Source organism: Mangifera indica, chromosome 13 (genome assembly GCF_011075055.1).
Source record: "Mangifera indica cultivar Alphonso chromosome 13, CATAS_Mindica_2.1, whole genome shotgun sequence".
In the NCBI taxonomy this organism is placed as follows: domain Eukaryota; kingdom Viridiplantae; phylum Streptophyta; class Magnoliopsida; order Sapindales; family Anacardiaceae; genus Mangifera; species Mangifera indica.
The window spans coordinates 8917477-9061655 of record NC_058149.1 but is presented as its reverse complement, the minus strand read 5'-3'; the positions used below and the strand labels follow the sequence as shown (position 1 = coordinate 9061655).

Sequence of the window (144179 nt, the reverse complement as noted above, 5' to 3'; positions counted from 1 at the left end):
GTTTCACGTATATACCTATAATAGGGGCCATTTGAGGATGGTTTTTACAATGGACTTATTCGGTTTCTACATTATGATATGAATGATTATGATTTATAGTAGCACACTCAGTATAGATGCTATTTGATTATCATTTTGGTCATATGAGATTTTGATTAAAATGTTTAAGGTTGGATATTAGATTTGAATACTATATTATTATTAATAATAATAAAGACGATGTTATTAAGATTATTTGACGTTTGTGCATGTTTACTTGGAATACCTAAGGTACATTAATATTGATGAACATGCATGACATAAATTTAAAAACACTTTACCCCGAGGGACAAGATTTTCAGAGTGGGGTGTTATAGGTAACCTCAAATTTAAAGATTACATGTACCACTGTTCGTTAAGAAAATTTATTTAATACACATTGGAGCAACCATTCATATGAAATTTTCTTGGTGGATCTATCTAAAAGACACATCTATAATGTGCACTCATGTGTTGTGTCAAACTAGCTATTAACAAATAACTTTAATGTGTGAAATATGTCACTACATTTCAATAGAGTTGTTTAATTCTATGATAGTTCTATTTATATAATATATGTCTTTAATCATGGTAATATCAAAACCACATATGTTTTAAAAACAATTACCTAATATAAATATAAGGTCTTAGTGATTAGTTGATATACACTTAACCTTTTGTCATGGTTTAATTATGCTAATGATATTTATCCAGATTGTACAAACAATATGAGATAAAGAGTTCTAGTATTATGGTAGTTCAACATGTTTGTGTGGAAAGGGAGATTGCATAGTTACATTACTCACGTGGCCATAGTATCAAACTCTTACCTCAATTTAGTCCAATCAGCATAGTAAAATAAAACTTTCAAAGAAAGAATGTTTTTATGAAAATGTTTTCACCAAGGATTTTAAATGAGTTTTAATCATACATTGGGTTCTTTGTCAACCAAGTTCGAATGACGAATTGCATGAATTAAGGAATGTGTCAATCAAGTATGAAAATGAATTAAGAGAAAAGAAATTTAGGACCTAATAACTTCTACTTACTAAGTAATTAAAACTTATTCATTCATTTTCTTTATTATTTTTTCAAGTAATAAGTGATGATGATAGTTGCAGAGAGGCAAGTCAGTTGAGGTCAAGCATGAGGGGATGCATTTTTTTTTTATCTTATCTTATGTTATATATTATGGTTTATATTTAAGCTACACACTTATATAATGGAGATATTTTATATACTATTGACGTTACCTAAATGTATAAGATGAGGTTATTTTGGTAATTTTAAATGTTCATTTTTTTTTTTTTGCAAAATTTGATTTAGTAGTATCTCTTCTCGAGGGGTAATACTTTTAGAAAGAGGTGTTACACTGTCACTTTAGCTCCGAAAAGTCATCCTCCTCCGTAATTAGGCTTTTGACATCAAAAAATGAAACAATCTTCTTCTTACTAAAAAATTTATGTAGCTTTGGATTATGGTCTTTCATCACTTGGCTTCTTACATCAAAGAATGACACATAAGATCTAATTGGCTCATTTTTCTCAACCAATATATGTTAGAGTGTGCCATAAAAACCAATCGTTTTGTCAGTTTTAAGGTTTGTATATCTTGCATATATATTATTAATAAAGGAAGAGTTTTGTCATATTTCGCATGTTTTCTTTGTCCTTTTTATATCTATGTCGTAGTTGTATATTACATCCATATTAGCTACATACATATGATATGTGAAAAAGTCATGATGAATTTTAATAAACGTCATCAAATCGTTCCTTGCATAGACAATCTGTTTAGACAATAGTATTGCATGGTGGGTGTGTATTATATCCCCATAGTATGTCAGTGGATAATATTAGGCATGGTGGATATACACATGGGTAAACAATAAAACTGTTTGATGGTTAAAAAACTGATCAAAGGTTATTATATTATATTGTTTATCGAACATGACTGCTAAACGATGATCACATGAGCATTAATATGTATTCAATGATACATTGTAAATCATACTAGTGTATAGATCCTTTGACTTGAGATATCACAATTGTATTTCATTCTGGAATATATGGTTCACATGGTGTATGCCACGAGGCTAATCATGTCTTGTTTAGAAGCCAATTTGATCATATGTTGCTTGAGCAATAGGACAAGTGATAATCATACAAGGATCCGTCAGCTCAACTACTCTCGAGTTCTTATACGAATATCAAGAAACATGAAAATCTAAGACACTGACTAGTATAGATAAAAGTCCACATGAAAAAAGTTTTGATGTGACACGTTCTGATGTATTACTTGATATTCGAAAATATTAAATATTGGATTTCGACATTCTATGAATCCAAATTTAATCGGAATGTAACGACGGAGGGATTAGATTACATGATAAGTGTGAGTAAAAGCTCATTTGGCATTATGTGAAGCTTGTACTTCATTGTGATGTAGAGGTCATAAGACATTACTAGATGACACCACATGATCAGTGAGAGCTTCATTTTGTAGCAAAAAATGAAGTGTATCAATTAACGATAGTTTTGAGTTATATAGTGATATAGCAAAACGTATCGTCCGATATAAGGCTCATAACTATGTCACTATGAATCTTAAATGCTACACCCATATTTCAAGGAAGAAAATGGTGTTATGAAACTGAAAATATTTATCTATGGTTGGCTAGCACTTTCACGGATAAAAATTGTGCTTTTCGAATAAGATTCGGAAAAAGGGTAAAATTATCATTTTATACTTTTGAAATTGTTTATACAGTTGAACACATAATTTTGGGCATAAATTAATCAACATGTGTCAAGATCTTAATTACCCTTAATTATAAACTAATAGAAAATGGACACATGATTAACTTGATAAATATCAACTCTAAGCGTAATAAATAGAAGAGAAATATAGAAAATATATGGAATTTTCTTCTTCTTCTTCCTTTTGCAGAGAAAAGCTTCTATTTTTCTTCTTTGAAATATGCAAGTCAAGAGATCACTTATTTTAGTGATTCAAGTTTTCTAATTTTAAATTAAATTATAAGATGTAAGATAATTTACATATTTACATATTTTATTTTTGAAAACAACATATAAATTTTATATTACTATTATTATAAGTAATGTGAATATGATCTAAATTATTTAATCTTCTTACCAAAATCCTACAATATATTCTATCTTAGTGATCTAACTAGCCTTGTTTTTTAAAGAGTTACCAATAAAATGTAGATAAAGTTTTTGGATTTGGTTCTGGGAATTTAGAAAGATAGTTGAAAAGTACAGCTGTATTTAAGATTAAAAGACCCTACAATTTTATGCGCCGTTAATAGTAGATCTGCTGCATTTTTTTAACTTAGTCCAATTTGTAGAACAGAGCAAGCTAAATCCACATACATCCTTATTTGACCTCAAATGTGTGATTAATCTGTAAGTGGTGAGTAAAATTGGGAAAATATTAAAATTTTTAAAAATTTAATTCGAAGTTATGTCTTTTTTTATGTTTATAAAATTTTAATTTACATATTTCAAACATCATTATTCACTATAACAACCTCTTATAAAAAAAGGGAATACGAATACGAATACGAAACGTTTAGTTTTATTATTAGAATTAAAAATTTACTTTTTGGTTAGTAATTATTATGTTTGATTAAAAATAATAAAAAAATTAATAAATGAATTTATTTAAATACCTTTAAGTATAATTATTCTAAAATATTTTTTATATTACTTATTATATTAATTAAAAAAAGAATATTTTTATCTTAAAAAATAAATAAATAAGAATATAATTATAATAAATTAAGATTATTTTGATAATTTTTATTACCTAAGATGAATGTAGTAATTAAATTACTATTTACATTATCTATTACATCACTATTAATAATAAAAGATAATATAAATAATAAAAAGTAGATTAGTACAGTAATTTTTATTAATTAGAACCAAACTATCCGTACAAGTAAACTTGTGGGTATCTTACTTTGTTGATCTTCAACTATAAGTGAACACCATTTAAAACTCACCGCCCAACATTAATTGATTTGATGAATCCATATATATTATCATTCGAAGCCAGAGAATTCTTCACCAATAGCCTAAGCTTCTTCATTCAATTCAACCTTAAATTTTAGCCATGCCGCCTTCTTCCCGTTTTCTAATCGTGGCCTTCTCCATTATTTTCCCGTTTTCAATCACCAATTCAGCCCTGGCAGCTCGCCCATTTTTTCACATGTTGAAGCCTCAATCCACGAAGACATTGTCACAGTCACAGGCTATTCCTCCTTTGCCCAAGCCTAAGCTGCCTCCATTGCCACCGATCTTCGCTTCATCACCACCCCAATTCGCACCATTGCCTCCGCCACCAGAGACACGGTTACCTCCGACAACATCGTCTCCGATGCCACCATCGTCCCATGAAAGCACTTCTTCACCACCTGAACCATCGGCATTGCCTCCAACTTCAGAGCAACCGAAACGTTCGAAGCACAAATCACACCATAAAGGTTCTTCTAAGCCACCTGCTGTAGTGCCACCAACATCGCCTCCTAGCTCAAAATCGCCGCATGAAAGCTTGCCTTTGACACCAGTAGTGTCACCACCATTGCCTCCTAACTCGTCACAGCCAGAAAATTCAGTGCCACCACCACCACCATCACACGAGAAGACTTTTTCAATACCAAAATTGCCTCCTAGCTCAAATTTGCCAAGTCCTAAAATTCCACCATGTTTTGGGCCATTTCATAAATATTTTAAGCCACTACTGCCTCCTGTATCCACATTCCCACATGTCACATTGCCTCCTTGGCCACCAAAGCCATAGAAAAGTTGGTGAAGTTACTTCTACTGCGAATTTTAAACGAAAATACTGAACTTTTTTTTTTTTTTTTGGTTATGCCCAGCGATCTTGTTTGCTCTGTAAGCTCTTTTAAATTTGTGTGATGAACCTTTTCAATTTATTGTAGCATAAGGTTCTTAACTAATAGATATTATGCATTAATTCTTGTTCAATTTTCAATCATGTGGCTAGAAAATATAGAATTAAAAAAACATCACTTAATGGTTTCTTAGTCACCAAACATCATCAAAATGGTAAATGTATAATATACATATAGAGATTAATTTAAATGACAAAAATTAGAGGGGTGTACAGAAAATTGACTAAATCTTTAGGGGTTATACGAATATAAGCCCAACTTTAATTAGCAGAATACTCTCACCCCTTTTTATGTGAATCCTAATGCTTCAAACAAATAAACAACATAACTAAACCCTACAGGCTTTTAAAATTGTCATTGTCACACTGTCAAATTCCAATATCATGATGATGAAATCAAGAAAAGAAGTTTGTTACAATGGGGTATTTATATGAATATAAACAAAAAATATCATTTGTTTGAAGATTTTTTTTTTTGTGTTAACTGATTTGATAATTTTGAAGTGCATTTCGAAATCATGAATGATAGAAAGGGTTGAATTGATTTTTTTTGATAGAAAAAGGTATGGGGTTTAGCAATATTTTACATTGGGAGGGGGGGAATAATGATAGTTCACATCTGTGGAGGGTTTTTTTATATCTTACATATGTGGGGGGTTAAAAATATTTCACTACATAAGGGTTAAATTAATATCTTACCATGTAAGGGTTAAATTGATATAAGAGGTAAATTAATATTTTACCGTATAAGAGATAAATTGATGTTTTTTAACATTTCTGTCAAATACAAAAGAAATGCTAAAATTTTTCGCTAGAATGGAATTTTTCAAACAACAACATTTTATTAGATTATGTTTGTACATGTAGTTACAAAATTTATGGTTAATTTATTTACAGATTTTTATAGATTACCATTACAGTATTTGATCGACATGTCAAACTTTGTTATTGTTTTGATTTGGTGTATAGGGAAAGGGATGAGAGTAAATGGTAATAGAATGGAATATATTAAAGGCAAAGAGAAAATGGTAAAATTCCTTGTGAACATAATGTTTGAGGGATTAGTTTAATTAATGAGCACATCTCTATGTTAACTATTAATGGAACCATATTCAGATAATCATGAAATCAAAAAATATCAATAATAATGGTCTTATCAAGATAGTGGATGCTAAAGATATTAATTGTTTTATTATCCTTTATCAGCAATTAAAGACATGCATTTTAATTTTTATGATAAGTACTTTAAATCAAGAAATATACCTCTTGAAACCACCAATGTTGATGTTTAATAGTCACATAATGATTTAGTATATGGTGATGGTTTACAGGGGGTTGAGCATGTCAAAGTGAATACCCATTGAAATGTTGATGATGAGATGATAAATATGCACAATATTGATATATTGTAATTTGTAAAGAATTGAGTATGTAAAAATAAAGAATAGGTTCTAAGTTGGAGTACCATTGTCCATGGTGACGAAATGGAGGATATTCCCATTAAGGAACTTGTTTTTAAGGAGAAGAACAATTTAATAATAGTACTAAAGATATGAGTAGTTTCTAGTGTATAAATTTGTTTAACGTTAAGCGAGAGGTCATGACTGCTCCTAGTAGTGCATTTCATTGGCTACCTCATTTTCTTGACCATCTGTTGATGTTTGATGCATAAAAAGGTGAGAGTGACACACATTCTTACAAAATGGATGACATTTTCTCTAACAAAGACTATTTGCAAGATGCATTTGAGTGTGCAAGTGTGCACTCTTATCCAGTCTTATGCACGGGTAACCCTTCATGGGCATGCACGATTAGGTGTATGGGTGTTTAGTCTTCTCTCATGCACGACCTTCTTCTCCTTCACAATTGTACTAAGCTCCAAAGGTAAATTCATCATTCTACCATATGAATGGTTGTACATCCCTTTTATACGAGGTATCTATCGCGACCTAGTATACATGTCACAGATAGTCATAAATGTCCTCCGCACAAACATCTACTAATCATTAGAGAAACTTGAGGTGTCGAGTGTACATGCATGCATATCTTCATGCACGACCGTACATGACATTAATTTTGTAAGGTTTTAGGCATGTCACAATTGTGTCTGTCCCTAGGACGTTCATACATGCACGTTTGTAGCCTTATTTTCAATCAATTCTTTAGTCAGTCTTGCACCTAATTGGTTTTTCACTTTGAATCAATTATCTAACATGTTTCTAACATTCTACAAGCATTATTTACCTTTAAAAACACAATAAATATTAACTATGAAATAACTATTTTAGTCCATATACATTATCTGACATCACCACTGTCTATTAGACGATTAGTCCATAGAAATTGATATTATCATCTATGTGAAATCCTCTGACAAGTTAGTTTGATGAACTTGCTCATAACAAGCACTCATTTATTGTACCAGTCTATCAATAATCTTGACATCTGATATTTATCATTAGTTTTTGATAAAATCATGCAATACAATGATAATCTATTTGTATTATCAGTGCCCTTACTTACGATAATACTATGACTATAAATGTTTTTAGATTTGTCATTTAATGTGCTCATATGGTCCTTACAATTAGGATACACTTAATCCCCTTGTCATAGTTTTATTATTTCAGAGACATTCATCTAAATAGATATGTAAAGAAGATGAAAAATTGTCATTTCATTGATAGCAAAGCATGATACATTAATAGTTTAGATTGCCAAAATGGTAGGATTTAGAACACCTACTCTAACAAATTTTTTCATAGTTGATACACACGCATGTGGTTATGCATTAAGAGATAATTCTCGAACCCTTGAGTCTTGCCCCAAATTCAATAAATTCTCTATTGTATGAGTATTAACTTTAAACCCTTTGTCCTTGGTTTTTTTAAGGTGTCTTATGTCACAACTTTATTTTGCAACATTGTTACAAGAGCAACAAGTATGAAAAATGTATAATTATGCAAAAGGAGATAACTGTCAAAGCCTATGGCGTTTGCCCCAATTTCGATAATAAACCCCCAGTTGTATGAGTATTAACTATAAACCCCTTGTCAATATTTTTTGTTTGGGATGCCTTATGGCACAATCTTATTTTGCAATGTTATAACAAGAGCTGCAAGTGTGGAAAACATACAAGGTTATGTGGTTTGGCAAAGCATTCAAGTGAAGTGTGATAATTGAGATATGAGATGTTTTTCCTCCTATCACGCCAACAATGTTTGATAAGGCTCTTTAAGATGGAGATTCTCGATGAAAGTGGAATGCAGAAGTCAAAACAATAGAAGTTCTACATAGTTGATGATGATGAAGAGAATAGGCATCCCTACATGTAGACTAGTCAGAATTTGCTTCTCTAATTAGTCTATAATATGAAGAAATCTATAAGTCTTGAGATAATGTAGGCTTAACCTAACAAAGATCATATAAGGATGCTACACAGACCATAACCTATGTCAAAACTCTAACCCACCATGACTATCTTCCTTAAATTTTAGTCTTATAAAATGTCAATTCCTGCAAATCGCGGAGGAAATGAATGAGATGATGCTTCCTAGAACTACACATAACTTTGAAGAAATAGATGGATAGATAGAGATGAACTGATTTGATAGATGCCTAAAAGAATGACAATTAATTAAAATTAAAACTTCAAAGTTTATCTGCTAAAGCTGTGGGAATTGCAGTGTGTTCAAAGTTTCCCTGGAAATTGCTCAGGAACTTCTCAAAGTCAATCGAAGTCTTGCTTTACTTTGATGGGTCAGAAGTATAACTAAGTAATTATTTAATACACGATTGGTGGTTTAATATATTCGCAATTGGAGTTTACCGTCAAAGTTTCCCATTCAAGTCTTGGTTTAAGTTGACCTCGTGTCCTCCCCTTTTCTATTTATATTTTGGGTTCATCGTTACAGATATCACTGTTTAATTTCTCTGAGGGGCTAGAATTACAAGTGGTGCATGGCTCAATAATAAGTCAATAAAACTAAACGTACGGATAATAAATATAAATTTATACATAATAAATATATATTAATATATGATTAAGTAATTTTAAATTAAAAATAAAGTAATATCTAATCATATAATAATATATTATCATTTGTATTTATTATTTATATACATAATATTACTCATAATAAATTCAATCGTTTTGGCATTTTGTTTTTGGTTATTCAAAGTGTGTTTCTATGAACACACCATTAGGTCATTAGCACGTGTAGACTGGATTACTCTTGAATTCATATGATAAACGAGACTGGCTGATGGTGCAAAGTTTGAAAACGAAAGACTGAAAATTATGCTTTCGATAATTTAAATTAATGGCCTTTAGATTATGCCAAATTTAGGAGATTTGAAAAGGGTTAGAAATGAATAATTAAGGATATCCCAAATTGCTATTTTAGAAATGAATAAGTAAGCATAATTTAGCAAAGGCTAAGTTTTGCGTTCATGGTGATGTGATGTGATATGTCTAAAATTGTTAATTTTAAATTAGTTAATTTATACCAAACATACTTATTTTAAATACATAAATAAATGTATATATATAAATGAAATTATACGATTGAGTGTTATTTTATTTAATTCAAAATTACTCAATCATATAATAACATATATAGTGTACTCAAAATAGATTCGTATAGTTTTATTGAAAATAAAATATTTATAAGCTATTGTATGAATAAAATAGAACAAACAATTAAACTATACGTACACGTTTTTTATATACAATTTAGATATATAAATAATATATCGTAATGTGATTGGATAATTTTGAATTAAAAATAAATTAATACTCAATCATAAAATAACATATTATTTGTGTATCTAAATTATATACAAACAAATATATACACATAATATTTCATTATAATGAAATATTATTAGGTGAGAAAAGGATAATTAAACAATGACTAAAGACTTCATCCAAGGATTAGTCTGTTAATAAACTGTTACCTATTAATTTTGAAAAAGGGCAAAGGACTTATTCGCACCCAAAGATTACTGTTTTCTCAAATTCTTATTTATTAACTTTAAAAATCTTAAATAACCACTCACATATTAATTTTTTTTATTATTATCAGGATAAAATCGTTATTTTTAAATTTTTATTTAAAAAAAGAATAATTTATTTCTAGATCTCATCCTACTTTTAAAAATTTATAATTTTTTCTTAACTCAATTTTTAAAAGGCTACTTTTTCACCCCTACCATTTAGGATTCCTAAGGTTTTTATATTTTAGAAATTACAGCCACCCCCCTCAAATTTTAAAAATTACTTTATACCCCAAAAATTTATTTTCTCTTTTTGACGACTTTTTTCTTGGTGATTATCTTCGACGCATTGTCAACCCTACCACTAGTGGTTTCCTAGCTTGAAAACCATCGAAATTTGATGAAAATTCTCAGATGTTGCACAGATCTTACATCAGTCGATATCACACGAACATGGTTTATGTCCCTAGTATGTCGGTCAACGCACAAATCTGTACAACATCTAACAATTTCCATTAAATTTTGGTGGTTTTCACGTTGAGAAACCACTGAGGGAGAGTGCTTGTCAATGGTGTGGTTGACGACGCATTAAAGGAAATTGTCAGAAAGAACGATTGTCGAAAAGAGAAAATAAAATTTTGGGAGCGTAAGGTACTGTTTAAAATTTGAGGAGGGCAGTTGTTATTTTTAAAATATAAAAACCCTAAGAACCCTAAATGGTGGGGGTGAAAAAATAATTTTGTAAAATTAAGTTAATTTTTTTAAATTGAGTTATGGAGAAAATTGTGAGTTTTTAAAATTAGGGTGAGAAATGGAGATAAATTATTCTTTTTTAAATAAAATTTTTAAAATAATGATTTTAACCTTGACAATAATAACAAAAATTAACGGATGGATAGGTATTTGAGATTTTTAAAGTTAATGGGTGAGAATTTGAGAAAACAATAAACTTTAAATAGGAATAAGTCCTTTCGCCTTTGGAAAAATTCAAATATCTACCTGTCATCCAATTTTATTAGTTTTTTCTACGAGTTTAATTTTAAATTATTTATTTACCATTTTTTAAAAATATATGTACTTGTACACATGAATAATATACTACTTCAACAAGTTCTGAAATATTATACTTTTACCCTTATTTCATATTATTTATATTTTTCATTTTACAGTCGTCCCCACTAAAATTCGATGGAGTGCATATTAACGTGTATATATGCATATATGTTAAAAAGTAATAAATAAGTAATTTAAAATTAACCTAACATAAGAAATTAATAGAATTAGATGACCGATAGATATTTAAATTTTTTAAAATTAGTATATGAAAATTTGTTAATGCACGAAACATTAGGTGGGAATACGTCTTTTGGCCATAAACAAGTTAATCTTACACATTAATAAATCCCGTACTAAAAAATGAAGTCAGTTTCACTTTTGACTTGTATTATTGAATCCTTCGCCGTTATGAAGGGGTGGCAAAAGAGACTTGAATTACTAAAAAAGACTTAATATGAGCGAATAAATAAGTCTTCTCTTTTAGTCATCCCCATGCCCCACTTCCTCTCCTCTCCTCTCAGAATTAACATTGAAGCTTCCTGCAATATCCCACGAACCTCATCATGAACCAACCTCCAACTTATATTTGTGTTGTCAGATTTCTATAAAACAAAGAAATGCTGCAATTTATTCATCACCAATCCTAACTTGATACATAAGTCCAATATGTCTAATAACAATTCAAATTTCGCACCTCAGGACTCGCCTGAGAGCGACTTCACCGCAGAACAGACCACTTTCGAACTGTCCGACTATTTCACGTTTGATCAGTGGTCAGAGGATGATCAAGCGGCTACATTTTTCGGGACTGCTCCGGTTTATCGAGCAAATGAAGTAATCATATCCGGAGGAACTACTGGCCATGTTGAAGGGCCTAGTCACAGTATGCAAGTTGTTAAATTTGTATAAATAAATTTTTTGCTCTTGAGTATTTACACTAATGGTTAATGGGTTGTGTGCAACATTAGATGAAAGTGAAAGTGGTCGAGAGAGGAAGAGAGTTGCATTCAAGACGAAATCAGAAATTGAGATACTGGATGATGGATACAGGTGGAGGAAATATGGAAAGAAAATGGTGAAGAACAGCCCAAATCCCAGGTATGACATTGACAACTATTTTTAAGGTCTAAAATACAAGTTGTGTGTTAAAATTTCCATTGTGTAAGATTAATTTGTAGACCATTTGGAGTGATTATAACAGGAATTACTATAAATGTTCGATCGAAGGATGCCCGGTAAAGAAGAGAGTTGAAAGGGATAGAGAGGATTCGAGCTATGTAATTACAACATATGAAGGAGTTCATACTCATCCAAGCACCACCTAGTTTTATGAATTCTTCCCTGCAAATATGCTTCACCCACAGCCAGTGTTAAGTTGCAAAATTGGTGTGAAATCAGCATGGCTAAGCAAAGAAGTATGTTCTTGCAGTTTTGTAGTATAATTTTGCTTGTAGGATCTTGTACAATTATCAGTCAGGTTTACAAGGAGATTGATCTCTTTGGTTTAGATTAGAAGAAGTCTTTACACATATGTGCACAATTTGTTCTACTTGATTGAAGAAATGTTGTTATTTTAGCTTCCAGAATATTTTTCACTTTAGAAACTTCAATTAATCAGAAAACGAAGATAAACAGTCTTTTTTTTTTTTCCTGTTAACTGAGAACCCGTCCGTGTTTACATGTTTAGTACTTGAATGACATTTAATAGGTGAAGAGTCAAATAACAATCTTAAGCCCCGTTGGCTCATGTAAATGAATTGGTAAACACACATCGCAATACCAGCGTCAAAATAATTCCAATGAAGTGCGAAAGGTTTTCCGGTCACATACATCAGCTCATGGGGAGCTCCAAAGGGAGATATGCAGGGAACATCTTGAGTTAGTCACCAGAGCATTGGCGAGATTGGAGATCAAATCCACATTGTCAGAGGAAATAAAGCTTAAGCAGCTATGAGATGATGGGCGTAGGCCGATTGTTCAAAGAGTGACAGATGACTTTGAGGCAAACTTTCAGGTCACTAATAAGGTATTGAGATTTAAAGATTGAGTTTGTATCCTGCAGGATGATGATTCAAGGTAAAGGATTTTGACTAAGACTCAACGTATACTTCGCACAGCCTATCATAGAATTGTGAAGATGTATCAAGACTTTGACGAGATTGAATATCAACAAAAAAACGTAACTCACGTTCAGCCTTATAAAAACAAATATAATAAGGAGAAGAAATAGGCTTGCCCTGATCTCACCCGCTCATGCATTTTAAATATTTATATATTTTCAGGTTTTACCCCTATCCTTCTACCAGAATGATAGCGATATCAATTATTTCAAAAGCAAAAATATGGGGATTGAAACACTCATGCTTCCAGGAGGTTTCATACAACAGAACTCACAGATTCACGCTAAGTAACTGTAAATGAACTCAAACCGAATCATTTGAGTCAATACTATACACATAAATTTCGTTATTCAGAAGATTCCAAATCCCACCAAGCACTGTCATCTTCCTTCTGGATACAATCCCTGTGATTATCATTAACAAAATCATCAATATCTGCATCCTCAATGTCACCATTCAATTGATATCTTTTCTAGTCTCCGGATTATAATTTATATGTCCACTCCAACCTATTTGAAATATGCCAGTCCTTCCATTTCCCGGAAACTGATATGGCCTCCTTCCAAAAAACACCAGCATCAGCAAACCCATCTATGTCAAACCCACCACCGCAGCTGCCACCATCTCAACTAAAATCATGATAAGCAAACCTGATAATGATGATGATGAAGATGAGGAGGTATGTATGTACATTTGTAAGCTAGGGATTTTAGCAAATGTTCACTATAGCCAGGATCCTCTGTGAAAAGGGGACAGAGAAGAAGACAGAAGCCTTGCAAGAAATTAGTATACTCTTGGTGCAACTAACAATATGGAAAAGGAAATGAAAAAATAATGTAAGCCTCTACAGAGCAATATGTTCCATTGAAGCTATTATGAGACTTTCCACCCAATTTTTTAGTGATGAAAACAAATCCCATTGCATAGAAGAAGTGCAATAACACCAAACATTTTCTTATCAAGAAAAGCTCTTAAGGATATGAAAATGAAAAACAAGTCTTGGGATTGCAAAAACCAAAATTTTCTAAAAACTCCTGTTTTTAACTGTAAAATTGTAAATAATGAGTAAACTGCATACACACTTTTATCATATAACATAAAAATGAATGTGCTTTACCTGTTCTTATAAAGCAGCATAATTATAACAATCATCACTTGCTCCTATATTTCAGTTCATGCTAATCCTAAATTTTTATATATTAACTTGTATGTGCAGACTTTTGTTTTAAAATAAAATGAAAGTAAGAAAGTGTTAGGCTATTCTACAAATCAAAGCCAAAACTTCAATTCGGTGAATTGAATAAGAAGCTTCTATCGTGCAATTTGTCCTTTTTCGAAGCTAATTTGACGAAAAACAGCGATGGAAACTTCAATTCGACAAATTGAAGCTTTCTTTTCGATTTGACGATTTGTCATCTATAAGCTTTTTTTGACATCGAATCTTCATCTTTCGTTGGCATGATTCATCTGTCCTTCGTGCATTATCGATTTGTGGTTAGAGTCTAGTCATCGGAAAAGCCAATAAAAATATGCAAACCCTAGTGAGAAAATGTAACTTTTTAAAATTTAAAGTGAGAGAAATTTTGAACTTTTAAAATTAAGGTGAGAAAATAAATGAAAATTATATATATTTTTTAGTATTATTGGTTAAATGACAATTTTAACCTTAAATTTAATGAATTTTATCAACTGACATGTAGGTATTTGAGTTTTTAAAACTTGATAGATGAAAATTGGAAATACTATAAACCTTGGTGGGAATAAGGCTTTTGGCCTTTGGGGGTGGGGTGAGACTTTGAGTGGTGGATGTTAAACACGAGAGTATGAATTCAATTCATTTAAGTGACATATCAAGATTAAACTTTTAACTTATTTAATGTAATGATTATAAGACTGATCATTAAACTCGAAGTTTTACTTATTTAGTGTAGTCTGCTATAGCGTGCCTTATGGACAGAAAAGTGAAAGTGGAGCTTGCTTGCTAACTTGGCCATTCCTTTATTGAAGACCTGACTCATCTTCATTTTTGTTTCTTCACTTTCCTTTCCTCGACGGTAGGCTGATGTTGATGTTCTTTGTCTTTGCATTACCATTACTGGTTAATTATTGTCCTTTCCTCTTTTCTTTCTGAGTTACGGCTTTGGTTTCCAAGATTCAATCGCCAAGCTATAGCAGAATAAACAGAAATGGGAATTTCAAAATAAAAATAAAATGGATTCCACAGGTGAGATAAGTCATTATTTGCTGCAAAACGGTAAATCTGGATCAATCCAAGGAGAAAGGCTGAAGAATTGAGATATAATGTTTATTTGTTTCAATGCAAATCAATTTATTACATCAAACATAAAACTATCATTCCAAATCTCATTTCTCATATAATCCTAGAGATCAACTTATTTTATCAAAACTGATTGCTAGAAGGCTATGCAAACTTAGTATAAACAAAAAAAAAAAAAGACATTAAATTTAGGTAATACAAACAGCAAGCTTAACTTAACAGGCCATCTCTGTGCACTATGCAGACATTATATACATCTCACCTGGAAAATTCACTTGGAATTACAATGTCTGGGTTTCGAATGTATGAAGCCAGTCCAGTTGAGTCTTGCCAATTACTTGTATCATGGGAATTAGAGGTTATGCTCCACAAGACATCCTCATTCTGCACCTTTCTACTCCCTTGTCTGTTAGATATTACAATGGCCTTTGACTTCGATACTGGATGTTTACTGGACTTAGCCATGCCACTAGCTAACAGCCAGCGGGTACCAGACTGTTGCTGTGTCTTGGTACCCCAAATCTGATTTCTACGGAGCTCTGTGTTCAACCCTGCAAGATGGACTTCCAAAATTTTAAACTTCCGAGTTCCTTTTAATTCTTTCTCATTGTCTTGGTAACCTGACTCATTTAAGCTGGCTTCATTTTCCTTTTCCTCATTTCTATTTAAGATTGTGCTGTGTATTTTTGACTTGAAAGGGAGAACAAATCTCTCCATCTGAAATAGTGCTAGCATTGAGGCACCAACAGGTTCATAGTTTCGAAGAGGATCTCTAAGCAACACCCTGAGAGCTACTGTAAGATTATTTCCCAACAAACCTTGGTTTTCACCAGATGCCTCATCCCAGTTGAGGTTCCCAGTCATGTTTCCCCCAACCAAATCTATGCATTTAGCATGATGGGCTGCCAGGATCTTTAACCTGTGCTTGTTAATATGATCTTCATCTCCAATAATTCCACAATCCAGCTTTAACCACTCGTCTAATGTTACAGACAAATTCATCAATTCATCAACATCATCAGCATCATCCCCGACATCGAGTTGTTGCAATTCTGCAGCTCCTTCTGAACTGAGCAACCTAACCAAATAGTTATTATTCCACTCGAAATTCTTCTCGATGGGGTGGATTTTGATGCATGAAGGTGCATCCACATCAGACATGCTGGACTGAATTTTCAATCCTTCAATTGACAGCATCTCAATCAGATCCATTGCTAAAGAAGCAAAATCAACACATGCCCAGCCTGAGTCCATTGCATCACCATCTAAACCTGAGCTTTCATATTCATAACTCCAACCATATTGAATTTCTTCATCTTCCAGTCTCCTACCAAAGGCATGCTGCCTAAATATTGATCCATAATTTGGTGACGCCTGCCTGTATTAAAATAGGAACAAATCAATGCGTAAGGCATATCAAACAGCGAAAAGGATTTAAAGAAAAATAAAAATAAAGGGAACATATGTATGATATGGAAATCACGAATACTTCTTGTATATGTGTGATTGATGTGTTGACAAACCTCTTTGGCACCATAGTTATAGGTGTTGCTTCCAGTGCAACTTCTTGCAATGTTTTCCCAGAAATATCCTCCAAAGGCATTAATTTCTTTGTCTGCAGAGACAAGTTTTTAATTCCAACAGAAGACAAGTTCTCTAGGATGTCACTGATTTTGGAGCCCATTTCTGCTGGAAGCACAACTGGTGTAGAAACCTGCATAATCAGGCTCCCAACAATGTTAGCATTTCTGAAAAGTAAGGGATTCATAGACCTCAGAAAACCTCCCCCCTTTGTTTGAACAAAAGGTCCAAAGCCATCTCCAAGCGCAGGTAACTCAGATGAATATTTAGGAGAGAGCTCCACTGGACTTCCAAATCCATCAGAGCAAAGTGTGGAGAACTCTGAAAGGCCCTCTCATTCAAGCCCCATTCTCTCATTAAAGATTCAGTTTCCAAGTCTTCAAGTATGTTGGCCTTCCGTCTATTTTCCAATAAACGATCTGAACTGTTGTGCTCATCTTTAGAACCATGCACATCTGGAAAGAGATCAAAATCCTGGAAACAACACCAGCTACCAGATCCAGTTGGAGCAATGCAACTGGACTGCCCCTGATCCTCCTCTGTGTCAAAACCTAAAATGAAATTGCCTGAAGCCATAGTCTCCTTTTCAAACTCTCTCAACAGATGCTCTCTAGGAGAACTGGGATCACCATCAGAGCTCACACCAAATGAAGCATGCTCAATTCCCAGCATATTTAAAAATTCACTTGCCACTGACTCAGTAGCATCATCCAAGCTAAGTGATTTCTCTAACATTTTACTAGCTCTGTAATTTGATTTAATGTCCATGTAGTTTTTTTGCTTAAGAAACTCATCTCCATCAAGTGCAGATTCAAAATCTGCCACTTGAGAAATCAATAGGCCACTGAAAGCTGATTCCAACTCATCCATGGTTGATCCAATGTGAGACACAGTAATCTCTTTATCTTGGCTGTCATTCACAGCCACTTTATCTGTGCACCCAGCAGAGTTACCTTCATTTGGATTGAATCCTACATTCTCATCAACAGCTATATTATCATCTCCAATTATCTCATCCAGATTAATTATTTCAACCACTTGTTCCAATTTCAACTGTTCCTTTTCAGACATTTCTATCCCCTGTTCAATCACAACGAATTCAGCATTGTCACTCTCACTTTCACTAGTATCTTTAGAAGACTCAAGATTCTGATTATTAGTTGGCTCCACATGTTCAGATGATAAATCAAACTCTTCAGGAACTTGCATGTTTGCTTCATTAAGTTTCTCATATAGAAACTTTATTGACTTGGAGAGTTCCAACCCCAGAATTGGTGAAATTTCCTCATAAACCTTGGCATCAAGAGACATTGACGAGAGTGCAGGCCTGAGGTATACGCTACTAGGAATGCTTCCAACCCTTCTTAGCATGTTATTATCATTGCTAGTCACAAAAACATTCTTATTGTTCTTTGGTTGAACAAAACTGTCCTTTATCAACGAGAAACCAAAACTAACATTTAGGGTTGCACCCTCAGCCTTGCCTGCAAGCTTGAAGCTTGTTGTCCACTTACCAGAGCTGTTCTCTCCCTCCAACTCTTCCAAAGTAAGCGGTAGCAGCCTGGTGAGATCAATCCAATGCTTCCCTATATCAACTCCTGGAGCCTCAACTACAGAAGCCGAAATCAAAGAAAGCTTCTCTTCATATTTTGCTGAATTATGAGGCCTGCCTCTACTACCATAAACCCAACATTCATGCTTCAAAGTCTCTTCAAATTCAGCAATGTCCTGCACAACTTTCGATTGATGGGTTTGTAACACCTCATCCTTCATTTTCCAAAGCACACATAATCTAATGTCGTTGAAATTCACTGGCAAACCATCAATTGAATGCACATGGAGAAAGAAACATATATTGAACCTGTTATGCCCAATGTGAGCTAAAGCTTTCAGTGGCTTCTTCCAATTCCTGATTAATGATGATTTCTTATTCTTGTGCAACACAGTTTCGTGGATTCCAGAGTCCTCTTTTGATTTTGAATCTGTGGAACGGATTCTTTCAATGTATTCAGATTGACTTGGTGAAATCAAAGCCTTTGTACTGGTTTTTGGAAAGTACAAGGCTTTGCTTATTGCCTCAATATCACGCAACAACTTGCCATTATCTAAATCCCCATCACTCTTATCATTTGCAGACTCAATTTTGGACAAATTCATTTCCTCAGGAAGCAAAATACAATCCTCCAACTCGAACCAAAATTCAACATATACGTTCTCATCAATTCAATTTCTCCAGATATTTAAGTAACTCCCTTAGAATAAAGAAAATACCACAAAAGTCAACCAAATTTAAAAGCAAAATCAGCATTCAAACAATTAAAAGCAAATGACAAAATCCGAATAAAAACATTTAACAAAATTGAATCCAAATACAGCCATTTATATATTTCAACTAAAACCTCGTTCCTTGTATGATCTCTCGCCAATCAAACAGTAACTATAATATCTCAACTGTAGCAAGCTTACCTCGAACGCGATCGTCTTCTCAGAGACGAAAACAGAGTCGAGAAGAACTTAAATGTTTTGAGAGGCTGCGCTTCTGAAAGAAAACAAAAAGAGCACGAGAACATCGATTTAGCAAAATGTTGTGAGTACGACGGAATTAATTTTCTGGACTTACTAAGTTTGCACAATTTGTACATGTAGAATTATAGTTTTAGTGAGATCGGATCTTCTGCCGTTCATTTTTTCTCCTCATTGAAGGTATATTATTCTTCCACATCAGGAAATGATTGGAAAGTGAAATAGTCATTTATTTATGATATAATAATAATTTTTTATTTTTAATTTAAAAAAAGTCCTAGCGCCTCAACAAATAGATGAAATGAGATTTTAATTAAAATAGTCTTCTTCTTTTCTTTTTTTAATTTTCTTGTGCATATATATATATATATAGGGGGTCATTTTTTCATTTTATATATGTGGTTTAAAATATAAAATATTTAAATTATCTTTAAGTATTATATTTATCCAACTGAGCATAAACTCATCTGGTCAAGACATAAAACTTATTTACTCATCTAATCAAGACTGAAATATAAAATAAAATGAGATAAAAATATGAAATTTTTTTTGATTTTGGAGGTGAGAAGGTCGGCTGATTGATCAACCAAATACTCAACTAACTAATTTATTTTTAAAAAATAAATTGGTCAGGTGATTAGTCAATTGTCTAAGCATCCAACAAACTAATATATTTTTAAAAATATGTTGGTCAAGTGCTTAGCCAGTAGGCCAATCTCAAATTTTAAATCTTCTATTTTAAAAGATAAAATCAAATTAAAAAGTAGTTATATTTATATTAAAAAAAAGTAATTATATATGTATAAAAAACAAAAAAAAAAAGTAGTTATTTTAATTAATATCCTGGATGAAATTCATATTTTAATAGTTATTTTGATAATTTTATATTATTTTTACAATTTAAGAAAAAAATGTTAATTTAATTATATTTTTTAATAATAATATCATTATATGATTGAATAATTTTAAATTAAAAATAAAATAATATTTAATAATATAATAATATATCATTATTTGTATATATTATTTTATTAATTTTTTAGAGCCGAGCAAATCAAACATAACACAACATAACTAAGATCAATGTCACTAGCTTGTATTAGAAAGCAAATTACCTGAATTTAGCAGCCTTACTATCCTCATTGTAATTAAATATTAAAAAGTAATTTCTATAATAAAAAATAATAATAAAAGTAAATGATATTTTCTCATTCAAAGTTTGGTCTAAAAATATTTACTTTGTCCCTAAATAATATAAATAATACATTTTCATTTAAAATCAAATTTAGTTAATAAAAAAATTATTTTGAAATAATATGAGAAAATAAATTACTATTTTATTTTTTAAAATTACTACATAATCTTGAATTAAAAAATTAAAAACCTTTTAAAATTTTATAATTACGTAAGAACAATTTATTTTCCTTTCCTTTTCTTTTCTTTCATCATCACCATTTGATGACCACATTCTTTTCCTCTACTTTTATGTTTCTTTTTCTTTCATCCTCCTCTTCTTTTTCTTCGTATGTTAGTTCGACTATCTTAGGTTGTCACTGACAACAATTCACATCATGATAGAAGAGAGAATGGTGAGAGTTGCAATATCTAGGGGGTGAAAAAGTTGACGGAAAACCTTAGGTGGAAACCTGTAATTTACCATAAGACTTATCGTGCGGTTGACGAGAAACCTTCAGTCGATGCGGTAGAGCCTTTCACTTGCACAATCATTCAAGACCTCTCATCAATCATATACTTTATTTGACGAAATGGAAGGGCTACTGCAGTTACCGTACAGTGCCACGGTACGGTTCATGTTAGCATCACTCGAGCGCAACTTACTACCTGACGCTGTTATTAGGAGACTCAGTCGCCTGCTGTTGGCCGGCCGCCTTCATTCCGGTTACAAAGCTTCCTCTGAACTACAACTCTCTGACCTCCTGCAATTCGTACATTGTACTCTACTTTATCCACTTTCACTTCCACTTCTGAATGAATCTTGCTCTTGTTTTTGTTGTGATTTAGAAAATTTTAAGTCAAAAGTTTGTATGGGAAAAAAGATAATTTCATTTTCAAATCATGTAATCGGATTTGGATGAGGAGATGATGAGAATGTTTTTTGAACGAGCATTGATTGTTGCATATTATTTTTTTAATACTGAAAAATCTGTAGAGTTAAGCATGGTATTTTATGATTTCACTGAAATTATTAGACAATCCAAACCAAATAAGCCATTGTCAGTTTTAAAGGTAAGTCTTAAAGATTTTCATCTCAAATTCAGTTTTATCATACCCACAGCACAAGATTTGTTTTTTCACAACTTCAAATGTGATAGATGTGATTGTGCTTAACTGAGTGCTCAATATTTATAATTTATTTTGTAAACTTTATGCTATAGCCATGAAATTTTCTGCCATATCTTTGTGTATCCTTGGATAAAAGCGAACAAATGAGGTCATTGTCGTAAAAAAATATCATAATATGCTAATAAACAAGATTGCTTGGTATCATTGAATGACTTTTTTGTAACATCTTTTATGTTGTTTGGTTGTAACTCTTTCCCAGCACTTAGAGAGATGCCTATTGCCATCAAGACTGATAAGCCAAAAGCTCAACATTATGAACTACCAACCTCTTTCTTCAAGCTGGTTCTTGGAAAAAATTTCAAATACAGGTGTTTTCATGCATCAGATATTTAATCACAGAAAATATTATTCTTCTTCTGTAATAACTGAATACAGATTTATCATTAGTAGCAGCTTGTGCAATCCAATATGTATTAACTTCTGAAAGAAGCCGATACTATCAGTTCAATCTAAATAATAGGATTGTCTTTGCAATGGCGTCTACTTTTAATGTATGCTATGATTTTTGTGTGATATAACAACTTTAAAGGAAGTGAAAATCTTGACAAATCTATAATAAGAGTTCATTTTATTAATTCTGATTACAATGGAAGTATTGGAACTACTTTGCTTTATTGTTTTTATGTGCTGATTGGTTTATCTTTGCACAAGTCCAGCTGCTGTTACTTTTCTCATAAGTCAAACAGCTTAGAGGATGCTGAGATTGCTATGTTGGAGCTGTACTGTGAGAGGTCACAACTGAAAGACGGTCACACTGTACTTGATGTTGGATGTGGATGGGGCTCACTATCTCTATACATTGCCCAAAAGTACAGTAATTGCAAGATTACAGGGATATGCAATTCAAAAACACAGAAAGAACACATTGATGAGCAATGCCGGTAAGGAGTTGATAATTTACCATATGGCTTAGATTTACATTTGAAGATGCTAATTAGTGCTTCAAAATGTTGGCCAATCGAAATATTAATGATATTCTCTAATAGTTCCCAATCTAAACAGTGAAAAATGATCTAACCATCATTTAAACTTTTTGCAGAAATCTTCATCTCCAAAATGTGGAGATCATTGTTGCAGATATAAGCACATTCGAAATGGATGCCTCCTATGACCGTATATACTCCATTGAAATGTTTGAGGTGATTCCTTCTCATGTTATGATGTACTTACTACCTACACATTCATTATTGATAGAGCTCAAATATTATCACTGGCCCTTGTTTTTAGCTAAAAACATTTTTAACCATGAAACCTTGTATTTGAATTCTTAATTAAACTATATATATTATTAATTACATTACAACAAACCCAATCTAGTATGTGTTAGATCCATGTCACAGGCATACTCTTTAAATCTGGGCTTAGACATGTTGGGGTATGTTTAAACTTGTATAATATTACTGGATCTTGCATGTCAGTCTAAACTAAGAATTATTATTATTTCAAAATTTTTATTATGTTCTTAGGATTATTATATTATACTTTTACAGCATATGAAGAACTATCATGATCTTCTTAAGAAGATATCGAAGTGGATGAAACAGGATAGCCTTCTTTTTGTTCATCATTTCTGCCACAAAGTATTTGCTTACCACTTTGAGGTATTGCTTGACTTAATGCTATTGAATGACACACTTGATTCACATCACAACCATACTGTTTAGTTATCTAAGCGCTACTTGCTCTGCCCTTTTTTATACATAGGAAACAAATGACGATGACTGGATCAGTAAGTACTTCTTCACCGGAGGTACAATGCCTTCAGCTAATCTGCTTCTTTATTTCCAGGTGAGTTTTGTACCACTCTTTCCCAACTTATGGTATTTTCTTTTCTGTCATCTTATTAATGGGATTATCTGTAGGATAATGTTTCTATTGCTGATCACTGGCTTGTGAATGGGAAGCATTATGCACAAACAAGGTAGGTTGGATTATCTGGTTATATTAGAAGAGTTTTGGAACCTCGTAGAATTTGGGATGACGCACATAATCTTTCTTCCAGTGAAGAGTGGCTCAGCAGAATGGATCAGAACCTGACCTCCATTAAGCCAATAATGGAGTCAACTTACGGCAAGGATCAGGCAGTCAAGTGGACTGTTTATTGGAGAACATTCTTTATTGCTGTTGCAGAACTCTTTGGATACAACAATGGAGAAGAATGGATGGTTGCGCATTTCTTATTCAAAAAGAAATGAACTTATCAGTTCTTTCTGCTAAAAAAGATAATAAAGAAGCGAAGAAGCATGTCCATCTTCTTGAATGAGGTTAACAACATTGTGATTGCAGGAAAACTGGAAAATTTGTCTGCAGAACTTTCATTGAATGAGGATGGAGACTTCATATTCTTCTCTGTATCTTTGTAGGAACTGAATTTAGCCTCAACTTTTCTTTGCATCTATTCTATTTTAGCAATGCTTGGCCGTAAACTATAACAAGCTTTTGAAATTGAATTTTTCTCCAAGTAAATAAAATTGTTACACATTTACTAGTCCACATGGTTGATAGATAGGCCTGGACACGAGAATTGCTGATCCAATAATAATTCATGTAGGAAAATTCATCCTTTAAATAAGGTCATTTGTAGAATTTTCTTATTGTATAATACTATTCAAAATAAATAAATCAATATGTCACGAAATAAAGTCATTAATTGCAAATAATAACAAAATTAGCAATATGGATAAAGATAAAAAGTCAATCCATTAGTTTTAAGAAACAATTATAACAAGGTCAAAGCACTTTTGCCCACCCACAGATTATTATTTTTTAAATTTTCACCCGTTAACTTTGAAAAACTTTTTTATCAATTCCTAAATTATTAAGTCTATTAGTTTTAAGAATAAAATCATTATTTTATTTGTAATATTAAAAATAAATTAAAATTTATCTCATTTTCCCCCCTAAAACTTTAAAAACTAACAATTCTTCGTCTCTTCCATTCAAAAGTTTAAAAAGTTATATTTCCCTTTTTAAAGTTTGCAATTTCTTCCCTTTTTCTGTAACGACCGGAGCCGACCGAGACACTCAATAGCCTATCCTCTTCACTTGCTATTGATGACCCTAAACAAAGGAAGACGAAAAGGCAGTGAATTGGTTGATGATCGAACACAAACTTTAAGGCCATCAACGACCAAATCGGTAATAATTCAATTGAATTTAGGGGCAATAAATTGGTTAACTTTAATATTCTATGAGTGGGTAAAATGGGATTTCAAAATTAAAGTATAAAAAATCGAGAAAACAACAATCTTTGGGTGAAAATAAATCCTTTGGCTTTATAACAAATGTATTATTGTTAGAAAACTCTATTTTCTTTTATGGAATATCCTTTTTATGGCAGCCATAGAGCATGCCCATAATGGTAGTTTATTGTTTAATAACTTGAATGGGTAACATATTATAATTCTAGTGGTGTAAGTGCAATGAATCCGCATGGAAAATTTTATATTGTAACAATATTTTAATTTTTCATTTATATATTCATGATGCTTTGATTTCAAGCAAATTTGACAAGAAATTTGTTTAGTTTCAAACAAATATGACCTAATGGATACCACATCAAGACTATGAGTAAAAGCAATAAATTTTTTTTTTTTGTATTACTTGTAGTGACTCTAATCGAAAATGTATATTAAAAAATGTTGTCTACTTTATCATCTAGATTATATTATCTAAACAAAAAGATAGTTAAAACTTATGCAATCTTAAACCAAATTTACCTTCATCCAAAATTTTATGCTTTGATATAATCGATTTTGGTTACCCAAAATCAACAATGATGCACATAATTATTGAAAAATTATGTGAACACCCATTTAAAAACCAAAAGGTTTTATTATCAAATGAAAAATTATGCACAATTTGTTAGAAAATTAAACGTAAACTATCTTCTAACAATGTGGTATCAAATCCCCGTCATTCCTTATTTTGGTTTTTTATTATAATTGTTAATTTTCTATTCAAGATGTTTGATTTAATTATATTAGATCATAATTGAATATCATTGAATTCACTCAATAATATTAAAAACTTTAAGAAAATCTTTGATAATTTATGATTTTAGATAGATGTTTTATGAATTTAAAAAAATGTATATCCACAAAAATAAAGAGTATAAATTGTTTATAGCATAGTTGTTTCTTATTTTATTCAAGTAATTTTATATATATACTTTTTTTATACATAATCTGTATATATAAATAATCTGTTATTATATAATTATGTATTATTTTATTTTTAATTTAAAATTACTTAATTATATGATAATGATATTGTTTATATACTTAAATTACATGCCCATATAATTTTATTAATTTTATTCCTTATAATTCATGTAGTGCATTGTCCATGTCAAACTATTGTTATTGGACGACAGGGAAATTTTAATATTCTAAAATAGTATTATTATTTTATTCCTTTAATAAAGACTTATTCCCACCAAGGCTTATAGGTGAAATGAGCAGTAAAGATAGATAATTACCACATAGAGCCTTTTATTTCAACTACTAGGATTGCTTTTAAAAGAGACATTTGATCCTTTTGGAATTTGAAGAATACAATTTATTGACTACAAATAGGTAAAAGCAATTGTTAAAGATTTAAAAAAAAAAAAAAAAGTAAATGAGAAAGAGTGAATTACCTGTTCCCACCCAAGGTTTTGGTTAAAAGCCGTTTCCCACTCTTATGTAACATAAATGTATATTCTTACCCAAAATCAAATTATATTAACAATGTAAAACTGTGTTAAGATGTAAAATTAATATGTTGTTCCTAACTATTTAACTTTTCAAAATTATCATATTATCCTAAATTAATAAAAATTAAAAAATTATTTTAAATATTAAATTACAATTAAAATCATTTTCTTTTATTTTTCTTTAACTCATACCTCTGTCTTTCTTGAAGCCCAATTGACAATCTCACCTCCAATGACTCATCTCTAGCATTAATTCAGCTTCCACAAACACTTCCAATATCAATCTATCAATCTCTAGATTATTCTTTTAATAATATTATTGTTTTCCTCTCATTTTTACATTGACAAACTTTGACAGCTCTTTCCATACATCGATCTTCTTTTTTATTACCTCCGACGTTGATTGTAACTTTCAATAGCTCATCCCACCAATATGAACCTTTCCCATTACATCCAACATTGACTCCACTATTAACGATAGTAAATTATAGGCGAATGGTGGCTGAAGTTTTAGGGGTGTAAATAAAAATTTCCAAATTTGATGTTTAAGATGTTTGATTTTGATGTGTAAAATTTTGGGTAAAAAAGTGTTATTTATACTACTAATAGACAACAAAGTGTTTTTAGGGCAAACTTTCAGCGGGAAAATGTGATTTACTCAATGAGAAACTAACTTGGCTTTATAAGTAGGAAAATGTAATTTACTCAATGAGAAACTACTTGGCTTTATGTATTCATGATGCTTTGATTTCAAGCAAATTTGACAAGAAATTTGTTTAGTTCCAAACAAATATGACCTAATGGATACCACATCAAGACTATGAGTAAAAACAATAATTTTTTTTAAAATTTTTTTGTATTACTTGTAATGACTCTAATCGAAAGTGTATATTAAAAAATGTTGTCTACTTTATCATCTAGATTATATTATCTAAACAAAAAGATAGTTAAAACTTATGTAATCTTAAACCAAATTTACCTTCATCCAAAATTTTATAGTTTGATATAATCGATTTTGGTTACCCAAGATCAACAATTATGCACATAATTATTGAAAAATTATATGAACACCCATTTAAAAAACAAAGGGTTTTATTATCAAATGAAAAATTATGCACAATTTGTTAGAAAATTAAACGTAAACTATCTTCTAACAATGTGGTATCAAATCCCCGTCATTCCTTATTTTGGGTTTTTATTATAATTGTTAATTTTCTATTTAAGATGTTTGATTTAATTATACTGGATCATAATTGAATATCATTTAATTCACTCAATAATATTAAAAACTTTAAGAAAATCTTTGATAATTTATGATTTTAGATAGATGTTTTATGAATTTAAAAAAATGTATATCCACAAAAATAAAGAATATAAATTGTTTATAGCATAGTTGTTTCTTATTTTATTCAAGTAATTTTATATATATACTTTTTTTATACATAATCTGTATATATAAATAATCTGTTATTATATAATTATGTATTATTTTATTTTTAATTTAAAATTACTTAATTATATGATAATGGTATTGTTTATATACTTAAATTACATACCCATATAATTTTATTAATTTTATTCCTTATAATTCATGTAGTGCATTGTCCATGTCAAACTATTGTTATTGGACGACAGGGAAATTTTAATATTCTAAAATAGTATTATTATTTTATTCCTTTAATAAAGACTTATTCCCACCAAGGCTTATGGGTGAAATGAGCAGTAAAGATAGATAATTACCACATAGAGCCTTTTATTTCAACTATTAGGATCGCTTTTAAAAGAGACATTTGATCCTCTTGGAATTTGAAGAATACAATTTATTGACTACAAATAGGCAAAAGCAATTGTTAAAGATTAAAAAAAAAAAAAAAAAGTAAATAAGAAAGAGTGAATAACCTGTTCCCACCCAAGGTTTCGTTTAAGAGCCTTTTCCACTCTTATGTAACATAAATGCACATCCTTACCCAAAATCAAATTATATTAACAATGTAAAACTGTGTTAAGATGTAAAATTAATATACTATTCCTAATTATTTAACTTTTCAAAATTATCATATTATCCTAAATTAATAAAAATTAAAAAAATTATTTTAAATATTAAATTAAAATTAAAATCATTTTCTTCTCATTTTCTTTCACTCATACCTTGTCTTCTTTGAAGCTCGATTGACAATCTCACCTCCAATGACTCATTTCTAGCATTAATTAAGCTTCCACAAACACTTCCAATATCAATTTATCAATCTCTAGATTATTCTGTCAATAATATTATTGTTTTTATTTCATTTTTACATTGACGAACTTTGACAACTCTTTCCATACGTTGATTTTTTTTTTTTATTACCTCTAACGTTGATTACAACTTTCAATAGCTCGTCCCACCAATATGAACATTTCCCATTACATCCAACATTGACTCCACTGTTAGCGATGGTGAATTATAGGTGAATGGTGGCTAAAGTTTTAGGGGTGTAAATAAAAATTTTCAAATTTGATATTTAAGATGTTCGATTTTGATGTGTAAAATTTTGGATAAAAAAGTGTTATTTATACTACTAATAGACAACAAAGTGTTTTTAGGGCAAACTTTCGGTGGGAAAATGTAATTTACTCAATGAGAAATTAACTTGGCTTGATAAGTAGGAAAATGTAATTTAGTCAATGAGAAACTACTTGGCTTGATGGAGAAGAAATCAAATACTTGTAGTTAAAGCAGCTTACTTCCAATCATAATGGTTTGGCATTGATACTTACCACACAATCTTCACATAAAATTGTACAAGAAATAAAGGAAAAAGAAAAGAATGATTGCACTTTATTCTTCAATCTCGTAGATATATTTTTAGAATAATATTATATATATTTATTTTAATATATAAATAAATATATACTTATATATATTACCATATGATTGAATATTATTTTAACTTTAATTTAAAATTATCTAATTAGTTTTATAAATATTTTTTTAACTTTATCAATATTTACTATTTTATAATTGTACCTAATATTAATAATTATTTTTTTAAAATCAACCAAATTTAAGGGCAGTATATATAAAATATTTCTTATAGTATAAAAAACTTGTATTATTATTATTATTATTTTAATGAAATACTCATTGGAGTTGGATTTTTTTTTAATTAATTATATTAAGTTGGATAAATTCCAAATTTAACTACCTTCTTTTATCTTTTTATATTCGAGTTTGGATAATATAAATACGAATAATAAAGAATTATCGTCCTTCTCGTTTTGTTTGTGCAGGGATAAGGATGCGGAGAATAAAACGCCGTCGTATTTAGGATAGAACACAGAGCAATCTATTTATAAACCCGACCACATTCTTTCTTCACTAGCTTTCCCATTTCAACTCTTTTACTTGACTTCAAAACTCGAGTTTAAGCAATGGATCAATTCAAGGGGCAACCTCGTCTCCCGAAATTCGCAGTCCCCAAGCGATACGATATTTTTCTCAATCCAGACCTCAATTCCTGCCGGTTCACCGGCTCCGTATCCATCGACCTCGACATCGTCGAAACCACTCGCTTCATCGTCCTCAATGCTGCCGAACTATCCATCAACAACCGATCTGTATCATTCGCAACCAAATCTTCTTCCAAGGTAATTTCAAATTTTAACAACTCTTTCGTTTAATTATATGAAACTAAATCTTTTCGTTCAAGTTAGTGGATAATGATCGATGAATGAATCATTTTATTAAGAAGTAAGTATTTCGAGCTGGGATATAATGAAAGGACTATTATTTTTTTTGGTTTTTTTCACTAGGATACTTAGACTGTATTTGTGGTTTTTCAGCTGTCAAACTCGACTTTAACATAAGACACTGACATTTTTTTTTAAAAAATTTTTTTTATGTGATGTTTTGATGATTGATATTTTAATGACTGAATGTATTTTACTGAGTCAATGGATTTTTAAACAGGTGTTCGAGCCTATCAAAGTTGAGTTGGTGGAGGGTGACGAGATTTTGGTGTTGGAGTTTTCCGAGAACCTTCCAGCTGGGATGGGTGTTTTGGCTATTGGATTTGAGGGAGTGTTGAATGAAAAAATGAAAGGATTCTATAGAAGGTGACTGATTCGAACTTTCTCTTTGGTTGTTTACAGATTACAAGATGTGCACTGAGAAAAGAAAATGGATATTGAATATTTAAATCTATAAATTGATTTACCTTTTTCATGCATTTTGAAGAGGTTTTCGTTCAATTGCTTGGAAAATATAGAAATATGAGTTGACATAATTTTTAAACGGGAAGTTTAAGTTATTAAAGACATTTTGAAGGGAATTGGGAGGGACAGTTCTTGAAAAGATTATCAAATTGGTTTTCTAGAATTAGAGTTAGAGAGTGAAAATACAGGAAACTAAAAATGAGCATATGTGTATGTGTATGTAGCTTACAATTTTGAAAAAAATATAGACTGAAAATACAAGAAACTAAAAATGAGCTCCCCAATTGTTTTCTTTTTCTTATATTCTATAGAGAATAATGTCTATTTACTTTTGAGGTGTGGAAAGCTAATATAATAAGAAACTTCAAATCTTAGCTTATTCTGGATTAGCATGGAGTTGGGACTGCAAAATTAAAAATTTTCACAACCCTTGACGTGTGCAACTATACAGCTTAGTTGTAGTGAGAAATTTTCTTAGTTTAGGATAATATTTATAATATAGCAATTCTTTTTCTTTTTGTCCTAGTTATATTACAAGGTTAAAGTACTATTAGTCCTGATTTTTAAGCTATCTTCTCGTCAGTACTTATGAGCATAATGGTCAGAAGAAAAATATGGCAGTTACACAATTTGAGCCAGCTGATGCTCGGCGATGCTTTCCTTGTTGGGATGAACCTGCTTGCAAGGTATCACAATTGCAAACTAAGACTTCAAAATTTATCATTTTATCAGTTATAATCTACTGAGGTTAATCTCATGTTTGATTCCCTTTTTTATGTATATTTAAGTATTTATTGGCACTTGGTATTGCAGGCTACATTCAAGATCACACTGGATGTGCCATCCGAACTAGTGGCTCTGTCCAACATGCCAATCATTGAGGAGAAAGTGAATGGGCATAAAAAGACAATTTCGTATCAAGAATCACCAATAATGTCTACTTATTTGGTGGCAGTTGTTATTGGTTTGTTTGATTATGTGGAAGATCACACATCTGATGGTATGGTTATACTCTACGTTCTTCTGATTTTTTATGGTTTACAATTTTCATTATTGTGTGAACTTGCACAACTCTTTGCCAAGGTATCAAAGTGCGAGTGTACTGTCAAGTTGGGAAGGCTGATCAAGGGAAATTTGCTCTGTATGTCGCTGTGAAGACACTTGAACTGTATAGAGAGTATGTTTCACCATCACCTCATCATATCATATATTGCTATCTAGTCTCAGCCTTCATGTATACCGACAAATACAAACTGACAGACCTCATAAATTATGATTACTTGTTACTATTAGTTTCTGTTTTTGTTACTTAGAACATGTTATCTGCTATTTGGTATCAAATCAGTTATGCTAACTTTTACAGGTACTTTGCGGTGCCATACTCTCTTCCGAAATTGGATATGATTGCAATTCCTGATTTTGCTGCTGGTGCTATGGAGAATTATGGGTTAGTCACTTATCGTGAAACAGCTTTGCTTTATGATGATAAACATTCGGCAGCTGCTAACAAGCAAAGGGTAGTGTTCATCTCTCAATGTTGGTTTCATTGTCTGTTTATACTTTGAGTGTTGTAATGATGGAGCTATTGTTTAAATCATAGTCCACAATATATTTAGAAATTAATTATTTTAATTGGTTGCTGTTAAGGTCGCCACTGTAGTAGCTCATGAATTGGCTCATCAATGGTTTGGCAATCTTGTAACGATGGAATGGTGGACACACTTATGGCTTAATGAGGGTTTTGCAACATGGGTATATCCTTTGCTTCATACATATGTTACAACATGAACAATCATATAAATTTTATGTAATTGATTGTTTGCAGGTGAGCTATTTAGCAACTGATAGCTTGTTTCCTGAATGGAAAATATGGACTCAGTTTCTTGATGAATCTACTGAGGGCCTTAGGCTGGATGGACTTGCTGAATCCCACCCAATTGAGGTATTTGATCATAAAATACTGTATATTATGTGTGCATTTAGGAAGTAGGTATGTTCTTCTAGTATGTTATGTTCTAAGCATGTTGTTCTTTCCAGGTAGATATAAACCATGCTAGTGAAATTGATGAAATATTTGATGCAATAAGTTATAGAAAAGGTGCATCTGTCATCAGGATGCTACAAAGTTATCTGGGTGCTGAAGTCTTTCAGGTTTGTCATTCTTTTTGTGGCGTTTCAAGTTTCTTGTGCAATTCACATGATCTTCCTAATCATCAACTAAATCTTGTTTGTTTTTGCAAAATTAGTCTAACCTTGTACTATTTTCATAAGTACCATAAAAGTTGTCTACATTCTGTGACCTTAGACGGGAATTTACTTTGCTTTTCTTTTTCTTTAGTGAATAATTAGATACTGATGCTAATGTCCTTAGCTTGTTTATGAGGAAATTTTAACCTATATCATTCTGTGACCTTAAACGGGAATTTACTTTGCTTTTCTTTTTCTTTATTTATTTTCTTTAGCAAATAATTAGATACTGATGCCAATGTCCTTAGCTTGTTTATGGGGAAATTTTAACCTATATCATCAGTGGTGTTGTCACAAACTTGGCCTCATAACGAAATGCTTCATGTCTCATTATTGGCTGCAAGAATTAATTAGACTATAGAATTTATGAATTTTTGCTTCTTGCAGTTGCTTGTGTTTCTTTGTTACTAACTGATCTCTGGTACCTTGTGGGAATGTTTTCTTCTACCATGGAGAGTGGTTAGGATCCATGAGGCCATCTAACTTATTATAGTTGAAAATTGATATAAAGTTTTTGCTTAATGCCTATTAATTTTATGGATGAGAGAAGTTATATCTAGTTCATCAAGAATTCTCAAATTTTATTATGAAACTCTATTAGTGGAGATACATTAGTTGTTGATATCCTCCAAATGAGGACTATGGAAAGAAATTGGAAAGTGCAATTTATATCACTCAATTAATGTTCTGCCTGTAGTGTGCTTATCATCCTTTTCTTCTGACATTTATAAACTTTATTGTGTCATTGATTTTTCTCACTGGAAGTTGGGTTTATTTAATTTGATATGCCTGATCTCTCCTATCAGCGGTCGCTCGCTTCGTATATAAAAAGATTTTCCTGCTCTAATGCGAAGACTGAAGACTTGTGGGCTGCACTTGAGGAGGGATCTGGTGAACCTGTCAACAAGCTCATGAACTCATGGACAAAGCAGAAAGGCTATCCAGTCATCTCTGTAAAAGTGAAAGAACAGAAATTGGAATTTGAACAGGTTTATTCATGTTTGATTTCTCAACCAACCCACAATTCAAAACACGATCTAATATCTCTTATTTCAATGAGTCATCTGCTCTAGCATTCTGTTGTGAGTTCCAATTACATTTCACTTTGAAAACTGTAGTGCTCTAACATGTAGATTCAATAAATGACAGTCACAATTCCTGTCAAGTGGTTCTCCTGGGGAGGGACAATGGATTGTCCCAATAACACTATGCTGCGGTTCATATGATGTGCACAAGAATTTCTTATTGCAAAATAAGTCAGAAACTCTCGACATCAATGAATTCCTGGGTTGTTCTTTAAAAGAAGGCTGTAACACAGCATGCACTTGGATAAAACTAAATGTTAATCAGTCCGGTTTCTACAGGGTAAAATATGATGAGGGCCTTGCAGCTAAACTTAGAAGTGCAATAGAGAAGAAAAACTTATCTGAAACAGACAGATTTGGTACTTCTATTTTCTTGCCCCTAATTTGTTTCTTTGATGGTCAAAGAGAAACTTTAACAACATTATATTAATTCTTGACAGGCATTTTGGATGATTCATTTGCTCTTTGTATGGCTCGCCAGCTGTCTCTGACCTCTTTGCTTACTTTGATGGGTTCTTATCAGGAGGAAACTGAGTATACCGTGGTGTCAAACTTGATTAATGTAATGTTCACCTCCATATCATGTGTAAATTTTATTCATATAGTTGCTTAGACATAATTATGTGTTTGGTTTCACAGATAAGCTATAAAGTTCTGAGGATTGTCGCTGATGCAAGATCTGAATTGCTGGACTATGTTAAACAATTTTTTATCAGCCTATTCCAGTATTCTACTGAGTATGTATCTCGTATATAAATTATTGAGTTTCCTTTTTAAAATCTTAGATTACAATTTTTTAAGGAAATGAAGTTCCCATTTACCACAGCTTTTTAAACATGAATATACACCTTGAATTTGGAAATGATATAATTGGTAGTGAAACCAACAGGCGGTTATATTTAAAAAGTGACTTTGAGATGCTTCCATCAATTAGTCTTGTGTCCTGTTGCAATATACTGGATATATATCAAGACAATTTCATTGCTTAGATGAGAGATCATCATACGTAGGCTTTTGGATGTGTATTTAATTGATAAAATGCCAATGAAGGGACTATTATGTCAGACTAAGAGGTTTATAGTGAAATAATATGTCAGAGATAAAAGATTTAGAATAAAAGCATCATGTGATAGAAGATGTGAAAGATATATGTTCATAGATGGGGATGAAAATATCACTCTAGAGAGAAGAAATACATTTTCTGTATTCTTATCTTCTTTAGTTTGTAATATTATTTAAGTTTTTATCTTGCTGTGCACAAATTGACAACTCCAAAATATAGAATTATGTATATCTTGGATAAGTTAATCAACTGTTGAGTAAGCTTGCATACTGCATTATGTTAATGTCAAACTTTAAATCTTAAGATAGTTTGTCATATTTAATGCTTTTTTTTTTTTTGTTTAAACTTTTCATCAAGATGCTATTGCAAATAGAAACCCTATTGTGGTCTGCATTAATGTCCGTTTGTTTTTAATTTTTAACTTCTATAAATTCATTACAGGAGGCTTGGCTGGGATCCTAAACAAGGTGAAAGTCATTTAGATGCAATGTTGAGAGGAGAAATTTTAGCTGCTCTTGCTATGCTTGGAAATGATGAAACTCTAAATAAAGCAAACAAGCGATTCCATGCTTTCTTAGAAGACAGAAATACACCCCTACTCCCTCCTGACTTACGAAAGGTTTATGGCTGTGAAGTTCATTTTTATACTGGTATCCTTGAATTACAACCCTTATTCATTAGACAATTGTCTGCAGGCAGTATATGTCGCAGTTATGCAGAAAGTCAGCTCCTCAGCCAGATCAGGTTATGAATCTCTTCTGAGAGTGTATAGAGAGACTGATCTAAGTCAAGAGAAAACACGTATTCTAGGTATTGAAAAGTCGTTTTTTAAAGTGATTCAAAATATTTTGAAATATTAGAGTTTGTGGCAATTACATATTTGCTTATGCTTTTCAGGTTCATTAGCATCTTGCACAGATGTCGATATAATTCTTGAAGTTCTGTACTTTATTTTGTCTTCTGAGGTATCTTGTTATGTACTTTTGTATTGATGAGGTTAAAAGTTGACATCAAGCTATTCATTTACTCATTTAATTTTGAATTTAATATAGGTTCGCAGCCAAGATGCGGTCTTTGGACTTGCTGTCAGTAGAGAAGGGCGTGAAACAACTTGGAAGTGGCTTCAGGTATTTACTCATCAACATATCTAGTACCTATTTAATTATGGAAGAATAAGTTTAATAGACATGTACATGCTTTGTCTGTTGGTATTATATTGATTGGAAATGTGATTTTGCATTTTCCGTATCATTGTTCATTGCATATTATTTGTGGGTGATGAGATAGAAAACTGAAGTGGGAGATACAAGAATTCTTAACTCAATCTTAGTAGGATTAAGGGAGAAAATAGTTTAGAAGAAGAATTATAAGAAAAGAGAAACAGGTCTGTATTATGTTCTGCTCATAGATAGGACTGTATAGTTTAAAATTAAGTAAAATTTGGCAATTTTATCTACTGTAGGGGAAAATATCTTGGAAATGAAACTGAACTAACAAACCTTACAAATTTGACTTCTAGGGAGTACAAATCTTGTGAAAAAAACTGGCGGTTGAATTGTGAGATTTTATTGCAAGGTTGTCTTGCAATTAATTCCAAGCCTTTAGTTATTAAAAGTTTTGGAGAGAATAAATGTCATTGGAGAGCAAGTGAATCTCAATGATTTTGGGCTTTGGGATGAACAGATGCCATTGATTCCAGAGACCTCAATTTGTCAAATATCTCTAGCATTGAAATAAAAAAATTATTTAGAATTCAGGGAATATATTGTGATTTCAGATGAGAGTTATTGTAGCTTAAATTTTGGACTTTTTGTTAAACTGTCAAAGCTGGATATGAGTAAAAAGTCAAGTTAGATCCTGGCCATGGCCCATCAGATGGAATAAATTTCTTCTAGGCATAGATTTATGAGATGAAGAAACTCACCAAAGAAGCTGACTCTTTCATACTGGAAGTAATAATCCGGCTCTATTCCATACTCATGCTGTGATCTTCTGAAAACTTTGAACAAAGGAGAAGATTTTTCACAAGTGATTTGTTCTTGTTGGGTTACTCTGCTATTGTTACAATCCCCATAAACAATGATATATACACACTTCATTCTTCTTTTTATAATTTGGAATACAGGATAACTGGGAGCACATCTCAAAAACCTGGGGTTCTGGATTTCTCATAACTCGTTTTGTCAGTGCAGTAGTCTCACCGGTTTGTCTCTTCCCACTCTTCCTATTCTCCATTTCTTATTGGATCTTTATTATTTCTAAAATCTGTTTTTATTTTTTAAATATTAATAGAGTTAATAGGAGTGGACGAAGCTACATTTTCACATTTTTTTCTGGTTGTTTATATCTTTGTGTTGTCTCCTTGGTCAGTTTGCTTCATTCGAGAAGGCTGCTGAAATAGAGGAGTTCTTTGCCACCCGATCAAAGCCCTCAATTGCTAGAACCTTGAAGCAAAGCCTCGAAAGGGTTCGCATCAACGCAAAATGGGTTCAGAATGTTGAGAAAGAAGAACATCTGGCCGAGGCTGTGAAGGAATTGGCATTCGGGAAATGCTAGACAAATTATCGTGAATAAAGCGCTCCCATTGAAGCAGCTTCAATGGGAATATGGCCGCATAAAAGTTAGCATCCCAATGGTTTCTGCCGTTATTTCTGTGCTGCCTTTTGCATGTTTTCATTCAGATTCAGTTATGATTTTCCTGTTCTTTTCCTTTTTCGGTGTCATTGTGTATGTGCGATTTCTATGATTGTGCCTATCTAGTATAAAATTTTACTAAAAATCTTTGTGCTCGCATGAGTTGTTGAAATTTTAATGAAATCAAGAATAATATTCGGTATATATATTACAATACAATATAAGTAAAAAACGATATATATCATAAAATGTATTAAATTAATACGATACAGTAAATGTATTGTGTTATATGATACAAATTATTGATATAAATCGATATATTTTTAAGAGAAAATAATGATATAATAAAAATATATATATACAAAATTATAAATTTTTAAGAATATTAAGAATATTTTTTAAAATGATATCATATTTTATTATTTTATTTTTAAAAGATTATATCATTTGATATGATATTTGATAAATAATATAAAAAAATTAAATTTTTGATATATGATATAGTATGTGATTTGATTACCATGTGTGAAAACACTAAATAAAATACAATAGATGAAATAACCTTGAAAAGAGTCTAAAAGCTTAGCAAATTTGTCACTTTTAAATAACCATGCGGATGAAATAACATGAAAATAATTACCTCACTGAGCAATTGAACTCGGAGGTCACCTATCCCTACAAACAAACATATAAAAATTTACATAGCCAAGAGCATACTTAAACAAAATGAAAGAGGTTCTATTGGACATACAGTTTGCTAAGCCCAGGTGAAAAACAAATGGGCAAAATACTATATTCCATAATTTTCAAGTATATGTATATGGTACATCACCATGTTCAACAGTTAAAAAGGCGATGACAAACCATCACGTTTTGCTCTTGAACTTCCTTTGAGCTTTCAGATCCACCACAATTACGGTGATGTTATCTTTGCTTCCCTTTTGGAGAGCGCGGTTTGAGAGGTACTCTGATGCTGCTTGGGCAGCAGGATCGTCCCCATTCCCGCGTTCTGAGGAAAGTGTAACACCATTCTTTTTGTGCCAAAGGAGTATTCGCTTCCTTGCCAAATCACATGCCTCCTCATTTGTCATGACATCCCATAAACCATCGCTGGCTAGAATCAGGCATTCGTCCTCTTTTGCCCTAGGAATGAATATTACTTCTGGTTCAGGAATGATCCAAGGCTTCAAATATCTATCCCCTGCAAACCACATGCAAGTTTTCTGGGTTTCTGAGCAATACGTTTGACTTAATTTAATAATCATGATAAACGTTTGAGTTGCATAAAAGGATTCATGTGCCTATTAATCAGTTAGTGTGGATGCAACAGAAGCTTGACAAAAGAAAGTAATAGTTTTATCATGCACAATGAGATGAACGTAAGATCTTTTGAGTCATGGAGGTCCAATTTTGTATATGACAAAATGACATTGATTCATAAAAAATAAACAATCCCATCAGTACAGAAGTGAAGAAATAACAGTTTGAAAGTCACTGATATACAAAAAAAAAAAAAAAAAAAAAAAAACAGTAAGCATGATCAAACAAACAAATCAAAACACAAAACAAGCACCCTCAGAACTTTGAGCAAAAGCAAAATGTTAAATTGGAATTCTAAATCCCCATATGGCCTGTACCTATAAAATAAATCCCCATAAAATAGCACAAGAATGATACCTACATAAGTATAACTGATTGTAATCTAAATTAACACTCAAAAATGAACTTTTAGGGTACTCTCATAGTCTAGTGGCTGAGAGTTACACAAGTTTAACAACATCCACGCATGGAAAGCTATTAGCAACCAAGATCAATGAAATTAAAGTAAATATTCACACATTTTTCATCAACTATTTCACTACATGCTATGTAATAGCCTTAGCCGGCACTACCTAACAGACTGAGATCAAACTGCTTGATGAATTCTGTATTACCATCTTGGAGTCACTAAAACCATCAAAGTAATTCATCAACAGATGTAAAACAGATCATACATATTAAAAGAAACAATAAATATTCTCAGTATTATAACTCATGTCCGTATCTTTTCATGATTGGTATCCACTTGAAACAATTCTTTTAAATTAGAGAAAATTGTTTAGGCTGCCCTGATACTTTGTAACACTTCAATTTACCACTTAACCATGCAAGCAGAAATAAGACATAAGACAATAGCCTGACCGAAAAAAATATCCGATTATCCAACTTATGTCACACAAAAATTTCCATTGTAATGTTTACTTAAGACTTTCACAACTGATTTACAAATCTAAGCCGTCAGAAATTAAGCAAGCTTTAACCTAATGGCTGTTTAAGAACACACTGCAATCTCCCTATTGTGAAAATAGCTAAACTAATCACTCAATTATAAATCAAACACATAACAATTCTTAGTTGCTGAAAAAGAGAAAACAATGATGAGGGTATTGCTTGGGAAAACTGCCTCATTAAATAGCTATATACCATATTGAATCATGAAATGAGAAAGAGACAATAATTGTGAAGAAATGCATACCAATAGACCTTGACATTGCAAGAACACCAAATACACGATGCCCATTCCACTGTATAACCTTGCCTCCGGCTGCTTCAATCCTTGCATATTCATCTTCTCGATTCGGCTATGATAATAACAAATAAAAATAAATGATAATCAGTTCCCCATACTCCTTAAAAAAGTGCAAGATGACAATTGACAATTTCTTACTTTATGATCCACAGACAAAGCCATGGGCTCTTTTCCACGATATAAAACTGCTCTTGAATCTCCACAGTTTGCCACAATAATATGGGATGCACATACAATGGCAACAATGGCAGTAGAACCAACAGTTTCCGGGGCAACAGGGTCTTGGCCTGCTTTTCCTCCAACTTCAGCATCAACCTTAACAAAACAATTGGTGAATGTTTTTTTCCATTGCTCTTGGCAACCATCCTTTAGGCTTCCATCCGTTAGGCATTTCCTAACAAGCTCTATCTCCTCAGCTAAGGCAGAATGGATACGGTCACGACAATAGTTTGCAACCTGAACAAGCAAACCCCATAACAGAAATTTCCTTGCAAAAAGGCATCGTAGGCACAGTTGAATTGAAGGTAAAAATACTATTCAAGGAACATCTATAGAAGGAAAAAAAATACCTGGGAGCCTCCATGGCCATCATAGACACCAAAGAAATGAGCAGTCTGCTGACTAAAACGCTGGCCCCTGCCATCCAGTACCTGTTCTTCAATTAGCATTTGAATAGGAATTTTCAGAAACTCAGGCACAGTTGCAACAGCATCTTCCATCTCGGGTCTCCTTCCACACACAGATGTCAATCCCCAAAGTGGTACATAATCCACCTCAAATACACTGCGCCCAATTGCTCTACTCAACCCCTTTTCAAAAGCCATTTGAAGAAGAATTGAAGATGGCTTTTGGTTGGGCCCATCTTCAATCTCTTCCTTAAGGGTAACAGGCACAGCAAGAGCATCACTTACTATCTCAGTAATATTTGATTCCCTTAAACCATTGACCTTAGCAATAATGTCTACACTGCAAATACTCTTCTCAATGTCAATTGAACTCAATGTTCCTACCTCCGATGTAGACTCAAAACCCAAATAGTCATCTCCACATAAGCTACTAGTCTCACTTGCCACTGAAAGTGAACAGCTATCCAGAATCGGATCCCCATCCAATGATACAGAATCATCTTCCTCACATTCCTGGTTTATCACTACATCAGTACCAATCCAATTGCTTTTATTATCAGATATCATATCCAACAAAGGTACTCTTCCCACTTTCTCATCTTCTGGCACCGCCCCTGCTATATTACTATCTTCATTTCCCAAAACACTACAATTAAAATTCTCATGCTCACACACAATAGACTGGCCAGAAACCTTTGCTACAGAATTAGATAACAAGTTGGTTGTGTTGTCCATCAGCTGAAGACTTTGGATATCCAAATGGATAGCTATTGGTGGGTTATCACAAACTAAATTACCTGCTCTAAATGGCACTACAACTGCTGTACACATCTCCTCCATCAAAATCCCTATCCACGCTGTGCAAAAAGTAGCCCTCCAACCCCTTTAGTATCTCACAAACTGTCATTATACAACTAAAGTTTCCCCTTCTTCTCTTATCAAGAACATGATTGTGACATGAAAGGTGGGTTTAAATGGACCATTTTCCATGCCTTCAATTCAACATACACGAAAAGTAGAAGCGAATTCAGCTGAATTATGGTTGAGCTAAATAAAATGTTGTGAAAGGGAAATAGGTAGTCAGATCTGGTCAACAATAATGCATCCAACCTTCCATTTGCGGAAACCATAACCCTAAATAGGCATGCTATCAAAGTCTTCTTCTCTGGACTCTTCTCTATCTATCTCCATCAAGGCAACCAACAGGAAAAGAGCTTCAAATACCAAATATAAATAAATAAATAATGAAAATTTACAAAAACATCACACCGAAGCAAAAACTAAATCAAAATTGAAACCAACCCATTAGCTATCAACATAAAAAGAGGAAAAACAAAAAGTGGGTCATGGGAATGAACACAAGAATCACAGGAAACCCTAATAAAGATATTACTCTTTTTCTCATAGTTAAGAGTTCCTGGATCTGAAGCAAACAACCTTAGCCTCTTGTAAATTTGCTATCTTTCACTCTCACAAAAAATAACTACTGTCAACAATACAACTATAAGAACAAAAAGTAACACTACAAAGGAAAAAAGAGGGACTACCTAAATTGTCAACTGTAGATTAGAGTCTCTTTTACTTGCATCTTGCGAAAGACTGCTAACATCTAAGACTAAGAACAACCATGTGTAAAGGATTAAAAAACATAAAAAATCGAGAAACAAGATATAAGCATGGGATTTGCTTACCATTAAAAAATAACACCTCAGTTTTATATATTATTTAATATTTATACATCTGGGACTTGGCGTTGAGTTGAGAGAGAGCGAGGAAGAAAATATAAAGAAAAAACTTTGAAAAAAAGAAACAGACAAGAGACAGACACTTGTCAAATCTATAAGCGCATGTTGAAGCATCTAAAACCAAACCCGTCTCTTGCCCTTCCCCCTTCCTTTGTATTTGTAGTCCATTCTCTGTGCCTCTCAAAAAGATATTAACTTTTCCTTCCTACCAACCAGTATGTATCATGAAGAAAAACTTGTCTTTCTTTCTAAACTCATGAAAGATATGCTATAGTTTGTGAATTGTAATTTGTAAATGAACAAGATTTGACAAAGAGAAAATTACATTTTACCATCCAAGGCTTTAAATTTTCACCCATAAATAATACTATAACACAAAATAATAAACTTTATTAATAAAAAAAATATCACTTATAGAAGAATTCACTTATTTCTCTCTCTTTTAACTATCACCCTATTTTTCTTCTTATTTTTTTAATTCAACACAATGGATTTCACTTTCTTCTTCTTCTTCTTCTCTATTCTTTGGTTCCATTCTTTTTAATTGATTTGTTGATTTCAATTTAATCAAGAAAATCGATTGATTAAAAGTTATTGTCATGGACAACACTTATTATCATGATGAAAAAGATGGTGATAGGGATTGACAACAATGAGACCGAGACAATGTTGAAATAGGGATGCTGATGATTAGACTTTTTTTTTTAAAAGATTTTTTGGATTAATTTGTGAGTTTTCAAACTTTTTAAAGATTAAATTTATAATATTTAAAATAATTTGGTCTAATTTGTAAAAGAGTTAAATTTTTTTTTTTTTCTAAATTAATAGATGATAAAATTATTATTTTACTTTTACACTATTAGTTTATTATATAAGACTTTTAATTTTAAGTATGAAAGTGTTATATATATTATATAAGAGTAAAAAGGTCTTTAGGCAAAACTTTGGGCGAGAAAATGAAATTTACTTTTTGACAAAATTAAAGTCATCATTCATGTAATGAAAAGGTACAAAAACTTAGAAAAAGTGAAGTAAGTGGACATCCACTCAACAAGGATAAGTTTTATAGATTCTCTTCATGTATTTTATGCACTTCATACTAGGCAATCCAAATAAAAGGGTAATCATATCTATATAATTTATATATATAATTTTATATATAAATAACGAAATGTTATTATATAATTAAAAATAAAATAATAATTAATTATATAATGATATATTATTATTTATATAAAAAATTATATATATAATTTTATTATAAATAAAAACACCCTCATTATTCTTGTATGAAAAACGCAAATGTTCAAATATTATCCAAATGTTAATAATTAATATATTAGATATTTATGGATAAATTTGTGCTTGAAATTACCAGAATACCAATAGATGTGTATAAATGAAATCGCCCTTTTTGTGTAAGTGGAGATAAAGGGGCAGAAAAGAAGGCAAACAATTGAAAAAGATGATTAGTTAATCAAAGATAAGGTTAACAATAATTAATGAGAGAGCTTGGCTTTTTGAGTGACAGTGAGAGGATTGAGTGGAGAGGAGAGAATATTTACTTATTTACTTAAAAAAGAAAAATGGGGAAGAAAAATTTGTCGCATGTTATCATAACAACAAATACAATAAGATTTGAAAATAAAATTATATGTATAATTTTACATATAAATAATAATATAGTCTAATTATATTATTATATTATTATCTAATTATATAATAATATATTATTATTTGTATATAAAATTATATATGTAACATTATTTTATAGAGAAAAGGCTTTGAAAGACAATAAAATTATATATATAAATAATATATTTAATTTTACATACAAATTGTGATATATTATTATTATTATTTAATTAGTATTATTTTATTTTTAATTTAAAATTATTTAATTCTATAATAATATATTATTATTTATGTATTAAATTAAATGTATTATTTAAGTGCATCATACTATTCTTTGAAAAGGTAACCATTACCATGTCAACTCTACTTCACCGATGTTCTTTAACTCATTTTGGCATTAGCCAACAAGCCTCCACACATCAATAACCACTTTAAATATATAATTAAAGTGGGAGAATGTGAGAAACTGGGAAAAGGCAAATTGAGAAAATATTTAAATTTTTTATAATTAAAAAAAAGATAATTATATGATTTTTTTAATAGAACGGCAGTATGTATACCCACTTTAAATATATAAATACATATATATTTATATATGTTATCAAATGATTGAATATTATTTTATGTTGTTTTATCTTTATAATAAAACTATATATACACATTTTTTATATATAATTTGGGTATATATATAATATGTTATTATATAATTAGATGATTTTAAATTAAAGATAAAGTAATACCCAATCATATAATGATATATTATTTGTGTATCAAAATTATGTATAAAAAATATGTGTACACATAGCATTACTTTTTATCATTAATTTAAAATCATCCAATCAAATGATAATACATATAAACGTATATTTATTTATGTATTTAAAATAAATACATATACTTTTTATTATTTTTAATAATATTAACACATTTGCCTCCAAGAAAAAAAATTTCAAAAACATGATTTCATTCATTATTACATCATTCATATAATATTATTTCCATCCTTGATGGCTCTGGACTTCTACCTGCCTTTCATTTCTCAAATTGCACCTTATTATTGGGTCTATACTCAAACATTCCCAAGTTCCAGCATTCCAATCCGAACCAGTGATTTCTTCAGTATGATGCCCTAAAACCCTAGTAGGTTTGCTAAATTTGACCCAATCGGCATGTGAAAACACCCTAAAGTTTGGATTCATGTATCATTCTGTTTTTATGTTTGGATGCTTTTTATATCTATGTTTCTACACACTTTTGAATTTATTTGTTGTTATCTTTTGACGTTGTATTGGTGCTTGTTTGATAAAAGGGTATTTTAATTATTTTATGCAAAGTTTTTCAATTCTACGTATTTAATTAGTCAAAGGTAATAATGTTTCTCTCGGGAGAACGCTACATCTAGAGAGAGGTGTTACATTGAGGATTAAATACACCACCGTCTATTAGGAAATTTGTTTTATGAATATTAGGGTTATTATATGTGTGAAATGCTCTAACATATCATCCCAATGAATAGGTAATTAACATGTATAGAGGTGTTCAAAAATATTTGATAATTAAATTGAACTAATTTTTTAATCGAAATTGAACCAAATAATAGGATATTTGAAAAACTAACTCAAATACCGGTACAAAAATATAGAAAAACTAGTTTCTCGATTCAGCTCCTAGTTTGTCTTTTTTTTTTAAACCGATTTTACAAAAAATTGAATAAGAAACTAATAAAGTATTGAACCTATTTAAAAATAATAATAAAGTAGGATAATCTTTTGAAATTCGGTGCAAAATCAGTTAATCAAAAATTCAGTTCGATTAATTAGTAGTTTTGTTTAATTCAAAATTGATTAATTTTTAAATCAGTTCGACTTTAATTTATGATTTTCTTAAATAAAAAAATTGGTTTGGTTTGAAATATTATCAAACTAGTGTGGTTAACCAATTTTGAACACTCATAAACATAAACTTATATGTTATCACTACTTTTTGATAAGGTTGTTCAATACGATAACTTTATTGTATTATTTGTGTCTTAGGTTAGTATAATAAAAGGGTTATAGACATTTTTAGATTGATCACCAATGTACATATAAAGTTTTCACGATCAAAATACATATTAATCCTCTCATCATGGTTTTATTATTCTAAGACATTTATCTTGAAATATGTTTATACATGTATTTACAAATAGAAGGGTATCATTATAAATGTTCAAAATTATCTGAAAACTTAACCGAACTGATATTTAAATTGTAAATTGATCTACAAAATAAGATAATCGTAAAATCGATTCAATTACTAACTCATAATATTATAAAAATCAAAATTTTGATTTGATTTTCAAAATTTTGCACGCTTGTAGGTTTGACACCTGTTTATATTTCGTTTTTCTTTTTGAACAATCATAATAGGTGTTCGTGATTCATCAAAAATATATTTTGAAAATAAATTTAAAAAAAGAAGTGCCCTTGGTAAAAAGTTTAAAACAAAATTTTAATTTATTAAATAATGTAATTTGGTGAAATTGTTTAATTTATTAAAAAAATTTAAAACAAATGTCAGTGAAATAATTTAATTTATTATATATTTTTAAAACAAATTTTTATGTATAAAATACATATATCAAATAATCAAAAATTAGATCTAGTTATCCAGTAAAATTAGTTTGGTTATTAATGAGTTATTATATAGAATCGATTTGGTTTTGATTCGAAATTATTTTCGAACCAAAAATTCGGTTCAATTCACAAAACGTTCAAACCGATTTGATTGTCCAATTTTGAACATCCCAAGGTGTCACTTGTGGTTATATAATTATGACTTAATAAAGATTTATATCACTAAGAATATTGACTCTATAACACCAACTCCAACACTCATAATGTTCCTAAAATTTGTGGGATAACTTTTGGAGTAAGTGCTCTTTACTGGAGAACGATTATTCATATTCATGGCTAAAGAACGACAGTTCATAACCTGGAAATTGACATTTTCTCTCTTTTGCTTTAATGTTCATCATTGCCTTTATTCACAACTATTTGTCTGTTTAGTGATATTTTCATCTTTTTCTATATGAATGGTTGCACTATACTTTAGTATAAAAGTTCATTATGACCTAATCTACGAGCATTGAATAACTTAGTGATATTTTTAGGTAAAAAACGTGAAAAGTGGGTTTCAAAAGCATTTTTATAGACAAGTTGAGGTTAAGCGAGAAATGATTTGGGTCCTCTAAGTCAAGTTGGTGACACATGTCAATGATTTAATAAGGTACAAAACCCATGCCTAATAAAACATCATGAGGATTTGAACCATCACGACAAATACACAATGTGTGCATGCTGAGCATTATATGCAAAGTGAAAATGTTGCTTTTGCATGTGTTGTGAGCAAAGATCTTAATTGTTTACATGTAGTTCATTCGTGTATAAAGACAAAATTTTTTAAGTCGTACTCAAAGTTTATAAACTGGGGAGTAACTGTTATGCAATTAGACTCAAAAAAATGTGTAAGAGACGCACTAGAGAATGACTAACCATATGAGCGACATGCAAATGCAATAGTTAGATACATCATTTACACATAGATCAACTGATAGTTAAACACATCATTTTAGTTACATTTAATCTTAAATATTATATATAATATAATAAGTTGAGACTGTCGCATAAGTAATAACAAAGTTTTCTTTGTGAAAAATAATTAAAATTTTTTATTTGATATAATTAGTTTTCTCCTAATATTATAATCTGACTTAAATAAGATCTCGTTAAAATAATAATAATAATAATAATAAAAATTAAAATTTGTGGTGGTTAATTAATTTGGCCAACCATTGGGGATTTTTTTTCCTATGGATAAATGAAGTCCCATCTTTCCCTGTCTTAAACCCTAAACGTAAGAGACATTGATGCTCTTTGAGAAACCCTAGCCTCCTTTTCTGCAACGTCAATTAAGCTGCGAAAAATGGTACTCTGTCATGGCGTGTTAACTGTTTACTTAATTTTTAATGTGATTGTGATGCATTTGTAATTGAATTTTACAGACTGGAGAAGCAGTGAACCCAAAGGCATACCCACTGGCTGATTCTCACCTCACCATTACAATTCTGGACCTGGTTCAGCAAGCAGCCAACTACAAGCAGCTGAAAAAGGGCGCTAATGAAGCCACCAAGACCCTCAACAGGGGTATCTCCGAGTTCATTGTCATGGCTGCTGATACCGAGCCTCTCGAGATTCTTCTTCATCTTCCCCTTCTTGCGGAAGATAAGGTCAGTTCTTTGTACTAATTTATGCGTTTTTCGAATTTAAAGTAATTAAGTAGTGAATGGTAGTTATTCCCAAGATTGGAGCTCTTTTGTATATATGTAGTTCCTTGTAAAGATTATTCTTGTAAATTATGTGCAGTAAATATAGTATTGGTCATTACTTGATAGGTTCTCTGAGTTCGTATCTGTAAAATGTTTCTTTTTATTTTTGTTCCCATTATTCGGCATGTAGTTGGTTGCGTTGTGTCAATATTGTTGGTGATATTTGCTATAGTTTGACCAACCATCTTTAAATTAATCCCTGTAGACTTGTCATGGCTTCATCCCAGTAAGTGGGATTATTTAGATAAGGGATGGAGAATATGCTCAAGGTTTATTGTTTACTCAGCTTTAGCATACCACACGTTGCAGGACATCAATGAATTGTGCTGGAAAATTGGAATTTGATACTTGCAAATCTTATACTATAGTTAGATACTATTCTTTCTATATTATATGAGACAGACTTTTCAGATGTTATGACTGTTTGTATAAGACTTTTCAGAAGATATTTGACATCCATTCGCCTTTAGCGAAGACATTCATCAAGTATTTGACTAGCAAATGCAAAATTATAATGAGTTAGTTTTTATAGCTTGCTGGCAGTTTTCTTTTTCCTTGCTATGAATTTACTGTGAGTATACCCCCAAATAATCTTTTGATTTGATTGTGGCAGAATGTGCCGTATGTTTTCATCCCATCAAAACAGGCTCTTGGGCGAGCATGTGGTGTCACGAGACCCGTCATTGCTTGCTCTGTGACATCAAATGAGGCAAGCCAATTGAAAACACAAATTCAACAGCTCAAGGTAATTTCGGTGTGTTTGTTGTTATCAAGAGTTATTATTTTCGGCCACCAGGATTCTGAGCTTTCTTTCCTGTCGAATGCAGGATGCCATCGAAAAGCTCTTAATATAGATTATTACGGAATGCATATCGGGTGGGTTGGGCCTCTTTGAAAGTGGTTACTCCTTTAGAAGCGTTGCTTTATATCTTAAACCCTGTTGTATTTTCAAGTTTTGCATCGTGAGGAAAACTTTTGGCATTATTAATACTAAACACCAAATTCAGGATTAATGAAGCTTTTATTCGTATGTATACCAGTAATTCCAGGATTTGGTTAGTAACAGTTAGATTTGGATTTAAACCGAATTTTATAAGCTCAATTTAAATGAACCCAAAACAAGTTCAAGCTTGAGATTTAATATTTTAAATTCAAGCTTTAAGGTTGTTTGATTGATCAAATTTACTATCTTAATAAATTTTAATATGAATTAATTAAAATAATGTTATTTTGATTAATCAAAATGATATTATTTTGCTCTCCTACTATATCAAACGAAGCGCAAAACTTAACTTGAGTTAAACTCGAGATAGATCCCTTCAAGTGAGTTGAATAACTTGAGGTGAGTTTGACAAATTCAAGTTTAAGCTCAACTTTAGGAGGGTTCAAATCAGTTAAATCCAGCCCTAGAAACAGTGTCATACCTAAAATATTTTCTCGCTTAATTAAGATTAAAGTTTACACAGTTGTTCTGAATCAATTGAAAATTGACCACAAACTGCCACAAGAGAAGGCATTTTTTAACAACAGCCAACCTGGGCAGCCAGGGCATAAGTTCCACAACACTGCTATAAATTATATCATATAGATCTCTCACTCCTAAAAGATAAACCCCATCGACCATTCCAAGTGCATCTAAAAGACTGCTCTACACTCCGTCATGCAAGAAATCCAGATTTTTAGAGGAAATCCTCAATATAACCAAGCAATTGTATTCAAACATTCACCCTGAAACTTGGCCATTTTGTCACTTGCTTTATGGTAACATGGGGTCACCTGATGTTGCAACCATCTGCACCTCTGTTTCTTCGGCTGTCCGTTTAGGAATACTATTTGCCATGGGTTCACCTGCAGATATTAGCAACCCAAACCTAATTAAGTGAATGAGAAATCCTGCAATTGTGAAGGATATCTATGACTTGAAAAGAGAATATGATTATAAAGTGAGATCCAATACTGGATATAGAATCTGTTGGTGGCTCTTCTGGTGACATATTTCTTTCGCGATCTGCATGCATTGAAATGGCTCAAGCCAGAAGTTAATTTTCCCCCATCAGAGAGTAGGACAGTTTTTCTTTTAACTTTTTTAATGAGAAAAGTTCGTAGCATAAATTAAAAGCAGAAGAAATCCAACAAAACCACTCTAAACTAAGGGCAGAAGTTGAAATATGGAACAGATCAACCAGGCATACTTATTCTCAATGAAACTGTTTTAAATTTCAAGCCATCAGAAACATTTGATAGTTTATTGAGTCAACAATGAATATATTAGTGATAACAAGCCTAAATCTGAGCATTTATAAGCAGCAAGCCTGTTCTCCCTATAGAACATTTCAAAAATGACTGCAAACTCATTAAGTAAACTTTCAAATGGCACCTTAACCATATTTCCTAGCAACACTTCAATTGAATTTCTTATTACTTATATCACAGTTGGAGTGAGGCCATGATGGTTCAATCTATATCTTTACAAATACCCATTCCAATCCACCTATAAGGTTGCAAAATTTTGCACAAGTTCACAGGTTCCTTTCTAACAAATAATTTACTAGCCAGAGAAAATATTGGTGTGGCAACAGACTGCCAAATCTCTTCCACAATTATGAAACAAGCCCTACCTGCCCTTTCCAAAAGTAAATAAACATTGTACATTATCTACAACCATCTCAAATATGGTTAATCAGTTCTAGGCATTCCCAACATCTGTATACTGTGGCAATAGCAAATGGTTCAATAAAATCTGGGAGTTTATGCAGTTTTGTGAATATAAAATCAAGCTTCAACAAATTCACAAGAGAATTACAAGCATGCTGAATAATAAAACACAAAACTATACTTAACAGTGAGTATAAAAAAATCTCTACCACTTGGCAAGAGATAACATACCATATGAATGTTTTAGCCCTTTCACAGCATCAAAGTTCTTGTATGTGTAGCCAACAAAACTCAAATCTTTGGGAGTTAATAACATCTGTAAGAAGAGGGGAGAGGATACTAGATGTTATGATAGTTTTGATGTAGCAGCCAGTTGTTGGGTTAGTAGCAACGATAGAAAATATTGAAAATAAGAAAACCATGGATCGGTACGAAGAAATGTTTAAGGTAAGAAAATTTGCATTAAAGATTTCATAGGCACCATGTACACACACACTCTCCTGCTTAGCTCCACCGAAAAAAAAGAAGCATAACTGCATGAGCAGTCATTTTGCACCTGCATCTAACCATTTCACACTTCTCATATTAACCTGCTGATATGTGGAAATTCACACCTCTTTATCTGGAGCCCAACACTTGCCAGTCATTGCTCAGTAACCACCTAATTCTGCTTCCTTCTACCATCTTATGCAGAGATGTAGGACAAACTTACTAAAGGTATAAATGAATTGAGTTATGCCTATGCAAAAAGATGATGAATACAAACCTTCCGTGACGGCCCTGAACCAGTTCCTGCTGATGCTGGAGGATTCAACTGAAGAAAAGTTTAACAAGTCAATTTATGCACAAGAAACTTTGTAAAAGCACCATCATGGACAAGTACAATGAACAAAGCATTGAAAATGACATAATGAAACACAAAGAAGAAACAAAGTGCAAGTTTAGAGGACCTTCACTTTCCAATTTATACATGGCATATGCAGAGAAATTGGGCTACTGAGTTTCCAATGAGCATGTTTTCACTCTATTTACAGGAAAATGTTCAACCACATGTGATAGATAATCATCTACCTCTAATTTGCAGCCATAACATGGATGACTGTCTATTTTTTGATCACTGGAACACCCCACCCCATTAGAGTATACAGCAATATCAAATTCTCAATTTAGATAAGACCAACAGATCCAGAAAAAAAAAAAAAATTGAAAAACCAAATATTTATAATTCTCTGCTAAAACAATTTCTTTTGTTAATATAACTGCCAGAGATCATAAATAAGAGTAAAATCAACAAGTGGTTCAGAAAAGGAAAATATCATTAACAAATTATACAATTTGCATAAATGACAAATAACGATCAAAATGTAATAACCCATTTCAGGAGACTGCTAATGCTAAATTCAAGCTTTACACTTTCTTGGGCTTATTTCTGGTCATTATATTTCAAATAAAAGTATTAAATCACTTAGTCTGTCAACTCTGACTTAGAATAACATTAATGAATTTCACATCTTTACTAACCTTCTTGTAATCCTCGTTCAAATAATCAGAAGCAGGTCTAATACCAATCCAAAACAAAAGTAGATGCCCAACTAACCAAAACTAGAATGGTAGTTACAAACATCATGAAAAATGAAAAAAGGTGAGTTCAGAAATTACTTCATCGAACTTCATAAAGTTATGGGTATCCAGCTCCCCATTGACTTCTGGTTTAAAAGCTGCCTCCATTTCATAAAGTTTATCCCATACAACATCCTTAAACCAAGGATGAGACTGATACAATAAAATTTTGGAAAATATAAGAAAGAAAATATAGTTGATAGAGATGATTTACATTTTCGAAAATTCTAAAGGCCTTACTTTAATCTGGTGTGCCCCTTCAGTGCCCAACCTATGTTCAACATCAGATAGTAACCTACAAATGAGATCCTTTGCTTCAAGTGATAACCTCAAATCTTCTGGAAATTTTAGATGATTTCTCCAATGGACAATCTGACAGTAAAATAGCATGTCAGAAAGAAAATGGCTACATCATATGAAAGTAAAAGGAAAAGAAAAATAAACAAAACTGAAGGCACAGAGCTTGAACCAAAAAGTAAAATGGTGCAAAGATAAACCCAGAGGTTGACAAAACTGGTGGAGTATTAGAACTTCCAAGAAGAAAACCTGAGTTTGAGTCTCTATCACACTTATAAAACTCTGATTTATCTGGTATAATAATTGTGAGTCTGGTCATTGTGTTCTGGGTTTATCTATCCCACCAATATGGCTGGGTCCCCAGTTACCAAAAAGAAAAATGGTGCAAAGATATTGTTATAGGCTTCAAAACAATATAATTATTCATTAGTCTTCTTAATTATAAAAACAATATTATTATTATTATTATTATCATCATCATCTAATTCTAACACAATACATCTTAAGTCTCACCATTATCTAGTCCCATTTCAAGAAAAATGTACTTCAGTATCATTGTAAATGCCATTATATTTGCTTTTCAACGTATGAAATGAAGGGCTAGAATGTCACAAGTTCAATCAACAAAACAAATACTAACTAAATCAATGGTATCTAAGATTTCTTTCATGCTTACAATTGTTGCATCCTTTAATGTTTTTTGGCTGGACTAAAGTCATACACCAAGTAGTTATGCAAAGCAGAAGTTTAGAACTTAGAAGTAGCTTTTTGCGTAAAACTAAACAAACAAACAATTAAAAAAAATAAACATATTAAAGATCATATGGAGCTGAGAACAAGATACCAACCAAAAGCATAAACACACCTTTCTACATGTGGTTATTGGGTCATCTGAGTAAAATGGAGGATATCCAACAAGCATTTCATACATTATTGCTCCTAGTGACCACCTGAATAAAATTCCAATAGGAAAGGCAAATAAATACTGTTTAGATACCACACAAATGGAAGTGTATATTTAAATTATCAAGATGGATTGCCACTAAAAAAGAGACTAACCAGTCACATTCCACGCCATATCCTTTCTTTAATAAAACCTCAGGAGCAATGTAATCTGGCGTTCCCACAGTTGAAAAAGCCTTCAAAATCATACAATAAAACTGACAGCTATTAGTTCCCCCCAAAGAAAAAAATCTTTGGCATCTAAACTGCTGCAGTTCAAAACATAAATAAAGTACACAAATAGTAAATATGGACATGCTATAAGTGATTAATTGTATATATTGCTCTTTTACTGTCACAAGTTGTAATTTTAGCGAAAAAAGGTCATACTTGCTGTGCCCATTGAAAGGGAAAGGATCATAATTGGAAATATGCATTAAATCATTGTTTGGTTTGGAAAATGCTCGATGATGTAGACAATGAAGACTCAGAAAGGACAAATTTGTTCTAAGGCTCCATTTAGGGTTCAGTAACAAAGATTTGGTCCAAATTGAAAGGAAACCGAAAGTTGAAGGAAAACAATATCAAAAGTGTTACAAAAGTTGTGTAAGAAAATCTGTTTGCAAAAAATTGAAACATTAAAAAATCTAGAATTTTCCAACTTGATCTCGGTTAAACCATGACAAAATTCAAAAATCCACAAAACAATTGTTCTTTTTCTTCAATTAATTAATGACAACCATCTCCATATATGGTGTTGGAGAATCATCTGTAGTGCATCCAAAGAAATTATGCAATATAGTAATATAAGTTACATAGCTTACCAATTTCCTTCTGTTCATCTGCCAGTGCTGAAGCTGCTCACGGGCACTTTTCCAACTACTTTTATTATCTGCATCAGGAAACCATCCATCGATATCCATTGGTTCTGCCATATTTTCATCATCAATGGTTTTATTTTCATGAATTGCATACAAATTTGAACAATCAAGAGGCTTGCAAAGGCCAAAATCTGATAACTTCATGTGACCATTTTTGTCCAAAAGAAGGTTGTCAGGTTTAATATCTCTGCGAAGGAAGTGAGCATAAACTAATGAGAAAAGACAAATAGCTACCTTAAAATTAATACCAGGGCAGATCTTAACATATGCCAACTTCAAACACAATTCAATAACACAAGTGCACAGCTCAAGTATTAAGTATTAACCTGTGAATGTAGTTATGTTTGTGAATTGACTCGATAGCCAGGATACTTTGAGCAATGTAAAATCTAGCTACATTTTCAGTTAATGTGTCCTCCCTCATCAGCAAAGTCATCATATCACCGCCAGGAAGATATTCCATGATCAAATATAAGTATTCTGCATCCTGGAATGAGTAGTAGAGCTTCACTATGCAGTGGCTAGCAACTTCAGCCAGTAAGTTCCTCTCAGCCCTAACATGTTCTACCTACAGTAGAAAGACTTTCTGTTAAATAAACCAATAAACATTTTACAAAGACACAAATTGTGTTAGGAATCTAACCACATTATCACCCAAAACAGCCAACAACCAACAAATAAACAAAACACTAAAACAGAAAACATTTTATTCATTAAAGGGGTATTTACATGAATAAACTAAATGATTCGAGAAGTCAGGGTCTCCCATTTCCAACCAATCAAGGTGTTGGAGACCTCCCACAATCAACCTTAAGGCTGCCCACAATCCTAGGGTTACCCAAAACTCGATAATTCTTCTCTTCCCTCTTTAATAACCATAACAACCCTTTTTATAATAAAACCTAGCTTACAAGTTATAGACAAGTGTCTCCCTATCCTATCATTACCACCCCTTAAAAAAACACCTTGTCCTCAACACAGAAAAAGTGGATTTTTTTTCTCTTATATATATATATATGTATAATTTTTTATATTGTGTTAGAATAAGTGACACTTGTCCTCATCCAACAAAATAGATTTTATTACGGAAAGTCAGGTTTCAAATGGGAAGGAAAAAAAAAATAGCGTTTTGTTTCGTGGGTAGCCTTGGAGAGCTAATTGGAGGAGACCTCCGACACCTCAAACAGTTCTGGACTCTTTGAATTGTCTGGTTTATTGTTTAACCGTTTTGAATCAATAAAATTGTTTTTTTATTATTATTATTTTTTGTGTTTTAATTTCTGTTTTGTTGAATAAATGGTTGGAATCTCAACAAATAGTATAAGAGTAGTGAGATCTAGCAAAAGAGACAGATCGACAACCAAGGAGGTTGGTGGATCATTGGAAGAGGTGAGATCTATGTGACTAGAGGTAAAATTAGTGACTAAAAGGGAGGGGGAGTAAAACAACAACTGGAAAGGTGAAAAGTCGCTAGAAAAAGACAGAGAAGTTGAAGAGTCGCAGTGGAGGTTGATGGAAAAATGAAACATCACTAGGAGAAGATGAAATGAGAAGGTATGGTGTTGACAGTAAGAGCTGAAAGTAAAAGCCTAGGTGAAAAGAAAAAACACAAGCGAGGAGAAAAAAGGGAGCACTTGACTTAGAGTTATGGGCAGCCTTGAGGACAATGTGGTTTGAAAAATTCCACCAATATATAATAATTAGGATAATTGGTAGAAAGGGAGAATAAAAGATATTTGAAAAAATTCCACCAATATGTATATATAAAAGAAAAAAAATCCAATTTTTCTACCTTGAGGACAATGTGGTTTTAAAAGAAGTGGTAATGCTAGGATAGGGAGACACTTGACTTATGTTATAGGTTATGTTTTAAAATTAAAAAATAGTTATGGTTATTAAAGGGGTAAGAAAAGAATTAAAGAATTTCAAGCAATCTTAGGGTTGTGGGCAGCCTTAAGGGTAATTATGGGAGGTCTTCAATGCCTCGCACGGCTGAAAATGCGAGGTCCCGACTCTAATCGTTTGGTTTATCCATGTAAATACCCCTTTAATGAATAAAATGTTCTTGTTTTCTTTATGTGTTGGTTGTTGGCTAGTTGGTTGTGTTGAGTTGTAAATAGATTAGGAAGTAATGAGTTGTAAATAAGATTAAGAAGTTTAATTTGAAATCCCTTAAATGAAGGGATTAAGTTAGATTAGGAAGTACCTAATTTAAAATCCCTTGAATAGAGGGATTAAACAATTTCCTAGATTTAGGAGTGATTTAGTTTCCTATTTTTTCTCTTGTAATCTACTATATAATACTATGTAATATCAATTCAAAAAATAAGAAGAAAAAATTCAGAATTATTTTTTTTATCTCATATTTCATCACATGGTATCAGAGCATAGGGTTTTTTGAGATTTTCTCTTTTTCTTCTTCAAGTAGCCTTCATTGCTGTCATTCCTGTTTTTTTTCTTCTCTGATTCCTGTTTAAGCAGCCTTAATTGCTGTGTTTTTTTTCCACCATGTCAGCCTCTGAAATCACTGTCTCTAGCAAGTCTAACCCATTCGAAGAATCTAATTATGTTCAGAAAATTGGAGATTTACAGAATATTCGGGCCTCTTATAGGCTCAATGGAAAGAACTACCTCAAATAGTCTCAATTTGTCCGCACATACCTAAAAGGCAAAGGAAGACTTAACCATCTTCTTGGAATAGGACCAGTAAAGGATGACCCAACGTTTGAAGCATGGGATGAAGAGGATTCCATAATTATGTCCTGGCTATGGGATTCCATGGATCCCATGATTAGCGACACATGTATGTTTTTTGCTACAGCAAAGGAGATTTGGGACTTCATTCGCCGCACATATTCGAAGGCTCGTGATGCTGCTCAAGTGTACGATATCAAGGTCAAAACTACAGCTACCAAGCAAAGAGACAAGTCTGTTACAGAGTATGCAAACCTACTACAAAATCTGTGGCAAGAACTCGATCATTACCGAGTTTTCGAGATGAAATGCCCTAAGGATGCTGCAATCTTGAAGAGCTTCATTGAAAAAGACCGTGTCTATGATTTTTTGGCTAGATTGGATCCTGAATTTGATCAAGTCAGGTTACAAATCCTTGGCAAGGAAGACACACCATCTTTAGAAGAGACAATTTCATTGATTCGAGCAAAAGAAAGTCGAAGGAGTGTTATGCTTGAACCACAAACTATGGAAAGGTTAGCCTTAGTAGCAAAAACAGATCATCAGGAGAAAGGAAAGAGTGATCTGCCTAAATACCCGGGGAGAGAAAACCAATGGAAGGAGAACAAAGACAATCTCTGGTACACCCATTGCAAGAAACCAAGGCACACAAAAGAGAAATGTTGGAAGTTGAATGGTAAGCCACCAAGCCGAGAGTAGGGAAACCATGGGGGGCAGTAGAGATCTCAAGCACACATGGTGGAGCTAAAAACAACTGAAGAAAATTCTGCAACAGGGGGGTTCAACAGTGAAGAAATTGAGAAGCTAAGAAGTTTGTTGGGGTCTCTTGAGAAGCCTTTTGGAGCTTGTTTTTTGGCTCTTTCAGGTAAACCTTCGTTTCCTCTTTGCATAAATGCCTCAGATAAATTTTATATCAACTCTTGGATAATAAACTCTGGTGCTACAGACCATATGACCCCCACATCTCAACTCTACCACACCTATACCCCATACCCAAGTAATAGAAAAATTGTATTGGCCAATGGTTCATTAACTACTGTTGCAGGGTTCGGAGATATACATATCACACCTATCTTTATCCTTAAAAATGTCCTCCATGTACCAAAACTTTTGACCAACCTTGTTTCCGTTCAAAAGCTTACCCATGATCTTAAATGTTATGTAATTTTTTTCCCTTATTGTGTTTTTTAGGATCAGGGCACGAGGAGGAGGATTGGACTTGTTAAAGAAAGAAACGACCTTTACTACCTTGAATCATCTCAAATGGGTAGGAGTAATTTGTCTTTGTCTTTTCTCAGTTCCTCGAATAAAGATACCATTTAGTTGTATCACCTACGCCTAGGTCATCCATCTTTTAGGGTTTTAAAAGTCATGTTTCCTCATTTGTTCAAAGGATTAGATATTTCTGAGTTTCATTGTGACATTTGTGAATTGGCAAAACACACTTGTGTATCTTTTCCTATTAGCAATAAAAGAAGTTCTCATCCTTTCCATTTGATTCATAGTGACATATGGGGTCCTTCTGCTATACCTAATGTTTCTGGAGTTCGTTGGTTTATATCCTTAATTGATGATTGCACTCAGGTTACATGGCTCTTTCTTCTTCAACAAAAATCTGATGTTAGCATTGTTATACCTAATTTTCACTCAATGGTTCAAAACCAATTTGGGGTTAAAATAAAAAGCTTTAGAATAGACAATGCTAGAGACTACTTCAACCAGATTTTGTCACCCTACTTTCGTTCACAGGGTATTATCCATGATTCATCATGTGTCAACACACCTCAACAAAATGGGGTAGCTGAAAGGAAAAATGGGCATTTACTTAATACCACCCGAGCTTTACTCTTTCAAGGAAATGTTCCTAAGTCCTATTAGGGAGAGGCCGTTCTTACTGCCACATACATGATAAATAGACTTCCCTCACGTGTGTTAGACAACAAAAGTCCTATAGAGATCCTTAATAGTTTCTACCCTCACTTTAGAACCTCTAATGGCCTTACACCTAGGGTATTTGAGTGCACTGCCTTTATTCATGTCCACGACCAACATAGAGGCAAACTAGACCCTCGAGCCATCAAATGTGTCTTCCTTGGTTACTCATCCACAAAAAAGGGATACAAGTGTTACAATCCTTCATCCAGAAAATTTTACATCTCTGTAGATGTCACCTTCATAGAAAATACACCTTTTTTCTCCAAGTTCTCTCTTCAGGGAGAGATTTCAATGATAGATGACGATACTTGTGAATCATTTGAACCTTTTAAAACCCTTGACCTTCCTCATGTTCCAACCAGTGTTGTTGAACCCAAGTCCTCTAAATCAATCACATCTGAGTTACCCAATTTTGTCACTGAACCTAAGTCATCTCTTGTCCCAACCAATGTCCTTCACAATTTTCCAAGGTTTTCTCAGGTGTATTCAAGGAGAAAGGTCGTTCCAGAACTGACACAGGTCCAAGAATCCAACTCAGACTCTGGAAATGAAATCATGGTAAGATCTAACCCACATTTACACACACAATCTGTTGAAACATCTACTAACCCAACAGACGACCTAGACCTTCCCATTGCTATTAGAAAAGGTGCCAGAGAATGTACTAAACGACCATTCTATCCACTATCTCACTATGTCTCTCTTAAGTGCCTGACACAAGCCCACAAAAAGTTTATTGTAAATTTAAATACCATATCTATCCCTAACACTGTTTCTGAGGCATTGTCAAAAAGGGAATGGAGGGATGTTATGAGAGAGGAGATGAGTGCATTAGAAAAAAAAAAAAACATGGGAGATTGTTGATAAACTGAAAGGAAAAAACATTGTTGATTGTAAGTGGATTTTCACACTAAAATACAAGGCTGATGGATCACTTGAGAGATATAAAGCACGATTGGTAGCCAAAGGGTACACTCAGACTTATGGTGTTGATTATCAGGAGACCTTTGCTCCAGTTGCAAAAATGAATACTGTGAGAATTCTATTATCATTGGCTGCCCACTTTAATTGGCAACTCCTACAGTATGACGTTAAGAATGCATTTCTTCATGGTGACTTAGAAGAAAAAATCCACATGAACATCCCACCAGGATTTGAAAGGGACACAAGTAACAAAGTGTGCAAGCTAAGAAAGACCCTTTATGGATTAAAACAATCTCTTAGAGCATGGTTTGGGAGATTCGAAAAAGTCATGAAGGATTCTGGGTACAAACAAAGCCAAGGTGACCACACTCTCTTCATTAAGCATTCAGCTGTAAGGGGAGTGACTGCTCTTCTAGTGTATTTGGATGACATCATAATAACTAGAAATAATGAGAAAGAGAAGCATGAATTGAAACAGAGACTAGTAAGAGAGTTTGAGATAAAAGAATTGGGGAAACTAAAATACTTCCTCTGTATTAAGGTGGCATATTCCACACAAGGGATCTTCATATCTCAGCAAAAGTACGTGACTGATTTATTAACAGAAACAGGGAAGATTGGGTGTAAGCCAGTCTCTACCCCAATGGATCCCAACCATAAGTTGGGAGAAGCTAAAGGAGAACCAGTTGTTGATAAAAGAATGTATCAAAGGTTGGTCGGTAAACTCATATACCTTGCTCACACTCGGCTAGACATAACATACTCGGTGAGTGTGATTAGTCAATTCATGCATGATCCAAGAGAACCTCATCTTCAAGCTGCTTACACGGTGCTGCATTACTTGAAAGGCAATCCAGGGAAAGGAATTCTGTTCAGGAAGAACGATACTCTTACTTTAGAAGCTTACACTGATGTGGACTATGCAGGTTCTCCAGTGGATAAAAGATCAACTACAGGGTATTGTACTTTCCTTGGAGGTAATCTGGTAACTTGGAGGAGTAAGAAGCAAAATGTGGTAGCAAGATCATCTGCAGAATCAGAATTTAGGACTATTGCTCAAGGATTGTGTGAACTGCTATGGCTAAAGATTATCCTAGATGATTTGAGAGTCAAATGGGAAGGTCCTATGAAACTCTATTGTGACAAAAAGTCAGCTATCAATATTGCTCATAATCCTATACAACATGATAGGACAAAATATATTGAAATTGATAGACATTTCATTAAAGAGAAATTGGAGAAGGATTAGTGTGTATGTCCTATGTTCCATCAGAATGTCAATTAGCTGATGTTCTAACAAAGGGGTTAAACAGTTCGAGATTCCATGATCTTGTATTCAAGCTGGGAATGAAAGACATCTATTCCTCAGTTTGAGGGGGAGTGCTGAGTTGTAAATAGATTAGGAAGTAATGAGTTGTAAATAAGATTAAGAAGTTTAATTTGAAATCCCTTAAATGGAGGGATTAAATTAGATTAGGAAGTACCTAATTTAAAATCTCTTGAATAGAGGGATTAAACAATTTTCCAAATTTAGGAGTGATTTAGTTTCCTATTTTTTCTCTTATAATCTACTATATAATACTATGTAATATCAATTCAAAAAATAAGATTCAAAATTATTTTTTTTATCTCATATTTCATCACAGGTTGAAAATGTGGTTGGATTTCTAATAAAATGGTATCAGAGTAATGAGATCTGGTGGGGGAGACAGATTGACATTGGAAAATGGTAGAGAAATTAAGAGTCCTTGGAAAAAATGGAAGAATCTGAAATGGCCCTAGGAAGATAGGAAGACACAACAATTGGAGCACAAATCGCTGGCCAAGGAGGTTGGTGGGTTGCTAGCGGAAGGTATAAAGTTGTCAAAAAGTTGAAAAGTTGCAACTAGAGGTAAGATCGATGATTGAAAATGATGGTGGAAGGTTAATCAACATTGGAAAGGCCAAAAGGAATGGCAACTATGACCAGAAAGGTGAACTGTCATCACAAAATGGCAAAGAAGTCAGAGTCATGGTGGAGGCTAACAAAAAGATGAATCATCATCAGGAGAAGATGAGTCAACAAGGTATGGCGGTGGCGAAGAAAAATCAATGCTAAGAATGTGGTCGCAAAAAGGAAAAAAAATAGAAGAAGAAAAGGTGGGGAGGAAGTCATAGGTGAATAAAAGAGAAGAAATAATTGAAAAAAAAGAAATAATTGGGTCAACTGGCAAAGTAAAAAAAGAGGAAAAAAAATGTGTTCTAGACGATTGGTAGAGAGGGAGAAAAAAAAATACCCAAGAAAAAAATCCAAAAAAAAAGAAAAAAAAACAATACGTTAAGATTCCAATCTTTTATTTAACAAAACAGAAAATAAAACACAAAACAAAATAAAATAAAAACGATTTTATTGATTTGGAAGAATTACATGATAAACTGGATAGTTCAAAGAGTCTATAACCTACTATTTTCCTATCGTTCAAGGCACCAAAAACCTTCCACAATCAACTCTTAAAGGTTGCCCACAAAACAAAACCCTAATATTTTTTCTTCCTTTTCATTTGAAACCTAACTACACTTTTTATAATAAAATCTATCCTATAGGATGATAACAAGTGTCGCTTATCCTAACATTATCCTTCCCTTGGAAAACACTTTGTCCTCAAGATGGGTAATTTTTTCATATATATATATATTCTGTTTTTTTTTATATAATGCTTCTTTTTCATCCTTTTCCCTCTTTCACTTTTTTCTTTCCTTCCGTCACCTCCAATTTTTTCCCTTCTTTTAACTTTCTTTTATCTCTTTATCAACTTTTTCTCATTTTTCAAATATTTTTTCAACCAAATTTCACTTTTTTTTGGGTTTTCCATGCCACATTGCCACTGTCTCATTTTTCCTTTATCATCTATTTCTCATTTTTAAGTTACATGTTCTATTATCAATTGTATATAAACCAAAATTATTCTTGAAGAATAATAAGATAAATATTTACCATTCAATTTGTATCACTAACATAGTTCAATTTCATTTAATTTAGAGTTGCCTTTTTTAATACATTATAATTATTTTTTAAGAGTGAATTATTTAAAAAGCTACATGGCAGTGGCCCCCCTCTCCTTTATCATCCAACTCCTCACATGGAATTTTTTAATCAGACTTCTACTGAACATGCATGAAGACAAATTGGTAGTCATTAAGTTTTGGGCCTTTGTTTCATCTGTGTAAATGTCAATACATGTTCGTACACACACACATAGATAAGTGGAATCTATTGACAGTGTTACTGAAATGGAAACACTTGGCAACCAAAATCCAAACACATTAGCCAAACTTATGGTAAGTACTTACACCAAAATTTAGTGACGTGAATGGCTCAAAGTGGCTGCTCAAAACCAATTTTAATGAAATAATATTGCACGATAAAAAAAAACAACAGCCCAAACTTGAAATGATTTGAAGAAAAATACTCTGCTAATAACACTAAAACACAATCTGTGATGCAAATTTCTAATCCTCAATAGCTAAATATACCAACTTTGATTTGTGTGGTGCATATACTGGGTTACAGTTCATCAAGAAAAATCTATAAATTATTTTGTAGATTAAGTTGCAGAACTACAACATTGTAAAGGGTAGCAAGTTTCATCTCACCTGTCCTCTCTTAAGCATTTCAGATTTCTTTAACTTCTTCATGGCATAGATGTCACCAGATTTCTTCTCCCGACACAATCGAACCTGAAAGTTTAAGAAATTATGAGTAAAGTGATTTTCAAATGTCAAAGTTGAGTTTGAAAAATATATGTTAGAAAAAAAACAAAACTTGTTCACAAAAAGTGTTAGCTGTCTAATTAATTTGAGAATGAAGAATATTTGATGCATTGTAGGTGTGTCGTACAAATTTCTAACCTCACCAAAGGCCCCCCTCCCAATAATGGTTAAAAGCTCGAAATCATCAACACAAATTCTCTGTCTCTTAAGTCGCATGAACTCAGTCTCTTTCCTCTCTAGATCTTTTATGAGATTGATTTGTTCTTCCTTGGGCACATCTGAACAAGCTAATTTTCTTTCCAACACCCATCGTCTGCAAATGAAAGAAAATTGTTCCAGTATTACTAAAACACAACCTTTTAGTCAATTTGCACCAATTGGAGATTTTTTCATCAAGACCACACCAATGTGAAGAAACTAATTTTATTGAGACTAAAAAGAGTAGCTAGGTAGAAGTGAAACTAAAAAGCCAAAGCATCAAAGAGCCATTTTAACATTGAAGCTTTTTCTAAATAAACTTTGGTTGATCACCATTTAAATGAAGATCTAAATAACAAAGATGTTTAGGAGTTTTAAAATGTAGATTTATGTCACTCATAACTATGATCAATGCTTATACTACAACTAGCAGGTTGATGGATGCAACTAGTAAGTATCCAACCATGCCACAGAAAATCCTTGAGAAAGTCAGAGTATCAGAGATAGCATGCCATTGGATGTAAATAAAAAGTAAAAACCCAAAATAATACCTTTTTAACAAAACAATCTACAATAGACAAATGCAAGTCCAAAAGTCCGACAGGGGAACCACACATCATTTTACAATGTAAAAAAAAAAAAAAAATCATTGTTGTGGTTCCAAACTAGAAAGCAATCTAATATACTAGATTATGGGCTTTCAATCAATTCAATGGTGGATTCAGCCCAATCAACAACAAGAAAGAACCCGACTTATAACAAATTCTCAGTTGACTGTGCAACTTAACAGCAGCTAGTCAATATCATAGCAGAGAATATTCTTAGATTTTACATGTTGTAAAACAATAAAATCGTAATAAGAACATAAAGTTCCTACTTGCCATATTAGTCAAACTCAAAACATTGAAATATTTGAAAAGGGCACAGATTATGGGACCCGCTGCATCTTATAACTTAAGTTGAGCCTACTCATACTTTAGGATGAAATTCTATGAGAAAGTATGAACTCTCATAAAATCGAGCATTTACAACTTAGTGACAGCTGATAAGCCTCTTACTTTATCCAAGCAGACCACTGTTTAGATATTTTGATCATCATCCTCTTACCCGTTTTCAGCCAAAATATCGATATACATATAAAATCCATGATCTTATAACTTCATTACTAAAAATAAATCTCTTGAACATTTTACTCATTACCTCAACGAAAATAGATCAACCATTTCAAACAGAGAAAATAGCACAAGCATTAGTAATCAAAAAGACTACCAGAGTTTGAATAAATCAGGTTTACTGACCCTAATCTAATTACTATTAACGAAATTAAGTAAGAAGAGCAATCTGAGCACCTGTAATCTCAAGTCTTACATTATCTTAAAGTAAAGAAACACGGTTTTACCACTACTTCTTCCCCTTGATATCTCATTTATCAAACACAAGAATACGCTGGAAAACAACCGTAAAACTCAACTCTAACAGTTAAGTTAGTTTCGTCTGACTAAAACATCATTAATTAGCGAAGAATCCGAAACAGCATTCCATTTTGTAAGCAACCAAACAGACAGAAGCTAGAAATTACAATTACAACATAAGTGATTTCGAAGCACCTCTCTTTCCGTTCCTGAATATTCTTCGTGTGAGCTCTATAGTGATTCTCTATGAACTGCTTTGCCGCCGCCACCTTCTCCATCGTCAAACTGGACCCCAACGCCTCCTCCTCCTCCTCCGTCTCCTCCATGGTGTTCACTCACTTTCTCTCTTCAAAATTCCCCCGAAGTGACTTACTATCAATTGCAACGACTAAAAGATTGATGCCACTCACTGTGTACATACACTCACTTATGCACCAGTGCTAACGCGCCATGTGTATGTTAAAATGACGGAAATCGGTGATTCACGTGGTTTGGGAAGCAGGGGATCTGAGCGCTTAGTTTACTGGTGGCACTTTGCAGCAATAAGTTTAACGATTGTTTTCAAGTGGACGAGTGATGGGCGCAAGCGCTCTAACTTTTATATATATATGTAAATAAAGTTTTGAGATATTTAAAAGGCCAAAGGACTATTTCCCACCCAAGGGTTGATGTTTTCCCAAATATCCTCTTTTAATTTTAAAAATCTCAAATATCTATTCATGAGTAATTAAATTTAACAGAACCCTAACTCCTTAAAATTTTATCTTTTTTTTCCTCTAAACTTTAAAAACTAAAAGTTTCCCCCCAATTTAAATTTTAAAAAATGACAGTGTTCTCTTAGGGTTTAGTTTTCAGATTTTTGACGTTAAATCTGATGTCATTGTTGGGCGTTTATCTCTCTCGAAGCTTTCTCTCCCTCGATGGTCTCTTTCCACCTATTTGGACGCTCGATCGATGTCGAACGAGGTTTAGAAGACGAAGGGAGATGAAAAGTTTTGTCAGGGAAGACGAAACTCTTCATCTTTCAGAAGAAAATTGACACTGAACAGACATTCAAATGGGTAAAGAGAAACCGTTGAAGGGAGAGAAAGCTTCGGAAGAAATAGCCGATTGGCAATATTGTTAGATTTAGCGCTAGAGATCTGGAAACCAAACCCTAGGGGGAAACTGTCATTTTTTAAAACTTTGGTTGGGGGAAAACTTTTAGTTTTCAAAGTTTAGGAGAGGAAAAAGAGATTATATTTTAGTTTATTTTTAATATTATAGATAAAATGATGATTTTACCCTTACTACCGTTAAATTTAACTGCTCATAGGTGGGTATTTGAGATTTTCAAAGTTAAAGAAGGGATACTTGGAAAAACAACAATCCTTGGGTGGGAAATAGTGCTTTGGCCTATTTAAAATCAATAAAATTATTAATTTATTTTGAATATATAAATTAATATATTGAGTGATTTTGAGTTAAAGATAAAATAATATCCAATCATGTGATACTATATATAAGTAATAGATAATATAACTCTTTTAAAATATATATTTTTGGTATACAATTTAGATACAGATACGATATATTATTATATAATTAGGGGTTACTTTATATATACTTCAAAATTATTCAATCATATAACGATATATCATCTATATATTTAAATTACGTATAAAAAATATGTACACATAATTTTATTGATGCATCTTTGTCTACATTATCATATATAGTATGATGCATATAATATAAGTGTGCACGGCGCGGTTTGAGAGATTTTTTAAATCAAACTGAAAAAAACGGTTTGAAAAAATTTCAAACCAAACTAAACTGAAAAAATACGGTTTGATCCGGTTTAGATTACGGTTTGAACATAATTATTAGTATCCTACGATATACGATATATATTGTATTCTACAATATGATACCATACAAATAGAAAATAATACGTATTATAAGGTATATTGAATTAATACGATACAGTAAACGTATTATATGATACAATATGTATCTTACGATACGATACATATTTTTATACAAATTGATATATTTTTTTAGAGAAAATGAATACATTAGAGGTGTATATGAAAAATTTTAAAATTTTAAAGGTGTTTGTAATATTTTTCAAAATGATGACGTTTTAATTATAATATTTTATTAATAATTTATTATTTTAATTTTTAAAAGGTGTATCATATAATATGATACATGATATGATAAATTAAGTTTTTGATAAATTATATGATATACACAATTCAACTATTATAGTTTTAATATTTTAAAATTCTCTGAATTATAATTTTCTAAAACATAATATACACGTATAAAATAAATATACTATACACATATACAAAAAAAAGTAAAATAAATATTAAAAAACAAGTTATACATTTAATTGTTTATTAGAAATTTTGTCAAACATAGTTTTTTTTATATATATGTATGTATTAAAATATGATTTATGGTTTGAGTCAGTTTGAAAATTGCTCAAACCACAACCCAAACTGAAAAAAAAGTTTTGGAAAATTATAACCCAAACCAAACCAAATTATAATTTTTAATCGGTTTGGTTCGATTTTACGGTTTGAATTGAATTATACACACCCTTAGCATATAATGTGCGATAAAACACTAATAATTATAAGGTTGAAAAACTTTTCCTACCTAAGGTTTAGTGTATTTTTAAACTTTTATCTATAAAATTTTAAAAACTTAAATATCTCAGTCATCAAACTTTTATTAAAAATTTAGTTATATATAAAAGTAAAACTGTTATTTTAACAATGATATTAAAAAATAATATAATTTATTATATTTTTTCATAAATTTTAAAAATTAATAATCTCACTTCTAATAATTTTAAAAACTAATAATATTTTTAAAATTTAAAAAGCCATTCAAACCTATAATTATTTTTTTACTCTCTTACCATCATCTCTGTTTTTTTAGACTTTTTCATTTTATCCTAAACCATTGTTGTCTCTCTCAATTATTTTCAGAAAAGTCTGACTTTAATGAATTCAGATGATTCATCTAAATACATCGTAAATTATAGAAACTTTTTGTCTTAATAACGAAAGCATTGTCCAAACAAAGCTAGCTTAGTCTAACATAATGAAATCTGTTTGATCTTTACGATGTCTTAAAAAATAGTTAATTATATTCTGAAGGGTTGCGATATCTAGCTTTCAGGTGTCACAGATGATCTAAATAAATCTAGGGAAAAAGAAGTTAATAAATAAATAGGAAAAGGACAATTTTTCACCCAAATTTTGTTAAAATGATAAATATATATATAATAGATAAAAAATCTAAATATTTATCTAAAATTTACTTTATTAAAACGCATTTATATATTTTTTATTAGGATTAAGTGATAAATTTATCATTTTAATAGTAATATTAAAATAATTAAAATTTTATCTCATTTTTTCCTTTAATTTGAAAAACTAATATTTTCTCTCCTGAATGAAGTTTTAAAAAATTTATTTTTCCTTCTGAAATCTAATCACTTTTTCCGGTGATGACTAACTAATGATGGAAGAGTTTTTATCCAGATGTTATCCTTTAGACAATGATTGTCATCCAAGTATGACGATCATCATCCAGATTTGGAGGACGAACATCGTCTAAATCTAGATTATGCTTTATCATCCAGATCTCTGGACAATAAAGCATCGTCCATTCTGGAAGATGAAGAGTTATCCATTTTGGACAACGTTGGACGACAAGCGTTATCTTCACTGGACGACTCTTTGTTGTATTATACTCGTCGTTTAACCTCCAACCATGTTTGTCATTGGTGGTCGGAGGGAAGAGGTTTAGAGTGAAGAAAAAATTAGAGATTCAAGGGGGGGGGGGGGGGAGTCACTTTTTAAAGTTCAGATATGAGAGTTAAATATTAATGTTTAAAATTTGAAAGAAAAAATAAGATAAAATTATATATTTTTTAGTATTATTGTTAAATAATAGTTTTAACCTTATATTTAACAGAAAATTTAATAATAATTTAAAAATAGATAGATATTTAAATTTTTTATCTATTATAAATATATTTTTAAAATTGAACTAAAATTTGGGTGGAAAATTATCGTTTGCCCTAAATAAATATATAAAAACTGTTAAACATAAATCTAGCTGTTAGATGACACGCCTATATTCCCTTAATTACATCTCAAGCCATCCGTTTTTTCTCGCTGAGGCGGTAGGTAACGATATAGATAGATCCAAAACTCTTAAGTTGATAAATAGTCTAAAAAAAATTAATTTGGCTAAAAGACTTTTTCCCATCCAAGGTATAATGCAATTGTAAAGTCATATCTCAATTTTTAAAAATTTAAAATCTTATTTATGAGTCAATTTTTCTTAAGATTTTATTAAAAGTAAGAATAAAATTTTCATTATAATACTAATATTAAAAAAATATAATTTATTACTTCTCCTCTCTTTGGGTTTTAAAAACTAACAATTTTATTTCTATTTAAAGTTTTTAAATTTTAAAAAATTATATTTTCTCCATTATCTAGGGTTTTCATCTTTTTTTTCATTTTAACCGCCTTTAGAACTTTTAAAAACTTCAGTTTCACCTCCTCTTAAACTTTAATTTTTGGTGTTCTCTTTGTCCATCTCCAACCTCCTCATTTGCCTAAGATGAGCCGACGTTAACCTTGTCTTGTCTAAGCTATTATTCGACGACGTTGGAGACAAGAAACTATGATGCAACGAAGAGACAGAGATCTTTAGGTCTCTTCATCGCACAATGCGACGAAGAGATCTCTATCTCTTTATTGCACTCGTTTGTGGGTTTGGTTGAGAATCCTGGGAATCATTTGTGGGTTTGGTCAAGAATCATTGGGATTGGACAATGGTTTGTGGGTTTCCCCCAATCTAGGGTTTTCTTGTTTCTCATCATCGACGTTGCCAGAGGATAGTTAGGGTAAAACAAGGTCGACGTTGACTCAACTTAGGCAAGAAAGAGGTTGGAGATGAATGGAGAGGATGTTGAAAATTGAAGTTCAAAAGAGGGATGAATGGAAGTTTTTAAAAGTTTTAGGGGGCGATTGAAATGGGAAAAAGATAGAAACCCTAGATGAGGGAAAATGTGATTTTTTAAAACTATAAAACTTTAAATGGGGTAAAATTATTAGTTTTTAAAACTTGAAAAAAATATAATAATTTATATATTTTTTAATAATATTATTAAAATTATAATTTTACTCTTAACTATAATTGAAAATTTTAACAGAAATTAACTTATAAGTGGGATTTTGAATTTTTGAAAGTTGATGGGCGTGAGTTTGGAATTACAATATACCTTGGGGACAAATTATTTTTTGTTAATGTATTTCAGAAGAATACAACTATTATTTGCAGAAAAATCGAGTGAGTAACAAAATTTTTGTTAATTATGAAATTAAAAATAAGGAAATATAGGCCCAGCATATGATCTAACGAAGAAGTTGATAGATTTACCGATGTAAGGTAAGATTTGACAGATTGGGTCATCGAATTATATTTGTATGGTGTCAGTTTAAGTTTTATGTCAAAGTTCTTTAATTCTAATCCAATTCGAATAAGAATCGTATCAAAATTTTTAAATTTAACTCAACTTTTAAATATTTGAATTGATCCGAAATATCTGAAATTATCTATTATTTTTATTTTTTAAACTGTTTTTATTGATTAATTTTTTCATCAAACTATTCTAATTGTCTATTAATAAAACACATTATATAATATTTTGTCTTGTTTATAATTGGTTTAAAAATTATATATTAAAACTTTTAAAAATTATATATTACAAATGATATACAAATTATATATCCCCTACAGAGATGGGGATATCAATCTCCTTTCCGCCCCTCCAATGCCATCCTTGTTCTATACTAACATTAGATTTTCGTTTTCCGAGTTTTGTAATTTTCTCACTAGGTGTTGCAGAGTGGAGGCAAGTAAATTCATTGCTAGCATACTCTTTATATGTAATATATTTCATTGTTGATTATAACACAATGCATGGCATTTACACTTAATTTCAAAATTTCATGTTCATTAAATGGCAGCAGCTGTCAACCAAATTAATCTTTTACTTGCATATGCTTAAGATATATTGTTTCGTTCAATGGAAAAGATTATTAATTGATATGCATGCCGACTGCCAAGTGTTAAGAATCATGCATCATGAATAAAAATTCTCAAATGTTAACCAATGGTATGAAAGCAGCAGAGGATTTATTTAATTATCTTGCAATTCAAGTTACAAGAATTTTCTGCATGTTTACAAGCAAAGGGTCGATTTAGATGGTACCACTTGACAAGTACAGTTTGTGTGGATTTTTCCCAGAAGTTAAACTAGCGTTCAGTGAGGAAAATTCTGTGAGCTGTTGATTTGTCAATGCGGCTGTGGTTTCCACATTGTCTGATAAAACACAATATTCATGATTTCACACTACAGATCTAGCATGCTATCATTTTCATCCTCATCTTTTCAGTATTAAGGTACATTCATTTTAAGTTTCCGTGCCAAGACATGCATTTTCTCTGTAGATACAGTTGAAACAACTTAAATAAACGAACAAAATCTAAGGGAATGTGAACCTCTTTACAATTTCATTATCTTTATTTAGCAACAAAGTTGCTTGGCTGGCAAACAGGAACCAGAAAATATAAAAAAATGAACACCTATATTAAGCATGTAATGACAGATTCAGAGACTTGGATAAGATGTGTACTTACATGGTCCTATTATTGTTTAGTAACATTTTGGTGTGTACTTTTATGTTGAATCTCTCAGTTATAATAATGTTTCAATAGAGAAAAGAGTAAATAAATACAGAGATGACTTAGATTTATTAGGCAGAGGAAGTGCAAGAACAAACAAGTTCCAAAATAGCACTATGCTTCACCATAATACAAAATGAAAAAAATTTCTAATCACCTTCTGAATCAATCTTCTTTTTGCTAACTGGGGATGATCCATGAGGTCTAATTAATAAAACAAATACAAATCATGAAGGGTTTCTGAATGATTTCTGTCATCCTAGATAAACATTAGTTTATGCTTCTGGGGATCTGTCATATATGCAGTTGAATAATCATAGAACGCTAATAAAAAACATCTCAACATTTGACATTAACACTTACAAGCCAGAGCAAAAGAATATTGTTTGTAATGTTACATTTTATTAATCTTTTATTTCTTGTAGGAGTATGGAACCTAGGCTACACTGTGATGTTCGGCTATAAACTTCTTCAATTTGAGGGAGGGACAAATATATATATGTATGTATGTATGTATGTAATATTTAGATAGCCCCTCCTTCAAATTTGGATGAATACACAACTCTAATGATTGATTAACAAAAGAATCATGATTCTCATAAAATGAACAAACACAACTTTATTCAACTATAAATATGCATTGCCTGCAAGGCCATGGTGCAAAAGATTATGAGCAATGGCATCCCTAGCCTTCATTGAGGTGGCTGATCTTAGAGGGACATCTGGGATCATCTCATCGTCGAAAAGGTCAAATGTCAAGCTTGGATCCATCTTCTCATTACTCATCTCACAGATATTATGCAGCACACAACAAGCCCCAAGAACCACAGGCAGGTCCTGCAGTTTAATCTCTGTTCTTTTCTGCAAACACCTCCACCTTCCTTTCAACCTTGCAAATGCATCTTTAGCAACCCCTTGAATCTCTCCAATTTTCTCATTGAAGGCATGCTGAGTCCATGTCAAATTCTGCTGTGTATATGGTACCAGCACCCAATCCAGTAAGGGATACCCTGAACCTCCAACAATCCACTGACCCTTCAAAAGACCCCCACTGGCTCTTTGATACAAAGCAGACTTCTCCAACACCTGATCATCAGGCATTGAACCAGGCCAACCAATGCATACATCAGTAAACACCCCCTTCGGATCCACAACGCCTTGCACCGTAATCGAATACGAAGTCTTCTGATTCCTCTCAGTATGCCTCTTGTTGAAATAAGCTGCAACACTAATCTTAGGCGCAATTATAGGAATATGTGTGGTATACATAGAACCAACAGCATTTGGTATCCCAGACATGACTTCAAACTCTTCTTTAATTTTCCTTAAACCATCTTCCTCCGGCCATTGCAAATACTTTGGCATTAACACACTCCTAATAGCTGTACACACTTCAAGAACTAATTTATGACAAGTTGAAATTCCTAAACCGAACCTTTTTGACACAAGTCTAAGGGGCTCACCCGTGGCAAGTCTCCAAATACAAACGGCAACCCTTTGCTTCACAGGAATTGCACTACGCAAAGTTGTATCTTCCTTGGCAATAACAGAATTCAGCTCTTCACATATCATATCAAAAGTTTGCCTTCTCATTCTGAACCATTTCTTGAACTCCTCTTCTGGGTAATCAGGACTATTACACTCATCCCACCACGCCTTTGACCGGTCTTTAACCCACAAACGCCTGTGCTGGGCCGTGCCCGGCCCACCGCTCCCTTGCTTGACAGATTTTTGAAGATTATCTGAATCAGCAAGTGCGGCGATGGTGGCAACGGAAGAGGCAAGAAAGCGGGAATTTTTCCTCTTTATACGTTCAGCTTCTTCAAATTCTGAATAGCAATCTGGAAGATTGGAGTAATACTCCAACATGGTCTTGGTCTTCCTCTTTCGATTAGTGTCGAAGAGCGACTTTGCTTCAGCAGAGGCCTTGTTCTGCTCTTCTTCATCGCCCTTGTCTTGTTCGTCCAACAATATCAACGAAGTAATAATACTCTTCAAGTCTTTCTTCTTCGCTCCTTGTTCATCATCATTATGAAACAAGTTGTCATCATGTTCAAAGTCATCCCTTTGAAGGCGATGATCCTTCTCATCTTTTAACCTCCGTTTTCTGGCATTACGAGAGGTAGCTATGGTGGTGTCATTCATAATTTCAAGAGAAGTTTGAAGGTTAAAGAAAAAGATGAAGCTTTACATACAATATAAAGGAGCAGGGAGGGACGGAAGGGGTAGTTTGATATATAAGGAATGAAAAAGTGTATGGGATTGGTGTGAACACAGTGTGAAACAAATTTTCGGAAAAGGGCAATGGGAAATAGAAGAGTTGGATGAAGTTTGATTTGATTGGTAGGCATAAAATGTCAAAAGAAAATGATGAAAAAGGTCAAAGATAAAAACATAGTTGAGTTCGATCGACATGTTAAAAAAACGTGTGCTAGTGTGAACACAGCAGCAAAACAAGTACAATTAATTAAAGGCTAATGTGGGGGTAGGTGCTGTTGGACAATTGACTTGGATGGTCTATCTTTCATTTTTCTAAAGTTACTTGGAATTATTTCTAAACCTCCATATGTTTTTATGAGTTTTCATTTAGGACTTGTTAGTTCTGGAAACGGGATTCTAACCCCCATTCCATCAAGTTTGTTAGTGAACATCAATTGATCAGCAGAAATGACCGTTTTACCCTTTTCATCTGAAACCCCCAACCCCCATTACTCAAAGAAAAAAAAAAAAAACTAAAAGTTTGAGATGCTGTGAGTTGAAGAATACCTTTTAACCTAATGTTGTGAATTTGAAGTTAACAGCATTAAAACTAAAATTTCCTTGTAAGTTTTTTTGGTTATCTTATGGAATATCAAAGTTAACTAGTCAAGGACAGTTTGATTAACCCACCAAATGATTTATATTAAATATAAATATTATTTAATAAATAAATATACACTAATTCTTTAGTTAGGATATTTTTGTCAGATTAGACAAAAATATGTGAAGCTGCCTCCTGTTAACGTGTGGGTCATAGTATCGATAGAATTTAGGGAGACTTGGTTGTATTGGTTTAAGATTATTTTTAAAATTTGTTATAACATCATAAAGCCAAGCCAAGTGACATGATAATAATACTATTACATGATGCAATTTGGAAGTGGTCAGGTGTAATATCAATTATTCGTTTTTTCCCAAGTAATCCATCTTGATGATGTTCTTTTGAGCTGGCAATAAAAAAAATGTCATGCCCATTTGTATTTAAATTAATAATAAAAGTAAACCCAAAAATAAAAAGATAAATAAATAAAGTCATCCAAAGTAAAGAAACTAGTTTAGCCTTTAAACTTTGTAAGAATTAAATAGAAAGGAATAGTATTAGGAAAGAGTTTTTGTTCAAGATGTTCAAAATTCCAACCTTTAAAATACCAGTACAAAATGTCTTCTTCAAAATAATCAAGTACCACTTTAAATTAAAATTTCAAGTGTGAGTGAAACCGTTGGTGCATTTTAATCCGGTCACAATCAACTGGAAACGCTGTTTTTAATTGGTAGCTGCCAATTGTGATTCTAGAATTGATTACATTCTTTCAAAATGGACAGCTATGTATTAGAATGATCACAGTGATGGATGAGGGCAACGTCAAACTTGACAATGAGCCACAAACACAATTAACACAAACCATGTGATTCTCTACTCAGGCTGAACAGTCTGTCAATATTATACATATATTCTACTGCCTTATGCCCTGGAATAAGTCTAATGCATGACAGATAAATATGCTCTCTTTCTCAAGTTCCAAGTCAAATGTCCATAAAATTTTCAAAATTTAGTTAATGCAGCTGGCAATTTCCAAAACTCTTCACACTGATTGAATGCGAGGTGTGATTGGAATCAAAGTATTTGATGCTTTTATATAAAAAAAAAAAAAAAAAATCTAAAAAGGAACTTGACAAATAATATCTGCAATAGTCTTCTTCTATCTTGTTGACCCTTACCTACTTATTAAACAAATTATAATTAAAAATAAAATTAAAGTTACAGAGAGAAATGCGGTAAAGTGACATACCAAAAGGGCTGCGATTCTCTTTTCAAGTTAAAGTTGCCCTTGGCTGAATGAAACCATAGTAATAAAACCCAACCTTCCTAGTTTCTTGGACACTGGCTTCAATGGTTTGAATAACCTTTGCTTAGTTTTTGGCAAACTGGCATGTGAACTAACTCGGAAGTTATCATTTGGTCTTTAATATTCACAAGCTTGTATAAGTTTGCCAAGACAAGTCAAGTAAGAGACTTGCCAGCCCATTCACGTTCTCGTCGCTTTTGTTTGGCTTGCATTCGGTTGAACTTTTCTTTCCCTTTCTCCAACAGTGGGTCATGCACAACATAGTCATTTGGATCATCCTTACGAGACATGTTATCCTGCAAGATGATTGACACAAAAATTTTATATCCAGTGCAGGGGGTAACGGGCACGAGAATTAATCTGTAAAACTATTCACAAAATTAAGTAATTATAGTACCAGTTCCACTGCATATGAAGATACAATTCCAAATAATGTTATATAAACGATCAAATTTCAATTGTTTAGACTTATCATCATAATTTTGTATTAAGTGAAGAAATAAAAGGGAATTTGCAATGTGTCTGTCTTCATTTTTCCTTGGTCAATTCCAGTCGATAGTAAATGCAAAATGTTTGCACATATAATTGGCATGAGACCTATAGATAAATGAAAAGAACAGAATTGTAGACATCAGAAGTAGAAAAAGCTTACCTTGCCATGCTCAGGTGCAAACTTTAACCTTACAGTTTTCCAATCAGAGAAATCGTCATCTTCACCGCCTTCAGATTTGTTGCTTGAGGCATTTGCTTTCCCAGTGATGGCCTTTGTGAACATCTCAAGTTTTGCTAAAACCTGATAGTCAGCAAAGCAAAGGTTAAAAAATGGTAAATATCACATATAGAAGAGAAATATGTTACAATAAATAGGTTCACATAAAAGATTATGATTTTCATGCATGCATGCATGGCAGGCTTGACCTTTAATAATTAAAACCCTTTCCTTTAACCCCAAAACCAAATTTTCTTTTCTTTCCTTCTTTCTAAGAATCTTCCATTGTTCATTTAGGGACCTTTCTGATAAAATAACAAAGGATCACATGGCATTTAAATATGCAAAGAGGATAAAGGGGGAGAGGGTGAGGATTTGAGGATTCAAAGTTATTTACAGCATGAAGAAATGTCCTAACATTCACCTCCTCTGTCCCAGTCTTAGCAATATGATAAAGTAATCAAATTTGGCACCCAAAATTTACCTTAAGTTTTAGGTTTCAAGGCTATTTTGCAGCAGGAAACAATTATTTTTAAATAGGTAGAAATTTCAACTATGAATATGAAGTGCTCGCATGCAAAATGGTTCCAGGAATACCAAATAAACAGCACAAAAGAGAAATGTTATTTGTTAATTTTATTACAGCTTAAATAATGTTGGTTAAATTTTAGGTTCATTTGAAATTTCAATTTAATTACTTAAACATGTTTAATGATCATGATTTCCAGAAACACCTATACACTTGATGTGCTGGCTTTAGCCTCTTTCCCTCTTTTCCCAATTTCAATCATTCCTGATTAACTCTATGTTATGATATTTCAATTATATGGATCATTTGGGACAGCCACTGCTGACTACATAAAGTGAAGACAAGAAAAGAAGATAAGCGAGAGAAATATAAGACGAGATACAAACTTTCACTAGCACGAAAAACAAGGATGATAAGTGATATATAGCATACCTCATCTTCACGTCCTTGAAGCCTGCGTTTCTTTTGTTTTTGCAGTTGTCTTCCCCGTTCTGCCTCGCCCAAGAGCTGTAAGTCAGCATCTGCATTGGCCAAGCGTTCTGCTCTGACTTCCGACCCTATCCCCTTTTTCTTCAAGGACAACTTCTCCACCCTTGGTTGTTCATCATCAATGCTCTCGGCATTAGATCTGATGAGAAAAACAACAATAGTAGTGAGTCTAGAATTTGTTAACCCTGGTGAAATCAGACAGGTAAAATATAAATAAATGGCAACAAAAAAAAAGCAGGTTCAGCCACTGGACGAAAGTACTACAACAAAATGTCTTCCATAAAAACTAACAAAACTGTTCAAATTGGTTCATCATTGAAATCATAAAGTGGTTATTCTTTAGCAGTACCGAGGCCATAGTTATACCAAAAAGAAAAGGATGCTCAATTCTTAAAAGCTAATAACTTTTACGTCCAAACTTTATACCTTGAAGAAAAAATTTTATCAAACAAGCATTGAAAAAAATATATATCTCAATCTTTTCATAATGATTGAAAATCCTCCTAATTTACATATCAATTATGCCAATCCATGTTAAACATCAACTAAATTTCAGTGAGCTGGCAGTAATTTGAAATTTCACTCATCGGTTGATGTATTTGGATGCTACCCGTGCCAAAATTCTTGGAAGAGGGAGACAGTTCTAAAGTGACAAATGATAAAATACTTAGCGATTCTATTTCCTATTTCATGAATTGCTAAGAGCAGAAACTGTTAACTTCCCAGATACTTTTCCTAATGATTGAAAATCCTCCTAATCCTACCAGGAATGGATAATGAATCAAGTTTCTTTTGGTTTGCCAAGGAAGCCCACGTAGAGGACCTTTTTCCACTGTACCAGTTCATCTACCCTCAAGATTTTCTCTCATTCAACAAAAATTAATTACATTTCTGAGCACAATAACCCTTACGGGGGTAGGATCATACACTGAGGATGTTTTTGGAACATAAACCTAAAAGGGATTCTATCCGAAAAAATAATAATAATAAATAAATTAAGCAAGCAAAAGTTTTCCTTAAGTTTGCTTCTGTCACATCAATTTGAAAAAATTAGTTCCCAAGAAGAATTTGAACATGTAGTATTATTCCTTTTCAAACTATATCAATATTCCAAAAGGAAAATGAGCAAGCTATGGGAAGCCTTCCAAAGACAATTGAGCTTAAAATATAATGAAAAATTGATATAAAACATTGAAATGCATCATTTATAGCTTCACCTTCGAGCAGGCATGTTATTATGCTTTGGGCTAGAGCTCCCTGCACAAAAAAGAAAGAAATAAATAAACGATATAATCAAAATAGTTACAAAGATATCTAAGCTTTTATTTTTTTTCGACTTCTTTTAATAAAGACATCCAAGCTGTTCATTTTAAATTTTCACAATTTAAAAATAATGCCCTACCTCTCAATAAGTCTAAAATGCCACCAGTAAAAGATATTTGGAATGCTGTCAGGTTTCAAGTATCACTGAATACTATATTGTGGCCCTGATTTGTATGCATAAAAGTGTTTCATAAGAAAACCCCCTCAATAAATAGATGATATGACACCACAATATACCAGTGAAGCACCATCTGATTGTAGAAAACAAAATCTCTTCTTTAGCAAGTTGTAATGGTATCAATACTTATGACATAAACATCCGTGGTTATTCCTACACAATTATAGTAGTTCCATTGTGGGAGTCTGTTATACCTTATGCAAGGGCTAGGATCTTGACTCAAACAACAAACAAATCCATACTTTTTAAGTCACAAGACCTTTGTCAACATGAAAGTATGTATTAGAAAAGATAAAAAGTGTCAAGTATATTAAGGTACCCCTTCGTGGCTTTTGTTCAGTGGGGGCTGGGAAATCTCCCAGCTCTTGTCGTCTCCTAAGTATCTGCCGGCGCATTCTTGCATCAAAGTTTGCCTCATCTTCATCACTATTATCAGGGGAATTAAATGATTCAACTTCCCCAAGTTTCTGTGGCTCCTCTTTCTTTGAGCTGAGAGCTTCTCTTACAGATAATTGCACCTCTCTTGTTTTGTCTCCAGAAGTGCTCTGCATAATTGTAGAATTCAATGTATACAGATGGGCAGAATACAAATTTCTGATCACATTACTTATGACATGTGATGTTTATTTTTTAATTTCTAGTAATAAATATAGTTTACTAAACTTGATGAGCATATTGCATTAGCAATTACCTAAGCAGTATTTCAAGGACTGAAATGCTAGAGATTTTACATATGGAAAAATAATTTACAAGAAAAAAAAAGCCAAAATTTTATCTTTTTATGTCATTATATGAATTAGCAATTTTTGAAATAAAATTAACCAAAAATAACAAATATGTGATTTACCATACCATTCATTTTGTTAATCATAAACATGCATGTGTTAGATAATTGATCATTACCAATCCTTTATCATCCTTAAGAAGACGGGGGTCATCCAAAACATCATGGCTACTCTTGATCTTTTGCTTTACAACTGCCAATTCCTTCTCCTCTTCTTCGGCTTCATCTCCAAATGAAAGCAAGTTCAGCTTTCTGCATTGTCCAAATATACCACATGCACCTTAAAAAATAACAGTGAGAAATGCAAAGTATGCATAATGTTAATTTCAGTGGTTCCTAAAGATGATGCTTCACATGATGGTGAAGAAACTTACTTCACAGCTTTCTTCTTTGTGTCTTTATTATCAGCATCAGTTGTGGTTTGGACAGAAGGCCTCGATAGAATTCTTGGAACAATATCTTCAAAAGGGTTCCATAATACCTAAAACAAAAATTTAAGAAAAAAAGGTTGAACTCATTGATGGTGTAAAACATTGAAGCAAACAAGCATTAAGTTTCTGTGTTGTATAAGTAATACGTACAGTTTCCATCATCCCTAAAGTATAAACCGTTCTGGAAACTGCTAGGCATCCAGAAACAGGAAATACTACAAGAATCATACCTCAACTGAGAGTATTTTTGGGAGTGGATCCAAGGGTCGGTCATCTTTATCAGTATCAACCTCACCTATCCTCAAAAGATTAAATACTGAATCTCCAGTCACCTAGGCACAAGGAAATGAGTTCAGCAGCCACCGCAAATAATTGGTTAATAACATTTTGAAATGAAATCTGCATTACCTTTCCAAAAATAGTATTCTTCTTATCAAGCCAATCACATCTATCCAAAGATATAAAAAACTGACTTCCATTAGAATGTGGGGTGCCAGCATTTGCACATGCAACTAGCCCTCTGTGATTAAATCTTAGACGTGAGTGGAACTCATCAGCAAAGGGGCCTCCATATATACTCTCTCCACCTGCCGATATTTATTATCACAATGTCAATAAGAAAAGACCCTGACATGAATGATGTTGGCAAGCTTGCACAAAGTAATCAGCCAAATATATCTATTTCCTTAAAACCATATCTCATCCCCCAAAAAAATTTAAGAAAAATTCATAGGTTATAAGTTAACTTTATAATAATTCAAATCAATAATCACAAAGAGATAGTTGTAATTGTAGAATATTATTTTAAAACTCAACAGACCATTAAAAGATGAGTTGTGACTTTAATTCTTAAATATTTCTATATCTCTAATTACCTCGGTTCTTATGAAAATTCGTTGCTCGCCCACCATCTTGTTTGTGAAGTCGGTGAAGGAAGATCGAATCAATGCTAGACAATTTTGATCAAAATTAATTATCTTTTGTGAACCATGTTATTGTACCAACTACTAGATACACAGTTAATGGTACATTCTCTTCTGATTAACCTATAAATTTAGGCTTTACTTATCCTTGGAATTATTTTTCATGCCATAGAATGGAGTGATCAGTAGTCTCTGACGCCCCACTTACTCTTCTTCATTTTATCAGTTCAGCCAGTCTAGATGAACTTAAGTGTACTTTTATCCTTGCTTCAAGTGGTTTTTATCCATTGCTTCAAGTGGTTTTTATCCATGATAATAACAAATGCTTTAGTCGGATTTAATCATATTAACGTTTTGGTTGAGCCTCAATCAATCAAAGGCAGGTAAGAACTACTCTTCACCATTCAACGATGAAGATATTAATCACACCTAGCATCCTCAGCAAAAAACTTCAACAAAATTCTTCATTACATTTGGTTGAAATGCATTCCAGAAAAGTTTTCAAAAACTAATTCAAAAATAAAAACCAATAACGAAAGAAAGGTTGACTTCGAGTACTTTTCTCATCTAACATGTACATAATAAACTTTTTCTCTAATCTTTTGTTCCCTATTTCATTATTTACATATCTCATTGTAGCAACTTTATAATCAATTAAAAACAAGTTTCTTTGCCAATTACCGTCTTTATAAATTCGGAATTAATCTTAGAAACCTAATTTTGAGCTTCAAATATAGTCCAAAATCCCCCAATTGATAGCCAAATATAAACTGAAAAATGAAAAGCAAAAATAAAGAAGGAAAAAAACCTGTGCCCGAGGCGGTAGGGTCGCCGCCCTGGACAAGAAAGCCCTTGATAATACGGTGAAAAACGGTGTTTATGAAATAGCCTTCGAGGCAAAGCTGCACGAAGTTCCTTACGGCCTTTGGTGCCTCCTTGGGCCAGAGCTCGATGTCAAGTGGCCCGTGCGTCGTGTTCACTATCACCTTTCCTTTTGTCGGCGGCTCTAAAACGTATATCGACGACATTATTTTCCCCTAACTTCCGTCTTCCGTTTCAGTGAGATTTCAGCGGAGATGTTGCTTGTTTTGTGGTGCGGATTGCAAAAGTACGACGTCGTTTCTCAGTGCGCGAACTGCGAACTACTAAATGCCCCTGCTACCGTTAATACAAGGGGTGTTATTTGTTATTGATGTACTCTCTAGAGGTGCCGATGGGCGGGTCAGCTCCAGTTCAGTCCATTGGTTTCATGGGCTGGACAATCTGATCAAATTGACTTATGAAAACTTTTAAAGTTCAAGGTCTGGCTATATAGACGACAGAGCAATCCACGACCCTTATCAGGTCGGTTTATTAATTTTAATTAAAAAAATTTATTAAATAATTTTTTAATTAGAAAATATATTAAAAAACTAAATTGTGGTTATAAAAAAGGCAAACTTATTTATAATAAATAAGTTAAATTCTCATAATAAATTTTATCAATGTGAATTCTAAAACATAAGAGTGATTATACTTTTTTAGAAGTGAGACTTTCACACTTTGTGAAAAGCCCACATATAAAAATATAAAATTTTTTACTTTCTTTACCCATTATAAATAAAGGTTAATTAATATATTCTAATAAAACTAAAATTTTGATTATCTTATATATTTTTTATTGATCCAAAAAACTCAAACTCATTTTTTTAAGTCTAAAATTTTTATTTTTTATAAATATTTATAATTTTTATATTATAATAATTAATTAATTAATTATAATTTTTAAAAATTATGAATAGTAATAACTTGGGTTGGGCCCAACATGTTACAGTGCGGGTGGCTTTTTTAGGCTAGGCCTTATTCTTAGGTTTTGGATTGAACCTCTAATTGGCACTGCCTAATTGACACCTCTATCCTTGACGTATAAGAAATTATAGAAACTTCCCTAACATTTGAAAAATTATCCGACCCCCCTCCCCATGACCGTGGCTTCACCAAAAGAAGTAATTGACAATTATCAACATAAATTCAAGTAGTGAAATTGCATAATTGCCCTTCAACTTAAACAAAAGTGGATAGAGATGATAACGGGGCAAGTAGGGGTTGAATACATTAATTCACGATCCCATCCTTGATACATGAATGACAGAAAATCCCTATAGGAAAAATTTATCTCTTTTTTCCCTCTCCATCCCCACAACCTACCCTATTCTCGCTTGAAAAATAATAAAATATTTATTAGGTATTATGACATATTAACTATTAAACAATTACTTTGGTACTTTATATTTTATTTCTTATATTACTTTGTTTAACTTATCAGATAATAAAAGATTTTGATAATATTTAATTACCAATGATAATGTGACAAGTAATATAAAGTTATTGAATTACTATTTTTATCTTAAATATTAAAAAATTACCAAAGTAATCTTGATTTTATTACAATCATATATTTACTTACTAATTTTTTAGGACAAAAAGAAAAAACAATATTTTTAATTAATATAACAAGTAACATGAAGAATATTTTAAAATAACTATACCGAAGGTTATTTAAATAAAATAATATTTTAATATTCTTTTATTAATTTCAACCAAATACAATAATTATTTATATCTCTTAAATTTTATAAAAATAGTAATAATTTTTGAGAAATTAAAATAATTACCTTTTTTTTGGGTTAATAAAAAATTTATCCCTAGTTTTGGGGTTTAAATGAAAATACCCATACTTTAAAGGATTTAAACAAAAATATCCTAAATATCCTATGAAATACCAAAATTACCCTTCTTTTATTCCATATTTAGGGAAATTAATTAAATTATCCTTTTTTTAAGGGTAATAAAAAAGTTATCCCTAATTTTGGGGTTTAAAGAAAATACCCTTATTTCAAAGGATTTAAACAAAAATATCCAAAAAAAAAAAAAAAACTAAAACTATCATTCCTTTATTTTTATATAACCCATATCTCTTCCATTATTTTTAACATATCTGAGAGAGATTTTTGAAAATAAAAAAAAAGTTTATGTTCAAGATTTCGATTAAGAAGAAAAAAGTTTATGATATTGAAGTATTTATACCTGTTATAACTTCAATCGTTATTAGTTTATTAATAATGCAATTATATGAGATGTTTTATATAATAAATTATAATTTTGTGTGAAAAGTAAATTAATAAAAATTATATGGGCTATTTTGTAAATATTATAGTATATAGGGTAAAATGATATTTTATAATAAAAGGTGTTAGAGGATTAGATTAAATAATATTTGAGGGTAAAATGATATTTTACAAAGAGGGGTGTTAGAGATATGTTAGATAATATTTGAGGTAAAATGATATTTTACAATATAGAGGTAAAGTGATATTTTTCTAAATTAGTATCACATTAATTAAAGTATATTCATTGTTACAATATATAATTAAATTATGAAATAAATATAATTGTGTAATAGAAATCTGTAAATAGTATTTTCAATCATATTATTTATGTTGATTATACATTTTATTGTATGATTAATTTAAATGACTAGATATGTTTCAATTAGATATGAGAGAAAATGGATGAAATGGGTGACAATGTAATAAAATATGTTGGAAGTAATAAAAAATTGATTAAAATTTCAAAACAAACGACATTTGAGCAATTAATCTAAATAATGAGCGACAAGTGTAATATAGATCAAAAGATGTTTAGTATTCAGTTAAGCATGAAACCAAAACATCTTGATGATGACACCCCTGTTAAAATTTCAAATGATGAAGATATTGAGATTCTTAACAGTCTGTCTAACCTCTTCAAAAAATGTGTTCTAGTTTTTGTAACAATTATAGTTACTAATGAGAGTTATAAGGCTCAACAAGCAGATGAGAGTTTACAAAGTGGTGAGTCAAGTAGTTATCTAGAAAATCAAAATATTGGTTTAGAAGAGATTCAAAATATCAAGATTAATCCGAAATAAGAATTTTCAAAGGAGTATTTTGCGTATTTAAATGATATTGATGTTAATGTATTGTATTGCGCAAAAGAATTTCTTTATGACAACAAAGAAAAATTTTTGGAGTGGAGTGAATTTAACAGAAAGCTTATGCGTGATATTCTCATCAAGGAATCAGAGGTCGAAGAAAAGACACATGTTAATGAAAATATCAGAGGTATAAGTAATTTTCTACAAGCAAATCCTGAAGGTGGGAATGATCGTATTGATGTATTTCATTGGTTACCACCTTTTCCTGCCAGTTATCTACATCCAAAAGCCCAAAAGTACCAAACGATAGTGATTCTCCAAAAATTGGTATGTTATTTTCAAGTAAACAACATGTTATTGATATGATAAGTTGAGATGCTCTTCAGATGAGATATCAGTTTATAGTGGACAAGTCAGACATAGGTAGATGAGTGGTTAAATGTCATAACAAAGAATGTAAGTGGCGTGCATGGGCAATTAGGGTGGGAAAAAGTGATAATTTCAAATTACGTCATTTAGATAACTGTCACACATGTTCTGGAGACCAGATATTACTTCATCATAAGTAAGTGGGCGTCCGAGCTCTGGGACAAATTTTGAGGACCAAATTTATATTAGTCGATCATGTTTGTCGACCAAAGGAGATCATTGCGAACATTGCTAACCCATATAAAATTGGTATATCATACGTAAAAGTATGACAAACGAGAAATTAGACACTTCAATCATTGAGGGGAACAACAGAAGAGTCGTTTATATTGCTGCCAAAGTATTGCTATAATTTAATATGTTGTAATCTAGGAACTATGACATATACACTAACAGATGAGTAGAAAAGATTTAAATACTTTTATATGACATTAGGTTACATTATTCGTATATTTCAACAACATATTCGACCATTCATTTGTATTGATGTTACCTTCTTAAAGGATAGATATCTGGGTCAATTATTTGTCGTTGTTGTATTGGATAGTAATAATCAAATATACCTATTGACTTTTGGCATTGGTCCCAAGGAAGACCATGAAACATGGTGTTGATTTTTAACAAAGTTGAAGGATTGTTTTGGTGAGGTACCTCATTTAGCCATGATTTCATATCAACGTATCAGTACATTCTCTACAATGGCTAAAGTATTTCCTAGTGTGCACTATAACTATTGTTGTCATCACCTCTATTATAACATGCAATCCAAGTACAAGAAGAATGCAAAAGTCACATGGATGTATTGGAAAACAGCTAAGGTGTATACGAAGTATGAATTCTAAGAGATAATGAAGTTATTGGCTCGTATGCACCTTGATGCAATAGCATACTTTTGTAAGGTGGGTTTCAATTGATGGGCACGAATATATTTCTTAGGACATAAGTACAATATAATGACTACCAATATCGTTGAGTTGTTTAATATACTTATCAAACATGCTTGAGGTTTAACCATTACTATCTAATCAAGTTCATCAGAGGTACATTACAACAATTGTTTTATGAAAGAAGAAATTATAATATATTCGATATTATAACATGTTATAAATGTGTGTATGTGAACTTATACTTAATTACTCACCATATATATTTGTATTTATATGATTTGCAGATACTTATACCAGCCCAGTAACACCTTAGGTTGAAGAAAAGATTGTCAAATGTGTGCGAAAGTCTTCAAACTTGAGGTGCGTCCTATTACATCTAAACAATACCAAGTTCTTGGTAGTGGCTAATATGATGCTCTAATCGACCTTATAGAGTGAACATATACCTATAGAAAATTTCAACTATCAAAGATTCCCTGTATGCATGCCATTGTTGTTGCCAGATATATGAAGCTCATCACTTACATTCAATGGGTGCATCCATACTACAACATCGTTTTTTATTGTACAGTCTACTCAGAGGCTATCAATCCATTAGGAGATCAATTAGAGTGGATCCATCCAAAAGAGGCAAGTGTTATCCACCCACCGTTCATGCATCGTTATCGCGTAGGGCATCTAGAAAATAAAAATAGATGTCCTTCACAAGGAGAGATTGTTGAACAATTTATTTGTAGTCGATGTCATAAACTTGGACATACGGGACAAAATTGTAAGAGTCCTATTCTAATACCTAGTTTTGTACCACCAAGTTCAGGAAGAAAAAAAAAATGGAAGATAACTGTACTTATAATTGTACTTATTAATTTTGATATAAATATTGTTATTGTACTTGTTACTTTAAATATAAAGTTTGTGATTGTAATATATTTTGGTATAAAAGTTGCGATTGTAGTTGTTACTTCGTATATACAAATTCTAATTGTAATATATTATCTTTAAAATTTATGATTGTACTTGTTAATATATCTATAAAATTTTGGCTAGTAATCGTTATATATGTCCATGTTGATTTCATATATCCATTTTTAAGTTTTTTGTTCATTATACTTATTGCTTATAGTAATTATATAAAAGACAAACACATATAAATGAACCAACATATGAACATACTAACACATAAAACATATGAGTATACCCTAGAAGGCAATTTTGGTCCTTATCCCTATGTCATATATTTGACGTTTCTCAAAAAGATTTGGTTTTGTATACCATTTCTCGAAAATTTCCTCATGTTCGGTACTTGATAACTTCATAATCAGCCTCATTTGTAGGATCTATAGTTTCAACTGATTTGTGTATAGGCTACGAATGAGGGGTCATTTCTTGACAATTTTACCACGAACTATATGAAAATACTATACCAAAACAAACAATATGTCATTTAAAATTACATTAACTTGTGAGATTTTCATAAACTTTTCAATACCTTCTTTAAGGCAAGACTCATGGTCGGAGAATCTGTAAGTGAACTTAGGTTGACTATATTAACTTTTGAGACCGGTTATAGTTAAATACATGAATTCAGTAAATGAATAATATATTTTTCAATTGTAATTATTAAATATCTTCAAAAATTTTTAATCTGAATGATGTCCCCTTGTGTAGGGAGTTCAACCACATCATCAGTGACCTTATCATCTTGAGAGGTAATATCGATCACTTGTTTTTCCTTGGTTAGTGTGTTGAGATAGACCAAATGGAGATCCTATTGTAACAACAAATCAAAGATAAATGACAATTAATATTAACAAAAGTAATAATTTACAGTGGTTAATCTAACAGTTTACCTCAACTTTCGTACAAGGTGATATTGAGGCATCCTCATGGGGTGATCCATCTTCATCGACGATATTTTGTGACAATATTAACATTTAATATTAGTAAATCAAACTATTTAATAAAAATTATAAAGTATACAGTTAATAATGTATATAACTCTAATATCGAAACAAATGTCATTATAAGATCCCCTTTCGATGTAGCCTCCTCAAAACTGGGACACTATCATAATGTTGATAGCAATGAGTTAACAGAGAATCGATAATCGAATATATAAATGAGATATAATATTAATAATCAATGTTATACTTACCATAATCATCACAGAAGGTGACGACAGGAAAATTGTGTGGGTTGATCCATCATCCCTGACATCTTATATTAACATTTTATATTGGTTAATCAAAGAGTTATGTTTATCGAGATTAAAAAGTGTACAGTCAGTATTATACATACATCTACTTTCAAAGTCGATATTATCATGGGATCCCTCATCAATGCAACCACAAAAAAGTTAGGCCACTGTCACAATGTCGACAATAATGAGTTAATAGACAATCAATCAATAAATGTTTCGGATATAACATTTATAAACGACGTTATAATTACCTGAACTATCATAAAATGTGTCAACAGGAAAATCTCATGCGATAATATGTCATTGTCCACATCAAAAGTTAATATAGGATCCTCTTTAGATAGTCTCTGATTAAACAATTGATACTGTAACGATATTAACATTCACGAGTTAATAGAAGACTAAAAGTATTTCTAAAGTATCATTTCCAATATACTCACAACGTTTAGCACTTACATCGACAATAGGTGGAGATGGGAATGTCAGATCCTCTCTCGATAGTCCGTCACCATCGTCGCGAAAAGACTGTAACAATATGTATAATTATTATAGTGTTTATATGTTTGCATACATAAACAACTGGAATATCTTGCAAATTATTAACTTTTTTATCTGTCGGACAATATCTGTGCAATGATGAGATCGTGTCTCCTCTATACGAGTGATCATATCCTCTATATGAATCTTTCTTTCCTCCGTAAAAGTCATCCTATCCTTGATTTGACTCATCTTATCCTTTATACGAGTCATCCTATCCTCGATCCAACTTATCCTATCCTCCATACCAGTGAACTGATCTAATATAAGATTTCCCATCGAGCTAATGCAACATCAAAATAATGAATGGAAAAATCTGGTCTACTGATGGGAGGATTGTCTGATGTATGCTTAATGGTAGGGGGCAGAATAGAGGGCTCTAGTGATATGTGCTCGTCGACAAGGCTCGTAATAGGGTCACCGATAGGACACGACTTAGTGACAGGAGGTTGGACAAGAGCCTCGATAGGAGGAGAAACAATGATCGAATAAGTAACGTCAGTAGGACTTGATGATGCATCTCCTAACGAGGCCAAGGGTGATATGGATGAAAAAGATCAACTATCCGACATCCTTGTGTATCAGACGATATCATCATACTAGTTTGTAGCTTTCTCCACTGAAGATAAAACTAGCGGGAAATTAACATTATTCTGCAAATTTTTGTTTAAGTGAAATTTGCTATTATATCTTATATATATGTTAATCAATAAAAAGTTATTACTTACTACATCTTCGATGAGGATTTCCATCTCAGGATATCTTATATATATGTTAATCAATAACAAATGTGCATTATAACGACTCTATGAATTGATAATAACATTTTTTGGGTATAGTCTCTAAACTGTATACAAATTAAGTCTTTACAGTACCTAAGCCAATCAAGCAACCATGGTCTCAATTGCATGCTAATTTTCACATAATTCATCATATTTGGCATATAAGTATATTCAATGTCAAAATTGATCAGTTTTATCACTTAATTACATATTGATAAATTCAATTTTCTTAAACAAATAAGTCATTATACATAAACTCACGCTGGTTAAGAATTCAAATCAACATATTCGTTATCATGGCTATTTATATTGAATTCATAAACTGAATCGAGTTGAAATCTATCTACTTACCTCTCCTTGGATGTATGCTAGTCTGGAAGCTTTAAATTTCGATGAACGAGCCTTCTAGTAATGTGGATTCGACCCTTAACATCTTTTGAATTGTCTCTCTAAATTTTTCCTATGAAAAAGTGAAATCCTATCTACAAAAAGCAAACTCCTTTATAAAGATTTTCAAAATTAATTGTTAAGAACGAGTGTTTTTCCCTTTAGAAGTAGTGATGCTTATAGTCATCTCACTTAAATTATGTTTCCCTCTTTTCAAAACTACAATCTTTTGATAACTTTTGCTTTAGTACGGGCATTTCTCCCCTTAGAATAGACATTCCACTAATAACTTTTTTGCCTTTGAATGATTAGTCATTAACCTTGTACATTTTTCATGACATAGAACGCAAATTCATATAGAACACATATTCATCCAAGTTGAATGACCATTCAATAACTATTTTCCTTATTCAAATAAAAATTAATCAGTTTAAACAATAAGAAGTTACTAGAATGCCCTTAAGATGTATTTGTAGGTGTTACAATAGTCAAACTACCATTAGACTATAATAATGACGCTACCAAACCACTTTTCTTATGCTATCAACAAATATTGGAAACAAACGTAGTCACCTTACATAGTTGATTCTAGACCATGAATGGGTGGAAGATCTTTCTAGTAATACGTATAATAAGATAAAAGATTCTTCGTGTGATGTAGCTTTGTGGTTATCATAATTGTAATTTTGTAGATCACTCAACCATGGTAACAATGATATCGCTACTATTGGCTTGATCAACCCTAACAACACCACCACATTGTAGTACTAGTAAGTATTCTTATTTGGATGGAACGAACTTTTCATTTATGTCTTCTTGTTAATATTTGTACATTATTCATGAGAATAATATTAATTCTTTAATAAACATATAGATCAAAGTAGTAATATAACTTACAATTGTCCTGTTGAATATAGTGTAGGCATAATCCTAATTTGAGGGAGGACTTGATGTTGACTTCAACTTTGCCCATCGATCTAGCTTATCAAGGGTCTTGTATATTTATACTACAATTTGCATATCATTGTGAATGTTTGTTGTATGAAAATAATGAAGTTATTATTTCTTACATTATTATATAAATAAAAATGTCACCTTAAAGATAGGTGAAAAACCCATTAGAGCACATTGATAATTAGGGTAACCTTTGTTATCTTTGGATAGGTGCACATAATCTCCTTGTGTCAATGAGGTATCAATTTCCTCATTGAATCGATAGTCACATCCCAAACCTGAACAACCTAAGGATATTTGTTGAATCTTGGAAGGCAATTTACAAGATTTAAAACATTCATGTCAATTACTTTCACATTGTCAACACTTAATAAACTAAGATGCAACCAATATAACAATGTCAACTTTATACATTTTGGTCTTGTTCCTAAAGAGACTGCATCATACATAGACACCAAATCAACCTATGTCACTGATGACTTATTTGGAAAAGATGTTAACATATTTTTTTGTGTTGTATGATGATTGACCCTCAATCTTGTTACTAATATGAACTTGAATTTGTTGAACATCACGTTTACTCAATTCATTGGAAACCAAAATCACTCAATAGGGTTTTTCCCATTGATCTCTTGTAATAGTACTGCATGAGTTAATATAGCACTAAAACTTGACCCTTCTAAGTATAAAAGACCCCACAAACATGTTCCATGGTACTACTATTTTTTATGATCATTATTCCTTATATGAATGTGGGCCATCACATCCTTGTGTCTTCTTGTATATAGAAGGTGAAAACTTCTCAACTATTTGGACAAGTGAGCTCTAAAATCTTGCATTTTTCTTGTAAAGTTTGATATTAAAAAAAGGTACAAATTTTGGTTAATGCTCATAATAGTTGAAAAAAATCAAACAAATATATTATAAAAAACTCACATGTATTATGTGTAGATAGACTGTATCAACAAAAAATTTTATGTGCCCCCACTATATATAACTATATCATGGTAAACCACCCAAATATGTGTGTATGCATAGTCTATATTTCAATAACCCTCATGCATAGCAAAAATTTTCATTGCCCCTTACAAAAAACTTCCAATCCTTTAGTGAAATTGATACGCATAGTTAAATATAAAAAATCCTTACTATATGAAATTATATTACATTAAACCCCCTACTACATGAAATGTAATTACTATAAACCCACCAAATGCATGTATTTAATTTTACTAACCCCAACTATGCATATTTATATTCCATTTAACCCTCAATTAAGTGTACAATAATTACAATTATCCCTTATAACACATAGTCACATTACATAAACTCCATTTGTTTCATAATACAAGGATGTTATCCAATGCGCATATGCATATGCATATTGGGTGCATACCAATATTGATAAAAATAAGTATAGAATTTGACAATGTTATCTTGATAACTTTATAATTGATTCAATCTTGTGCTAATATATTCTTACACTACTTATCATCATTCAAATTAACATATCAATCACCCAACTAGCCCTAAATTCAAAGATAAATCCTATAATGTGAATCTTTGATTAAAAACTTTAAACCCAAACCCCCAAACATAAAAGAGAAAGATGACTATCAAGAAATATGTACAATGAAACAATGCTAACTAACTTTTTTTCCCCATTTGTAAAGTGGAAATCGATTCCAAAGATACATGAATAATGACTTTGAGATGAGTTTTTCAAAATCAATAAATAAGAATAAACTTTCAATTTTATATAGGTATACAGCACTGGATTTTGTTATTTTTGCATTAATATCTTGAAAAATGGCTAATTTCATTAATCATCTATAGTAATGTAAGTTTTTGATAATCATTGTATTGGATTATTATAAGGAAAGTAAATGTTAACCCTATCTTACTTTGTTTTTTGTAAAATCTCTTCACATCCTTTTTAATACCAAAAATAATTTTATAAGATTATTTAGGTTTTTAATCTAATTTAAAACTTAATTAGTTTTTTTACACATTTTTTTTCTCAAATCAATTTAATAAGCTTTTTTTTTTCCTTTTACCTTTTGTTCACTCCATTTCCTAACTTCAACTTACTTTATCTTTTTTAGATTCTCATTATGACTTCTATAGTTTTAGTATTATATTTTCATGGAACAAACAAATAATTTTATAAGATTCCAATAATTAAAAAAAGCATTAAAATTATTAAAATTTAGGGTTAGAGTTCATATAATATTCAATGTTAAAAAATTAAAATAAAATATGAGTGTATTTAAAAATAATAATATTGTTTCTTTTAATTTAAATTAAGGTTAACTTTGTCAAAATAAAAAATAAATTTAAAAGTGGGGGTTGAAGATAAATTTTGTGGGGTCAAAAATCATTTTTTAATAAAAAATTTTTAAAGAAGATCAAATAATTATGAAAAATAAATAAAATTATAAGTCCCATAGAGCAGAAAAACAGAATTGACCAATAAGAGTATTGTCCATCAATGTGAATTAAATGCACAAATATATTTAGTGATTGGTAAGTTATATTACATCATTTTGTATGAAAATTTTATTGGGAAAGAAGTTATTCCAATCTTACTGTGTCAACTGATGTATAAGATATTTATAGAAGCGAGAACTTCCCGGAAACATGCCATGGAATAAGGAATTCGGAAGTCCAAACCTTAAAGAAAAGTATAAAGTAAACTAAAGAGAAAAAGCATAAAGTTCCAAAGTCGATGATGATCGTATGAAGATGGATTATGGTTAGAGAAAGGTATAAGAAAAAGATAAAAAGACTTTGGATTCCCCCTTTAGTCTCCATATGAAAATGAAATGATGATACAAATGCACTTAATAAGCTCCGAACTCCAAGGAGATAATGAAATGAATTGATTTCCATAATCAATGGTGTTTACTTAACCCATTAGCACCACATTTTGGGTCCCGCAAATAATTTATTCTTCTTTTATGGCATAAAAATTACTGTTATAATATTGTAAGTTCTAGATTAGATATTATTGATGGGGTAGACCTTTGACCAAATATACTTTGAAGATTCTGGCTTTGTTACAGAGATCAGTCTTTGAAGCTGTGGAAAACTTTTTCAAAATCTGAACAAGAAATGTGCCGGTGACTTTCATAGTTTCTGCTCGGCCAAAAGACTTATTCTCACCCAAGGTTTAGTGTATTCTCAACCTATACTTATAAAGTTTCAAAAATTTAAATATTTATTTGTTATCTAATTTCTGTTAGAATTTTCTATTAATAGTAAAGATGAAATTATCATTTAATAAATAATATTAAAAAAATAAAATTTAATCTCATTTTCACCTATTAGTTTTAAAAAATAGTAATTTCCTCTAAAACCTAAGTTTGAAAAAGTTATCATTTCCCCTTATTAGGGTTTTCTTTTTATCTTCATCTCTGTTAGCGATTGGAATTTATCCACTTCACCATCGCTCTAGTAAAGATCAGTTTCGTCTCTCTCTCTCTAGATCGGCATCTCCTTCGAGCATTGATGTCACTGATTTGATCTACTAAGAATCGGCTAAGATTTGTCTTCGTCGATTGATTTGATCGTTTTATTTCAACAGACGTTTTATCTCAGGAGCTGACAACGAACGAGATTTGGTTGAGAAGTCGGCTGCTTTTGCGTTAATTGGAGATGAACAAGATTTGTTGAGATTTAGTTGAGAACGATCAAATTGGTCAGTCCTTCTATCATCGGCGGTGATAGAGAGCATCGGTTGAAGGTTGACAGTCTCGAAGAAAGCGGTCGGAGTGGATTTTGTCACCAGAAAATTGGTTAGTTTTTCAGTTAGACCTAACAAGGGTGAAAGGATAACTTTTCAAAACTTAGGTTTTGGGAAAAAATATTATTTTTTAAAACCAATGGGTGAAAATAAGATTAAATTTTATTTTTTTAATATTATTTATTAAATAATGATTTTACCCTTACTATTAACAAAATTTTTTAATGAAAATTGGATTATGAGTGAACATTTAGAGTTTTTAAACTGCATGGGTATGAGTAAGTATACACTAAACCTCGGGTGGGAACAAGTCCTTTGGCCTTTCTACTCCCATTTAGTCAAATTTTGTGTGCTACATCTATCCACATTCCACCTACATATTGTCACGACTTAAAAATTGACGAGTATGATAAGACTTTGAGTAGACATGGTTGATAAACACATTTAAATGTGAGTGTGTGTGATTCTTAATTTCATGGATGATTTAGAAGGGGAGATTTATTACAGAAGAACTAAGTTATTTTTGTATAAACTGGTCAAAAGTTAAAATCTTTCCCTTAATGAGTATAAGGTAGAACAAATTAATGACCTTAAATTATAACATGAGTACATGCCAGACTGACCTCCAACAAAACAGAATTCAATATGTCCCACTGGTAGATAGTAAATTTTAGCCCGTGACAATATGCTCTTTTTTGTATGTTAAGTCTTGGACGATGTTGTCTCCTTCCTGTACTTAAAAGTCTTAAGTATTGAATGGGATGTCTAAAATCCTTGGCGGATGAGAGGCAAAAAGTAAGCAAGCAAACCCTCTTCTTTACAGCAATACAAACCACTTCAATGTAAGATAAGCATCTGCATCAAACTTTTTCAAAGAGCCATACACAAGCTTTCTCCTTCCAGTGTCTTCTTTGCCTCACTCTCACTCATCAAACAGTCAAGGGTAGGTCCAGTTTTTATCCCATTTCTTTATTTGAAAAAATGATTAGCCATCATAAAAAGTTTATATATATAGTCACAAGTCAGTAAGCATGATGTGTTTTTGAGTTACCATTCAGAAAAAAATAAAAGAACCATATCAAATACTTAACCCAAATGGATCATCATCATGTCAATCGTGTTGAACTCTTGAAGCTTGGAATAATGGTGATGATGGTGCTGAGTAGAGTGGCATTTTCTGATGACCAAGTGGAAGCTCCTGACTCTGGTTTATTTTGCATCAGTGATTGTGCAACATGTCCATCTATTTGTTCACCTCCACCGCCAGTGATAGAGTATCCATCTCCACCAACATCGTCACCACCAGCACCAGTTCACCATTCTCCACCTCAGTCTCACTACCACTCTCCACCAGAGCCATCGCCACCCTCACCGCGGTCACAATCGGCGCCACCACCGGGTAATTCATGGACTTACTGGGGAACTCCGCCACCTCCTTTTAGGTACAGTAACACACCACCATTAGTTCAAGCACCTCCATTTAATGGACCGCATGACTACCCATATCCTTACTACTACTTCTATGCCTCCAAGGCCTCTTCTCTTTCTTCCCATTGGGCTTCCATTTTAATTGTAATAGCGTTCCACTCTGTTGTGTTTTTCTATTATTTTTGAGAGGCATCAAAATTTTGGGTTTATTTATGGGGAAAGTGGAGAACGAAAAACCTCTGTATTAAGTGATTTCTCTGTGATTGTTCATATATTTTAGCTTATTTGTTTCTATAGTAGTTGACTGTTGAGAAAATAAAGTGATTAGATATTATTTTCATCTTCTTGTTTTCTGAATTGCTTGATTCAATGATGAGAAATCAATGTCTTGTAACTGTTTAATTTGTTAGTCAATAAAATCTATCTTGTATATATCAATCTCTATTTAAAACATAGTCTCCGATAAATGGCAATGAAAGAGAAAATAAATAATGGAGGATAAATTATTGTTATATAATATTCAGGCAATGATGAGGAAGAATCAAGTCGAGAAGTAGTTAGCTTAGGTGCTCATGAATTTGCTTCGAGATCAAGCAAAAGCTAGGTATGAGTTATTGGCTTACTAGGGAAGTCAAAAGAAGTTCATTTCAGAGGTTAGAAGAAAAGCATCTGTGGTAACTAAGGGAAAAAAATTGGGACATAGAAAGATGCAAAAATTCAGAAATTCAAATTCATTTATATTTGTATATAAACTTATTATCATGTTTTCATTTCACATATTTTATATTTTAATATAAATAGTTAGAGAAACCGGGTTATATAATCAGTAGGACAAACGTCAGGGTTAGCAATTTTTGCTGATGGGGCGGGGAATGTAATAGGATTATTACATGCTAATGTTCTTTTGGCCAAAAGACTTATTCCCATCCAAGATTTGGTCCTTTCTCAATTTTTCACCCATAAAATTTTAAAAATCAAACTATCTACTTTTTTGTTAAAATTTTCTATTAAGGTTTAGATTGAAGCTATTATTGAACAACAAATATTAAAAAATCTAAAATTTTATCTCATTAGTTTAAAAAACAAATAATTTCTCTCAACCGAAAGTTTGAAAAGTTAAATTTTCCTCCCTAAGGTTTTTTTTCCCCTTCTTCGGTGGCTGTCTTCATTTCAGCTAATAGCCGACCTTCTCACCAACTTCTTCTCCTATTGATCTTCAAGTGTTGGTGGCCATTTTGCCCGCCGAAGATTCATCTTCTTTGTCCAATGAAAATGGTCATCGACGCCCAAAAATCAGTGGGAGAAGAAATTGGTGAGAAGGCTAGCCATTGGTTGGAATGGAGATGGTCACTAGAGAAAGAGAAAAAAAAACCTTAGGGGAGAAAAAATAATTTTTCAAACTTTGAATAAAGAAAAATGGCTAATTTTTTAAGCTAAGAGGGAAAAATGAAATAAAATTTTAACTTTTTAAAATATTTTTTGTTAAATAATGATTTTACTTTTAATCATAATAAAAAATTTTAATAAAATAGTATGTATTTTGATTTTTAAAACTTTACTTTATGAGAATTTGAAAATGGGCCAAAGCATAGGAGGGAATAAGTCTTTTAGCTTTTCCTTTTTACAGTATTAGTTAGGATGTGGCTCCATTAATGATATGGCTATAGTTGATACTCAAGCCTTGTGCCTATGTATACCTATATATGTGTGTGTGTGTGTGTATGTATATGGATTTTGGGTTATGTTATTCAAGTCTGATAGTTCGATACAAATGAAAAAAAAGAAAAAAACTAAATACTAAAAGGATTATTATCTCTCAATCATTAATGTTGGCAAGTTGTGGCACAAAAATGATCCTTTTATACTTGTAATTCAAGCCCAACATGTATTTCATTATGAAACCATATGATATGATGATATATTTAAAAGAATATAAAAATATAATAATATAGTCAATGATCCATCTAAGTTTAAGTTTTTTATATGTTATTGAAAGAGATAATTAGTGGTCATACATATTCTTATGTTTGGAGAAAATGCTTAGGTTACTAGAAGAATCTATAGGTATGCTATTTGAAAGAAGTAAAGAAGAAATTTGTGAGGGGTTTCTAAGTAAAGCTTTAAGATTTAACCAAAATTTCATATTTTGTCTATTTTAACATCACGTTTTCAATGTTTCATCAAAAGAAACAACAATGTTAAAACATAAAGTTGAAAAATAATAAGATAAAATTAAAGAATTAGAGGGATAATAAAAAGTACTTCAATAACAAGAGTAAAATATTAAAGAATTTGAAGAACAACAAAACAAAATGATGAATTTGTTGAAAAACTTGACATTAGGTGTAACACATTTATGTCAACCTCATCATTTTTCATGTGATTGAGGTGTCTATAGAACTTGAATTTCTGGCTTTTTGGATCTTTCACTTACATGTGCATTTCTTTGTTGTCTGGTATCAATACATGAACATTGTGCTGTCTAACTATGAACACATTCTTTATGAAAATATATGAATTGTTTAGATATCTTAAATTGATTATATAAGAGAGCCTTTTGGTTCTTTTGTTTTGCAGGGATTAAGAGTTGGTTTGTGGTAAAGGACATATGTATATATGGTTGTTTAGAAATAACAACATCTATTTTATTAGTCATCATTACATAATTAGGTATTATCATATTATTTAAATAATTTTGATATTGTATTATATTATAGTATATATAAAATCTCAAAATTTGAAAAGGAAAAATAAATGACATAAAAAAAAACCATTAATGTCTAATAAGTATCATTTTAGTAACAATACAAATAGTTATGAAATATTAAAACCAAATACTAGTAAACACATACATGCACCGAAAAAAAGTTATTTTAAAGCATTCATTTTCTTACAAAAAAAAATTCTAAAACTTAATATTTTGAGATACTAATGACATTCATTTGTATCGAATTATTCTAGTTACCATTGATTTTGCACTTCTAGCTTAAATAGATGTTCCGACTAACTTTTTCAATAAATGGATATTAGTTATTAAACATAATTTTCAATAATTATTTGAAACTAATTATCATATCTTTCCCTGGTAGTTTTTCTGCGACAAATGTGCGATTACCTTCTAATAGATGCTAAATATAATTGATAACTGTATTAGAATTTTTAGTAACTAATTACTTAAATGCAAAATGTACATTTCCTTCTAGTGTTAAAATCAGTCTTTTATTGATTTTTTATCATTAGGGTGTACATTTCCTTCCATGTAATCCTATGTTCTTGTTTGTGTTAAGTTGTTTTATTTCCTATATGCAGATGATATTTCATGTTATTGATTGACTTAATTAATTTGTATAATTAGATTTAGGGTTTGTAGTCCTAACAAGTAGTATTAGAGCTTTGGTGATCCAAACCCGGATCCAATTGAAGGTCCATGCCCAGTCCATAGTCCATCCAAGACTCCATCAAGTGCAATCCAATCAAGACCAATAGAAGAATACCAAGTCCAATCTCATCACTTGACAAATTCGACCCTACATGAAGTGTGGAGTCCAAAACCTTGTTTTGAAGAGAAGCAAGCACAAACCCAAGCTATGTTCAAACCCATTTCGTCCCTACCTTCATTTTGGGGTCCCAAGCCCTCCTTTGGTTACTTTCTTATTACTTGGGTCCATTAAAAGTCCAACAATCCCAATAGAGAGTTTAATTAGCTTTATGTATTTTATTGTCTAATTATACACTTTATTTGTTATTTGTGCTAAATTATGTTTAATTCAGTTTGTTAGTTACCTTGGGTGAAGCTAAGCAAGTCAAAGAAGCTCAAAGAAAGAGACAAGAGTTGACATATCACATGGTTCTAGGAATTACTTCTTTTGGCCAGACAATTCATGACAATTTGGCCTTCCCTTGCCTTACATTCTTCTTTGGGACATATCACATGGCTCTAGGAATTACTTATATTAGTAAGGCAATTTATGACAATTTGGCCTTCCCTTGCCTTACATTCTTCTTTGGGATTAACATGAAGATTAGAGCCAAATGTCTTTGAAATGAGCTTGAAATGTAATGTAGCTTCATTTAGGTTTCATTTAAATGTAGTTTGAAGCCTATTTAAAGGCTCCTTGGGTGATGTACATTTTTTTCCTTGGCTTGAATATTAAAGAAAATCTTCCTTGCAAGTGTTTTGCAATTCCTCTTTATCCAACTCTTGACCAAGGGGTTGGTGGTGATTCAAGGCTGGTGGGTTCCCTTTAGGCCTTGGTTTATTGGTTAAATTGTTGTTTGCTTGTTCTTACTCTCATCTCTTATCATTTTCTCCCTTGGCCGAAGTTTCTCTTGAAACCTACTTGGTTGAAACTTATTTTTTCTGTTGAGTTATGGTAGTTTAGAGTTGTGTTTGGAATTGAACTTGCTTGATTATCCCAATATAACTCACCTGCTATTTGAACTTGAACTAAAACCACATCATTTGGTTAATTGGACATATGGTTAATTGTGTGAATTGAGATGGAAGGTTCAAGTTCAAGTTCCACAGTTAAATTATCAACTACTGTAACACCTACAAAATCAAAGAACAACCACCAAAGATAAAAGGAAAGCAACCAGAGGAGTCTTGAGGGGAGTTTGGATGTTGGAAATCCTTTAACCATGCCAACTTTAGTGAGTCTTCGAAAGGCAAGTAATTAGTTGACCTATACTCCTTCTCTTATGCATTTTTTGTTGTGTTTTATTAACCATGATTTTGTGTTGGTTTTTCATGCATAGAAGTGTGTAAGTTGAGCATAATTGATGATTATGTTGTATTAGAAACATAATTTGCAACTTTTTAAGATAATAAGGAATGGTTTGGAGATTGAAAATTGTGATTGTAATGGTTGGAAAACTGTAGAAAGCAGGTGTGATTCCCAGTTTATGACACAATCGTATATACAAGTACACACGCCTGTGTGTCCTTTTGAAGAAAAGTTTGTTACATTGAAGCAAATTTGTTATGAGAGGAAATTCACACATAATCGTGTGGTATGAGACACATGTTTATGTATGGTTTTCCTAAAAATAGATATCCATATTAAATGAAGGAATGACCATGTATGGCCATAGGTTCAATATGGTTAGTACAAGGTTGACCATTAGTTAGCATTCTAGAGGGACGCCTTCCCCTAAAAGACTAGATGCTCGTGTATGTAAAGACTTGGTGAAGAGCACAAGGAAGAGCAAGGCTAAAGAACACTTGTGTGTTTCAACTAAAAGAAGAAAATATTATTTTACCCCTAGACCATGTGCAATGAGGGGAAGAGAAAAGGTTACTATGCATGGTAAAAAATAGTGACACTTTAGTTAGTTCCTCACACGGTTAGCAGGAGGCATCACATATGTGTCTATAGTAGTGGTCATGCAAAGATGGTAATTCAGTTAACAGTGTTGTAGCTATGTGTATATGGTAATAAAGAGACTACGACAAGTTTTCCCATATGACCAGAGTACCCAAGAGTCTAACCGGTATGTGTGCAAGACACCATAGTTAGTAGACATTTGAGATGTCAATTGTTTTTACTAAGGTATTAAATATGTTGTGAATAAATGGATAGGCAAAGGAAAGTGTCGTAAAACATCCATTTTAACCACATAAGATTTAGAGACGTTCCAAATTTATTCTTTGTGCAAAGTGTCGAGAAGTCGCTTACGTATTGAATGTTTTTCACTCACGCATTATTTTTCTGTGGTTTTGTAAGTAGAGGTGAGTAGCGAAGTATGCAAGGGACCTAATGATCCAAATTGAATGGTTGTATGAGAGTGAGGGTAATTTGGTTATTTATGCATTTATGACTCAGTTGATGTATTTATTGTTCAGACTAACATGGTGTGGTTGTGATGCATCATATATACTTTGTAATGGATTTCAAACACTAGAAGTTTATGGTTGTGGTTTATTAATAAGTTTATTTATTACACATTTTTGCATGTTTTCCTTAAGTCAAATAATTAATATCATGTTATAATTCTATTAAGATCTAAAGATAGTCAAGTTGTGTATATCTCTTCGAATCATATTTCGTGTAGAGGTATGTATCTGGAGAAGAGTGTTACAAGTACCAATTTTTCTATTTAAAAGTTGACAATGAAGGATTCGCTTTACTATAAAGATTTATTTGATCCTGTAAATTAGGATTTAACATACCAGTTGGGATATTTGAAGATGATTGGGAAAAGCTACGTAGGAAGACTATAAGAAATTTTAGGCAATGGGTAGAGTTCAGTGTTTATGATTAAAAAGACAGGAAGTTGTGATTAGAAGACTGTGAACTTGAAGTTCTAAGAAGGGCAATTTGTTGTCGATCATTTGAGTGACTTTTCAGGATTTGGCGAACTAGTTAGGAAACATAAAGATTCATCTAGATGATAAGTTATAGACTTTACTTCTGTTAAGTTCTTTGTTAGATAATTGGGAGGGGCATATTAAGAGAAATTGTAAGGCTTTCAAGAAAAAACAAAAGAATGAGAAGAATAAGAAAACGATAGACAAATAGGACACAACTACTACTATACCTAATGAATATAAAAAACTATTAGGAATTTCTTTTGAGAAACAATGCAATATTGTCATTGAAACTGATGTTCATATTGAGTGAATTGTTGACTCAGGAACTTATTACCATGTAACGAGTAGGAGAGATATTTTTTCTATGTAAAAGCCAAGGAAAATTAGCAAAGTAAAGATAGACAATACTAGTTATGCGACTATAGTGAGAGTTGGTAAGGTACGTGTGCAAACTGAGTTGGGTTACACGTTGACCTAAAAAATGTGTGACATGTACCATATTTGCCTTAAATTTGTTATCAGCTTATCCTTTGAATATAAAAGGTTATCATAGTATTATTGGTGATCGAAAGTGAAAGCTCACAAAAGGTTCTATAATGATAGCTAAATGCAAAGCTTACCATGGATTATATAAGACTCAATTAAAGTTAAAAATATATTGGACCTATAAGTGTGAAATTGAAACTTATATTACAGAAAATCAATTGGCTTATGTTAAAGTTCAATCCACACATTCATATACCACTCATTTATATTGCATTTATTAGATGTGAGATTTTAATGTGCAACACCCCCGCTTAAGTGCAACTACCTAGTCTGTTAGATCCGTTGTTTAGCTTAGTAGGTTTTGGTTAAGTACGATGTCACTTGTATCCAAAAATACTTTAGGCTGTTAGACCTACCGTTTGGTTTATACTCTAATGTTATGTTAGAAATATATTAGATTTATAAGTGTAGAAATTGAAACCAATATTACATAAAATCAATTAGTTTGTGTTAAACTCCAATTCGTACATTTATATACTATTCACTTATATTACATTTATTAGATATGAGACTTTAATGTCTAACAATGATAACCTAAATGATGAAACAAATGCAGTTGAAGATGATGCTTCGCTAGACATGTGGCATATAACTATAAGCCCAAAAAGTTTGAGAGATATGAAAGAGAGAAATGATTATCTGGAGATGAATGTAATTTTGACATTTTAAAAGGTTAAGTTGTCATGTGATATAATATGAGAGCTTAAGGTGTATTATAAATACAATAATATGACAACTGTTATAACTATGATAACAATTATGAGTAAAGGATATTAAACTTTAAGTAAAAGAAGAAGATAAATGAAGTATATGTAAATAAAATTAAATGAAAAACAAAAGAAGAAAGCTGAAGAGCGAAAACTTGGGAGATTTGGATGAAAAGTATATTAGGTATATATGTACAAATGAAGTGAGGGGGGGTATTTATACAAATCATGGCCGCCTCTTTAGACAAGTATATGACCATTTTCAAAGCAAATTTTCCAAGGCCGTTAATGCGTTCACATTACATTTTGGCCAAAATTTCTTCTTACGTGGTGGAAAAATTCATCCTCTATAACATTCCCTTTCAGATTTCTATTATTTACAAATAATTATATTAACCTTGCTAAGGAAAAACCCAGTGAGATAAAAACCAAAACAAAGGAATATAATTATTTAATGTCTCATAAGTTGGTGTTAGACGTGTTTAAACTGCTTCATTAAAAACTTTACTTGGAAAACCTAGTAGGACAAAACCTAGTGAAGGAAAAAAAAGTATAATGCACCTTTGGTTCAATATGTGATAAACTTCAAATATTTGCTTAATAAATGCTCATCCTGATGAATCTTTTACCTGATGAATGCTCTCTCTCTTTGTAGTGGGATTAATTTGATTGCTTATTGAGCCGCCGTATATCGATATTATACACTAACTTCTCAAATGTTGATGTCAGTAATGTCTTGGTGAACAAATCTATAATATTCTCACTGGATCTTATTTGCTTGACATTAATCTTTCTACTTTGCTGAAACTTATGAGTGTAAAAGAACTTCGTTAAGATATGTTTGGTTCTGTCTCTTTTGATGTATCTACTTTTAATTTAGGTAATTCATGCTGCATTATCTTCATATAATATGGAAGGAGTGTCTGTTGTAGAAGGAAAACTGTATGCATTCCAGATATGATGGATGATAGACCGCAACTATATGCATTATCAGTTGGTTTCATAAAGAGCTAGAATTTCTGAATGATTTGAAAACATTGCAACCAAAGTTTGTTTAGTGGAGCGTCATGAAATTACTATGTCATTATAAGTAAAAATATATCTTGTTTGTGGACAGGCTTTATGAGGGTCAGAAAGATAACCAACATCTATATATCCAATCAAATTAGGATTTTTAAGGGATTTGATAGAATAGAATAATCCTAAATCTCTAGTTCCACATAGATAACGAAGTATATGTTTGATTCCATTTTAGTGATGACAAGTCAGTGCAGAGCTGAATCGGGTTAATAAATTAACTATAAAAGATATATTCGGTCTAGTACATTGGACCAAATATAATGGGCTTCAATGACATTAAGATATGATACTTCAGCATCAAATATCTTTTCATCTTCTTCTTTAGGTCGAAATAGATCCTTTTTCAGATCAAGAGACCGAACAACTATCGGGGTGCTCAAAGGATAAACCTTATCCATATTAAAGCGTTTTAATAATTTTTCAATATACGCTGATTGATAGATAAATATTCCATTTGAATTGTGTTCGATCTGCAGACCGAGACAATATTTTGCTTTTCCCATATCTTTCATTTCAAATTCTTTTTTCAGATATTTAGTAGTTTTTGAAAGCTTTTCAGGAGTCCCATTTAAATTCATGTCATCAACATAAATTGTTATAATAGCAAATCTTGATTCTAACCTTTTGATAAAGACACATGTGCATATATGGTCATTTATATAGCCATTTTTTTTTACAAATATTCACTAAGATAATTGTACCACATTCGGCTTGATTGTTTTAATCTATACAATGATCTTTATAATTTAATTGAGTACATGCCTCTTGAATTGACCATTTTTGCTTCAAATAATTTATATCCTTTAAGGAGTTTCATATAAATTTCAGCATCAAATATAATGGGCTTCAATGACATTAAGATATGATACTTCAGCATCAAATATCTTTTCATCTTCTTCTTTAGGTCGAAATAGATCCTTTTTCAGATCAAGAGACCGAACAACTATCGGGGTGCTCAAAGGATAAACCTTATCCATATTAAAGCGTTTTAATAATTTTTCAATATACGCTGATTGATAGATAAATATTCCATTTGAATTGTGTTCGATCTGCAGACTGAGACAATATTTTGCTTTTCCCATATCTTTCATTTCAAATTCTTTTTTCAGATATTTAGTAGTTTTTGAAAGCTTTTCAGGAGTCCCATTTAAATTCATGTCATCAACATAAATTGTTATAATAGCAAATCTTGATTCTAACCTTTTGATAAAGACACATGTGCATATATGGTCATTTACATAGCCATTTTTTTTTACAAATATTCACTAAGATAATTGTACCACATTCGGCTTGATTGTTTTAATCTATACAATGATCTTTATAATTTAATTGAGTACATGCCTCTTGAATTGACCATTTTTGCTTCAAATAATTTATATCCTTTAAGGAGTTTCATATAAATTTCAGTATTCAAGTTTCTATACAAGTAGGTAGTAACTACGTCTATTAAATGTATATCTAGTCCTTCAGAGATTGTAAAACTGATTAAATATCTGAATATGATTATATCCCTCATAGGTGTATATGTTTTATCAAAGTTTATATCGGGCCTTTGAGAAAAGCCTTGGGCTACAAGCCTAGCTTTATATCTAACAATTTTATTTTTCTCATTTTTTTTCTCACAAATACCCATTTTTATCAAATGAGTTGCACGTCTTGAGGTGTTGGAACTACAGACCCAAACATTTGACTTTTTACTAGAGAAACTAATTTTGCTCTAATTGCTTCTTCCTATTTAGGTCAATCATATCTTTGTTTGCACTCAGTCATAATACATGGTTCAAAATCATCATCATTCATAATTTTAATAACTACTGCAAATGAGAATATATCATCAATTGTAAAATTTCACGATTCCACATCTATCATGTATGAGTATAATTTAAAAATATTTTAATATTCTCATTTTTTTGTTCTTCAGGAGTTTGTGCCACTTCAGGGGCTTGAGTCTCTTCAGAGACCCTAACCTCTTTTGGAAGAATATTAGAGAGTGTGTCATTTATTTTAGGATCATCATGATTAATATCAATTTGATTATTTGCCTTTTTTTTCGAGAAACAATGTCCTTCGATCCAACATGTCTACCACGCTTCTGGTGTGCAGTAGATTGATCAGTCATGGCTCAAATGGATTGTTCAACAGTCACATTAATTCTTGCTGGTGCATTAATAGCTAGAACATGTAATCTTGTCACTTTTGTCGTATCTACAAATGCATCAGACATTTGATTGACAATAATTTGTAAACGCACTATCCTCTGTACTTTAGATTCACTTTGGGATGTGTGAGAATCTAAATGAGACATGGTAGGTATATACCAAGCAAGTTCATGTCTAACTTTAGAAGACATTTTCTTTTCTTTTAATTATGGGAATGTTGTCTCATCAAAATGACAATCTATAAATCATGTAGTAAAAAGATCACCTGTTAATGGTTTAAGATATCTGATAATGGATAGTGAATTATATATAACGTAAATTCTCAAACGACATTAAGGTCTCATTTTTATGCATTGAGGGGATGCAATAAGGAAGTATACAACACAACCAAAAACTCTTCAAATGAAATATATCAGGTTGACGACCAAGAACCAATTGTAAAGGAGAATATTGATGATAAGAAGAAGGTCGCAAGCGAATTAACACCGCAGTATGTAACATAGCATGTCCTCACATAGAAGTAAGTAATTGACTTTTTAGTAATAAAGTACATGCAATTATTTAAAGTCGTTTGATAAGAAACTCAACCAATCCATTCTCTGTGTGGACATGCGAGACTGGATGTTCAACCTCAATCCTCATAAATATGCAATAAACATCAAATGTTTTAGATATAAATTCACCAACATTATCTAACTGTATGAACTTGATTAAATAATCAGTGAAATAAGTCTTTAATTTGATAATTTATGCTAACAATTTAGCAAATGTAACATTTCAAGTAGGTAATAAACAAATATGAGACCATTGGGCAGAAGCATCAATTAAGACTGTAAAATATCGAATGACTCACTTGGTGGATAAATGGATCCACATATGTCTCCTTGAATCATTTGTAGGAATGATAGAGATTCAACTCCAATTTTGAAGGGAGATGGTCTTATTAATAATTTGTCTTGAGAACAGGCGATTAAGAGTATTATTGAATCTGATATTCAAATTTATCTTTTAAATTTCTCCACGAATTTAATGGTTTTATCATTATATCAATATTTTAGCTTACAATTCTTCAGGGATATGATGCCGAAAAATGATGGCTTTGTATTTGTTCTTCTGGGACATTTTATTTAATTAATTTTTCAAGGCTCATAAATTCTAGGTGGAGAATCATATAAAAAACCTATTTAATATTATCCATCCAATTTTAGGAACTTTAGGTCCAAATATTGTCATATTTACAAAACTTCTGGTTTTATAGACAATATATATGATTTAAGCTTTGAAACTTCAGGCTCAAATATTATCTTATATTTACAAAATAGCTGATTTTGTAAGAGAAATATTGTGACTAATTTTTGGAAACTTCAGGTTCATATATTATCCTATATTTACAAATTTTTTTGTTTTGTAATTAATATTTAGAATATTATAATATGTATTCTAATTATGTTTTGGACTTCAAGTTCATATTTTTCACACTTTATATAAACTTTAGGTTGCAAATGTGATATAATTATTATAAAATAAAGACTTTGATGAAACTTGGGACTTCGGGCCTATATATATATATTTTCACGATTTTACAAACTTTAGGTTATAAATCGGATATAATTATTATAATAAAAATAAAGATTCAAATAAATAAAGATTTAAATAAATATTCAAATAAATTGAATACAATTACTATAATAAAAATAAATATTCAAATAATATTCAGGACTTTTGGTCCAGATTTATGATTTTTATAAACTTCAGGTTACAAATAATATTTATGACTTCAAGTCTAAATTTATGATTTTGCAAACTTCGCGTTACAAATGATATCGAGGATTTTAGATCAAGATTCATGATATTCAGGACTACAAGTCCAGATTCATAATTGTGTAAACTTCAGGTTACAAATAATATTCAGGATTTCGGGTCCAAATTTATGATATTCCAGACCTCAAGTCTAGATTCAAAGGTTTCAGAACTTTATTTCCAGATTTACAATTTTTGCAAACTTTGAGTTGCAAATAGGTTGCAATTATAAATGAAACCTTAAATAAAAACATAACAAAAATTAAAATATAATTGGGACATTACAATTGGGATATTTGTATTTACAATATACAAACAACATAATAACATAATGGAAAAATTATAATATATTTGAGCTGATCGTGCTGATAATGTGTTATAAATATTATAAAAATTATGAGTAAAGGATATTAAACTTTAAGTAAAAGAAGAAGATAAATGAAGAATATGGAAGTAGAATAAAATGAAAAGCAGAAGAATGAAAACTTGGGAGATTTGGATGAAAAGTATATTAGGTATATATGTTACAAATGAAGTGAGGAGGGGGGTATTTATACAAATCATGGCCACCCCTCCGGACAAGCATATGACCATTTTCAAAGCAAATTTTTCAAGGCCATTAATGCATTTACATTACATTTTGGCCTAACTTTCTTCTCACGTGGTGGAAAAATCCACCCTCTATAATAACAACTAAATAATAAAGATTATTTATTGTCTCTTTCTTCTAGTTAGTTGCTATACAATGATCTTGAATATTATAATCAAAGGTAAGAGAAAAATAAAAAGTTGCAAATATAGTGTAAGAAATTAAAGACTTAAGCTTCTAAGAGGTAATTTGAGTGGCAAGAGAAGAAGTTTCATGTATAATAAAATATGAGTTTCACTATTTTTAATTTATCTAACTCAATGATTAATTTGAGATTTGATCTATTCAGTATAATTAGTTTCGTCGTGAAGAGACAATTTAATTCATACGAGGTTTCTTATTATCAAAAGAAATTAGAGACTTCGCTATAAATATCATCAATCTTACTTAAATATAATTAAAAATTCTTGTGTGGATTACAGGTTTGAATTGGATGCACATATAGGCGTATTAACAGGGCCGCTTGTATTTACAACATTAAGGTCTCTGTCACTCAACACTACATGACCCAACAAATTCCTCCACATAATACTGGAAATTCACTGCATTATTTCAGAATCAGATCCACCACGTTAACATAAGATTTGGAATAATAAAATCAGATTAATTTTAAATTAAAACAAAAGTGCCGCCGTACATGTAGTTAATAAAACAAAAATTAATTTGAAGATTAGTCCATCTTTGCATTCATTCAGAACCAGGCTGCCAAATCACCAACACCTTGTCTCTCCAAGTGAATAGAGTGGAATCATTTCATTAACCCAAGCCATGAAAACATTAATTTGACTCTCTACAAAGAAAAGGTAATGCATAAAAATAAAGATACAAAGGATCCAAACTGACATCTCATGCCCATATTTGGAAGCTAGGGCATGGAATTAATGAAGAGAAAAGGGTAGTTAAGCAAATCGGAAGCTTTCATAAGTACAAGAGATCAATAGTCAACTGTCAGTTGGAACTGTTTACAAACATGGTCATCAGTTTTAGATTGCTGACAGGTGAAGGCTACTACCTTTTCCCACACAAAACGAATCAAAGTTTTATGTTTGCGTTCGACTCGTAAGACACCAAATCTTCCACACTAACAAGTCGTCACTACTACTGTGAGTTAAAAACGATTAATTAACAAATATATCATATGTAAGCAAACACCTTGCTAGCTGCAGAGATGCTAAAACAGTCTGAACTTGTACAGATTTTCTTAACGATTATATTTGCTGTAAACTCTAGATTAAAAATGTGGCGACAGAACTCTTAGACACACACGCACTGCAAATTCATGCAAAAGAAAGAAAGAAAGAAAGGAGACAAGGAGATGATGATGGGGTGACAGATAGACAGTGAGCACGCAGAGCTTCAAGCATGAATCAAACATGCAAGAAAATACCATGAGTGCTCACTCTCTTCTGTCACCTCCACTTACCCTCTAAAAGAAATCCTTCAATTCTGACTTATGAAACGGCTGAAGCTTTTTTTTTTTTTTTCAATGGCGGATTTCTGTTCCATTGGAATGGAACATTGGCATCGTTTTTGGTTTGCTGTGAAGAAGTTGAAGGCCTCTTGGGGTTTAGATAGAGAGAGGACAGCTGCATCAGTTACGGAATAATTGTGGACTTATCTCTTATTGGTCACTCACCATTGTTTATTTTAGAAATCTTATTTCCTTTTAGAAATAATTTAAATCAATGTTTTAAGATTATTAAAATTGTTGATTATTAAAACTCTTAATGAGAAGATCTTACTTATCTAACAAATATAGATAAAATTTTCAATTAAAAAAATTAATAAAATATTATAATTTTAGAAAAAAAGATTTAAATTCAAACTCCAATCACTTCTATAAAACTTTGATTTAGATTACTTAAAAAAATAAATAAATAAATAAAAACCTTATCTTTCATCTTCATCACTTCAATTACTATTACCAATGATTCTTGTTATTCTAAATTTCTATCCCTTTCAATCCTCATACTTTCTCCTTCATCATCCTCCCCATGCTCTGATAAATTTGGCCGTCATTAATTGTTTTTTGGATCTTTGCACGTTCTCTGCACAGAGAGAGAAACAGGAAGACATGTCAAATTTTACATGCCTTGCTCATTTGTATAAATATTATACAAAGTCACAGTCCTGCCATGGATGTTTATTTCTCACAAAACAAAGCATCGTTCATCATTGCAACTTATTGCTTTAATTCTTAATTTAATTAAAAATGGCTGTCAGTGTGTTGTTAAATCCTAATCCAAAGTAAGAATTTAAAATGCATATTTCTCATTAAGTTTTTCTATCTTAATTCATATATGGCTGATTGTGTTTTTAATTGAAATCTTTTTTTGTATAATTAAATTAAGGTTAATTCACATGAATAATTTATAAAAAAAACCTACATTAATTTTTCATCTACACCAATTTTTTTTTTTTTTCATAAATGAACTATATTGTCGGCATGTTTTTTTATCAGTACTGACGAAAGCTGTGAAAAATAAAAGTGCTTTTAGGCATGAGAAGTCCAACGAAGTTGAACCGTGTGTAGAGTTTAGCGAATAGAGTATCAATGGTTAGCCACTTCGTAACTAGGGGGACAGACAGATGCCTCCCATTCTTTGACAAACTTAGGCTTATTTACCTTGTGAATACTGACCTTAAGAGAAAACTTCAATTTAGATCCTCTTGAAGATCGGGAAAATCACTGGAAAAACTTGAAAGTGCAAAAAATTAAAAAGCTCGGTGAAATTTTAAAGTAAAGAAAATGGAAAGTGGTTTTTTAGGAGTATTTATAGATAAGCAAAAATTAAATAAGAAATAATACTAGTTGTTCAAGTCAGTGGTACTTGTTAGCCATCTAGGAAAGCACTTGAACCATTGCTTAGTGAGATACAATGATTATTGAGTTGATTAAATTGTGGAAGTGTCACTGTAGCAACATATCACGAATACGAATCCTAGTTGTCCATGTGTCATTCATCTATATAGAAAGGCTATAGGTTTTTGAAATCCTTCTTAAAATCTAGAAATTAGGAGTTCTTGTTGTACAATCAGACATTTTCTTAAGAAAATTGTATGAGAATTGTACTGAAGAAGTGTCCAGCCTTTATATATTTGGTTGTTATGAGAGAAACATATAGTGACTAAACATACCATCTACATGTAGGTTAATTTAAAATGCGAGCAAAAATCCTTCAATCCATAAATTGTGGGAAGAATGAGTTTTAATAGTTCAAATTTTTTTCACAGTTATCTCCTATTTAGTGGGGAAAAGCATTATCCAGAAATTTCTTTATCTACCTAGCTTTAATTATGTAATTAGTCAATGGACAATTCTTTTTGTTTTATGAATAGTTGAATTATACAAAGGTAACACAAAGACAATTTATATTCTCGCAACGTTGTTCTGTTTGAATACTTTAGAAAGTTAATAACATTACAATAAACTTAAGTTCTTTATGGATAAATTGAATCACTTTAAAAACTTAAATTTTTTCGTTTTCTACTTGCATAAAAAATTACACACCTGGTTTGATGTAATTTCATAGTTAATGCATTTTTGCCATAAACAACTTTAAACCATCATATGGATACAACGCCACTATCTACCCCAACATATTTGCACGTTTATTCTTGCCGAAAGTGGAGAGAAAGGATTAGAACAACATGACAGGCCTAAGATTTTTTTTGCCCTGCCATTATGGTTACTAGAAAAAGTTAGTGTTGAAAGAGTAGAAGATGCTTATCATTATTGGTGATGCAAACTGCTTCTAGCTCTTTCTTTAATTTAAAAAGAAATAAATTGTCTCGCTTCAAAGTTGTGTTGGGAATTAACGTGTATGAAAGCATCCCCCACCCTTGAAAGGGAAAGTAATGACATTAAAAAATTCCCCACTTCCCAAATGGGAATGTTCTATGTTGCACTTTCTATATCATCCATCACTTACCATCATGTCAACAAGAATCGTGAATAGGATTTTGGGGGATGATTGGTTAAATGACAATTGGGGATTAAGTTTGTTAATTGCTTTAAGCAAGAAATCAAATCAAATCACAATTATAATATTGAATAAGGAATGTAGAAAAGGCATGACGTCCCGTAAATCACGCAATAGCAGTGATTGGTTAGAACATTGTCGATGATTCTTTGCATAATTAATTACAATTGTTTTTGTGGTTAAAGCATCTATTTTTCAATTAATATAAAGCATATATACTTTAAGCTGCTTTAGCGCCGTATTGGCTCGTTGGGGGCATGCTTTTATGACACTCGGTTCAACTACTATTGGTTGATTTTTTCATTAACAATTTTTATTTTCTTTTGCTTTCGCTTTTTCCAAAGCCAAGGGACCAGCCATTAGGCTTCATAGTTTGCATGCTTATTGGCACAAACCGATTGGTATCTATCTTTACAAGTTCCTTGTTAGGGTTTTATTCCTTTTAATTTCTTCGTAACTTTATTGTTTTATTTGTTTGCCATAACTAGACACTACTCAGATCAGATTATGCATTTATAAGAGTTGAGATCATGTCAAAAATATTCAATCAATTATTGATGGGAGAACAATTATTTCCTATTCAAATTATGTAAAAAATTCCCACCATTGAAGTCAAAAAATAACATTTTTGTCACTTTTGGTCAAATACAATTAGTGAAATTTGTCAAATTTTCTGATAATCATACTGAAGAAATATAAATATCCTTTGTTATTTTTAATGTTACCAAAATTAAATAACCTTTTGTCCCCCAAACTTGATTAAATAACTTTTTAGATCTAATTTATAAATAAATAAATAAATTTTAAAACCGTCACTAATGAACATTCAACGCAAATGACCTTTAATCACATTGAATCAATTCAATTCAAGCTAGAATCATACATGAATGATGTGATTTAGCTGAAATTGCATTGGTCTAGTGCTATTCAATCAGAATCACACTAGATTATGTGATTCTAATTGAAATAACACCATGTTAGTGTATTTCCAACTAAAATTATACTAGAATTGCCTTGAAATGACATAGAATGGTGCAATTTTAATGACATTTCAACCATAATTGCACAAAAATGATTTGACTATATCTTACTAGATTAATGTAATTTCAACTAGAATTACATCATTCCAGTTGCGATTCTGGTTGGAATCGAACTTATCTGGTGTGATTAAAGGTTGTCAACGGTAAATATCTAACTGTGGCTATTTTGAAATTTTAATTTTTTTATAAATAGGGTTCAAATGATATTTTTTTAAATTAGAAAAGAAATATAATTTGTTTATATCTTAAGAGAGTAAATGATATTAATCCAATAATCTTTATATATTTTATAAACTAATAAAAATACTTTTTAATTGTTAAAAGGAATGTTTAATTTTTTATGAAAGATGAGAAAATATCATTTTTTGACTTTAAAGATAACAATATAGTTCAATTGAGAAACAACCGTTCTTCCATTAGTCAATATTAACATATTTACATTATAATTAAGTAAAAATTCTCTAATCAATTCATTTGGATTAAATTTTATTAGGATCATATATATTATTAGTAAATTTGAATTGTAAAATTTAATTATAGTATATTTTGATGAATCAAATACCTTATTAAATGGATAAGACAGAAATAGTAAGGAGACATTGTAATTACTGAAACTTTACATATATGTAAACATGCCAAACAATGCTGGTCATTTATGAATGAATAAATTTTTGTGTTGATGAAAAATTAATGTAGGTTTTCTTTTAAAATATTCATGTGAATGAACATTAATTACAAAATATACAATTCAATTGTAAACACAATCAGCCATATGTGAATTAGAGATAGTAAAACTTAAATAAGAGAAATGCACTTTAAATTCGTACTTTATATTAGGATTTAACAACACATTCACAGCTATGATTGGATAGCATTAATGTTTAATTAAATGAAGAATTAAAGCAATAAGTTGCAATGATGAACAGTGATTTGTTTTGTGAGAAATATTTATACATGGCAGGGCTGTGAATTTGTATAATATTTATACAAATGACCAAGGCAAGTAAAATTTGACATGTCTTCCTCTTTCTCGCTCAGAGAACGTGCAAAGATCCAAAAAAATTAATCTTGACATCGACAAGCCAGTTAATATGGACAACCAAATTTATCAGAGCATGGGGAGGATGATAAAGAAAGTATGAGGATTGGAAGGCTTAGAAATTTAGAATAACAAGACGCATTGGTAACGGTAATTGAATAAATGAGTGTAGTAAGAATTCTGTTTGAACGAAGTGATGAAGATGAAAGATAAGGTTTTTAAAATGAGCAAGGGTAATGGCAGTTTACTTTTCTGAAATAATGGTGAGTGACCAATAAGAGATAAACCCACATTTATTCCATATGCGATGCAGCTGTCCTCTCTCTATATAAACCCCAAGAGGCCTTCAACTTCTTCACAGCCAACCAAAAACAATACCAATGTTCCATTCCAATGGAACAGAAATCCGCCATTTGAAAAAAAAAAAAAAAAAGAATCAGCCGTTTCTTAAGTCAGAATTGAAGGATTTCCTTTAGAGGGTAAGTGGAGGTGACAGAAGAGAGTGAGCACACATGGTATTTTCTTGCATGTTTGGTTCATGCTTGAAGCTCTGCGTGCTCACTATCTATCTGTCACCCCATCATCATCTCCTTGTCTCCTTTCTTTCTTTCTTTCTTTCTCTTTGCATGATTTTATAATTTGCATGAATTTGCAGTGCGTGTGTGTCTAAGAGTTCTGTCACCACATTTTTAATCTAGAGTTTACAGCATATAATCATTAAGAAAATCTGTACAAGTTCAGACTGTTTTAGCATCTCTGCAGATATTAAGTTGTTTGCTTACATATGATATATTTGTTAATTAATCATTTTTAACTCACAGTAGTTGTGAGGACTTGTTAGTGTGGAAGATTTGGTGTCTTACGAGTTGAACGCGAACATAAAACTTTGATTCGTTTTGTGTTGGAAAAGGTAGTAGCCTTCACCTGTCAGCAATCTAAAACTGATGACCATGTTTGTAAACAGTTCCAAGTGACAGTTGACTATTGATCTCTGGTACTTATGAAAGCTTCCGATTTGCTTAACTACCCTTTCCTCTTCATTAATTGCATGCCCTAGCTTCCAAATATGGGCATGAGGTGTCAGTTTGGATCCTTTGTATCTTTATTTTGAGCACATAAAATTGATATATATGCATTACCTTTTCTTTGTAGAGAGTCAAATCACTGTTTTCAAAGCTTGGGTTAATGAAATAATTCCACTCTATTCACTTGGAGAGACAAGGTGTTGGTGATTTGGCAGCCTGGTTCTGAATGAATGTAGAGATGAACTAATCTGCAAATTAGTTTTTGTTATATTAACTATGTATGGTGGTATTTTTATTTCCATTGATTATTAATTTGATTTAATTATTCCTCATCTTTATATGTTAACGTGGTGGATCTGATTCTGAAAGAATGCAGTGGATTTCCAGTATTATGTGGAGGAATTTTTTCGGTCTTGAAGTAGTGTTGAGTGACAGAGACCTTAATGTTGTATATACGAGCGGCCATGTTGATATTCAAACCTATATATAATCTCACAGGAATTTTTGTTTGTATTTAACTGACATCTCTCTTACTTATAGAGAACTCTTTAAATTCTTACACTAGATTTGCAACTTTTCATTTTTCTCTTCCTTTTCTTGCCCTAATTTAAAATTTTATTAATTGCTGAAGTGACGATCTCTTATCTTTTTCCTTTCCTTTCTATCCCTAACTAATGATTTTACTATATTCCCAAGTGAACGTTTCTTTTATCTATGTCAAATTTTTACTTTAATCTTGTTTTCAATGTATAGTTCCAATAAGAAATGTGGTGGCTGCCGAGAATGGAAATGGTTCAATAACAGTAAATTAAATATTAACTGAAGCTTAATTTCCTGGGGGAGATCAGTCATTCATATGACTGAGTTCTTAATGTAATATGAATGATGGAAACTCAAAATACCAGTGCACCGGTTATATTTTTTATATATCAATTTTTTTCTGTTACTCTTTGTACTATCCTATAATTATTCACGTATGTCGGCACGTAATTAGTTTCTGTTAAATTCTTATCTTAATTCTATGCGTTAAGAAGTGAAATTGACCCCAGCGAGAAAGCTGAAATTCTGTCCAAAAGAAGAAAAAAATTGAAATTCTGGGAATTAATTCCAGGAAAAATTTAAAAGGCTACATTTTTTTACTCAGACAATTGAACAGGAAAAGATTTAAAAGGCTAGATTATGTGCATCTTAGTTCTGCGAAGTATCAGCGATTGCCCAATTTAGTTTTCTCATTCCTGAACATATAATTTTGAGAATGAATGAGAACCCATTTCAAGAATTTCCCTACTAATTAATGCGAAGCTTTAATATGCAAATCACAATCCATAAATTCTATAACTATTGAAATGAAAATTATGAAAGAAATCATCATTCATAACCTATCTCATCATGGAAATATCTTTTGATAATTAGAAAACGGGTGAAATGTGGAGAAAAAATTTGCTTTTGCTTTTTTGGGGCGAAACTAGAAACTCAACTGAGTTTGAAAATTGTAGAACGCCTAAGGGGTATTGCTATGACTTTCACTACTCGAATTATGAAGATTATGTGATAATTCTAGCTTTCTGTAAGCACTGTTTAATAAATAAAATTATGATTATAATTATTATTTGTATGTTTTCTTATTGTGGATTCTCATGATTAAAAATAAAAAAATTTGAAACATTCTGATATATTTAAAATTGAGGTTTTTTTTTTTTTTTAAATTTTTTTATGTAATATACAACAGTATAAATAAATCCTTTGTTCTTATTTTGTCTTCAACATGAAACCTAGAGACACAGGGTAAAACAATCAATTAATTTTAACTTGTAACCTGAAGACATAGGTTAACATTAGGGGTGAGCAAATTATCCATTCAGAACCAAATCGTTGGTTATTTGCTTTTCTATTCTGATTTCTACCTAGAATCAATATAAAGCAGGTAGATTTCGAGTATAAATATAATGGAACCAACAGGATCCCAATCCAGGTCTAGTTCTTTTATCGGGTGCTAGGTCGGGTACCCAACCCACTTTTTCTTTTATAAGTCCCGACTCCCGAGCATTAAAAACCACCATTGTGAAGCATAAACCGACATCCCTCTGATTTTGGTGATATCCTCGAAATCGAGAACTTCCGCTACCTTCATTTGGCTTCCATCATCTGTGAAATGTGAACCCAAGTAACAAACCAAAATCTTCCTCGACTGTCATTTCTTCTCGGATTTGAAGCTGAAAATTTTGCTGGTCTCAGGAAATTTGATAGTTTTAAATACTACAGTTTGGAGCTAAACTTACAAGTGCTTCCACATGTATTTTTTATTAGGTTCTGGCCCGCGCATATTATGACACAGATTCTGTGATTGAGATGTCAAGGAGACTTGGGTTTCTAACAGGAATGGAAAATGAGATTATGTTAGAGGCTCTTGTGCAGGCAGGTTTTGTGGTGGGAGTGCCGTTCTCAATGTCTGGTGGGTATGAGTTCCGTGCCTCCAATATTACCCAGAGCATCTCAAACCAATATTATTTGAGGTTACTTCTGATTATTGCGCATGAAAAAATAGGCTTGAGTGTTTAAATTTTCATTCTGAGCTGCTAAACGGCTACACGTAAAGGATTCATGCCATGCCACATGAATTAATTGGATGACGATCATGCAAGATACTTTAAAGGCCAAATGGCCATTTTCCAACTAAGGTTTAGTCCAAACTTATCTTTCAATATGGTAATTATTGAAAATTTAAATATCTATTCTTCTATTAAATTTTACTATAATTGTTAAAAGTAAAATTATTATTTAATAAAAATATTTTCAAAAACTATAAATACATCACATTTTACCCTACTAGATTTAAAAATTAACATTTTACCCTATCAGGTTTAAAAACTAACAATTTTATCCCACTTTTCCCTATCCAAGGTTTGAAAAATCAAAATTTCTCTCCTAGGATTTTTGTAACAGCTACTAGCGGCTAAAGATGATGGCGACGACGACATTCTCCCGGCTGCTCTCTTAACTATTGTCCATTTTCGAGCATCATCGATCATCCTCTCTCTTACTAGCTAGCGCAGAAAGAGACCCAATGTTGTCATCACCATCATCTTCAGTCGCTGACAGCTACTACAAAAACCCTCAAGGGAAATTTTGATTTTTCAAACCTTGGGTGGGGAATGGTGGGGTAAAATTGTTAGTTTTTAAACCTAATGGGGTAAAATGTGATGAAGTTATAGTTTTTAGAATATTTTTTATTAAATAACAATTTTACCCCTGATAGTAACAGTGAAATTTAACAAAAAGATGAGTATTTAGATTTTCAATAGTTATTAAGTGAAAAATTGAGTTTACACTAAACCTTAGGTGAGAAATAGTCATTTGGCCTATTTTAAATAAGCAAAAGATTGTTCACAAAAACCATTCACTTAGGTGAGCGGTCGTTCATTCATTTACAAATAAAAATATATAAAAAAGTAATGCAATTGCACAGTTCAACCATTATCCCATATTCAATTCACTTATCAAAAAAATAATTTTGTTCTTAACCTATCTAAACATGAGATTTTTCTAATGGTTCAGGGTGTTTTCGACCATCATAGAATAAGTGATCATCATTACTAGGAAAATAGGAGTTAAGAGTTAGTAGTAGCTCAATTGCTTGACTAGAGGGAGAGGAATGAGTAGAAAACTACCTTATGTTTTCTATGACTTTTAGATTGAGATCTAGTTCATCCGGAATCTAGAAAATAATCTAATAAGTTCAATGGTTAAACTTTAGGTGCAGATAATTATATAATTATATGAAGTTATATATACATAGACACACACACACATGGTTAATTAAGCATAAGAAAATCATGATGATTATCCTTATTGTAAGTTTGGATTGGGAATATGTATGTCTCTTTAATGTGGGTTTGATGAATTAATAGAAGTTTTAGTGTCGCTTGGGTAATTACATCGCATGAAAATTGTAACATTGAGTTTCAGATTGAGAGTTTCTAAATTGAGTTTCTAGTTAAAATTAGCTTGAAATTCGTCTTTCAAATGTCATGTACGATCGTACCAAGGTCAAGCATGATCATGACATGCCTAGAATAGTTTTATTTTAGGTCATGTATGACTGTGCATGAGGACATGCATGCATGTACATATGATACCTAGTTTTTTACTAATGATTATCTGGCAATCATGTAGTAAACAAGCACTACTGACCAATAACTCATAGAGTAGGATGTAAGGTATGCTTGTGTGACTAAAACATATGACTGTACATGAGGTAGAATAATGATAATACCCCTAAAAGAATGTATGTTGAAAAAGTTAAGTGTTTATGAATAAGGAAGGTCATACTTTAATGCACCTGACCATGCACCATACACATGCCTTTAAATGAAGTCATGATGAAGAATGTTCGAGGAATGAAGTCGTCCATAAGTTAATAAGGTTGTATGTCTGTGCATACGACCATAAGCACCTGTGCATACAAACGTAAACATTTGTACGTAAGGTTATTAACCATGTAGGCTTGTAATAGGCTAATCATAAGTGGAAAGGTGAATGTACACATATACACCAAACAGTGTACAACTAAATATTTGAAGTGTCATCATGAATGATAGTGCAAATTCCAAGGTACATAGCAATACCTAACTTGCCCAAGAAAGAAGACATTTAGGGGATGAGATGGAAGTTAAGGTGAAATCATATATGAGTCTAAGGTGATTAATGACTCGAGATACATGCATGCTAGCCATGACTTTAGGTCATTAAGGCTGTTACGAAAGGCACTGTGAGTTATACTTTCTACACCTTTTGTAGTAAGACACGTCTATAGTAGAACACTATACTTATAGTAGGGTACCTTTGCTCATAATAAAGCCTAGTTCAATGTGGAAGTTCAAAGTTTTGTAGGTGAGTGGATTGCATAACAATACTTATATGACCAAGGCATCAAACTCCTGTATTGATCCAATCTGATTAGCTTAGTGTATAGCTCAGTATGAGATAGTGCTTTCAACTAAACAAGAAAGAGATAATGCAGTCACTATAGTTGAAAATCCAAATTGGTTTTTCAGTGACTGAATATAACCCAATTTATCTTAAGAGTAATATGAAACCTAGAGGTTCCTTATTGTTTGAGATAAGAATTATAATAGCTATTCCATCTTAGTTAGAGTTAAGAAATAAACTTCTGATGACCGAGTTAGTATGGGTTAAGTCCAAGGGTATTTTAGAAATTTAGTAAAAGCTAAGTGGAGTCTCATGTTTTTTGAATGGTCAATCGTTTTCTTTATGTTATGTAGTTATAAGTGATTATGATGACTATTGGGTAAGCATAGGTTCTGCATGAAGACACCAATGTCATTTTTAGATTATGTTTATGAATTTCAATTGTTGAACTCAAGTTAGTTTCTTGCATTTGTTACACATTATGTTTTTCTTTATGGATGGTGGATATTTAATGATTTGTAACATCATTTGTACGCTTTTAGTTTATATTTAATGATTTATCACATATGTGTGGATGTTTATGAAGTGAAATTTTAAGAGAATGCATGCTCAATTAGCTTAAGTTAGTAACATTTTCCTCTAGACAATAGTACTTTAGTAGGGGGTGTTACATTGATCCATCATAACCTTTATACATTTTTTGATGCAATAATCACCATAGTTTTGGTAATACTTTCTCAAGGACCACGTTGAAATGGTGTCAAACCATATCAATTATTGTATAAAATGCTCTGGCAACCTCAAGTCAAATGATCAAATATACCACTTTTTGTTAAGAAGATATGTTCTATAGACATAAGAGGAACCATTCATATAGAATCCTCTTAGTGGATCAATTTAGTGGACATGTCAACATAACGTGCACCCATATGTTACTTCAAACTGCCCACAAATAACTTTGACATGTGAATCTATCACCACCCTTTGGTACAGTTGTTCAACACTATGATAGTCTTTACTATATTGCATATAACTTCAGTCAAGTAATATCGAGACTATAGACAATTCTAGAATAACCACCTCATGTGATCATAAAACCCTTATAATTAGTTGACATGCATTGATCTTCTTGTCGCAGTTCTACCATTTAAAAAGACATTCATTTACTTAAAACAATATAGACAAAGTAAAAACACCATTTTATTATCTCAAATAATGATTACAATCATTTATATATCAATAGTGATTGACTTTACGGCACCTACCCTAATAATTTCCTACTTGCACTATAGCCAATCAGTCGTAAGTCTAATGTCATATGATATTATATGTCTATCATGCTTCTGTTATGACAAAGGTTTAGTTAGTGGGTATGCCAATATGTCATTTGTGCATCCTTTACTAATCTGCACACTTCATATGACATAATATCTCTAATAAGGTGGAATTGTTTGAGTATCTGTTCAGATATTTGGTAAGATTATGACTCTTTTGCTTGTGTTATCATTCCATTTTTGTTGCAGTAGAGCTCTATAGGATTAACTATACTGGGAGTAACCCAAAGTATGGTTATGAAATTTTTTATCCAAATTGCTTTGTTGGTTGCATTAGATAAAGCGATGTATTCTTACTTTATTACAAAATATGCCATAATGCTTTGCTTTGAGCTCTTTTAGCTTACTACATCACCATTTAAACAAATTACAAATCTTGACTGTGATTTATAATATCTTAATCTATTTGAAAACTAGCATCATTGTATTATTTCATAATAAAATCTTGTTCTCTTCCATAAATTAAGCACATATCTTTAGTCTTTCTTAGGTAGATGAGAATGTTTTTAATGGTCATTCAGTGACACTTGTCAAGATCTAATTGATATCTCCTATAAACGATCAAGAAATATGAGACATCAATCCTAATACATGTCATGACATACATAATTGATCTTATAGTAGATGCATATGAGATTTAACTCATCTTATCTCTGATTTCTTCTGTTTGAGAACACATCTCTTTAAAGAGATATACCCTATGTTGTTAGAGTAGTGTCCTAGAGCCAATTAGTTTGTACATATGTATATTATAATTAATTCACTTATCAATAAAAGGTTTCTATTATTTGTTCATATTAACGTGTATTTATTATGATTCTAAAAATAATATGTTCTTAGAATTATATAATTATGATAAGAATATTAGATGACTGATCGTGAAATCCTTATGAATACATTAGGTGGTCATATTATAAGTGTCCATAATTTCAACAGTACTTTGAAAAAGGACACAAGTAATGGAGATGAGTTTATCATAATGTTAAGTAAATCCATCAAAATGTGATGACAGTTCTTGTGTGTCATAACTATTAGTTAACAACTGGGTGAAACACATAAGTATTCATGTAGACATGTTCATTGGACTGACTTGACCTGAGAATTTTTATATGGATAGTTGCTCTTGTGTCTATTGAATACATCTTCTAACTCATGAGGATATGTGATCCTTAGATTTTAGGTCATCAGATCATATTGTACAAGGATCGATATAGTTTAACATAACCCAACATACTACCATAAAAAAGATAACCATAAAGATTATGATTAACCATACCGAGATCTATATAGAAGCTATAATGGATAAATAGAAGATTAATCAATTCTAAGCATGAAATAAGATATATTGAATGAAAATACTAAAAGGCATTGATGATTAAACCCGATTCTAATTATTTGATCATTAATGTGTATCAATTCATACCGAAAAGTTATTGTGATAGACACGTATTTATATCTCATCCTTAAGAGATAACAATTGATAAAAAGAATGAATCGTATGTAATCGTGAAGTTAACAATACTTAAGAGTTGTTTGTTGACACTCTATTGATCGGATAGTTATAATGTCTTGTCGGAACTAATATTAGTTTATGTATGAATTCGACCCAAATCTAGATATTACTAGCCCAATAAAGAGTTTGTGGGTCAAATACATATAAAAGTCGCTTCAAACTATGATGGTACAATGTTTTTTGGTGATAATCTTATAGTGTTTAGGTTTAGGTGAAATTAGAAATGGACTAGGCTTATCCAATAGGATTGAATCAACCCAATATGACTTTTTTCCTTAACCACAAACAACCATTCATGTTCCATGAATTGACGTTTATGGTAAGTTCGATTAGGATAAAACTTTATCCACATTCATACCCAAGGATCTAGATAAATCAAAGATCATACAAGATAAGAATTAAAGATGAACGACTATTCATTCGACAATGAATGGTTGTTCATGGCGTTTTATAAACAAAGATACAATTTTCCACATTTAGTATCCTTATGCAAAATAAGCAGTCAAATGTCCATTCACCTTATAGTCACTCCTTATGCATAAAGCCCTAACAACCTTTTGCACATGGTTTCAACCTCTTTCTATCTGAGCTCCATATAGATATTAAAGTGCCTTCTTACCATAGGTTGAAGAGCAAACTCATTGCCATGTAAAAGATTGAAAGAGCCATTTAATGCAGGTATTTTTTTGGTTGAAACCCTTTATGGTTGCGATTGCATGTTCATGATAATATTCACTTAAAACATGAGTCATGGTTGGGAGTTTAGAGTTGCATGTTTGATTATTCAATTTTAAAACTATTTTCGTCGTCTTTGCCAATTTCCAACAACCCAAAATTTCTTTACACATGTGATATAGGAAGAAATTCTTTCTTGTGTTATTCCATATTGAATCTCTTAGTACTTTATCTATGTATGTGCTTTAATATAGTCTAAGAATTCCATGTGTTCTATTTCTATAAATCTTGATTCCAAGGATAAAGGTTGTTTCTCCTAAGTTTTTTTTTTCTTGAATAGTTACACATAGTTTTCACTATTATTAATTCAAGGAATGGAAAAGCTTAAGGTAGATACTTCTAGCAACTTAATAACACTTTTCCAATGTAAAACTAATCTTTTCCTTTAAATATTAAGATAATATCATTACAATGGATGTAAACTCTTGGTTTTCTAGTCAAACCACGTTAAAAGTTATGTTATCTCTTAAACTTTTGTCTCTTCATTTTCTTGTACTGAATTTCATAACAATTCAATGCACTTTACATTGGTGTTAATCTCATTATCAACATTGAGCAAACAACTAAGGAGATCTACTAAGTTTTAGAAAAATTTCTAGTGTAAAAAGGGACACCCATAACTCATCATCTTCATTATCATGTTTACTTACCTTTACTTCTTTTTATTTTTTGCAAATTAATGTTTGCTTGTAAGATCTGTCGCTTTTATGAGATTCAAAATTATTTTTTGAGTTTTTAAAGCTATATTAATAAATTCAATAAAACTATATGTACACACTTTTAGTATATTATTTGGTTACGCATATGATGTGTTACCATGTGATTACATAATTTTGAATTAAAGAAAAAGTAGCACTCAATCACATGATGACACATAATTTACGTACTAAAATTATGTAACAAAAGTGTGTATGTATAATATTGTTCTAAAGAATATATTATTCAAACTTGTTGACATGTGTCATGGATGATTTGTATTAGTTTTATTGATAATTTCGGCTATGCAATACTAAAAACTTTGTATTTAAAAATTAAAAAGTTTGAAATAAAGGTTTGTGTAATTTCATTTAAATTTGTAAAACAAGATTAAATTACTCAAAATTTGCGATTTAATTAAGGTTTGAAAATGGTTTAGTTTGGATTAGAAAAAAAATTCACAACGATTTACAATTTGAGTTGTGATTTGGCGGTCTCTAAATTATAAATTTTTTTTTAAATATTTTTGGATCAATCTTATCACTGGTCACACCTTGTGGTTTAGGAGTTCATGACTTTGCAGGGAAGAATTGTGCTTCAATAACGCATGAGTGCAATTATATCTGAAATATAGACCTCATCCTTTTTCTATCAAAAACATGCACCATATGTTCCATAATTTGCTTTATTCTTTTCTACAAGCAGAAATAAATAATTCCAGGATCATAGAAATTGCGTACTCGAATTGCAATATGTACGTTCTTTGATAATGTTCAATGATTTACGTGTCTAGATTAATAATCCACAACATAGTTTGCCTTTTTGCCTTTCTATAATCTATGGTTTTTGGTTTTCTGGTATTCTATATTTTTTTTTAGGGAAGAAGAGAGAGCGATTCCTTTATAGAGGTTGCGTAACTTCTGTATATTAATCTCAAGCAACTGTTAAGATTTCTAACTTTGAATCTCAGCTGTTGCTAACTCTCATAATTCTTCTATTCGAAATTCTTATTTTAAACTTAGCTACTTTTCTAGTCATGTTCCATAGATCAAATTGTGTGTGACCATAGGTGTCAAGCTAAGATAGCAACATTAAGAATAAACATCAAATAACAACAAAGAGTCTAAGGGTACTATCTTCATAAAGTCTCACATAATGAAAGAACAGGATTCATCCTTTCACTACTTTAAATGGTCGTCTTACTTATACACATGATATGAAACATATGTTACAGTGTGTATTCTTTCAAATTTCATTGTCAACACTGTACAAATCTTAGTTTAGTTGTTATGCCCAACACCTAACTTGAATTCTTAATCATTTTTCCAATTTTACAGGTATTATTATATATTAAGAACTCATATATGACATTCACAAGTTATTTGGATATGAGAAATCTAAATCGGTCATAGATAAATTTGTCAATTCATGACTTTATTTTGATTAATTATCAAGGTAATATGTCTAATAGTAATAATTCGTTTCTTGAGTAACTTTCATCTTCTATGTGTACTCTCTTAGCACCATCAATCTTAAGAAATATGTCTTATCTTTGCATGCTCTCTTAGCATCAAAGACGATTGCTCATGTGAGTGAGTCAATCTTAAACTTGTGTGATATTATAATCTTGTTTAGCTTTCAAAATAATATGTATATAGAAAAACACCAATAATTTAGGCACACCGAAAAATAAATTTGAATTCTTTAGTTTTCAATATTGTGTTACAAGTATAATATATACTTAACAATTCATCTATCATATTTTATGCAAACTAAGAGATTTAGCATGTGCAAGATAAACGTCTCTCTGAATTGGTTTGACAAAAGGATGGACAACCATGTTACGCATAGATATATATTGTATAATCACTTCCTTATTTGAAATAATATCTCTAACAAAGTTAATCAAGTGTTGATATGTTTGGTTTTATTATGAAATTTGGGATCTTTTATGAAAGCTATCACATTTTGATTATCACAATTACAATTATCAAACCTACTGCTTCGTCCTATACACTCAAATTCTCAAAAAATCTTCTTAACCAAACGACTTCTTGTATAGTTGTAGAACAAGCTACAAATTCGACTTCCATTATCATTAAGGCTATGCATGTTTGTTTCTTACTGCTCTAATATATAATGCCTTTTTGGAGTAAGAAACCATATCCAAAAGTTGATTTGTGTTGGTTCAAATCACCACCCAATAAATATCTGAATAACCAAAGATATACAAATCTGATCCTTAATAACATAAATAGTAATCGATAGTGTCTTTTGATAACCTTCTAGTGTTCCCTTCCAAGGTTTAATTGATATCGATCGACCAACCCGATAGCAAAGCAAATATCAAGACGAGTACACATAATAACGTATATGAGACTTCTAATCATATTTGAATAAGTTACTAAAGACATTTCATTTCTTTTTATTTGAGTTTTAGGACACATGTCTTGGCTTAACAAATCGTCTTTTGATACAAGATTATCTACGGGTTTACAGTTCGTCATGTTGAATTATTCTAAAATCTTTTGGATATAACACTCTTGTGACAAAGCCAAAAGTTTCTTAGAACGATCATTTTTTATTTTAATACCTAAAATATAATCTGTTTCACCCATATCCTTCGTATCAAAATATGTGGATAACCAATTTTTAATAATAATCACATACTCTAAATTACTCTTAGCTATCAGTACATCATCCATATAAAGAGACATAATTGCAAACTTATCATCAAACCTTTTTACTTAGATATAGTAATCTTGTTCTAACATCTTAAAATTATAAGACAATATAGCCTTATAGAATTTTAAGTATCATTGTTTTGATGACTATTTTAGGCCATCTATCGATCTTTAGAACTTGTATACTTTGCGCTTTTGGCCTTTTATGATGAAACCTACAGGTTGATTCAAGTAGATCTCTTCGTCAAATTCTCCATTAAAAAAAGTTGTCTTGATGTCCATTTGATGTAATTTTATATCTAAATATACTACTACAACTAGAATTACATGGATTGAAGTAAATTGCATAATAGGCAAAAAAGTTTCTTTGTAATTTATACCTTTTTATTAAGTATAACCTTTCGCCACTAGGCTAGCTTTGTATATGTCTATTGAGTCATCCGTCTTATATTTAATTTTGAAAATCCATTTATTCCCAATGGGTTTCCGCCCTAATGATAAGTCCACCAAACTCTAGACATGGTTAATTTCTATGAATTTCTATGAATTTCATTTCTTCCTTCAATGCTTCTTACATCTTTCTTTATTAAGAGATAATAGAGTTTTTTTTGATTATTTTAGGTTCTTTGTCTTTAGGAGGAGTGGTTATAAAACTTTGTTTTCAATTCCAAAATATCGCTTAGGTGTTTTAGGACGTTTGCTTCCATACAATTAAAGATATTCAGTTCTACCATTTGGAATAAGTTAGAGCTCAACCTCATTACTCATACTAGTTGGAACAAGTAAAGACATTGTCTCTTGTGACATAAAGGATGGCCATTGAGATGTACCTTCTCCACATTCCTTTTCTGTCTTATACAGATGAAGACTTTTATCAAGGTCACCCTTTTTAGGAAAGTCATCTTCTATGAATATTACATCTCTAGATTCTATTTTAACCATTCTTCTATCAGAGTCCTCCCCTATGAACATATACCTTTTGGAATTGTTCTAAGTATTTTATAAAGATACGTTTCTTTCCTCTTGGTTACAATTTTTTGAATTTATGGAATGTGTCATAGATGTATGATGCTGACCTCCAAGGTTACATCATAATAAAGTCAAGTTTTCTACCTATCCATAACTCATAAGGAGTGAAAGTTACTGACTTAGTGGGCACTTGGTTAAGTACATAAGTTACATTTAATAGGGCATTTCCCTAATATGAAATTGAAAGATTTATTTGTGTCATCATAGACCTAACCATTTCTAACAAAGTTCAATTCTTTCTCTCCACTACACTGTTTTGTTGCAAAGTTCTTAGAATTGTTAGTTGCCGCATAATTCCTTTTCCACTAAATAATTCCATAAATTTAATAGATAAATATTCATAGCTTTAATCAATTCTCAAGCGTTTTATTATTTTGTCTAACTAATTTTCAACCTCGTTTATATAATGCCTAAAACAATCTTTTGCTTCTGACTTATTGGAGATTAAATAGACATGACTAAAATATGAATAATTATCTATGAAAGTGATGAAAGAATGTACCTTTTCTAGCTCTAACACTCATAAGACTACAAATATTTAAGTATACAAGTTGTAGATAAAGTTCAGCTCAACAGCGTTGCCAAAAGATTTTCTAGTAGTTTTTCTTGCTAAGCAATATTCACAAACAAATAGATCTAATTTTTGTGATAGGTCCTAACAAACCTTCACGGGCCAGTCTATTTATTCTATCTTGGGCAATGTGCCCTAATATAGTATGTTATATATTTGTATCCATATCTAGAGTACTAAAGGTTGCAAATAACGAAAAACTAATATAATTATCATAATTACTGAATAAGTTGTCTAGCACTATAAAACCTTCACACAAAAATTCATATCCATAAAATATAGTACCATAATAAATTTTAACCAAGTTCTGAGAGAAAAATAAAATATATCATAGCTTTAATAGAATAATCACAGAGACCAAATTTCGTTGAATTTTTGAAGCGTATAGGACTTCATGTAGGTATAAAGTTTGACCACTGCATAAAACCAATTTGCATGTGCCAATTCTTTTTACTTCTACTTTTATTTTATTGCCACATAAATCCATCATATTTCACTTCGTATTCAACAAAATTTCACAAAAAACTTCTTCATCACAAGTTACATGGTCTACAGCTTCTGAGTTTATAGTCAACATAAGATGAGATTTAGTTAATAGAATGGTATTGAAAACATAAATCTCACAATTCGAGATAAGATAAGATAAGATAATACCTTCTTTGGCTTCGTGCACTCACAAGGCGAAGTGACCATTGTTCCCATAGTTGTAACAGTTCAGATTGATCTTATCTCTTTTTCTAGTGTGCTTGCCTTTTTTGTGCTTGAATTGCTTGTTATTATTCATAGGTCTTTGGACGATCTTTTTCTCTTTTTTGGATTTTTGCCACTTTTGTTTGTAGCTAGAAAACTTCTTGGAACTAGACTCAGTAAAATATACATGAGCACTTAGTCCAACAACCTCTAAGAATTCAGCTTCTAGCTCAAGATGGCGAGCAATGTTATCAAATGTTCTGATGTTATCATTGTGATTCATATTAACTTTCATGTGCTCCCAACTATCATATAAATATCATATAACAACCTAAACTTATTGTTCATCTATCAGGTCATGCTTAACCTTTTTCACCTCAGTTATCATGTTCAAAATTTCCCTTAGATGTTGTTTCATTGTCTTGTTAAAAACTTTCTTATATGTATCAAACTTGATGGTCAATTGCCTAAATTTGGAGAAAATAGTTCCTCCAAACTTCTTCATCAATGCCATCTGCATGGCATTTGCAATTTTAAATTGCTCATACTTATAAGCAATGTTAGTAGTCATTAAGCTAATAAAGATTCATTTAACAGTTGAATCTTTCTTTTTCTAGGCATTATAAGCATCCAGGTCACACTTATGTTGGACATTATTAGGATTTTGCCCTTCAACTAGCTGAGGCTCCTCCATAACCTGATTAGCAACCTCCAAGGCCTCCTATTCATCTAGGATAAAATGCATTCTTATTCTCTAGATCTTATAATTGTCCCCATTCAATCTTCCTCCCTTATTCAAATCGGCAAATAATATTTTTTAAAACCATTATTTATATAACTACAAAGACATGCCAAAACAACACTAACGAAATAAGATATCTACACATTTTATTATGGCAATTATGCGTTAAAATTAACAATATTTCACAAAAGGCATAGAGTCGAAAGTTTACTATGTTCCTAATTATCGTTTATGACACAAATGTCTTATATTTTAAAAATTAACCTAATTGTACAAATATATATTCTAGATGAGAATTATTAAATTCTATCAATCTCAAATTCAATTTATTCATAATTCAAAATGAAGTTTCATACAAAAATATTACTAATATGAAAAATATATACATGAAATTCAAAACATTTTAATGACTAGGACCATTTTGAACTAGAACTAGTATTTGAACCATCCTTGATCTAAGACTTGTAATTGTTAAAACAATGCATTTTAACCAACAACCGCTTTTCCACTCTATACTAGTCATAGGGACATAAGACCTCTTCAATTTTTTCAATAATCCTTGGAATGACTTTATCTATGATAAAGTTCCTACATTGTTTGCAATAGCCAACATGTCTTGCATTTTGCTTATTTGAGAAAATGGAAAGAGCTGTGGATTTTCTTATGTGCATAGCAATGTTTTGCTCTTCTGTAAGTTGTAACTCATACAAACAATCCCAAAAGGCCATTACTTTGTTATTGTCCCAGATAAGATTGGTAATTATGGGAGCCCAATGGTCAAACATCGATATCAAAAGTCCATATATCCATTCATTATGAGTTAAGGATATACCCTAATTTTTCAATTCCAATATTCTTCCAGTCATAGTCTAAATGTGAGTAAAGAAATTGTGCTCTAGATTCATCTTATAGTTTATATAGTAATCTTTATTCAACATATTCACTTTATATATAAATAACAAATGGACAATAATAAATTACACATGTATAACAATACAAACGACATATGTTCACATATTTAACAATGTATAATTCAAAAACACATCCCAAAAACACTGATAAGTGTTCGATTCATACAAAAACAGGTTGTAAAAGCTCTTAAATGACATGAAACCTATGGGATTAGAGCCTAGCACCAGTCCAAGTTTGTACAGGTTGCCACACGCTGACAAAAAGCTCGCACATGCTCTCACAAGTTGAAAAACTGCATTACACAATAAAGAAAGGTCCTAACGTGCCAAAAAAGGTACTTCATGCACCGAGATATGCCTTCACGTACCGATGCCAGACTTTTTTCAGTGTTGGTCAAATTTGATTGTTGACCAGTCAAACATTGACTGTTGACCAATCAAACATTGACTGTTGATGGTCATCCGACCCATGGGTTGAGACTTGAGTTCGGTTACCAGGTTGATTAAACGGGTTGACTCATTGATCGATGAGTTTTGACTAACCAGTTGACCGATGGGTCAAGTAATCGGGTTGTCCCAACCCAATTACAACCTACGATACATATGAACCTTAGAATTTTGTTGATGAAATTGGCCATCTTCTAACCAACGATTGACAACGATATGATGGGGCTTTTGAAGCCTATGACATGATGATTCTATTGGATGCATTTTTTAGAGATGACGTCATTGGAATCCGATGAATTTGGGACATGAATATCATGATTTTTGGGTGAACATGAGCTTTTAAAAATTTGACAAGTCGATGCAATTTGTTGTCACAAAGCATACATATCACATCTAGGCAACAATTATACTTAATAACATCAAATTCAATAAAAAATTTTAAACGGGCTCATAAAGTATATTAATGGGTTCATGTGTTTTTCTCAACAATTAATCAGAGTGCATAACATTCTAAACCCCATTAACTTTCTAGAAACATATTCTTGCATCATTAACATCACAATAAATCATATAACAAGGTTCATAGAAAATGCATACTCATATTGTAATACGTAAGTTCTTTGATAATGTTCGATAATCCACGCATCCCAATTAATAATCCACAACACAGTTTGCCCTTTTGCTTTTCTATATTTTGTGATTTTTGATTTTCTGGTATTCTGTATTTTTTTCTGGGAGGAAGAGAGAAGGATTCCTTTACAGAAGTTGTGTAACTTTTGTATATTAATCTCAAACGACAGTTGAGATTTTAAACTTTGAATCCTAACTGTTGCTAACTCTCATAACTGTCAAGGGCAGATGGGTAATTTTAACTACAAAGGTTATTTAGATATTTTAACCTAATAGATCGGGTCAACTAATCATAAGTGGACTGGATCAAATATTTTCTTTCTAGGAACCTTCTTTCTCTCTCTATCTCTCTTTTAATTCACTTACAAATTTGATCATTTTTTCATGCAACAAACTTTATAACTAAAAGTTGCTTTCTTAGTTTTGGGATATTAATTAAAATAGGCAAAAAATTTTCCGCTTATACCTTTTTAGGCAAACACACAGTAGTTTTACTTTTATAAGCAATTTTTTTCATAACTCCAAAAATACCCTCCCAGCCCTGTAGCTGTAGGCGCTGGAAGGAAGGTGTGGTGCGCGCGGTGCGTGCGGAGTGCGCGTGGTACGTGCGGAGTGCGCGCGGTGCGCGCGATGCGTGCGGAGTGCGCGCAGTGCGCGCGGTGCGTACAGAGTGCGCACACCCTCATATATATATATATATATATATATATATATATATATAAACAGAGTGCGGGGGTGCGTGCAGTGCGCACACCCTTTCTTATATATATATATATATATATATATATATATATATATATATATATATATATATATATATTAAATAATATAATATAATATTTAAAAAATATAATAAATAAATATATATTAAATATTATAATATAATAAATATATATAATAATATAATATATATTTAAAAATTATTATTATTATTTATATATATTATATTAAATATTATAATATTTATTATATATATATATATTAAATAATAAATAAATATATATATATTAAATATTATAATATTTAATAAAATATATAAAAATAATAATAATAATTTTTAAATATATATAATAATATAATATATATTTAAAAATTATTATTATTATTATTATTTATCTATATTATATTAAATATTATAATATTTAATATATATTTAATATATTTTTTAAATATTATATTATATTATTTAATATATATATATAAAAGAGTGTGCACGCAGTTGTTTATATATATTATATGAGGGTGCGCACACTCTGTACGCATTGCACACTGGGCACGCACCGCGCGCACCGCACGCACCCCGCGCACCGCATACACTGCGTACGCACCGCGCGCACTACGCACTGCGTACGCACCGCACGCACCACGCGCACTACGCACTGCGTACGCACCGCACGCACCGCGCGCACTACGCACTGCGTACGCACCGCACGCACCGCGTGCACCACACCTTCCTTCCAGCGCCTACAGCTACAGGGCTGGAAGGGTATTTTTGGAGTTACAAAAAAATTTGCTTATAAAAGTAAAACTACTGTGTGTTTGCCTAAAAAGGTATAAGTGGAAAAATTTTCGCCTATTTTAATTAATATCCCCTTAGTTTTGCTATCCTATTTAAACAATATTTCCTACACGTTATATACATTCATTTTGTTCCTCTAACTTATGTTTAAGGTTCATTTTTTATGGATGATTCACATCAATTCTAGTTCAACGAGCCAACTCTATTATTGCCATTATTATATTTTGCAGTTCAATCTAAACAAATTCATTGGTAGCAAATATCGTGAAGTTCTAAAAGAGGATCTATTTATCTCTTTCTCTAGACAATCCTGAAAAAATTCTGTTAATTTATTAGGATATTCGAAATTTTTGTACTTTTCTTACATGTGGAGATAGTGTCCGTGTTGAGTTGGGTCTGGTTTAAGTCTAACAAGCCAGATTGAGTTGCTAGAATTGAAAGACCCATAGCACAACTCAAAACCTTTTGTGTTGTGTCTTTGCAAGCTTTAACAAGCTAACCCACCAAATTACAATTTTTTATTTTTAATTAATTTTTAGCTTTAGTATTTTTAACTAATTGTATCAAACCAATCCGCTAATCTTATTCTAAAGCCCCAACATGGCTTGCAAGGTAGACCCAGTCCACGAAAGAGTGGATCGTCCATTGAGCCCCGTTGATATTTATACTTAGAGGGCATTTGGTTGAGAGAGATTAAAGATTGCTCTAATAATATATCTTTTATTACTTATATTATTTTGTTTGATTTATAAGTAATAAAAAATTTCGATAATCTTTTATTACTAATGGTGATGTGACACGTAATATAAGAGGTAATCTAATTACCACCTCCTCCGTAGATATTAAAATATTACCATAATTATATCTTTATTTATTAATTTTTTTAAAGGAAAAATAATCTCATTTTTAATAAATAAAACAAATAACATAAAAAATTATTTTATAATAATTATATCTAAGGGCAATTAAATAAAATAATATACTAATATTCTTTTATTACTTCTAACCAAACATAATAATTATTTATACTTATCTATTTTTATCAAATTTTATTATAATAATTTATATCCAATAATTTTTAAAATAATCTATCTTCAAAGTAATTTTTTAATTTTAATAATAAAATATTTCTCTATCTTAGTGAAGGGTAAAGTTACTTTTCGTTGAATGAGTATGGAATCTTCAAAAACTTGAAGCTATATGGAATCTTCAAAAACCTAATGAGTATGTTAGGTTGCTTGTTGAATGGGGCCGGGAAAGGAGAACTAATGGCATGCTGCTTTGCATTTTCTTGTTTATTTTGGTGAATGTCATTTTTGCACAGTTGAAAACTTGATCCTTTATAATTGTCTTATTGATTACAACTATATTTTATATACTTCTTCCATAATTATTACTATAGATGCCTTCATAAATGTTAGGAGATGAGCGTGCATATTCATTATTTGAAATTCTTTTGTTTTTGTTTTTCTCATTTTTAACCTCATAAATAAAGATCTCATTTAGGAAGAATAAGACAGATTTATGTAGAATTTATATTAAAAATATTATATATTTAAACCGTATTTCAAATCAAAGAAAATTATAATTTTTTTAATCCAATTTGAAGTATAAAATAATTTAGTTTGGTTTAAGATTTTATCAAACCACTTTTATTAGTTTGGTTTGATAAATTTCTCAAACTGTAAATACCCTTTGTTTAAAATGAGTTTATTTCCTCATATCATACCAAGATGTGAAAAATGAATAAAGTCCATACATCTGTTTGCATAATTATCATACTGTGCTGGTGGTGAGTTTGTGTTGGGAAAGTGAAGCAAAGAAAGCAAAATTCGAAGAGAAAGAGGCAACTTCCAGTTTGGTTAAAGTGTTAGAATCAAAAGTTTATGGCAGGAAAAAATATTATGAGTGAATAATTTATTTAAATTTTATATTTAATTATTTTAGTTTAATAACATTAAGAAAGTTGAGATAACTTTCAATTTTCAAGAGTCTTTTTAAGGGAATAAAATTTGTTTTCATAAATGTTATATATTTTGGCGAAATTAAATAAAGAAGACAATAAAAATTTCAGAAATTTTGACTTCTTCTCTAATTCTTGGGGTTACCACTCCCTCATATAGAGTATATTATCTTTAACGATTGGTGTTTTCGTTCTTTTCAAATACTCTTTTGAAGGCCTTGGATGAACCACTGTTGCGCTCGCACTCTCTCCTGAGGCCATGAACCCACCCAATAAGTTCACTTTTATTATTACAGTTTTCTGGTTCTCTAACATGTACACCACTCTTCTTTTGGATTTATGGAATAATTTGTGGGTTTGAATGCCTCAGAAACGTAATTGTATGATTTGGTACTATTAATTAATTATTCAGTTGGATGATAGAAATTGGAATACATTTGTAGAAATTACACAAGCCTCTAATGTTGAATTCAATAAGTCAATGAAGTAAAGAAAGGATAAAAATTAATATGCCGAGAGAACTAATATTTAGAGAATAAGCTAAAAATACATCAAATGTTTTGATTTTATAAACTCAACATAAAATATTATCTTAGAATTTATACACTCTAATATAACATATTATCTTAAAATATGTATGCTACTTTGCTTAAAATTCTACTACAATAGAGTAAAATACTCTTTTATTTGACCCGTAATACAAACAGAAGTTGTACTAATTTAGAATCTCTCTTGCTTCAACACATGTCGGCCTCCTTCGTTTAGCCTTGGTGCAAATTGTATAAATCCCTCAGACTGGTGGCCTAGACAATTGACCTCGTTCCCAAGCTACTCTGCATCGTCGAGGCTTTGTGAGATGCAGAATCTTAGACAATCTACGATACAACTTGAGCAAAGTTTCCCCAAAGGCAGCACAAATAGGAAATTGCGATAGTGTAAATATGCTGACAGGAAAAAGTGCAGCAGTATAAATGATGGTGGTGGTCCAATGTGGCTTTTCCGAGCGAGCTATGAGCAATAATGTTGCCGCAAATGCAATCATTGTTGTAGTCAAAGAAATGAAGAGCAAGGCGAAGCCTATTGAGAGTTTATTAGGAAGTGTCTGGTGGAATTCTTCATACGTATAAGACGATGTGGGGAAGGACAAAAACATTACAATCGAGGTCAAGGAGCAAGTCAAAGCAACAGCGTCCATGACTGTGAAAACCAAGAAGAGAGTGCTGTAGAGGAAACCTGAATGCCCTTTCTCATTGGAACCCCCTGGTACAGTGTAGGCAGCTGCGAAGACCACGCCAGCAACGAGAACAGCCACTGCAGGGCAAGACTGAGAAGTATCTTTTATCCATTGATGTGCTTGCTTGTGTAGTTCATTGTGCTTCATTTTGAATAGCTCTTCGCAAGTCTTGTTTTGCTTCTTGTCGCGCAACCGGGCGTAGTGGGCGGGCATGATCTCCTCTACAAGCTGCATATATATATATATGGAAATAAAACTTACATATAAGCACATTTATATATATATATATATAGATATATGGAAATAAAACGTACATATAAGCACATTTATTATTAGGTAAAAATCTTGTAGGAGAAAGGGGGCCGGGGGCTTACTTTGTACCACTTTATCTCTTGCTGGAGTTGGTATACAGGTCCTGCTGGGTGAGTCTTTGTAGTCTCTGGCTCCATGTCTGCAGCATGGTGTAAAATGGTGTAGCCATTTTTATCAACCTTTCGGACTAACCATGTCATTGGTATTTTCATATTTTTCACATGATCGAAGATGTCATATTGACGGTGCTTAATTGCCACATGCAGTATGTTCTGATCCAGATCATTTTTATGCTCAACTAGCTGGGGACGTACTTCTAGTATCCTAGTCACAATCTCTACTATTCCACTTTCAGTCGCCAGCAGTAACGGAATTGGCTTATAATCTCCTGAAACTGGGATATCAACATTTATAGACTGGTCTTCATCAAATTGAAACGCTGGGGCCACTTGCTCATTCATGGTTTCGTCCCAAGAAGAATCTTTTTCGATTAGTCCTTCTACTAGTTTCAGAGCAAATTTATGCTTTCTCTTTTCTTCAAAGATGTTTCTCCTTACTAGTGCACAGATCTTTCCCAGTAATAGAAGCCACCCTATCATTCATTTTTAGGACAAAAAAGGTGCTCAATGAGCGATAGTGATGAAGAGAAAATCATGTAGAATATCGAACAAAAGAAAATTTTTATCTAGTACCTCTGGAAATTTTTGTAGTAGCTTTTACATCATCATCTGTTTCATCACCGATTGGAAGACCTGTAAATTTTAGGGATTAATCAATAAGATGTCTACAAAAGGTCCTTTTAACATAATCTTATGCATACGTTATCTTTAATAGAATTATAGAAAGGTGGAAAATATACTTACAGATATATGCGACTCTGTGGATCCATGTGCCCCATCGATATCTACTTTCGAAAGCTGAGGGCATGGTTGCTAGTAGGTGAAAAGAGGTCAAGCCATTTAGGTCCTTCAGTGTTGCTAACGATTCATCCTTCTTCAGTAAATATAGAGCCGTTTCTGAGAAAATTTAAAAAGAACTTAGCACATCAAATATCAGTTGAATATTTCAATTCAAAGCAAAAGTAAAGAAGCTTGGTGGGCAGAGACAGAGACCAAAATGGTGTCCTGTGATGGCAACGTGCAGAATGGAGAAACCAGGCACTTCCTTGAATGTTTCTTTTTGGGTGGCACCAGGCTTTGGCTTTAATATTTCACCCCGGATGGTTCCAGACAGCTGATTGGAGGTATCAGGTATGGGCTCTGATATGATTTCACCCTGGATGGTACTAGTCAGCTGATTGGAGGCATCAGATTCGGGCTTTACATGGATCAAGCCTAGGTTTTTGTAGTGAATGTCTTTGAGCTTTGTATATTGTTCTTCTTTCCTTTCTTCTTTTTGGTATATAAATCTGGTCTTAGTTTCTAATGATTTTGAAGCTAAAAACTTCACCACTTTTGTTCTCCCAAATGCAGCAGCAACAAAAAGCGCGGTTTCGCCTTTCATATTCACAGCCTCAAGGAACTCATTCTCATTTTGATCTTCAATATTTTCTTCGGGGAAGAGCTTACGATGATGATTGACCAAGGCTTCTACCGCCTTCAGGTTCCCAATGGCTGCAGCCTCATGAAGAGGTGTGTTCCCGTAGACATTCGGTTGTAAATAGCCGTCCGTCATCATAAAATCACGTTCGGAAATATTAAAATCAAGTAAAGATTGAAGCGGTTCATTACTTCCGCTAAACACTGCCAAGTGAAATGCATTGCCCCTGGAGGCCGTTACAGGAAAAAACAGCAAACCAACATTTTCCTTGTAGAAATCCTTCAGAGATTCCCAATCCTCGTTCACAGCTGCGCGATAAGGCTCGTAAAAAAGAGTTGCACTGCCCATCTAGACTCCACGACAGATTTTCTTCCCGTAGATGGAGAAAAAAAAATTTTGATGAAAGGTTGGTTGAGCTTAAAAATGTAGCTCTAAAATTTGTCATAGAAAAAAGAATTTTAGTATTGTATACTATGTTAATAAAAATTTATCAAAAATAAATAAATATAAAAATAATTATATTTTGAGTATTACTATATACACTCAGTTTTGAATATTTTACACCTAATTGAATACTAAAAATCTGGAGTATTGCAATAATTATAGGTTTTCACCTATCACTTTTTTTAAAATTAAAATGACCAAAATCTCAAATTTATCTATGAAGGAAATTGAGTATTTAGATTTTCTTATTAAAAGTATCAACCTTTTAATATATGTTATTGAAGGTATCAAGTAAACACAATTTTGTTTTTTTTTTTTTCCTTAAGCAAAGTAATTAGTTTAGTACCTTAAATTAAAAAGAATGAAAGTTTGATCATTTAAATAAAAAAATTTGAAAGTTTAATATTTTTAATTTTAAAAAAACAACAAATTTTGGCATATCATTATTGGATACCTATAAAAGATGTTATCCTATAATATATAATAAGTTAGATGGGAACTCATCTATCTACCCTCGTTTAAGTGCCTTAATGTTTGAAAAGAAGAAGGCATACCAATGTGCAAACTATATATATATATGGAATGGAACTTTTAATTTTTTATATTAAATTGACCAAACTAAAAAAAGACTGAAATTTCACTATTTCTTATAAGATGTGTCAAACTAATTACTTTGATTCCAAAACAAAATTAAAACAAACAATATTAATCGTATTTACTTAGTATCTTTAATATAAAATGCTGAAAGTTTAATCTTTTCTATAAAAAAAATATAAAAATTCAGTTCCTTTAATAGAAAAATATAAAAGTTTAATTATTTTTTAAAAAAAATTGATATAGATCAATATATTCTTAAAAAGAAAAAAGAATTAGTAATATATCAATAATTTGCAAATATAAATACCTGGAAGTGGAGAGTTGTGCAATTTTACTTAAATGTTTTATAGTTGAAATACTATATGACCTAGAAAAATATTTTAATCAAACTTATAATTAAGAGAACAAGAACTATGTGTTGCAATCTCTTATAAATGATGAGCTATGTGTTGTGCGTTTTTAAATATAAGGAGTGGTTTTGTCCTTCTTAATGAAGATGAAGAAGAATATCTAGTTTGCTTAAGTAATTAATAAAGTTTATTGGGACTAAAGCTTATTGGCTCTGATAGCAAGAATATAATAAAGATAAAATTCATTCTTATTTTACTATGATAAAAGTATAATAAAGATAAAAGATAATTGATAATTGATAATTAAATGAATTAAAAATAAATAGTTATTAGAATTTACCTAAAACATATTTTCATATTTTCTATAAGAAAATATGAAAATTCAATTCCTTTAATAGAAAAATATAAAAGTTTAATTATTTTGTTTAAATTGATATAGATCAATATATTCTTTAAAAAAAAAAAGAATTAGTAATATATCAACAATTTGCAAATATAAATACCTGAAAGTGGAGAATTGTGTGATTTCACTTAAATGCTTTTATAGTTGAAATACTACCTGACCTAGAAAAAGATCTTAATCAAACTTATAATTAAGAGAACATGAACTATGTGTTGTGTTCTCTTATATATGATGAGCTATGTGTTGTGCGCTTTTAAATATAGGGAGTGGTTTTGTTCTTCTTAATGAAGATGAAGAAGTATATCTACTTTGCTTAAGTAATTAATAAAGCTTATTGGGACTAAAGCTTATTGGCTCTAATAACAAGAATATAATAAAGATAAAATTCATTCTTATTTTACTATGATAAAAGTATAATAAAGATAAAAGATAATTTATAATTTATAATTAAATGAATTAAAAATAAATAGTTATTAGAATTTACCTAAAACATATTTTCATATTTTCTATAAGAAAATATGAAAATTCAATTCCTTTAATAGAAAAATATAAAAGTTTAATTATTTTGTTTAAATTGATATAGATCAATATATTCTTTAAAAAAAAAAAAGAATTAGTAATATATCAACAATTTGCAAATATAAATACCTGAAAGTGGAGAATTGTGTGATTTCACTTAAATGCTTTTATAGTTGAAATACTACCTGACCTAGAAAAAGATCTTAATCAAACTTATAATTAAGAGAACATGAACTATGTGTTGTGTTCTCTTATATATGATGAGCTATGTGTTGTGCGCTTTTAAATATAGGGAGTGGTTTTGTTCTTCTTAATGAAGATGAAGAAGTATATCTACTTTGCTTAAGTAATTAATAAAGCTTATTGGGACTAAAGCTTATTGGCTCTAATAACAAGAATATAATAAAGATAAAATTCATTCTTATTTTACTATGATAAAAGTATAATAAAGATAAAAGA

At 31.5% G+C, this 144179-nt stretch overlaps 13 protein-coding genes across 27 annotated transcripts; 5 read left to right on the top strand and 8 right to left on the bottom strand.

Moving 5' to 3' along the window:
* Positions 1 to 4265: 4265 nt before the first annotated feature.
* Positions 4266 to 6434, bottom strand: LOC123194160 (loricrin-like). Its single transcript, XM_044607320.1, has 2 exons — positions 6425 to 6434; positions 4266 to 4735 (listed from the first exon to the last, which is right to left on the bottom strand). Exons 1-2 carry the CDS (start codon positions 6432 to 6434, stop codon positions 4266 to 4268), a joined length of 480 nt encoding a protein of 159 aa, XP_044463255.1.
* Positions 6435 to 11524: 5090 nt separating this feature from the next.
* On the top strand, positions 11525 to 12596 carry LOC123195136 (probable WRKY transcription factor 50). Its single transcript, XM_044608753.1, has 3 exons — positions 11525 to 11896; positions 11982 to 12111; positions 12215 to 12596. Exons 1-3 carry the CDS (start codon positions 11680 to 11682, stop codon positions 12336 to 12338), a joined length of 471 nt encoding a protein of 156 aa, XP_044464688.1. The 5' UTR covers positions 11525 to 11679; the 3' UTR covers positions 12339 to 12596.
* A 2431-nt stretch (positions 12597 to 15027) lies between these two features.
* Positions 15028 to 17179, bottom strand: LOC123194803 (protein PLASTID MOVEMENT IMPAIRED 1-RELATED 1-like). Its single transcript, XM_044608234.1, has 3 exons — positions 16935 to 17179; positions 15674 to 16789; positions 15028 to 15299 (listed from the first exon to the last, which is right to left on the bottom strand). Exons 1-3 carry the CDS (start codon positions 17177 to 17179, stop codon positions 15266 to 15268), a joined length of 1395 nt encoding a protein of 464 aa, XP_044464169.1. The 3' UTR covers positions 15028 to 15265.
* Positions 17180 to 17184: 5 nt separating this feature from the next.
* On the bottom strand, positions 17185 to 19707 carry LOC123194802 (protein PLASTID MOVEMENT IMPAIRED 1-RELATED 2-like). 3 transcript variants are annotated; one of them, XM_044608232.1, is made up of 3 exons: positions 19613 to 19707; positions 19459 to 19531; positions 17185 to 19244 (listed from the first exon to the last, which is right to left on the bottom strand). In XM_044608232.1, the coding sequence occupies exon 3, from the start codon at positions 19147 to 19149 to the stop codon at positions 17185 to 17187; it is 1965 nt and encodes a 654-aa protein (XP_044464167.1). In that variant the 5' UTR covers positions 19150 to 19244; positions 19459 to 19531; positions 19613 to 19707. The 3 variants fall into 3 exon arrangements, with proteins under 3 accessions (XP_044464167.1, XP_044464168.1, XP_044464166.1); XM_044608233.1 differs by having other exon boundaries at positions 17185 to 19531; XM_044608231.1 differs by lacking the exon at positions 19613 to 19707 and having other exon boundaries at positions 19459 to 19600.
* Positions 19708 to 20978: 1271 nt separating this feature from the next.
* On the top strand, positions 20979 to 24372 carry LOC123194349 ((S)-coclaurine N-methyltransferase). The gene is made up of 8 exons (XM_044607530.1): positions 20979 to 21468; positions 22079 to 22187; positions 22536 to 22760; positions 22919 to 23018; positions 23370 to 23480; positions 23584 to 23667; positions 23742 to 23800; positions 23882 to 24372. Exons 1-8 carry the CDS (start codon positions 21282 to 21284, stop codon positions 24072 to 24074), a joined length of 1068 nt encoding a protein of 355 aa, XP_044463465.1. The 5' UTR covers positions 20979 to 21281; the 3' UTR covers positions 24075 to 24372.
* Positions 24373 to 29864: 5492 nt separating this feature from the next.
* Positions 29865 to 37955, top strand: LOC123195347 (aminopeptidase M1). The gene is made up of 19 exons (XM_044609041.1): positions 29865 to 30202; positions 30525 to 30670; positions 31353 to 31455; positions 31583 to 31769; positions 31853 to 31946; positions 32133 to 32286; positions 32417 to 32521; positions 32595 to 32711; positions 32807 to 32920; positions 33823 to 34005; positions 34166 to 34460; positions 34542 to 34663; positions 34741 to 34838; positions 35606 to 35783; positions 35860 to 35974; positions 36062 to 36129; positions 36217 to 36291; positions 37290 to 37367; positions 37535 to 37955. Exons 1-19 carry the CDS (start codon positions 29987 to 29989, stop codon positions 37718 to 37720), a joined length of 2634 nt encoding a protein of 877 aa, XP_044464976.1. The 5' UTR covers positions 29865 to 29986; the 3' UTR covers positions 37721 to 37955.
* Positions 37956 to 38380: 425 nt separating this feature from the next.
* Positions 38381 to 42991, bottom strand: LOC123195348 (protein phosphatase 2C 77-like). 9 transcript variants are annotated; one of them, XM_044609048.1, is made up of 7 exons: positions 42685 to 42991; positions 42541 to 42608; positions 42104 to 42207; positions 40937 to 41985; positions 40506 to 40823; positions 40314 to 40419; positions 38381 to 38999 (listed from the first exon to the last, which is right to left on the bottom strand). In XM_044609048.1, exons 4-7 carry the CDS (start codon positions 41831 to 41833, stop codon positions 38665 to 38667), a joined length of 1656 nt encoding a protein of 551 aa, XP_044464983.1. In that variant the 5' UTR covers positions 41834 to 41985; positions 42104 to 42207; positions 42541 to 42608; positions 42685 to 42991; the 3' UTR covers positions 38381 to 38664. The 9 variants fall into 9 exon arrangements, with proteins under 9 accessions (XP_044464983.1, XP_044464984.1, XP_044464978.1 ...); XM_044609049.1 differs by having other exon boundaries at positions 42104 to 42174; XM_044609043.1 differs by having other exon boundaries at positions 40937 to 42174.
* Positions 42992 to 48189: 5198 nt separating this feature from the next.
* Positions 48190 to 49773, top strand: LOC123194382 (13 kDa ribonucleoprotein-associated protein-like). Its single transcript, XM_044607572.1, has 4 exons — positions 48190 to 48339; positions 48416 to 48640; positions 49353 to 49484; positions 49567 to 49773. Exons 1-4 carry the CDS (start codon positions 48337 to 48339, stop codon positions 49591 to 49593), a joined length of 387 nt encoding a protein of 128 aa, XP_044463507.1. The 5' UTR covers positions 48190 to 48336; the 3' UTR covers positions 49594 to 49773.
* A 387-nt stretch (positions 49774 to 50160) lies between these two features.
* Positions 50161 to 66623, bottom strand: LOC123195025 (serine/threonine-protein kinase tricornered-like). 5 transcript variants are annotated; one of them, XM_044608579.1, is made up of 13 exons: positions 66243 to 66623; positions 64576 to 64750; positions 64321 to 64404; positions 55461 to 55702; positions 55078 to 55321; positions 54371 to 54450; positions 54177 to 54261; positions 53255 to 53386; positions 53054 to 53167; positions 52161 to 52208; positions 51626 to 51710; positions 50697 to 50765; positions 50161 to 50587 (listed from the first exon to the last, which is right to left on the bottom strand). In XM_044608579.1, the coding sequence occupies exons 1-13, from the start codon at positions 66371 to 66373 to the stop codon at positions 50496 to 50498; spliced, it is 1581 nt and encodes a 526-aa protein (XP_044464514.1). In that variant the 5' UTR covers positions 66374 to 66623; the 3' UTR covers positions 50161 to 50495. The 5 variants fall into 5 exon arrangements, with proteins under 5 accessions (XP_044464514.1, XP_044464515.1, XP_044464516.1 ...); XM_044608580.1 differs by having other exon boundaries at positions 50697 to 50747; XM_044608582.1 differs by having other exon boundaries at positions 50469 to 50610.
* A 6571-nt stretch (positions 66624 to 73194) lies between these two features.
* On the bottom strand, positions 73195 to 75097 carry LOC123193992 (protein ALP1-like). The gene has a single exon (XM_044607096.1). It carries the CDS (start codon positions 74955 to 74957, stop codon positions 73440 to 73442), a length of 1518 nt encoding a protein of 505 aa, XP_044463031.1. The 5' UTR covers positions 74958 to 75097; the 3' UTR covers positions 73195 to 73439.
* Positions 75098 to 76819: 1722 nt separating this feature from the next.
* LOC123195235 (peptidyl-prolyl cis-trans isomerase CYP57) lies at positions 76820 to 83555 on the bottom strand. The gene is made up of 10 exons (XM_044608890.1): positions 83093 to 83555; positions 81770 to 81948; positions 81592 to 81693; positions 81305 to 81411; positions 81050 to 81182; positions 80466 to 80691; positions 79863 to 79902; positions 78589 to 78784; positions 77571 to 77711; positions 76820 to 77214 (listed from the first exon to the last, which is right to left on the bottom strand). Exons 1-10 carry the CDS (start codon positions 83310 to 83312, stop codon positions 77074 to 77076), a joined length of 1485 nt encoding a protein of 494 aa, XP_044464825.1. The 5' UTR covers positions 83313 to 83555; the 3' UTR covers positions 76820 to 77073.
* Positions 83556 to 97255: 13700 nt separating this feature from the next.
* On the top strand, positions 97256 to 120488 carry LOC123194159 (actin cytoskeleton-regulatory complex protein PAN1-like). Its single transcript, XM_044607319.1, has 2 exons — positions 97256 to 97732; positions 120237 to 120488. The coding sequence occupies exons 1-2, from the start codon at positions 97256 to 97258 to the stop codon at positions 120486 to 120488; spliced, it is 729 nt and encodes a 242-aa protein (XP_044463254.1).
* Positions 120489 to 139112: 18624 nt separating this feature from the next.
* On the bottom strand, positions 139113 to 141755 carry LOC123194158 (ankyrin repeat-containing protein ITN1-like). Its single transcript, XM_044607318.1, has 5 exons — positions 140981 to 141755; positions 140732 to 140884; positions 140561 to 140620; positions 139931 to 140460; positions 139113 to 139784 (listed from the first exon to the last, which is right to left on the bottom strand). Exons 1-5 carry the CDS (start codon positions 141753 to 141755, stop codon positions 139113 to 139115), a joined length of 2190 nt encoding a protein of 729 aa, XP_044463253.1.
* Positions 141756 to 144179: the final 2424 nt, after the last annotated feature.

What these genes read in the sequence shown, in the direction of transcription:
- LOC123195136 (XM_044608753.1), top strand. Translation starts at nt 11,680, where the DNA reads ATGTCTAATAACAATTCAAATTTCGCACCTCAGGACTCGCCTGAGAGC. An exon ending in TGTTGAAGGGCCTAGTCACA is followed by an intron (nt 11,897 to 11,981) that starts GTATGCAAGTTG and finishes GTGCAACATTAG; the next exon opens with ATGAAAGTGAAAGTGGTCGA. An exon ending in AAGAACAGCCCAAATCCCAG is followed by an intron (nt 12,112 to 12,214) that starts GTATGACATTGA and finishes TGATTATAACAG; the next exon opens with GAATTACTATAAATGTTCGA.
- LOC123194803 (XM_044608234.1), bottom strand. Translation starts at nt 17,179, where the DNA reads ATGAATCCCTTACTTTTCAGAAATGCTAACATTGTTGGGAGCCTGATT. An exon ending in ATAACTATGGTGCCAAAGAG is followed by an intron (nt 16,790 to 16,934) that starts GTTTGTCAACAC and finishes ATTTTAATACAG; the next exon opens with GCAGGCGTCACCAAATTATG. An exon ending in ATTCCAAGTGAATTTTCCAG is followed by an intron (nt 15,300 to 15,673) that starts GTGAGATGTATA and finishes ATTCTGCTATAG; the next exon opens with CTTGGCGATTGAATCTTGGA.
- LOC123194802 (XM_044608233.1), bottom strand. Translation starts at nt 19,149, where the DNA reads ATGAATTTGTCCAAAATTGAGTCTGCAAATGATAAGAGTGATGGGGAT.
- LOC123194349 (XM_044607530.1), top strand. Translation starts at nt 21,282, where the DNA reads ATGGAAGGGCTACTGCAGTTACCGTACAGTGCCACGGTACGGTTCATG. An exon ending in CACATTGATGAGCAATGCCG is followed by an intron (nt 22,761 to 22,918) that starts GTAAGGAGTTGA and finishes AACTTTTTGCAG; the next exon opens with AAATCTTCATCTCCAAAATG. An exon ending in ACTCCATTGAAATGTTTGAG is followed by an intron (nt 23,019 to 23,369) that starts GTGATTCCTTCT and finishes ATACTTTTACAG; the next exon opens with CATATGAAGAACTATCATGA.
- LOC123195347 (XM_044609041.1), top strand. Translation starts at nt 29,987, where the DNA reads ATGGATCAATTCAAGGGGCAACCTCGTCTCCCGAAATTCGCAGTCCCC. An exon ending in CAGCTGCTAACAAGCAAAGG is followed by an intron (nt 32,287 to 32,416) that starts GTAGTGTTCATC and finishes GTTGCTGTTAAG; the next exon opens with GTCGCCACTGTAGTAGCTCA. An exon ending in CTGAATCCCACCCAATTGAG is followed by an intron (nt 32,712 to 32,806) that starts GTATTTGATCAT and finishes TGTTCTTTCCAG; the next exon opens with GTAGATATAAACCATGCTAG.
- LOC123195348 (XM_044609048.1), bottom strand. Translation starts at nt 41,833, where the DNA reads ATGGAGGAGATGTGTACAGCAGTTGTAGTGCCATTTAGAGCAGGTAAT. An exon ending in ATGGCCATGGAGGCTCCCAG is followed by an intron (nt 40,824 to 40,936) that starts GTATTTTTTTTC and finishes TTGCTTGTTCAG; the next exon opens with GTTGCAAACTATTGTCGTGA. An exon ending in TGCAATGTCAAGGTCTATTG is followed by an intron (nt 39,000 to 40,313) that starts GTATGCATTTCT and finishes TGTGGTTTGCAG; the next exon opens with GGGATAGATATTTGAAGCCT.
- LOC123194382 (XM_044607572.1), top strand. An exon ending in CCCTTCTTGCGGAAGATAAG is followed by an intron (nt 48,641 to 49,352) that starts GTCAGTTCTTTG and finishes TGATTGTGGCAG; the next exon opens with AATGTGCCGTATGTTTTCAT. An exon ending in CACAAATTCAACAGCTCAAG is followed by an intron (nt 49,485 to 49,566) that starts GTAATTTCGGTG and finishes TGTCGAATGCAG; the next exon opens with GATGCCATCGAAAAGCTCTT.
- LOC123195025 (XM_044608579.1), bottom strand. Translation starts at nt 66,373, where the DNA reads ATGGAGGAGACGGAGGAGGAGGAGGAGGCGTTGGGGTCCAGTTTGACG. An exon ending in GTTCAGGGCCGTCACGGAAG is followed by an intron (nt 51,711 to 52,160) that starts GTTTGTATTCAT and finishes CTCTTCTTACAG; the next exon opens with ATGTTATTAACTCCCAAAGA. An exon ending in ACCAACAGATTCTATATCCA is followed by an intron (nt 50,588 to 50,696) that starts GTATTGGATCTC and finishes TAATATCTGCAG; the next exon opens with GTGAACCCATGGCAAATAGT.
- LOC123193992 (XM_044607096.1), bottom strand. Translation starts at nt 74,957, where the DNA reads ATGAATGACACCACCATAGCTACCTCTCGTAATGCCAGAAAACGGAGG.
- LOC123195235 (XM_044608890.1), bottom strand. Translation starts at nt 83,312, where the DNA reads ATGTCGTCGATATACGTTTTAGAGCCGCCGACAAAAGGAAAGGTGATA. An exon ending in CCCTACCGCCTCGGGCACAG is followed by an intron (nt 81,949 to 83,092) that starts GTTTTTTTCCTT and finishes AAATATCGGCAG; the next exon opens with GTGGAGAGAGTATATATGGA. An exon ending in TGAACAAAAGCCACGAAGGG is followed by an intron (nt 79,903 to 80,465) that starts GTACCTTAATAT and finishes TTTTTTGTGCAG; the next exon opens with GGAGCTCTAGCCCAAAGCAT.
- LOC123194159 (XM_044607319.1), top strand. Translation starts at nt 97,256, where the DNA reads ATGGATCATCATCATGTCAATCGTGTTGAACTCTTGAAGCTTGGAATA. An exon ending in ATTGGGCTTCCATTTTAATT is followed by an intron (nt 97,733 to 120,236) that starts GTAATAGCGTTC and finishes ATTTTTTATTAG; the next exon opens with GTTCTGGCCCGCGCATATTA.
- LOC123194158 (XM_044607318.1), bottom strand. Translation starts at nt 141,755, where the DNA reads ATGGGCAGTGCAACTCTTTTTTACGAGCCTTATCGCGCAGCTGTGAAC. An exon ending in CATCACAGGACACCATTTTG is followed by an intron (nt 140,885 to 140,980) that starts GTCTCTGTCTCT and finishes AAATTTTCTCAG; the next exon opens with AAACGGCTCTATATTTACTG. An exon ending in CCACAGAGTCGCATATATCT is followed by an intron (nt 140,621 to 140,731) that starts GTAAGTATATTT and finishes TAAAATTTACAG; the next exon opens with GTCTTCCAATCGGTGATGAA.